General features: G+C 42.0%; 3 protein-coding genes, 2 non-coding genes and 1 pseudogene across 10 annotated transcripts; 5 read left to right on the forward strand and 1 right to left on the reverse strand.

The window, feature by feature from the left end:
• The first annotated feature begins 3,024 nt into the window (after window positions 1–3,024).
• prkdc (protein kinase, DNA-activated, catalytic subunit) lies at window positions 3,025–38,109 on the forward strand. Of its 2 annotated transcripts, XM_041961088.1 has the most exons (86): window positions 3,025–3,287; window positions 4,164–4,240; window positions 4,321–4,425; window positions 4,619–4,693; window positions 4,888–4,996; window positions 5,119–5,231; window positions 5,339–5,438; window positions 5,543–5,598; window positions 5,879–5,909; window positions 5,989–6,146; window positions 6,267–6,413; window positions 6,564–6,728; window positions 6,927–7,095; window positions 7,359–7,408; window positions 7,540–7,656; window positions 8,012–8,161; window positions 9,682–9,791; window positions 9,894–10,053; window positions 10,211–10,297; window positions 10,422–10,541; window positions 11,530–11,689; window positions 11,807–11,916; window positions 12,289–12,376; window positions 12,530–12,693; window positions 12,850–13,002; window positions 13,731–13,838; window positions 14,026–14,252; window positions 14,515–14,609; window positions 14,938–15,040; window positions 15,182–15,315; window positions 15,484–15,714; window positions 15,971–16,197; window positions 16,278–16,486; window positions 16,586–16,718; window positions 17,016–17,174; window positions 17,379–17,582; window positions 18,114–18,302; window positions 18,533–18,637; window positions 18,787–18,954; window positions 19,125–19,252; window positions 19,658–19,865; window positions 19,974–20,152; window positions 20,244–20,412; window positions 20,542–20,607; window positions 20,691–20,754; window positions 20,999–21,147; window positions 21,396–21,536; window positions 21,658–21,777; window positions 21,926–22,069; window positions 22,226–22,377; window positions 23,214–23,345; window positions 23,576–23,687; window positions 23,939–24,063; window positions 24,204–24,353; window positions 24,736–24,909; window positions 25,277–25,375; window positions 25,502–25,712; window positions 25,832–26,006; window positions 26,118–26,321; window positions 26,933–27,048; window positions 27,238–27,369; window positions 27,525–27,704; window positions 27,937–28,145; window positions 28,419–28,557; window positions 28,692–28,880; window positions 29,220–29,444; window positions 29,546–29,654; window positions 29,811–29,913; window positions 30,005–30,167; window positions 30,248–30,422; window positions 31,270–31,463; window positions 31,762–31,945; window positions 32,140–32,300; window positions 32,723–32,934; window positions 33,016–33,103; window positions 33,194–33,337; window positions 33,621–33,828; window positions 34,231–34,298; window positions 34,411–34,631; window positions 34,839–34,931; window positions 35,317–35,403; window positions 35,541–35,612; window positions 35,709–35,910; window positions 36,070–36,258; window positions 36,995–37,134; window positions 37,608–38,109. In XM_041961088.1, exons 1-86 carry the CDS (start codon window positions 3,122–3,124, stop codon window positions 37,810–37,812), a joined length of 12,342 nt encoding a protein of 4,113 aa, XP_041817022.1. In that variant the 5' UTR covers window positions 3,025–3,121; the 3' UTR covers window positions 37,813–38,109. The 2 variants fall into 2 exon arrangements, with proteins under 2 accessions (XP_041817022.1, XP_041817023.1); XM_041961089.1 differs by lacking the exons at window positions 4,164–4,240; window positions 4,321–4,425; window positions 4,619–4,693; ... (2 more) ...; window positions 5,339–5,438; window positions 5,543–5,598 and having other exon boundaries at window positions 3,179–3,287.
• Window positions 38,110–38,411: 302 nt separating this feature from the next.
• On the reverse strand, window positions 38,412–42,411 carry LOC121623700 (myelin-associated glycoprotein-like). 5 transcript variants are annotated; one of them, XM_041961090.1, is made up of 8 exons: window positions 42,309–42,411; window positions 41,884–41,959; window positions 41,256–41,639; window positions 40,130–40,435; window positions 39,789–40,034; window positions 39,490–39,568; window positions 39,371–39,407; window positions 38,412–39,187 (listed from the first exon to the last, which is right to left on the reverse strand). In XM_041961090.1, the coding sequence occupies exons 2-8, from the start codon at window positions 41,954–41,956 to the stop codon at window positions 39,155–39,157; spliced, it is 1,158 nt and encodes a 385-aa protein (XP_041817024.1). In that variant the 5' UTR covers window positions 41,957–41,959; window positions 42,309–42,411; the 3' UTR covers window positions 38,412–39,154. The 5 variants fall into 5 exon arrangements, with proteins under 5 accessions (XP_041817024.1, XP_041817026.1, XP_041817029.1 ...); XM_041961092.1 differs by having other exon boundaries at window positions 42,304–42,386; XM_041961095.1 differs by having other exon boundaries at window positions 41,256–41,586; window positions 42,304–42,364.
• Window positions 42,412–50,509: 8,098 nt separating this feature from the next.
• Window positions 50,510–85,338, forward strand: LOC121624296 (annotated as a pseudogene).
• Window positions 74,172–74,254, forward strand: trnal-cag. Its single transcript has one exon. It is a non-coding gene; the product is annotated as a tRNA-Leu (tRNA).
• Window positions 75,688–75,759, forward strand: trnaq-cug. Its single transcript has one exon. It is a non-coding gene; the product is annotated as a tRNA-Gln (tRNA).
• A 44,464-nt stretch (window positions 85,339–129,802) lies between the features above and the next one.
• palmdb (palmdelphin b) lies at window positions 129,803–144,048 on the forward strand. Its single transcript, XM_041961825.1, has 7 exons — window positions 129,803–129,847; window positions 133,102–133,182; window positions 134,785–134,915; window positions 136,924–137,038; window positions 138,931–138,955; window positions 140,314–140,424; window positions 141,950–144,048. The coding sequence occupies exons 1-7, from the start codon at window positions 129,803–129,805 to the stop codon at window positions 143,236–143,238; spliced, it is 1,797 nt and encodes a 598-aa protein (XP_041817759.1). The 3' UTR covers window positions 143,239–144,048.
• Window positions 144,049–144,179: the final 131 nt, after the last annotated feature.

Here is a 144,179-nt window from a genome sequence, read left to right on the forward strand (position 1 = left end):
GTGAAATATCTTGAATACATCACTATTAAGGATAACAGACTCAATAAAAGTCCAGTAACATTCTTAAAGTAGCCTGATGAGCATTTATGGTACACTGCACATGAAGCACAGAGACAGAGATAGCTTTTACGATACTAGTCCCACAGAGGCAGCAGACACTTTGTTCAATTTGCCTGGGTTGTAAATCCCTGCAGTTTATATAGAGGCCTACTTGAATAGAAGGTGTGTGTTGTAGCCACAGTTTGCACTGCTCTGCTGCCTGCAGTGTCTCTCTGTGGGTCACGGGAGCGGTCTCATGATAAAGACACACAACTCTCCAGCCTTTTAAAGAATAAACAGAAGTGGTGCATCTCACAGTGAAAGAACTGCACTCAGCCGCCTATGTCACCAGCTGACTTATGATATCATCAGGGAGTAAATACCATAACAAGTAGTTTCCAAAGGTTAAGTGATATTTAATTTGCATCTGCACTGTTTGCCAAATTATAGCCTAACTTTGCCCAACTATGACACAAGCTTTAAATTTTTTGAATGCATGAATAGGCCGCAGCTCTATATATGGTAAAAAAAAAAAAAGAACCCAAAAAATGATTTGGGTGTTTAATCTTTGCGATTTTCCAACCAGTTGCCTTGAAAATGAATCCAATGCTGGCGGATTCAAGTAACACAGTGAACATGACTGACATCTGCTGGTGACATGAATGTAGTGCTGTCACATGAGGCAGCCGCTCATGATGTCATCTGTGAGTCTTCATATTTTACAATAATAAGACATAGCTGAGCCTGGGAAACATTTCTTATATGTATGGTTGTATATTGATTAGCTAGTGGAAATCTGAATGGTTTGTTATCCTCGTTTTGTCCACAGTGTTTTATTGTTATTGTTGATCGTTCACACACAATACCTTAGAAATCGTTCTAATGCAGTGAAGTTATAAAAGTAAGATAAATGAATTCTTTGCAGGACATGATATCCATTTTTGCATCTGTGTACTTTATGTTCAAAAGTTAGAAAGGGCTGGAAAACCTGCAGGATCTTGTCTGGCTCTCTCATTTCTCATCAGAATACATTGAATCAAAGCTGAATCTATAAGCATGTATTCATGTTTTATGTGACTTATTAAAAACATATAAACCTAACTACTTAAAAGTACAGAAGAAAAAATGTTGATGTCATAATGATTGAATAATGAAATTGCCTGAAGTGAGAATTGACAAGTTGATGCTGTTTGTTGTTTATGGCACCGCATCACTAGTCGTGAAGCAGCAGAAGAAGAACTGATTAACACATCTATCCTTCATGCAGTCATTTGTAACAACGACTTCTGAAAATCAGAGCGAAAGCTGTCATTAGTGTGTGGGGGGCTTCTTCTGAAACAGTGCTGCTGATCTGAGGCTCATTCGACTCAGCTGTCAGGGTCTTCGTTACTGAGCAGGCCTCAACACTGGAAGACAGTCAAATGACACTTTAACGATGTCCACCCAGCCACAGATAGCCGTGCACACCGCTCATCTCCAAACACACCACTCACCCGCTGTCACTGAGCTGCAGTTTGATGCGCTTACGAGGGTCGAGCTGCAGCACCTGCTCGATGTCATCCCGAGAGCTGAGCGTGAAGCGTCTGGTGTCTTCACTGTGATACCTAGTGTCCTCACTCATCAAGAGACTGCAAAGAGAGGTGGTCAAGTTAGCTCACAGACAGACAGACAGACAGACAGACAGACAGACAGACACTGTAGATGTGGTGGAGTGATGGTACCTTAAGTCTCCAGAGATTCTCGCACAGTTGCTCACTGTTGTTGCACTTTTTGAGCCAGATGATCTGCTGGTTGACCGTGCGTCTCAATGATAAATTTCATCAGGACACCACACAGACAACATGTCACAGTTAGAAAGCATTGTTTCCCACTTCATTTTCAGAATCAGGAGGCTTTTCGAAGTCTGTAAACACTCACCAGGTCATATTCATTCTAATCAGGTTACAAACTTTCTAACTAAGGATTTATCCAATCACACACAAATCTGGGCAGGTTGAAATCCATTGAATGGGGGATAAACAATGGAAATCAGAGTAATGACCATTCTCCTACTAAACTCTGCCCTTTGTCCGGTTTATTAAACGATTAATATGTTGTTGGAAAAATTAAAAATGGCCAAAAAATGCTTCATGGTGGACTTTTATTGTCCAAGAAGCATTTGAGAGCACATTGAGTTGCCATTGCTGTGGCACTTGCACATCATTTCCACTTATCATTTCCAGTGATGATACGGCCAAGTTTCTTGTTTCCAGCTCATTCCAGTTCATGGGTTTTTCAGCTGCTGCAGCAGACAAATAATAATAATAATAATAATAATAATAATAAAGCCCTTCGGCTTAAAAACTTGCTAGCAGGACTAAGTGACTAACTGATTTAGGCTGATGAGGTTAGTCTATACCAGTGCAAAAAGCTAACTAGCACAGGAATCATGTATGTTCAGTGCCCTCCAGTGGTGAGTGTGAGGAAGTGCAATATATTAAATTTGTCAAGCAGGCATAATGACACTCGCATATCAGGTAAACATTTTCAAAATACAGTTATTAATCAGACACAAACTAACAAAAATGATCCTGAAATGATAATGTTAATTGTCCTGTACTCAATCTAGTCAATCAATCAGTCAGTTAGAGACTACAGCTGCACATTCTTCAGTAGGAATAATATAGATTTCATGTTACCAATACTGTGTAGTAATAATGTATTCACTTTAGAGTTTACTCTTTGTTTAAAAAGCAACATAAAAAATAAACTTAAATTATTATTATTAACAATAATGATAATAATAATGAAATAAAAAGAAGTGTAGGTGTCCATGGGACCTTGACATTCAGGGCTTTTATTTTGGAGTGTAGGTTTCCATGGGACTCTCATCATCGGGGCTTTTATTTTGAAGAACATGCAGCGCATATCCTATCCTTATTCTTCCTGATGTGCGTGATGATTTGGGATTGAATGCGCCAGTTAGCTTGACAGTGTGTTGTTTAGCTAGTTGGAAGGACGCCGTCTTTCTCTGACAGGGTTCTTCTGAGAAAGTAATGTGGCGCTCCCGATGCTAATGTTATCTTAAATCAGTGGTGCAGCGATGTCGTCTCCTGACAGCAACACTTTGGGAGGGATTCACGGACTTCTTCTGAAACTTCACGAATCACTTTCAGACGAAGACACCCGAGCGGCAGCTTTGAAATGTCACGATATAGTCGGTGACTTGGGCCATGAGTGCATGCTAACACCGACCGAGAATGAACTTGGTAAGACGAGGAAGTCCATCAACTTAGTCCTCTCTGTATCTGACAGGAACGCGTCGAGTCCGCACCAAACTCCATTAAAAAACGTGCAATTTAAAGTTAAGAATGCGTGTATCGTCGACAATCGGTAAGCACGTTGCAGGATACGGTGTTCGTGGGATTTTTAGAAGCTGCTTATCAGTTCGTCACACAGACATTGTTTCAATAACGTCGATAAGTATTTTTTTTAATTTAGGTTGTCTTTATCATAGCGCCTTCCGCCAAAACTCACTGTAGTGGGCGGCAACACTCAGAGCACAATATAGAAACCACGTGATTGTGGGAGATCAAAACTGACAATAAGTTACTACAACTGCATTAATAGTCTGCGCTATTAAACTACTAAAGGAATCCAAACGCAAGGATCAAGAGTTCCAGTGTGAAACCAGTCTAAAGGGGATTTGCAACAGAGGGCTCAAACGTCTGTAGGCTGTTCTTCCGACCACAGGTTCCCTCCATGGCACCTTATTCCTCAGAGGGGTTCACTCTGCTTCATGCCACATGCAGCACATAGCGCATGGTCATATCATCCCATCACAAGCACGACCTGTGCCCTCTACCCAACCTGGATCCAGCTACAACGTTCCTCCCAATATCTGGCCAGTCATTTTAATTCCTCATAACTCTGATCAGTTGATTTTCTGAAAAGTAATAGTAGATTAGTAACGTAGTGGGTAGTCTTGGGAGGTTATGGCAAAAGGTTGGTAAGTTAACATGCTTTAAGATTCCACAGATGTAGTCATGTTTAATATTCAATGGTGTGCTCATTGTGTAGATTTTATTGTTGCTATTGTGATGCACATACTTACCTTCTGAATCTGTCTTTGTGTCTTAATGAAGCTTTACAGACGTCCTTATTGTTCTCAAAAGATTATGGACTGCTCACCTTCCTCAGGAAGTCCCTAGGATCTGATGAGGTAGATTAAAGGAGCGGCCAGGGAAGAATAATGCAGTGAGGCTAAAAGTCTTATGTTAACAGAAAGATCTCTTTTTCCAGCTCCGGGACACCCGAGTTGAGATCTTGTGTTTTTTGGAGAAGTTCTTGGACCGAGTCTCGCCAAGAGTCAAAGGTTGGGAGAAGACGTATGCCACTGACATAAGAGTAAGTTCCCGCATTAGAGGCGGGTTAATTTCTTTTTTAATCTTTAACCTGTCAGACTGATTGTTACAGTGCCACATGCAAAAATGTCATTCTACAGCTGGTGCATCAATAATTGCAAACAAACGTTTGCATGCATACATGGAATTCCACCATGATTTATATTGTTTATTCTCTCCATTTCTTTTTTATGCAGGACACATGCATGACTGTGTTTACAAAGGAAAAAGTTGCCAAATGTAGGACTCCGGTGCTGGAGCTCCTCATTAAGGTTGGTTTGTCTTGACACCTGGTGTAATTTCTTGCCTGGTGTGCAAGATGAGAAACATAAACTGCATTCAGACCAAAAGAGGAAATCCACTGCTTACAGATTTTCTTATTCATATGATTTTGTGAGAGTCTGACTGATATATTTGTGAATATGGACTCAAACATAGACTTGTACTTGTCAAACACTCTCCACAGGTTCTCCAAATAACGAAGGCTTCCAGTGTAGCTGCAGATCTTCGAATCTGTGAAATATTCAACAGATTTTACAGCGAGCTTTGTCAGAAGAACAAACTGCCTGATTCAGGTGAGTCTTCTTTTGATGCCTTAAACTAAGGTTTTCTGAAACATGCTAATGAGAATTTCCTTACAGGCAATGGAAATTAAAATAATTACACAACACTTTTTTGTTGTTACTTTTATTAATAGTCCTGGGCAAAATCTATGAGCTGCTGGGAGTTCTTGCAGAGGTTCACCCCAGCGAGATGGTCAACAACTCAGAGAAACTCTACAAAGCCTATCTCGGAGAGCTAAAAGAACAGGTGCACTGGCAGAAACGGGATTGAGCTGTTGTACGGCCGGTGTCCAAAAATGACAGTCCTGCTTCTCAGATGAACAAATCCAGCTGTTTTTAATGTTTTTGTTTCAGATGACCTCTTCAACGAAGGAACCAAAACTCTTCGTTGTTGCTGGATGTTTGAGGGGAATCACCGCTCTAATGGTCAACTTCACTAAAACTATGGAAGAAGGTGGGATGTTGTGTGTGTGTGTGTGTGTGTGTGTGTGTATTTCATGTTTACAAGAAGTAATTGTCTCTAAAGCTGCATGATGATTGTGTGTCGCTGACTTACAGACCCGGCAACGTCTAAGGACATTTTTCAGTATGCCCAGAAGGCAATCACTCCCCAGGTAAATCATCGTCTCAGCTATCGAGCTATACTTTCCAGTTCGCGTACCCTGTATGACAAGCGAAGTGCAGTAGTGTGTGGTGCTGGGTATCGAGCCTCTCCTCTTTTTTGGCACCAATTGATATGTGTCATAGTGAGCAGCTAAATCTGTCACTGTAGGTGGTAAACATGACATTCATATTGAAACTGACTTGAACATACGTGAAAATTGTGAATCACTGATGATGAATTACTTTGCAACAAACTTCCTGTAATAGCTTGCTTTCCTGTTTTTGTTGTAGATGGAAATGAGTCGCTATGCCGTCACATTGGGTAAGACCTGCCGTTTCCATCGCAAAAAATGAAGATAAACTGCTGTGAAAACTAACATCTCTGACTGTCTCTTAAACAGCTGGGCTTCGACTGTTTGCCAGACATGCATCCCAGTTCAGTAGCTGCCTTATGGACCACTACAGAGCTTTGTTTGAGGTCATGTCTAAACTCTGCGGACACATCAACCCTGAGATGAAGAAGACAAGTTACTATGCACTCGAGGCCTTCCTCAAACAGGTAGACACTTCAAGGCTGTCCCAGACCAACACGATGCTGACTGAAGTTAAGAGTCAGAATATTTCCAAAATAATTCCAGCATCATCTGCTGTCCAATGATTTGATGGTGATTTGTTAAAGGTTGCAGTGCTGGTGGCAGGGAATATTGAGGAGCACAAAAGCAAGCTGAAGTTCTTCATGCAGAAGTTCTGCAGCATCATTAAGACGATGGACTCCACACATAAAGAACTGTCCATTGCCATACGAGGATATGGATTCTTTGCAGCCGTATGTTTATTGCCTTGTTTGCTTTATTCACAGTTTGTTTTCTTGTGTAATCCACTAGATAATCTTTAATTTATTCTTTCATCTTCTGTCGTTTGTCGTTGTTCATCTGTAATCCAGACTTCTTCCAAAACTTTTTTTTTTTTTTTGTAGCCATGCAAGAAAGTCTGCCCACAAGATGTGGACTTGATGTACACAGAGCTGATTCAGCGCTGTAAGCAGATGTACCTGACTGAGTCTGATGGGGAAGACGACAGCTTCTACCAGCTGCCCAGCTTCCTCGACTCTATAGCAAGTGTCCTGATTCACCTGGACAAGGTAACAACCTCACAGTCTGTCGCTTTGACTAAATGATGAATAACAACTATACCCTAAATCAAACTGAGAGGCTTCACAGATTTCCATCCCTATCCATATGTGCCTACATACACCATGATGTCCTACAGGGATGAGAAAGACTGATCTCCTCCTAATGATCGTCTCATTGAGCTTCTGCTTTGTGCCCATGCTCCTCAGATTCCAGAGGTGTATACGCCTCTACTGGAGCGTCTCCTCGTGGTGCAGATTGACAGCTTTCCGCAGTACAGCGAGAGGATGCAGACTACATGTTCCAGGTCCATCCTGAAGGTGCTGGTGGCCATGGCCTCTAAAGGGCCTGTCCTGTGGAGTTTTATCAGCTCAGTGGGTACGTCGTTCCTCAGCACATTGCACCTAAAGGCCATCGAGGTATTTTAAAACAAAACACTGCCACTGATACTGTTTTTAGCACCACCTGGTATCTCAGGGCTGTAAAAGCCTTTAAGACTGTAATAGTGACAAATGGCCTCTTAAATGCATTACAATAACAATTTGTTATCATGACGTGATTTTAACAGCATGCTGATTTTGATCTGAGGTGAGATTGCGTTTAACATCTGCTGAAACATTCGCTCTTGCTTATTTTTTCAGTGCACCAGGGTTTGATTCGTGTCTGTTCGAAACCCATCGTGCCTTCTGAGGTCAGAGGCGTGTTTGCACACACGAATATATTTACTCAGCTGAATGTTTTATTTGCCGTTCTTCTCCGTAAATCAAAGAGTTGTGTTTTTGCTGATAGAAGAAATGTGCGTTTCTGTCCTTCTTTTGTCAGGACAAAGACAGTCGTCCCTCTGAGTCGTCCCAAGTTCGTGTTGGAAAGTGGAAAGTTCCATCTAGTCGGAATTATCTTGCTCTGTATAAAAGCCTTCTAGACTGCGATCAGCTGAAGGTACAGCTATGTTCTTCTTTTTTTTTTAAGTTTTATGGAAAATTTGCTTAACTAATTTGAGCAGGTTTCATTGCACATTACATAACATTTATCCACGTAGCATCCCTTTTGAAGGCAGTATTTGTGCATTTTCTCAATGCTATTAAAAAGCCTATTTTCAGATTATTATGTTTTACCTACTTTACTAATATAAAACTACTTTTAATGCTTGTGGCTACACACTGTATGAAATTAAAATGGTAGAAAAGTACTTTCAGAGTTTTCCCCTCCTTCATTTGAAATGTCTCACATGTGCGTCTTTCAACAAGCTCTACGTTTTTCTTTATGTCCCGGTTACATTTGTCCTCCTCTGCAGGATTCTGAATTTTTGGACGGAGCTTTTGAAAGTCAGAACGCCGCTCTGGTGTCCTTGAGCCACCTCCTTTACAATGAGTTGGTTAAATCAGTTCTTCGAATAGTAGAAAAATTGGACTTGTCTGTGCAGAAGGTGACAACTGGAGAGGAGGTGAGGTCTCTACTATACTATACTAGAACATAGTTCATTGACATTCATAAAAGGTAGCTGAGAGGTGCACAGGACAAATACAACAGTCTGTACTAGGGGTGCACGATAGTTATCAGGCCAATAGTTATCGGGCCGATAGTTATCGGGCCGATTACAGGAAATTATGACGTCATTCCGATAAGTCCGATATCATGACGAATAGCCCTGATAACATGTGTGTTTTTGTCAGCACGGCAGTGCCTCGCTCCCACTATGAGACCCGAATGGCCTGCAGTGAATGCTGCGTTCATGTGACGTTGGCATAATCAGAAAAACTCTTTCTCACTGGGAAAAATCAAGAATACCTCCTCATGCCAGAAAACAACTCGATCATAATTTTGGTAGTTGCTGACTTGAATTAACATTCACAGCATTTTTACACACGTTACACATAAGGAATAGAAACATGTACTTAAAAAGGCCGAAAGAACGACTACCAAACGAGGGAACGGGGGAATGTACGTTACACCTTGAATGCAGCATGCCGCACAGCGTGCTTCTGAAAACAAAGTTCAGACTTCTTCAAAGTTCCCGAAGAAGACAGTTCGCTGTTTATTCGTAACAAATGTTCCAAGCGAGTTCCACTAGGAGCGAGAAATGGCACAAGCTTTAATACCTGATCAGTCACCTGAAACGTGACCACCGCTTTGACAGAGTTTAGAAAGCGTATGAGGACGGCCGGCCTGCTAAAGACGCTAACGTTAGCAAGCCAGCCGCAAAGAAGCCCCGGGACTGATACACGTCGGAGGCTTTCGAAAAATCAAAGAAATTTGCCAAAGATGACCCACGGGCTAAGGTTATTGAAGATATTATCATGGACATGATGGCACTTGTCTTACTATGGACTGCCCTTGTTTCAGTTTGTTTACATAGATAAGTCTAAGTAAGGGATAATGTATCTTTCTTCAGAATGACATAGAAGCCCGACGCGAAGCGGTGGGGTTTATTTCTCCATAGGAACCTGCTCACTATACGTTATCCCACTTAGAACACGGCTTACTACTAAAGCATTCAATAATGTGACGCAAAATACTGATTAAAACATATTTTATTGATTTAAAATGAGTCTACTCGTCCGTCACATCTCTCACTGCACAGCGGCTCTGAAAGTAAACACATACGTTGTGTAGCAACCGCCTCTCACTGTGCGCCGCTGTTTTTGGTTTTGTTTGTGGTATTGATGTCATGATGCTAGGTATATGTGTGTGTTGTCGGTATCGGCCTGAAAGTTATCGGTTATCGGTATCGGTATCGGTTTTAAAAAACAGTTATCGTGCATCCCTAGTCTGTACACCATCTGACTGCCTGGTGTGTAGGATATGTGTGATTTTGTCTTTATGATTAAGTCCTATACACCTTTGCAAGGTGAGTTTTGTTCCTGTTTTTTCAGCAAGAAAGAACATTCTTTTGGATGGCATGAAAATGTAAAAACAACGATACATAATGCCTTCCTGTACTGTTGAACCCTCCTCGTCTGTCAGGCTCCGGATGATGCTGCTCATGTTCTGCCTTCCTCCGACCCCACAGCTCATCTGTTGCCCAATAAGATCAAAGATTTCACTGCCTTTATCAACCTGGTTGACTTCTGCAGGTAATGGAGACAACACACAGGTGTCAGATAATGAACAAAACCACGTAAAATGCTTCGTATCTGTGACACCGCCCGTCACTTGGCCATCAACATTTTTTGCAGTGAGCTGTTGCTGAGCAAACATGTGGAGTACTTTCAGCCCTGGGTGTATCCCTTAAGCCATGAACTTATCCTCCACTCGATTCAAAATCCACTCGTCAGTGGCTTCTACAAGCTGCTCTCTGTCACCATGAAAATTGCCAGAAGAATCAAGTACTACCAGGTAAAATTTCTACTAGTAAAAAGCATTTTGCAACCTCAGACATGTGAGGCATACCTTAATTACTGAGCTGAACAAACTCGGAGAAAAAGAGGTTATGTGATGCAGTGCAGTCCTCCTCACATTGACTTTATCATACAAATAATGTGCTTTTGAACAGGGAGTTGGCCTGAGAAGCTCGTCATCTCCGCAGAGTGACACAGTGAAAGGTGCTACGTTTGCACTCTTCTCTAAGTTTGGAAAAGAGGTAGCTGCTCTTTACACCATTTCCTGGGAATGTTACAAACTTACTTGTTGTTGCAGTGGACTTAAAAGCATTACAGAGGAACTTATTATGTGGGAGATGTGAGTGACATATGGTTTCTCACTAGGTGTGTGTGAGAATGAAGCAGTACAAAGATGAGCTGCTGGCGTCCTGCTTGACATTTGTCCTCTCGCTTCACCACAACATCATCGCTCTGGACATCAAGGCTTACTGCCCTGCTCTTGAGGTGGGATCCTTTTATTTGGTTTGTTGTGTATTTGTGAACTACAGTAGCTGAGGATGGATGAATACATCTTAAAACAAAAACATAAAATGCAGGTGTGCAGTAAGTGGTTTAGTGCGGTAATTTCCAAACAAGGACAGTTGTATTCCAGCAGTTGCCAGTGGTCACGTCAAATTGTGATTTGCTGAAATAGAAAATACAGCTTGAATAAAATAAAGATATGTCTATGTTGAGAATGTGAGTAGTGAAGTACTAAGCAAGCAAGCAGAGAAGCAAATAGAAACCATTGGCTAAAAGTGATGGATGAACAGTTAAAATAGTTCAAAGTAAGGATGAATAAATGTAATGGATGAACACTTGAAATTGTTAGCTAAAAGTATTGGATGAACAGTTAAAATAATTAGCTTAATGTAGCTAATGGATAGCAATTTAAGTACTAAGCTAAAAGTAATGAATAAACAGCCGAAATAGCTAAAAGTAAGGGTGAATAGTTAGCTAAACATAATGGATAAACACTTGAAATTTTTAGCTAAAAGTAAGGATAAACAGTTATAATAAGCTAAATGTAGCTAATGGATAGGAATTTAAGTTGTTAGCTAAAAGTAAAGGATAAACAGTTCAAATAGTTAGCTCAACATAATGAATTAATAATTTAAATACTGTAGCTAATCGTAGTGAATAAAAAGTTAAAATTGTTAGTGTTTTATAATGGATAAATGGGAGAAATGTCCTCCTTTGTAGTACTACAAATGCAAACCGACCCAAACATTGACTATTCAAGTATGGACAAAAATTTTTTAACATCCACTATCACTTTTATATCATTATTGTTAAAGAATATCCCCTTGAGTTCATCTGTCAGGGATGTGGGGGTATATCAGACAGAAACTGTTTACTACTGGTCCCCTACAGTACAGTGTGTGTGTGTGTGTGTGTGTGTGTGTGTGTGTGTGTGTGTGTGTGTGTGTGTGTAAATGAATGGTGCGTCTAGGCGGCTCTGAAGTTGGGTCTGAGCCACGTTCCTTTGGCCAACATAGCCCTAGATGCTCTTGAGGACTGGTCCTCTCACATTCCTCTGGAGACTATACAGCCCTGCTACACAAACATCCTTCCTCTTCTGGATGGATACCTGAAAACCTCCTCCACCAACAGTAAGCCCATAATAGTCAATGGTCGAGCACATCTGTTTGTCAGGTGATGGACAGTTTGGTTAATTTGGCTGTCATCTTTACGAACCAAACATCTAACTCAGATGTTGTTGACTTTAGACAAAGACGACAGCAACTGGGAGGTGATGTCTTCTGTGTCTTCAAGGACTGACAGAGGCTACAGCCGAGTGATGACGAGGCTCCTGAAAAAATCTCACCAGCTCACCACGGTACTGGATGGGACAGTGGGAAAATGTTTAAGAAGAAGAAAAAACCTTTCTGGTTTATTTCCTCCTCTGACTTCAGTGCTGCTCCGATTTTCCAACCATGAATTCATGTAATATCTCCAGAGTTTACTCTCTGTGGCCTCTCAGTACTCCCATAACTCAGATTAACATTAATGTGCTGTTCAGTCCACAGAGTGTTGTGTTCACGGTACTGTTTTACTTCCTTATAATGGTGAATTGCTTCAGAACAAGTGCTATTGAACCACAGTGCCTATTACTCTAGAAAACAAAAAATGATAAGTGCAATGACATCATGTTCCTGAGAACACTGACGGCCTGTATTTCAGTGTACTGATTACTTCTATATGAATGCAGGAAGACGCTCCTCTTGTCATGGTGAGGCTCAGGGTGGTGAAGTTGCTTGGTCACCTGGGAGGGAAGCTGAACAGGAACCTTGTAACTGGTGAGGATTTACACAGCCGACCTGCCATGTCATTCTATTTTACAGTGACGTTTTAGGTATTCGAGCTGTGCTCCAGAGTGATGCTTTGATGACACGACTGAATAGATATACTTGCTGTTTTAGTTAATCATAGACGTCTGTTTTCTCATTTAGCTGTCTCATCAGAGGAGATGATGAAGAAATTTGTCGCCTGGGATTCTGAGAAAAGGCTCAGCTTTGCAGTGCCCTTCGCAGATATGAAGCCGGTCATCTACCTCGACCCGTTTCTGCCCCGCATCAGTGAACTGGCCCTGTCCGCAAGTGACAGGCAAACCAAAGTATGTCAGAGAGTTTCCACCATCAGTTGCAGTTCACAGAGTGAATTTGATGCAAACTTCTGGTAAACATAGACACAGTTTAGATATGATGACAATGGCGGCACCCAGTAAACACAAATGGGTATTTTAATCCAGTTTCTCTTGTGGTTGATGCAGGTGGCAGCTTGTGAGCTGCTCCACAGCTTGGTGGTCTACATGGTTGGGAAGAGTGCTCAGATGGTTGAAGGGGAGAATAGTTTGCCGCCAATGTACAAGCTACACAAGAGGCTGTTTCCTGTGCTGCTGCGCCTGGCCTGCGATGTCGATCAGGTGTGTGTGCTCCACCACGATAGTTACCCCAGACCCGATACCTACTGGTCATGAAAATATCAAATAAAAATGTCATGAATGAATTGAAAGTTTATTTTATGGACGTTTAAGGATGCAGCTGCCATTTAGTTCAAATCATTTATTTAATTAGAAGGTGGTATTCAACTAAACTGTGAAGTCATCTGTTTTCCTTACCCCTTTATAAAATATTGACGAAAAAGCAGCAGGAAGTAAGAATATTTGCAGCTCATGGACACACTCCGTTTACTTCAGGAAACATTGATTTACATAAGGAACACACTGTAATTAGTTTTCAGAGCCTCAAAGGTCAAACTGCTACCGCTCATAAGAGAGGACATTAAAAACACTAATATTTAAATAATTCTGCGATGGTGTTTTTAGTGGTGATTTTAGGTTTTTGGTAGGGCCTAAATATGATTGGGATGCGTGAGACCTTTAAGCATTTTTAAGTTTAGAACATGAACTAAATGCTGAGTGCACTTGTTGGCTGAGCTGTCACAGAAAGTAGCATCTTTCCTGTCTCGTATGGAAGTGCACCAGCCTCCACTTTGCTTATAGTTAATTTAGTTTGCAGTAACACCTGCTGTTTCCCTGATATACTGTTATCAGCCTGAGTCAGTGTTGTGGGAGCACACAGAACATGGTGCTTGGGTGGAGCGTGTGTGATGATGTCTACAGTCATTTTTATTACTGAATTTCTTCACCAGGTGACCAGGCAGCTCTTTGAACCACTGGTCATGCAGCTGATTCATTGGTTCACGAACAACAAGAAGTTTGAGAGCCAGGATACGGTAGCTGTTCTAGAGGCCATCATGGTAAGTGTATTCTAGGAATGGCTTCATAGGCTAAACCTTCTTGACACTATGCATCAGTAAATGGTACTCAACCCCTTTCTCAAGACACTGTCTTTCCTTTCTGCCATTTGAAGCACACACATTGGTGTTCAGTTTGTGCCTCCTTTGCTCACCTGATTTCCTTCTGCGTGTGTGTTTTCCTCGTCAGGACGGTGCGGTTGACCCGTTGGATAGCACACTCAGAGATTTCTGTGGCCGCTGCATTGAAGAGTTTGTCAAATGGTCAATCAAACAAACCACCCCCAAGCAGCAGGAGAAGAGCCCCACTAACATGAAGTCCTTGTTTAAACGTATCTACAGCTTGGCGCTCCACCCCAGTGGCTTCAAAAGACTCGGCGCAGCATTAGCATTCAATAGCATCTACAGACTATTCAGGTACCATGAGTCTTTTATTTCATCTCTGTGGAGCCCCAAGATTTCTGAGCCATTGACAGAATGTATGTTGTTTGTGATATTAAAGATTTGACTGATTTGGTAAATAATAACCAATGCTGATTGTGATTAACGTTTTGTTATCATTATATGTCAATGAATACATTTTCATGCCATCATATACATCAAGATTTTCTTACTGAATTATATTCCTGACAGAATGACAAAATAATAAGAAATGGTTTTGTATTGTTTGTCTCTGCAGGGAGGAAAGTTCTTTGGTGGAGCAGTTTGTCTTTGAAATTCTCGTCATATTTGTCGAAAGCCTGGCTCTTGCACACTCAGATGAGCAGTCTATGGGTAATTGTTCCTCAACTTCAGCTTTATAGACGGGACACTCACATTTTTTACATTGTTATCAATGTCTTCTCGTCATTCAATAAATAAGTGGTTAGCAGTGGCAATTTACAGCTCAGAAGCAGGTTGATGGTTATATATCGCCTTATGTCGCCTGTTTTTATTTTCATGTTGCAAAACAACAAAAGCTTTAAGCCACTTGATGATAATTGCTTTGAGAAAGGCATTTGTTTTTTATTTTTGAAGTTGTCATGTTAAAGGTTCCATTGCACATTGACAGAAATAATAATAGAAAGGTATGAAGCTGCTCACGCCACTCTTCCATCCTCAGGTACATTGCAGCAGTGCGGCAGCGCCATTGATCATCTGAAAAGAATCGTCAAACAAAAGGCCCCCAGCCTCAATCAGCACAGTACTAAGAGACGCGTCCCAAGGTTGGTACACAGTATGCATGCATATCAGTAGGATGTTTGCAAGCTACGAGACCTCCAGTAGTGTTTGCAGTAAATGTTCATGCAATAATGAGATATTATGATTTATGTGCAGAAATGTATGTGAAATTCCTCTTCTTGCAGGGGCTTTCCACCTGATGGGAAGCTGTGCCTCTCCGATGTGGTTTTATGGCTTCTGGAGCAATGTGGCCGACCTCAGACGAAGTGTCGCCACAAATGCATGGAACTCTTCTATGAGTTTATACCCCTCCTCCCAGGTGAGCAATCCCACCCAGAGCTTCATCTTCCGAGGTTAGCGTCAACCTCATGAACATTAAACACAACAGAGGAAATTCATAAAAAGACCTTTGATTATTTAGTAGTCGCATTACTTTTAGTTCATTTTCAGTCATTTACTTTTCTCTGTGGCGTGTGACTGACCGTAGGAAAGAAGTCTCCACCTCAGTGGCTGGATGGCATGCTGAAGGATCATGGCATAGGTTTTGTGATCTCACGGTTTGAGGGTGGAGGTCTCCTCTCCCAGCCCACTCTCAGGGACCTGAAGGGTCCTTTCAGTGTCAGAGCCACCCTGCAGTGGATGGACTTACTGCTGGCGGCCCTGGACTGCTACAACACCTTCATCAACTTGCATGTAATCAAGCCTCAGCACATGCTTAGTAAGTCTGATTTGTGCAGTTCTATTTTATTGTACCATTTCTTATGACGGGATAGTTGGTGCATACTTGTGTTATGTTGCGATCAAATTGTATCATATTGTACCTGCTGTGATACAATTTCTTCCGAAACGCATGTTCTGTCTGCATTAAATGTATTTAAATAGTTTGTAAAACATCTCTTCTGATGTTGTTTTGGCCATGCAGTGATTACAATAAACACTGCTTTGTTTTTTTTTTTTACTTCTTCATTGTCAAGGTTCCAAAGAGAAATCAAGTTTTCTGAAAGCTCTAAGTTTCTTTTTGGCTGAGCTGGCAACCCATGAACTGGCAGTGGCAGAGAGCTGTTTTACTCTTGGCGAGAAGACCTCTCACTTCAGCCCACGAGAGGTGGACCAGTACAACTTCAGCAAGTGCACCATCATTGTCCGCCTGCTGGAGTTCGCCACCATGATTCTAGTCAAAGGAGACCAGGAGTTTTGGAAGGTATCACTGAGTTTAAGACATTGACATTACAAAAGTCATGATTGTTCCTTTGGCTCACTGTGTGTTTGATTTATTCACAGCTTCTGGAACAAGACATTTTTGTCTCAGCGTTTTTTGAACTGACTGCACTGGTGGTGTGTGAGCCATCCACTGTAGGTTTCAACATTGCAGATGTGGAGGTAATCAAGAACCTACCAGAAGTGTGTGTTCCTTTGCTAAAGGCTCTGCTGGCCTCGCCTTACCGCACTCATATTGAAAGCAGTTTGCGAACCAAAATCTCTCAAAAAAGGTGTGTTAATCATCTTTGAGTACTCTGATTTTGAGTTCACTGTTCACTGCCACATGTAAGAGATGTTTAACAAAAACGGTTTCTTTAATGATCTCTTAGTGTGGAGGGGTTGTGTGCTGTAGACCTCTACCATTCCAGCACCCTGAGCCACCATGACCAGATGGAAATGGTTCTGTCTTCCTGTAAGCAGATCCACAAAGCCGACTTCCTCGGCTCCATTCTGCACAGCCAGGTATTTGACCCGGGACATAGTCAGGTGTGAGCATGTAACCATTAACCCACAATGAGCTTTATTTTCACAGCACCATTTTTCAGTTATGCAAATGTGCCATTCTATTCACTTTTGATAACCATTTCACACACAAAACATGTTGAAAATGAGCACAGGTAAAGCATTTTACTTTGTGTGCTGATGGCAGATTTTGGTATGAGAGTGCAGATCTTTTGGATTTTTCCTTGCAGTGATTATTGCATATGCAAATGGAGGTCACATTTTTTTTGTGTTTTGCTTTTTCTCGACTGGTTAAAGGATGCTACCTATGCCATATCCCTCGGGTCCAGACTTCTAATGACAGTGTATAAAGGTATAGCACCTGGTGAGGACAGGATGGCACTTCCTTCCTTGGACATAAATACCAAAAGGCTAGCAGACGGCCTGCTTCAGCTTGCCTTTTCTCTAAGTCAACAGGTCAGTGGTACCTCTCTTTGCATAAGATTTGATGAAATAAGATGAAATTGAAACTACATGTGGTGAGCTGGAGTCAACTGCATCTAATGCAACCAGTATCATTGCGTAGTTTATGATAAAAGAAAAATATGATGAATGTGATGCAAGTTTACTGCGTGTTTGACTGCTTGCTGCCTCCTGTTGTATTTTACCATTTCTCTGCAGAGCGAGCAGCTGGTGGACTTGTTGCTGAACACCATCATGCTCTCTGTGCCAATATCTGGAAGCCACAGCCACAACTTCCTGAGCTTCTCGCACGGCGAGTACTTCTACAGCCTCTTCCAGGCGACCATCAACACTGAGCTTCTGAGAAGTCTGGACGCCACAGTGCCAGCCCTCATGAAAGCTTCCTCTCAAAACCCCAGCATGGTAGCTCTTTCTCCTTTTGTTCCTTTTAAATTTGTTTCAGAAAAGGTTTATTTAAAGGCATTCCCAAAACAAATATACTTCTAAGAGAATAATGATCAGTGGCATAACATTTTATAGGTTTACTGTAACATGTTAAAAACCTGACAGCTGCTTAGAGTTTTGTGGTCTTTTGTTCTGCTCATGTGATGAGTGAAGTGATCGATGGGACAATCTCCCCAAATGCAACAAATCAAATGACCCACTAAGATAAAAGATGAGCAGCAGCTGGCAAATTGACATGTGCTGCGTAGAAATATGAGAAGTAGATTGTAAGTTTAGGTTTGATTGATTGATTGACATTCGATAGTGCAGTAGCATTATTAGACTGGGTGCAGTCACGCTTCAAAGAATCATTGTCAGCACAGATCTATTTTTTATGGACAGATATATATTTGCAAGCCTGGCTAGCAGTGCTCTCGATTCTTTCTTCGTGCACCTGTCAAGGAACATTGTTGTTCTGCGCGTGAGGTTTTCTTTTGAAATTTTCGTCAGGTGAGTGTGTTGCTGAATGGCATGCTGGACCACAGCTTTAGGGAGCGCTCTGTGAGGAAGACTCGGGGAAAACAGCTGGTCGAAGAGGTGCTGAGACGATGGAAAAGCCTGCAGTCGTGGTGGGAAGGACACTCGTCAACTCCAGAGAGCAAAACTGCCACTCTTCTGCTGCTCTCCAAGCTCCTACAGGTATGATGCTGAAGTTACTGCTTCATGTCCCCTAGCAAAACAAACCCTTCGTCTCATTCAGTAGAAACTGTAATTGCCAGGTTTGAGAATAAATGAGTACATTAACACCACTACTTCTAATAATAATGATCATCGTTTATGTGCCCAGGCATGAAAAACTTGACCCCCTATCTTTCCTGATTTCCTCTCATGTGAATTTACATCATGAATACTTTTCCCTCTCTCATCAGATCGACTCCTCTGTCTGCTCTGATACCAACCATGAAGCATTCAGGCCGGTGTTTTCCACTTTCACTATGCTGCTGGTTGACATGAATCTGCCTCTGAACCTCAAGGTATGGAGAGGATATACGGCAGATTACTTCAAATGACTTTTTTGATGAAGTAATAACGACTTTTACTTTTTTTTTTTGTTCGAGTTGCTTAACAAAGTAAACAAAGCTGAAATGTAAGTTTCTTTTGTTGAATTCTCTCAACTCTTCAGAGTCAGGCCCTGTTGGTGTTGCCCTTCTTCACAATTCTCCCAGAGGAGCCACTGGCTGAGCTGCAGAGAGCTCTGGACGCCCTGGTAGCTTCCCACTTCCCCATGCAGTCAGATGAGTTTGCTAAGGGCTCGCTTCAGCGCAACAACTACATGGACTGTGTCCGAAAGGTAAAGTGTTTTGGAGATGAGACAGATTAAAGTGGAAAAGTTTATTTGATACAGTTTTGAGAACAAGCAGATGCCAAACACTGACCAACGACTCTTGTGGTGAGTAAGTAAGTTTTACTTGCAGCTGGTGTTTGGGAGGCACCAACCCAACATTTCTTTGTGTCTTTTAGTTGCTGGATGCCCTAGAGCTTTCTCAGAGCCCACTCCTGCTCAAACTGATGGCAGGGATTCTGTGTCGAGATAGAAAACACATCATGGAGCAGCACTTCCAAACCTGTTTCCAAAGAATTGCAAAGCGGTTAGTAAAGGCTTCCAAACCATTCTTCAGTCAGAAGTCATAAGGTAACACAAGGTTTCCTTCTTTCTTACTTAAATGGAGTTGCATTTGTTTTGATTTAATTAAAATAAACAAATTGTTTAAATGGTATTATGAAGTGCAGTTTAAGATACACATTTAGTTTAGAATATGAATATGAACCCAATCCCCAAGTATCACATCTCAGCTTTTTACATTAATCAATGGAAACAAACCTCAGTTGGAAAGAAAACACACTTCCGGTTCAGGCCAGCCTTTTGAGAGGCGATGCACATCATGGCTGGGAGCTGTCAAGTTCCATCGCAGGTTCATTATGTTGCTGTATTGCATTAGATCTTACAGGAGTTGCTTATTTTGTGTCCACTCCCTGTGTTGATGTCTGACTAGGTCAAGCAGCGAGCGGCAGCTGCAGCTAATGTGTGCAGTGTATGGAGTGATCCAGCAGGGCGACGTGCCGATGAGCTCCATGCTGCAGGCCATGGTGGAGAGGGTCCTGCTGCCCCTTGCCTCTAACTGTAGCCCCAAGGCCCTGAATGACTTCTTTGTGGCAAATGTCTCCGACATAACAGCTTTGCTGCTCAGCCGCTTCACTAAGGTTTGCTTCTTAACATTGTTACATGGTACTAGTCAGCCAGTACTATATAACGTAGATCAGTAGAGCGTGTTAGAAATCGATTTATGGCTAATTTGTTTATTGATTTAGTCAAATGAAACAGAATTTGAGATCCAGTTGCTGAAGAAGAACGGCGGCTACAAGCTGATGGAGCTCCTGTATTCTCGGCTTCCCAAAGAAGAGGTTTACTCCAAGGAATCCCGCATTAATCAAGCCTACTGTCGATCAGACAAAACAGAGGGGAACGAGTTGTCCAAGACCTTGATCAAGTAGGACTCCCCTGTACTTTTAAAAGTCAAGAAGTGACATGACAGAGATGTGAAATGCGTAAATGATGGCTATTGCTGTTATTTCCATTAGGTCGTGTTTTGAAGCGTTCACTGAGAACATGGCGGGTGAGACTCAGCTCCTTGAACTTAGGAGACACTATCACTGTGCTGCGTACAACTGTGCCATCACCGTCATCAGCTGCAGCTTCACTGAGCCCAAATTCTACCACGGCTTCCTGTTCAGTGAGAAACCAGAGAAGGTGCTCGATGGCCTTCAGAATTATATCCAAGTCATCTTTCATTTTGGAACGGTGCACTACAATGAACTACACAACCACCTTCAGCTTTTGAATGTTCTGTGGTGTTAATGGTGCTCTTTCTTTGTCCAGAATCAGTTCATCCTGGAGAATATCATCGATGTTGAAAGGACCTACAACTTTCCAGTTGAAATTGAGGTAAGTTTTATTAACAAATCTGCTTGTTTAACATTATACTTTGAGTTGCAGTTGTGGTTAATTTCTATTTTTCACTGATGTAGGTCCCACTTGAGAGAAAGAAGAAGTACGTCATGATTCGAAAAGAAGTGAGCGAGGAGAATGGAGGTATTTACTGCTCATTTACTGACTTTGGCTGTCTTTGTCACAGACCAGTTGACATTTTTTCCTTGCTGCGCACCCCAAACTGTGCTGTGTTAAGGCTTAATTATTAGATGTACTTTGAGTCCAATTTAAATTCCTTATTCTTTACAATGAAACGGGATGCAATGAGTCTAACACAGGTGAGTAGGTTAGTGTGCCTCCAGAATTTTTTTTCTGACATTGATGATGTTTGTTGTGGTTTCCATAGAAGCGCCAGTGTATCTCTCCTCCCAATCTTACATGGCCGACAGCAGCCTGAGCGAGGAGATGAGTCAGTTTGATTTCTCCACCGGGGTCCAAAGCTTTTCCTTCAGCTCCCAAAACCCTGAAGGACACAGGCGCTCCGTTGCAAAAAGAGTCAGTCATATACATATGATTTTCTGTTTCTCTTATAAAATTACACTGAGCTTGCAATGTGATTTGGTGTCATGTGATGGTCAGTTTGTTTCAGAAGCTTTTCCACTGGCCAAGGGTAAAATCCTTGGGGGTAACTAAATGCATGTATAATTAGCACTGTGGCAGGTGATATGCAGTTTAAAAACAGACACATTATAACCTGTTTTTGCTGGTGATGAGGAGAGTTTTTGGAATGTTTGTACATCTAGGAGACAGAGGAGACAAATCCCTCCCAGGACACAGTGGTTGATTTGGAAATGGATGAGTTAAATCAGCATGAATGCATGGCAACCATGACTGGTCTTATTGGACACATGAAAAGGAACAACATAACTCCCAAAACTGAACAGGTCAGTGGCACTAAAGAAGAGTTTGAACAGAACTGTCATTTCTCACACACATCATCATGAACAAGTTTTATATTGGAGCTTTTGTCAAACAAAGTCCTCTCTTCTTTTTTTAATCAAACAGGGAAACTTGCCGAGTGAGCTTCCTCCATGGATGAAATTTTTACATGGAAAACTAGCAAATCCAGCCACACCTCTGAATATTCGACTCTTCATCTCAAAGCTGATGATCAACACAGAGGAGGTAAGTGTCGCTCGATACAAATGTATTTTATATTATTACTGTCGTTGTGAATAAACGAAATATGATGCTGTATGTGACACCTCATTCTCTGCTCCTCTAATGGTCACTGTTTGTTTGTGGATTTGGACTTTGTTGTCAATTTTTCCAGGTTTTTCGACCATATGCCAAACACTTCTTGGGGCCGCTCCTGCAGGTTGTCGTCTCTGAAAACAACGGAGGAGAGGGGATCCATTTTATGGTGGTGGATATTGTGGTCACAGTTCTGTCTTGGACAAACCTGGCCAGCCCCAAGGTTGCTCATACTTGCATTTTAAAGACAGCAAATATAAATCATTAATACATTTTTGTTAGAGGCTGTGTATTTCGAAGGGAATTAAAGCAAATTTTAGGATATAGATGTTATCTAAAGACAAAAAAGAAGAACCATTAGTAACAGAATTTTTCTTAGGGAAACCCCAGAGATGAAGTGCTCGCCAACCGGCTGCTAGAGTTCCTGATGAAGCACAGCTTCCACTCTAAGAGGGCAGTTTTCCGCCACAACCTGGAGATCATTCGCACTCTGGTAGAGTGCTGGAAAGACTGTCTGCATGTGCCTTACAGGTACTACTTGCACACACTCACTGAACAATTGATGTGCAGTTGACACAATCAGTGTAGCTGCATGAAAGAAACAGGAGAAAATGACCTGTGCAAGTAGTTGGAATTGGAGCTATGCTTTGAAGCAACCCATAAAACGTTAGTAGGGCGTGAACTCTGTCCAAAGTTACAAACTATGTTCAAACTAGACTACATTTGAACTTAAGTATAGCTGGTGCCACCCAGTGCTGGTTCCCACTCTGGGGTTCCTGACCCCCACTTGTCAAAGCTTCACCGGGGGTTACAACACCTTGATTGTAAGAGGTGTAAGAAAACCCTTTGGCAACACTTTATGTTAAGGTGCGCATATTAACCATAGACTAGATTCTTATTAGCATGTATATAATAGTAGCATATTGAGTCTTTATTAGTCATTATAAACCACCTATTAATGCCTTATTCTGCATGACCACATTGTGCAATTACAAGGCAATTAACTAAAACAAAAAGATTTCCCTCAATAACCTCCTAAGTTCATCTTATTGATAGTCAGAAAGTTGTTGCACATGAATTATGACCTTAATAACGTAACCCTACCCCTTAATAACCCTAACCCCAAGAATAAGGTCGTAATAAGTCCTTTATTGTGATGAATGAAGAGCCAATGTGCAACTAATATGCATGCTAATAAGCAGCTAGTGAACGGTGAATACTGTGTGTTTTTAATTAGCTAATCCCTGTCCATCCCTCACCAACAAGGGGTGCGTTAGAAGATGATGACAGGTCTGATAGTATACAAGCATAAATTCTGTGTTTTTCATGAAATGGAGTTGAATCGGTCTCTTTTTTTGCCCTTGCAGTTTGATATACGAGCGCTTTTGTGGCACCAACCCAAACAGTAAAGACAACTCTGTTGGACTTCAGCTGCTGGGAATCATCCTGGCCAACAACCTCCCTGCTTACGATGCCTCATGTGGAATTGAATATGAGAGGTAATATTTACAGTGTAGCTAAATGGCAGCATACTGTGCACTGAATCCCCCGACAGCTTCACTGTTTGAAAACCATCATTTTATTATGAATTTTTAAGATGCAAGTTAAGAGCAGTATATTCTAACAGTCATCTTTTTTGTTTGTTTGTTTGTTTTTCCCATGTGTTGGAGTTCACACATGCCATCTTTCAAGGCAGCTGTAAACATTTGAATGTGTTGTGTTTTTTCAGGTACATCCAGTCTCTCACCAACAACGTGTCCTATGTAAGATATAAAGACGTCTACGCAGCTGCTGCTGAAATTATCGGCCTCATCCTGAAGAATATGACTGAAATGGATGATGTATGAGACTTTCCCAGTTTGGTTGACTTACAGTTATTCTTCATTTATGTTGGTGTCTGAGGAGCGCTCAAAGCACCTGAATAGAAAGAAAAGATTGCAACACAGGGAGAAGAAAATCTGTTTTTTAAGTTAATGCTGATGATTCTGATGATGAAACCTTCCTCAAACGCCACCATAATTTTGTTTTTCCTTTTTAAAAATGTTACATTTATTACATGAAAGTCAGATTTGTCTCATTTTTCTGTTCTTAGCATCATCAAGAACTTGTCAGTCATGCTGCAAGCAAGATAACAAATCTGAAGAAAAACAACATGGACGACAAGTTCATCATTTGCTTGAACAAAGTGTCAAAGCACTTTCCTCCATTCATGGATCGGTAAGTTTGTACTGCTGCTTTGTTGAATCTGTTTCCCTGAAATATAAATCATTCCATTAATCAACACTGTCTGTAAATTGCCAATTCAGACCAAGGTTTGAAAATTAACCAAGTTTTATTGTAACTGCAACTTTTATCAGGTTTGTCAACTATGTGTTCTTCCTCCTGCCGAAGTTGCACGGCATCTTGAAGACTCATTGTTTGGAGTGCGTGCTGAGCCGAGCTGATGTCATCCCAGACATCTTCCTGCAGCTGAAGACCACAGGCTTCATTCAGACGATGGGCCACAGGTACGTCCTACCCATTATCTCCTCCATGACCTGCATGCTTATTATCTTTCTGGCTTGTTTTTGGTTCATATCCATCAGAGAGATCTACAGAAAGTTTGAGACATTAATATATAGAACTGAAAGCACCCTGAATAAATGTAACCATCACCGAAAAGATCCAACTTTACAGGTATGTAGAGCTCTTACAAGCAACTTTCAATCCTTTTTAAAAAATCTGTGTCACACAAAACAGTATGTCCACTTCAACTACAGGAAATCAGAAGAGATTTGACATTCAGGGCCTTCCTCCTTTAGCTTCCAGTATAAGCTAATAGATAACAAGTGCAAATGTGTAACACGTGAACATTTATTTATGCTTCACATCATTCTTCTGTGCCTCCAGGGATGAAGCCAGGCAGAGAGTTTGTCTGGACATCATCCACAAGATTATTGCCCACCTGACCCCAGTTCAGCTTCAGGAGCTCCTGGGGGCTGTCACTGCTTTTGTCTCCCATCCTTCACCAGTGTGCAGAGAGAGGATGTATGACATCCTCATGTGGATCCAGGACAACTACAGGCACTGTGAACCTTTTTGGCTTCCATTCTCATGCAAATCCTCATTTCCCACTTTTGTGTCTTGTTAAACTAGTTACCACAAACTATGTCACCGTCTTCAGTAACTTTTTCAGATTTGACCAATTAGTGGTTGCAAAATGTAAACGATCAACCAATGTGGGACCAAACACATCCCATATAGGTAGACTAGGACATGGTGCAAACTGTCCCGCAAAATGTGTTTACAATTCCCCATTATTAGTCTGTTGCTTTTTATGGTCACTGAACTGCATTATGCTCATGTGTTTGCAGGTTTCCTGTTGCTTGCACTCCATTGCTACTTCTCTGATGTTAAATTTAACGATACTTTGTTTTTTAAATTCTTCCAGTGATGAAGAGAGCATGGAAGACAACACCTCAGTAGAGGTTTTGAATGCAGCTAAAGAAACACTACTTCAGGGACTGTCTGAGGAAAACCAAGGCCTTCAGTCAGTACCCACTACTTGTGTCCTGTCTTTACTTTTTGCTTTATTTCATATTCTGTCTTTATTTTCTATATAAATTCATTGTTTTAATTGAAGAAAAAAGCCCATCCCTGTCTGTTGTGTTTTCAGGCTCTATGTTCGTAACTTCTGGAGTCAGGAGAAGCGCCTCCCCACTGCCACCCTGGAACGAATGTTGACGGTGCTTCGTTCTCTGTACTCCTGTCAAATAGAAAGGTGTTTCTTGAGCTTGGCTACCAATCTGCTGCTGGAAATGACCAGCCAGAGTCCTGACTTCAAACGAAACATGTTTGAGTATCCACTGTCAGAGTGTACCTTCCAGGTGACTTGAAATCTGCAGCATTTGTCTTTTCTCAGCCAGTTATTTGAGTTGTTTGAGATTTCTCTTTGTAAACTGCTGACAAGCCGGGTGTATTGATGACATTTGCCTTCACTCTCTAGGACTATGTGATTGATTCCAACTGGCGCTTCAGGAGCACCGTGATGACTCCCATGTTTGTTGAAACGCAAAGCTCTCAGGGCCCAGAGAGTTTAGCAGCATCCCAGTCTGGATCCATGAAGGGGAAGCTCCGAGCCACTCAGATGTCATTAGAGTTCTCCCAAACCCAAACAGCAGGTACCACTGAAATTCAATAACCTGCTATTAAGCACTACTAAATATAGATGAATTTGCAGGTTAACACAGGTATGTTCATCTTTAAATGGAATTTTTGTTTTTTCTTTCCAGGTCGACGTACAGCATACAACTGGCTGACGGGCAGCAGTGTGGATACACTAGCAGAGTACACGCTTGGCTCTGAGTCTCTGTCTTCATTGCTGGTGTTTGATAAGAAAACTGAGAGGCGAACTACAGCGAGGAGACCAGTGGGAGAAGGCTTTGGCCTGAGGCGTCTGACTGCATCAACCGATGAGGTGGACAGTCACACCAGAGGTCAGTCTCTGAGAAGAAACCCCCACCTGTCTAAGCATGCGACACTTTCCATCCTTCAAATAATGTCTGATGACTCTTAAGTATGTTCCAAGAGAGATATTTTGGGTTTTTCTGCAGTTTTTACAAGGTTATAACCAGTTCACTATCTGAATAAGGAGATTCACCATAAAAGACTATATGCATTTCTGAAGAAAACCCTCTTTCTAAATACACTTTCCGATATGTTTTGTTGCATGTTTGTGCAGCTATCAAATTGTAACAGGTTACAAGATTACAGCACAGAGGGTGCTGAATGTGAAGCTTCCTATCAATCTGCCTGTATTTGGCATCCAATTGTTTTAGGGTTAATGTTTCCAAACTGATGAATCTGACTTGTCATGTGTGCAGTTTTAACTTAACAGTTAACAGTTTTGAACTAAAATTTTAAAAAACACGATGACCAACAGACCAAGAACCTGTGTTTAAATGTTCTTGTAGGGATGATTTGAGAAGACTTGAGTATTGAAACTTCTTGTGCAGGATGATTATTTGCGTCAGACCTTTGAAGCCATCATTCATAACTGTTAGATGTTCTGTTAATGTGAGTATCTTTTGTGTTCAAATGTCAACAGCACAAAACGAGCAACGTAATAACATCCTGAGACTGAGACGCAGATTTCTGAAGGATCAGGAGAAAGTCAGCTTGACATTTGCACAAAAAGAGATCCAACACCAAAGACAGAAAAAGGTATCAAACGTTTAAGACAACACAAGACGTTGATCTGTATTTATCCCTCCAGTAATTATTTTTGGAAATGCTGGGTGGCAGTACATAAAAGTTAAGTACGATTGGTCGCAGTGTAGTCCAGTGCTTACTGTCACTTCTCCAAACTGCCAGTGTCTCTAACCATCAGTGGTTCTGTTTGGGGTCTCACAGGAAGAAAAAGCTGATCAAAGGCTGCGAAAAGAGGCCCAGGTGACTCTGTATCGTAACTACAGAGTGGGAGACTTCCCAGACATCCAGATCTCCTACAGCAGCCTCATCACCCCCCTTCAAGCACTAGCCCAGGTAAGACTGCCAGGGCTCTCTGTGTTCTTCCCACTGAGTAGTCAGGCTCTAAATATACCAGACATGAATGAATACAAACAAAACATATGTCCAAATAACAAATAACTAAATAACAGCTTTGATCACAGATTTTTTTTCTTTGTATATTCCTTTAGAGAGATCCGAATTTGGCCAAACAGCTGTTCAGCTCCCTGTTCGCTGGAATCCTCCAAGAAATGGACAAACACAAATCAAGAGGGGAGAGCAGGAGCATTAAAGAGGAGCTGCGGTGCAATATGAACACATTCTTGAGCAAGAGTACCCTGTGTTTCCCTCCATTCATAGCATGTGTGCAGGTACGACCGTCACAAACTGTGTCAGTATTTTCACTCTGCTGACAAAGTCTTGAATCTGTAAAATTATAGGCGTTCATTGAGTGTCCAAATGAAAGTAGTGCCTATATTATCTATACTGACTACATTTACATCCAAAGTGATCCTGTATTTGTGGCCAGTGAGAAAAATTAATAAAAGTAAACACTCTCACTTAACACACTTAAAATGAACACACTACTGGTTGTGTTGTTAGGACATGTGCTACCAGAATAAGGAGCTGCAGCAGATCGATCCTGCATCCATCAGCTCCACTTGCCTGGTGAGTCTCCAGCAGCCGTCCGGCATCCTGCTGCTGGAAGAGGGCTTGTTGCATGGTGGTGGCCAGGATCAACCTCCAGCCAAACGCTCACGAGGACTCAAAGAAATCCCCCCAGACACCAATAAATGGATCCATCTCGCAAGGTATTACAATGTTGTTGACCTTTGATACTGGTTCTGTCAGTGCTGGCTGGTAGCTCAGTGTAAGGACTGCAACATTTAAGGGTTTGTGTGATGTATTTGTCTGCTTTTCCAATGGACACATATGAATTCACACATTCCTGCACCTTATGTCTGTCCCTACACATTTTGTAAGATTGTAACTGTCAGGAGCTACATTACACACACATCAGTCACCTTTGCATGATCGTAACTGCTTTAGCACTTTGTGTGCTCTTTGTTTCCTATGTTCTCCAGGCTTTACAGATCTCTGGAGGACTATGATGTCGTGCGTGGCATCTTTGGCGGTAAAGTCGGGACCAAGCCGATCACCTGTGCTGCGCTTCAAGCTGAAGCCAACACTGACTTTGCAGAGGCTGTGAAGCTTTACAACGAGGTACTGCTTTTCCCAATACAATAAGTCTAGTATAGTGCTTAGTAGCAGGTCAGTGGAGGGTACAGTTTCACCTGGTTGCTCTCTGTGTGTAGCACTATAGTGTCAAAAGTGCATTCTCGTTTTCATACTGGCAGGCTCTGAACACCGAGCATTGGAGTGATGGTGAGCCCAGTGACTCTGAGAAGGACTTCTGGGAAACAGCAGCTATGGAGGCTTATAGTCATCTGACTGAGTGGAAGTCTCTTCAGTACTGCTCCACTGTGTACATAGATGAGACCTCCCCACCCAACCTCGAGAGGATGTGGTTGGAGCCGCTCAACCAGGTAATAGATCTGAACTTTCACAGTCTAGGAAGTCTCAGCCACGTGCCAGGGAGAGCTGCCTTCCAACCAATGGCTTCGAGTGATTTGATAGCTTGAAATGAAACCCTACATTACATAATCTCAGCCCTCCTAGACTCTTCAGTCATCTCAGGAATAAATGAAATATTGTGATGATAGTTTAAAATTAAATTAAAAAACAAAAGAAAATCATTTTGTAGCTTATCATACCGAAATAGAAGCTCTGGAATCGAATCATCTTTAGGCACTATCCTAAGTGCACAGCATATGTTGTATATATTAAAATAATGTCAGTTTGTAAGTATTTTGTGTTTGTGCTAGGAAATGTACCTGCAGCACATGATTCGCAGCATGCTGAAGCAGCTGCAGCTGGGTCAGATGGACCAAACTCTTCTCACCTTCATCGACAAAGCCATGAGAGTGGAGGAGCGCAAAAAGCTGCTGGAGAGCCATTACAGCCAAGAACTCAGCTTGCTCTACATCCTGCAGGAGGACTATGACCGCGCAAAATACTACACCAACTATGCCATGCAGCTCTTTATGGAGGTCTGCTGTTACATGCCCTCTCTGTCTTTCACCTCAGAGCTTTAGAAAGAGACAAATCATTCATTCGTTCATTGTGCACTCAATGTCTTTGCCTCCTGTAGAATTACTCCAGTGTGGACACACTGTTGACTCAAAGTCGACTGACCACCCTGCAGTCAGTGCAGGCCCTGACTGAAATCCAGGACTTCCTGGTGTTCATTAAAGGAGAGGGTGAGCAGAGATATCGTCTCCAACACTCACGCTTTCTTCTCTTTGCTTAAAGCTTTATTCCCTGTTTTTTTTGTAAGAAATGCAGAACAATTTCCCTTTTCCTCTTTTTTTTTTTAAATACTTGAATAAAAAATTTTGGTCCCACTCATTCATTAGTGTCCGTGAGCTCCCTCAAGCGGCTCATCAGGCTGTGGACTGAGCGGTATCCTGATGCTAGAATGGATCCAGTGAACTTATGGGATGATATCATTACGTCTCGGTAAGAAAAGAAATGTACATTTTTAATGTTTTTGCTAACAAATCATCAGAGAAATTGTGACACGGTGTCAAATTTGATCTGTACATTTCAGATGTTTCTTCTTGGACAAGATCAGGGAAAAGCTGAGAGGCCACGCTCCCAGTGACAGTATGGAGGTGGACGGTTCAGATGACCCAGGAGGTGACATTGACACATTAATAAACGACTGCAAGTTCAACATGAAGCTGCAGATGGCTGATAGCGCACGGGAGCAGGTGAAGAAACATCTGCTAAAGTAACTTTTATTGTGCTGTCACTTTTGTACCACAAACTCACCAACAAATGTTGTTTCCAGAATAACTTTCCTGTGGCCACCAAGCTGCTGAAGGAACTTCACAGAGAAGCCAAAACTAACAAAGGCTGGTTCCTGCGGTGGGTCCACAGTTTTAGCCGCTACAACCATAAACGCAGCCAGGCCCTGGGTCCTGTGGATCAAATCAGTGCCATGCTGAAGACGATTCCCTTCCTGGGTAAGCAGGGAAAAGGACTCCCCGACATTATCTTGGGGATAAGACAACTGAGACTGATGGACAGTGTTGACTGACTTACCAGATTTTGTGCTAACTTCACATTGCACCTTCAAGTCTTTCTTGTAACAAACAAAAGTTTTGTTTTCACGCTTCAGCCTGCATTCTTTGCAGTTGTGTCTGCTTGCTAGCATTCTTCTTCTTCACTGAGTTTATTGGTGCTTTACTATGTTTGACAGCCACAGCCACCAACCATTGAACAGATGAGTTCATGTGAGTTCTTTAGAGCATGTGCACGTGCATCCTTGTGCACATGTACAATGGCAACAAACCAAGGACTCGCTAACAACAACATTACTCCATAGCGCCTGGTCAAAAACCTTTTGGCACAAATCACACCTTTTAACTAACTAATATCAACATTTCAAAGTCTGAAAGGCCATCACAAGGAGGATTTGTGCCATTAGGTAACTCAATAAGACATCTTTGACTGAGGCTTGTATACAGTAGCTACAGGTAGTTTAGGTTAGGTAGGTTAATTATAGTTGTATTTGCATCAAGTTCAACAACCACACATATTTTGAATATTAGTTGATCAAAACTTGCACTCCCATTAATAACTGGCCCCCTGTTTTGAGTCTCTGTGGCAAGTTGGTGTAATTTTAAAATAACTGTGGTGAGATCATTTCACCAAATTTTGTTCGAACCCAATGAGAGATGTTTGTGACCAATCCATCGCCAGCATGCTAAACCACAATGTTAGTCACTGAGGGTTTTGTCATGATGCTGTCAGCTCATGGCACAAACAGAACAAATGAAGAAATAGATGTCAGCTCTTTTCTCTGTGCAGAGGACCTTCAGGCTGAATGTCAGAGTGCCACAGCTAAAGTATTCAGGTACCAAAAGATACTCCAGGGTACATCTTTCCACATCCTGGCCACAGCTGTGAGCAGAAGCCCCTCAGTCCTGGGAAGTATTGAAGCTGAGAAAGCAGAGAGGGTTGCAAAGCTTTCCGGAGCTGCTTGGCCAAATGAAAATCCAAAGGTACTCTTGTTTCTATTTCTGAATTATTTGCAAACATATTTAAAACATACAGTGTACAGTCTGACAAGACCAGGTGCTGTTTGTTGCCTTCTTTGAATTACTTATGGGCAGTGCAAACAGAAGTATAGTGCTGCAAATCGCAGGAGCTACTGCTGTAATTCATGTATCTGAATTAGAAGAGACTGCATTACATTGATCACAGACGACTGTTTTCTGCTGAGCAACCCTAAACACATACAGAGAGCCTGTGAATGAAGAGTTTAATGCAGTTATTCACTACAAACGATTAACCCTGCAGCAAGTGGAGGTGGGGCTGCAGTTACAAGCACTGAAGTTGCTGTGTGACGCTACCAGAAAGGCCAATGAAGAGCTTCAGTCTTACACTCAGGACTGTGTGGAAAGCAGCAGCATCATTGAGACATACATGGCTTTGGCCAACTTCTGTGATAAACGGCTGCGAGAGGAGGAGCAGAGTGATACTGGTGAGTAAGAACCTGTCAGTCATTCTGGAGATTCTTATTTCAACAACAGACCTCTGCTACAGTTCTGAATCAAACACCTCTTACATGAAACAGTGGTATACTGTGTGTGCTCTTGCGTGGGTATCTTAAAGAACTGGGGAGTTGTGCTTCCTCCATCAACCAGTAATTTCCTCCGTTTTTGTGCTTTGTTACAGAAAGCCAGTTTCCGGACTTGTTGGCACTGCCTGTTCATGTAGTGGAGAGCTTGATGAAAGCACTGAAGATGAACTCAGAGGAAGCTCGCCTCAAGTTCCCACGTCTGCTGCAGATCATTGAGTCGTACCCCTCTGAGACACTTGACCTCATGACGAAAGAGGTTTGTGTGTTCAGAGCAGGGATGAGGTGGATGTTAAACCCACACTAACAGAGTCTATCCCGTTGGTCCTGACCTGCTCTATATGGAAAGTGTCTGTAGACAACTTGTGTTGTGATTTGTTGCTACATAAATAAAATGAATTGAATTGAATTTAGAAAGCTCATTGTAGACAGGGAATGTGGAAAAAACCCCAGTCTGAGAGTGTTCTCTGGTGACCAACTAACAGTTACACCTGCAGCTGCAGGCAGACTGTTGCATTAATTAGACGACAATGTAAAATGATGAACAACTATCATTCTCAAGGTTTGGAAGTGAAACACTAGATCAGTACTGTAGTGAGCCTGTGTTTTGATTGGATGCAATATCCTACAATGTTTGCACTTCAGTTGTAAACGGTGACGGTGCTGTCTTTCCATGTGTAGATTATGTCAGTTCCCTGCTGGATGCTGATTGGCTGGATCAGTCAAATGGTGGCTCTATTGGACAAGCCAGAAGCTGTGGCGGTGCAGCACTGCATCGGGCAGTTAGCAGAGTGCTACCCTCAGGCACTGGTTTACGCTCTGATGATCAGCAGTGAGAGTTACCAGTTCGAGGACTCGGCCACAGGACACCAGCAGCAGGAATTTGTCAACAGGTAAACTGTTTGGTTTTTTTCTGGGGAAGAAAGAACAGTTCCAGATGAATTGCTTTGCTGAGACCTTGTGTGTGGCAACAGGCTCAGGAGCATGCTGGATAAGGGAGGAGCTGTGAAGAACTTCGTGGATGCACTGCAGCAGCTTACAAACCCTGATATGATTTTTAAGGTAATAAGTGCAAGTTCAAGCATGAGTGAATGAAGCTGCCCCCTCCTGGTTTTTGTCCCGTCATCGTTTTTTGTCATTTGTCCTGCACAGGATTGGTGGGATGGTGTGAAAAATGAACTGGAAAAAGCAAGTTTTGACAAGAAGCGGATGGGCGACATGTATGAAGAGATGTTCTCTTCACTCGGGGATCGTAACGCAGCCGGTCACGGAATGTTTCGCAAGAAATTTATCCAGGTTTGTAATTAGCTTTCATCTATTTGATCTTTTGTACAGCAAAAACATGTATGCTCCACCAAAAAGTGCCTTTCATTCTTTTTGTAAAACGTAACAATATTATTTATTGATGCATGCAGTTACATTTCTGACGGCTTAAAGGATCTTTGAGTTATTGCAGTCTGATGAAGACTGAAAAGCCAACAAGCATATAGAGCGCTGCACAGTCCAGGTGCAGCTCTTACTCACAAAATCCAGTCATCACGCTGTTCACTGCAGCCATTTTCTTTTTTCTGCGTAATAGAAATTTGCCAAAGACTTGGAGAAGCTGCTGGGACCGAAAGGCAGCAAGCTGTTCGAGAAGAGAAAAGAGAAAAGCTTTGTGCGTCAGGTGGAGGATCTGGCAGCATCCATGCGTGGATTTCAGAAGGAACCGGGGAACCTGAAGGAGTACTCGCCCTGGCTGAGTGGATTTAAAGCAGACGCGCTCAACAATGAGCTGGAAATCCCAGGTCAGTACAGCTGAACACAAAATACTGTGCATTGCTGGTTTTGACATATGTTTCACAGGCCATGTAATTATTATTAAAGTGCATTAGTATATTAGTGAACTGAGTGAACTCATCTGTTTTACGTGGTTAGTAGTTATTTGTAGTCATTGCTGTGTATACCCTATATATAGCTGTAGAGTGGGCACTTGTGTGATGGTTAGTGATGGATAAATTGTAGAAATAGTAGAATAGACAGTCGAAAGAGCTAAAAGTAAGATAAAGAATAGTTGCAACAATAAATGGTGATTTCAATGAAGGGTTACTTGAGTTCGTCTGACATGGCATTTTCACACCGATGTGAAAATAAAGGATTATTGTGCTGAAGTGTGTTCACTGAAGATGTTTTCCCTCCTCTCGTTGTAGGACAGTATGATGGCAGATCTAAACCTTTGCCTGAGTATCATGCAAAAATAACAGGCTTCGACGAAAGGGTACGCTTTAATCGTGGTTTACCATTAAACAATTACTGGGTTGTCTAACGGCACCCCGCGTACGTTTGAAACCCCAGTGATCGATGCATTCATGTGAATCGATGCCCCACAGGTAAAGGTGATGTCCTCCATCCGTCGGCCCAAACGTCTGATCATTCGCGGGGATGATGAGCGTGACCACCCCTTTCTGGTGAAGGGTGGGGAGGACCTCCGCCAGGACCAGCGCATTGAGCAGCTTTTTGCCGTCATGAACATTTTGCTGAGTCATGATGCCGCCTGCACACACAGAGGCTTGCAGCTGTGCACCTATCAAGTCGTTCCCATAAGCACACGGTACTGGGGTTGTCTGTTTTTCCATCCATCGTTGTGTGCATCCATTAAACTTCGTGCATGTACTGATTACATGGGTATGGGTTAAAACAGTACGACATCAAATGTATTTCTATTTTCTTTGATAACTCCATCCAGCAAGTAGGCAGTAAAACACAGACCAGTTTCCCTGTTCAGAAACTTGATGTATCACTTCTGCTGCCTTTACAGAATTGGTCTAATTGAATGGATGGAGAACACCTGTACTCTGAAAGAGTTCCTGTACAGCACAATGACTGAGGAGGAGCAGCAGAGGACAGCAGGGTACAGTATTTCCATTTCACTCTGATTACTTGGATCATCATCATCATCATCATCCCTCATCATCCAGTTGAGGGATGGCGTTGAAATGTCATCTTCAGAGCTATTAAAAGCTTTGTTATGCCCCTTGATTACAACGTTTCACTACAAAGGGAAATTATTTTATCAAAGAAAAACTAAAATGCTGTACTTGAATTGAACTCAGTACTCAGGAATACCTCAGTAGTGCCGTAGAAATTGTTCTTATTCTCTCATGTTAAAGTAACTTCTTTAAAAAGATGTGCGATGAGCTGGCAGTGATCAGGATGTTCTCCATCGTTCGCAAGTGCTGATGTTCATATTTGAAGGTCATTCATGTAGTGTTAAAGTGTTTCTCTTTCTCTTCAAGGTCTGCTCAAGTCTACAATAAATGGCTCTCTACCTTTGCTCCGAATTCAACCGTGTGTGGTGTAGCTCTGTATGCTCAGGTTTACAAGTACGTTTCCTGAATGTTGCCTTTTTGTTCCTGAAAACGCTGCATACGGCTAATAATTATGACGACTGTGTCAGCTGGTTTGTTGATTGTAATAGAAACCAGCCTTGAGCTACAGCATGTTTTTGGTTTTTTGGCAGGAAAGCCAAACGTGCCGAGACCGTCAGCAACTTTTTGAAAGTGTTGCAGCATGTGCCCAGTGATCTCCTGAAGTAAGCCGAGTCTCTTTTATCTGCGTAATAAAACTGCTCATGAAGGGTAACACCTGGACTAAACCATTTTCTTTCTTTTTTTTCCCCAATTTCCAGGAGAGCCTTTCTGAAGATGTGCAACAGTCCTGAGGCCTTTCTTTCCTTGCGCTCCCACTTCATCAGCTCTCATGCCTTGCTGTGTGTGAGCCACTGGATTCTAGGTATTGGAGACCGCCATCTCTCCAACTTCATGATCAACATGGAAACGGGAGGCATGATTGGCATTGACTTTGGTCATGCATTCGGTTCAGCCACACAGGTTAGTCACACTCGTCTCTTTTAAGATAAGAGAGGCAACTGGTCTCAGATGTGTATGTGTGTCCACCTGTAGAAATGTGAACTGCACCTTCTTGGAAAAGACACAACTGTGACTTGTAGAAATAACGTCCTCTCTGTGCAATCTCATTTGCCCTCGCAGTTCCTCCCTGTGCCTGAGCTCATGCCTTTCCGGCTCACCCAACAGTTTGTGAATCTAATGCAGCCCTTGAAGGAGTCGGGTTTGATCCAGAACGTCATGGTCCACTCTCTCCGAGCCTACAGGGCCGAGCCAGACCTCTTGCTGAACACCATGGATGTGTTTGTCAAGGAGCCCTCGCTGGACTGGAAGGTAACCATCACTCCTGCTACACGAACACTGAATGTCTGAACTGTGTGGATAAAGACCTTCCGTTTGCCAGTCAGTTCTACATTCCTACCGCTACTATGATTGGAGCTATGTGTAGTGACGGAGATCACACACCCGAACAGCAGAAATGAGTTTCCTCTGCAGGGTGCTGCACTCAGCCTTAGAGGTGGAGCGAGGTGCTCAAACACCTGGAGCTTGAAGTAGAGCTGCTCTCCTTTGTGTCGAAAGGAGCCTATTGAGGTGGTTCAGGCATCTGATCAGGATCCTCCTGGGAGGTTTTCCAGGCACGTCCGACTGCTAAGAGACCACACGGGGTAGACCCAGAACACGCTACTGAGATTATAGATCTGATCTGTCTTGGGAACACCTCGGGTTCCAGGAGGAGCTGGAGCTTGCTGCCACCACGACCGACCCCGCATAAACATCAGAGGATGGATGGAGGAATGGAGGGATGGAGGGATGGATGGATGGATGGATGGAAAGTGTGTTGATAAGTGGAACGTGTGTTGTGTGAATCTAATCTTTTCTCTTTAGAGTTTTTGTAATATGCGATAGCGGCTTTCACTTCTAGCCTTTACTATTTGTATCATTTTTGTCTAATCTTTGTATTTTTCAGCCAGGTTGAATTAATTGAATTGTACTTTGCTGTTTTTACCTTGCTGCTTTTCTTCGTACAGTGAACAGTAAATAAACAGCAGTTTGTGTTTCAATGACACAGAACTTTGAGATGAGACAACTGAAGAAAGGAGGCACGTGGACGGAGGATGTAAACACCAAAGAAATCAACTGGTATCCCTTACAGAAGGTGAACTTTGCCAGAAGGAAACTGGAAGGAGCAAATCCGGCTGTTATAACCAGGTACACCATCAAATCATAATGTGGCAGACCGATCAATAGGGTTCAATTAATGTGAGACCACACTGAAGGAGTGTAATTAAAGATCAGATACTGTATACATCCATTGTGATGGAAATATTGCTTCAATTATATCATTTAAGCCTTAAATGATATAATTTAAGGCTTAAATTATATCATTTAAGGCTTAAATGATATAATTGATACCTAATACCTTAAATTTTAAGGTATTAGACGGTTGCACAGTGTTACATTCTTTGGAAAGCCCTGATACTGAAATAATGATAGCAATAAACAAATTGAAGTAGTTGACATACACTTGGGGTGGAAACAATTAAAGTATTCTGTCACATATGACAGCCTGATAACAACCTGCAGCATATTGTTGTGTCGCCATTGTCTCTCCCGTTATCTGAACACACATCATTTGAACCCTGAGTTTTACTCCTGTGCGATTGGATGTTTTATTTTATCAGTGAGGAGCTGAAGCTGGGCTTTGAGAAAGACGCCGCCTTCTCTGGGATGCAGTCCGTGGCCTCGGGGACGAAGGAGCACAACATTCGGGCGAAGCTTCCGGCCGCAGGCTTGTCGGTGGAGAAGCAGGTGGACTGTCTGCTCGACCAAGCCATGGACCCGAATGTGCTTGGCAGAGTTTGGGTGGGCTGGGAGCCTTGGGTCTGATTCTTAATGTGCAAAGTGTTTCTAAATAGTCATTCACAATAATTGGGATAAAAACCGTGTCACAGGACAGACAGATCCCTGTAACTCCTCCGCAGCTGTGAAAAAAGATTCTCGTAGATTATGTCATGACAGATTATGTAACCAGAAATCAAGGTTTGGAAGAAGTCAAAGCAGAAGATATAAACATGATGTTGGCCATTTCTTGCACTTCTGTTTGAAGATCATTACCATCATTTATTCATGTCTTTTAACCTCAGGTTGAAATAAAAAAAAAAAATGCTAAAGCTGCTTGACGAGCTGATCTCTTTGCTCGTCTGTTTGAAATTAATTCATGCTGCTAACTTGCACAAATTCATCACTTCAGATGGTATCACTTGAAACACTACTTGACTCCCGCAGAGAGAAAGCTGACAGTAATTCATGTGAGCGCTGGTCCCGAGATAAAACGCTGTCAGCTTCAGTACTGGAAACTGAAGCTCAGACATGTGTCACTGTGGCTGAAGCCGTCTTAGTTGAGGCTTAGCTCCTCTTTCCTGTCTCTGAAAGTCAAATGACAGACAAGGAGAATGATAGTTAATAACTTTAATCAATGAGGCACAGAGACGAACTTTTGAACAATACAGGAATTCTGATATTAACATTGAATGACTGCAGATTTACTTCAGGAGGAGGTTCACAGTGCATGCAGTCTTGCCTCCTTTTGTCATCTTTGGTGCAGTGAGTTCCTCATGGCTTCATTCAGTTTCACAGTGTCAGGCACACAGGCTCAGAGAGATAAAGAAAGGTGCAAGATACACCCAAAACACTGAGCTGTGTGCTGCATCCACGACGAACAAACTGTTTACAAATGTACAATATTTACTCCTCGGTCAACCATATTTTTCATATTGTGCAGCATATTTACATGTGACCTGGTGCAAGATGCTACGAGAGGCCTCACCGAAATTATAACTCATGTTCATCAATGTGCATCAACTGAGAAGAGGAAGTTTTGCCATTTTGTTGCTGCACAAAAATGATGATTAAAAGAGAAGCACTGTGGTTGTGGATGAACACAAGTTATTTCTTCAGACAAAGGCCTGTTGTCACCGTCAATGATTCACTGCTGATTATGAGGCCACATGCATGTGATATCAAATTTTTACATTCATAAAATGTCATTGAGGCGAAGAGAAACAGTGAACATAAAAATGCCATAAATGAGCTCAAGCTTTCACAAACTAACGCTGAAGCTGCAGTTTATTATATTTGTGTTGTTGCAAAGTAATTTCATGTTTAAGAAGAGAGCAATGATAAATCGAGAAATGTTCCATTTATGGTGAACGCAACGTCTTCTTCTCCTTCATGAAGCTTGGATCTCTGCTTCAGCTGCGTCCTGTGGAAATGAAACGGCACACAGAGGGAGGGTGTTAGTGTCAATGCAGCTGAAAGAGAAAGGCCAGCTGCACCTTCAGCTTGTCTCCATAAACTGAGTCCTCATATAAAGTGAGATTAGCTCTCCCTCATGAACTGAAGACAGGTCACTGTTGAAATAATAATGTCGCATCTAGTGGCCTACCTTCACTGGTCTGTTGCGGCATCTTGAGCTAAACCACCTGAAAGAACAGGAGATGGACTGAATTGACATCAATAACTATTAAACGTGAACTTTAAACATTTCAAAAGTCTTTCTCTCACCACTCAAAGATGACGATTGTACTGCAGAGCATTACGATTCCCAGGATCTTCACTGTTGTGTAGACAACAAGCCCAGATCCTGTAACAGGACAGCACAGTCACTGTCTCCTTAATGGAAAGTGTTACAGCTCTAAAACATCCTGAACTTTAATTCCTTCTATTCTACTCAAACGCAAACTTTCACACTTTTGTCTTGAAGTTCAAGTTTATTTCATAGCAGTGAGATACAAACAAAAAGAAACACGAGTGAGAGCAGATCTGATCCACATTGGAGGATTCAGTAAAGTAATGGTACTGACCTCCAGCAGTCATTTGAATCTCGGATGATTTTTGTTGACCAACATCATTTATGGCCACGCAGTAATAAACTCCTCCATCTGTCACTTTCAAGCTGTAAAACTGTCCTTCAGATACATTCACGGCTCCGTCTTTGCTGATCTTGAACCAGATGAAGCTGCTGACGGGAGGCTTGGCTCTGCTGGAGCAGGTCAGGTTCACCCAGCTACCTGACAGACTGACGGACACTGAGGTGTGTTTAGGAGCATCTGAGGAAAACGTGGCAGAGATGTGAGATATGAGAGTAACATCGGAGCCTGAATAAGAGCCTTTATTTCTCTTGAACAAACTGTGGTTGTCTTACATGAAACACTGAGAGTCTGTCTCTCCTCTGCTGTCTTGACATCTGTGCCTTCATTCACAGGATACGCAGCAGAACAGGTGATGTTGAATCCATCATGTTGGTCTGACAGAGTGATGCTCTCCTGGATTTTAGTTATAAAGGTTCCATTTTTGTTCTCTTCTATTTTGCTGAAAGAGTCTTGTTGCAGATTCCAGGTGAGTTTAGGAGGGGAGTGAGGACAGGGAGTGGAAGCCGAGCAGGTTATAGTGACCAACTGCTGCTCCTTCAGATCACCTGAGATCTCAATTCTGGGGCTCGCAGGAGAATCTGTGGTTTCAGATCAAACACACAGTTTAAAAATTTAATATAAATGACAAATTACTAAACCCTTTAGCTTTTTCAAAGCCAAAGCTGACACAGAAGCCAAACACTTCTGTACTGAAACTGCATGAAGTATAAATAACTTATCAGAGCGCTCAGGCACAAGGTGGCTGGACTCAAAAGCAATAACTCTCACTTTTATAAAAACAAAAAGGCTCAAAGCCGGTTTTAATAACAAAAATCTCTCAGTTTACAAAAAGCCAACAGAAGGTGTACTGTGATCAAAATGACGAAAAGCGCTAAGGATAGTTCTCAAAATGTAACTCAACACAAAAATGACTTTTAGTCAGCAAGGCAAAGTACAAGGCAAGGTGACAAAGACAAGACTGACGTGAACCATGGGTCATACAAGACATTCTGACAGGACAGGGGAAAACGCAGACAATAAATACACAAGGTAACAAGCAACAGGTGGAGACAATCAGACAGGCGGGAAACACACCAGGAAGTCAGGGACCTGAAACGAGAGGCGAGTTATCTTTCACAATAAAACAGGAAGTGTTAGACACAACACGACGCCAGTGAACAAAACCTCAACAAACACGACGAGACATGACATAACTGTTTGTTCTGCTTTTCAGTGTTCTAAAATTTGACCTTTTTAATATCAAACTGTAACAACAGACTGAGATCAGTCGAACTTTAAATTCATGGAAAAGTGAAGAAATAAAAAAGTATGCTGTTTAGGCCAAAACTGCAGCTGATTTCTCTTTTTAGTCTGAGCAACAAGATTATAAACTGTCTGAAAGGAAGAAAACTCTCTTACCTTGAACTGTTATTTGAAGAGGATCACAAACAGCTGTTGCCCGGAAGTGTTCGCTCTCAACTCTGAAGAAGTATTTGTCTGTGTAACTTGTCTTTAAGCTGGAAAACAGAGTGGCGCAGTTTCTCTCACTCAGGTTTCCAGTAATCCTCATTGGATACGTGTTAACTGTCCCGCTACTGTTGTAAATCACATTGTTTGGATTTGGGACAAATATGACGTCACTTTTAACCCAAATTCCAAAGGTTTCTCTTCTGCTGTTAAACTCTTGTCCTGGTCCAGGTCTAATAGTACAGGGGATGTGCAAACAGGATCCACTCAGTGCTTCCATCGTCTGTGGTGCAGTGATGAAGAGGTGTGACTCATGAGGACAAGGAGCCAAAACACCTGTAGAATCAATCTATTGATTAACAAAACGAGGGGAAAGTCTGTGATACACAATTCAGCAGCAACATGTTGGGTCATTTGTCCTTTGTACAATCTCTAAATCAAACATTTTACTCTGCAGTGAGGACATGAGCAGCTGGAGAGAGTGACTCTATGCACTGCTCTCTCTGCTTTGTTTCTAAATTAAGCCCAAACTGTTGATGATTGATGTCTCCAGATAGACGTGAGTGAAGAAACAGCTCACCTGAAACAAAGAAGACACTCAGTAACATGTTGGCTGTCATCATATTCACAGGCTGGACTGCAGCGAGGCGCATCACCTGGATTTGAATCAAATAAGCATCTTTAAAACAAATCCTCTTTAAGTTCTCTTAAAGCAACCTCAGGCTCACACAGTCAGACCAGGAGCTCGTCGTGCACAACCAGATGTTGCTGTGTGATAAGTAGTGATGAGTAGCATCTGCACAGCTGCACTGAAACCAGTTTGAATGTAAAAATGCTCCAACGTGAATTTCTATCATAGTTCAAAGAAAATGCTGCTGAAGCAGCTTCTCACTTCTTTCAAGCTCATTTCTGCTAATCATGTCTTTTTCAGTGGAGTTCGTGAAAAGTAGCAAAATGAAACCCTCTCTGGGTTAGAAGTTAAAAAGCAGCGACATCTGACCTCACCAAACGAGCCTTTTAGTCGTAATTAGTTTTACAATCCGTCAGTTTGTGGACTTCGAACTTTCCCCGCTGAACCGCTTTGATATAAAAGCAAACAGGCTTGTTGGTTCAAGCTGCATAAATACGGCAGTCTTCATCCTTCCTCCTCACACCCTGTGAGTGAGGAAGTCATCTTCTGTTGCATCATCAGGGTACAAATGGCTTATTTATTCTCAACGACAATTTTACCACAGGCCTCTCGGCAAGCCTGCATCTCTTATCTTCATTCACAGTACAGATTACATTAATCTTAACAGTGATGTGTTTAAAAAGTATTAACATATGAACTCCATGTATGAACAGTAGGTATATAGTGACTCATTCATCATCCAACAAACAGCTGGTTCTTCTGCAGGAGATCTGTCACAACACAACTTAATACAACTGTTGCTATGTTGTGTTGTGGTCCTAAACCCAGCTGCTGTGACTGAAGCAGATTTATGATGTAGATCTGCATGTAGATCACCATCAGCAACTCAATCATCACAAAGGATGGAGGTTTTAAATTGGCTGACAGTTGTCAGAGTCTCCACCTTCATGCAGAGCTGCTTCTCACAGCTGAACTCTCAGCACTTGTGACTGTCAGGTCAAATACTGGAGACATCCAGGCATTTTAAGAGCACAGGACAGCTGGATGATCTACTCCTGCTGAATTTCATGTACGAAAACATGCGTCTGTGCAGTGAACCAGCAGAGGTGCAGGTAAAGCTCATTTTGCTGGATCAGAGAGGGAATTTTATGGTTCTATCAGGTTTCCATCAGAGGTCTTATTTAAAAAACATGAGTCATGTGATGGGATTACTTTTCACTGCTCATGCATGCTAGCAAAGAAACAGACTCTGAAAAGGCACCTAAAAACAGCCCAGCTGTACACACATGACTCAAGCTGGATTAATTTTAGTTTTAATCCTCCATGAAGACAAAAAAAAAAAAAAAATATCTGCGAGAACACTGTTTGTGAAATGAGTTGTTGTCTGTTTGTGCAACCTTTTCAGACATCAGATGATATTAACACAGACTACAAAGTCTAACATCACCTCCTCTTGTCTCATCTCAGTTCCTCTTGTCTCCCTCTCTAAAAAAGAGAAATGGCAGATCAAGTACCAGGAAGAAGTTTTTATTAATGGAGGATTTCTGATAATAACATCAACTAACACCCTTATGACTTTGTGTAGTTTCACACAGGCATCGCGAAGAAATAAAAAAAGGTGCAAGATGCATCCAAAACCCTGAGCTGTGTGCTGCATCGATGAAACTAAACCAACCAAAACTAAAACTGCTGCCACCCTGCCAGCATGGGGGTAACAGGATGGTCTAGGCTTTTTGTGTCCTTCCTCTCGTGTTTGCACGCTGTGTAGAGTCTCTAGTGGATCGACAGAGGACGGACATGAGGACGTCCACACAGTACGTAGTGGTTTGTTAGAGCCTGACATAGGGGAGTTGACTCTGGTCATAGTCCCTTTCCAGCTGGACGTGTCGGGTACCCATCCGCTCTGATAAATCCACTTCACCTGCCTATCATGTTGGAGTATCCCTGGCTTATACTGTGCACAATCCAAGTACTGACCGGCGTTCAGGGGCCAGTGTCGTCAGTGTCACGTTGTGTGTTTCAGATCTGCCCTGTCTGTCACTGCTAGTGACTCTGTCTCATCTGAGTTCCTGGACATCACAAGTGTTCTCCATGAATGAAAGAGACAAATAACATCTCCTCAGTGTCCAAGTCCAGTGGCCGACTCTACACTCTGTCCACCCCTCATCCACTCTGACATGTCTGCAGCAGAGGCTGGAGGCCCTCGGCCCCACATTGACTGTAGAGGTCTAAGTGACCTGACAGAGCAGCCGGGGTCAAGTACCAGGCACCAGTGTTTATTAGTCTTTGGCGGATTTGCAGTGCATGGTTGTTCCTGCAGTAGCTTCTAAACTCCATCACATGGGACTCATGCAGGCAAGAGTGTTTGACCCAGCAGCTGTTTATATTTGAAGAAAGAAATATAAAAACAGGAAGATCTTTAAAGATTTATCACCATGAGCATGAACTTTTGAGACAGTCCCTTACTTACCCAAAGCACACTTGTATATTTTTAGCCTAGTAGTAGGCCAGCAGTCTCCGTTTGACTGTGCAGACCATAGACCATACCACGTAGACGCCGCATCGAGCACTGAATCATAGGCTGACGTCGCCGCCATATTGGATGTGGCAAAAGCGAACGGTCCACACACACACACACACACACACACACACACACTCACACATATATATATGTTCATCAATCACTGAATAGCAAAATGATTCATGAAAATCAGTTAAATGTAAACATTCATGCTCTTTATTCAGAAAACCCAGCTGTCACATTTACATTTCAGGATCTGGTTATCATAAACACAGATGTTTAATATAAATATTTCAATATTTATTATCACAATAACAGTGTTACCATTGCTACCATGTTACCATTGGTAGCAGTAAATCTCATAAAATCATTAGAAAAATACATCTGTTGGATGGTGCTTATCTATGTCCGAAACATATTAGGAGTAAACATTTATAATCGTCACATTAAAAGTTACATATGTTGTTTTTCATGCATATTTGTCTCCCAAATATATTAGTGATTGTAAATGGGTAACTTAAATAGCTTTGTAGAAAGGCACTTTATAAAGTTCGGTCTATTTCCTTGCATTAGAATACGAGGCACATCTGCCTCATCCAATATGGCGGACACGCTGACGCAGCAACGGGTCAACCCACTTGATGAGGCGCCTACGTTTATATGTCTATGGTGCAGACAACACTCATCTGGATGAGTCTGACACAAAGAAAACACCTGAATCTGATGATTATGAAACAAGAGCTGATGTTCAAGGTTATTCATAATTGGCAATACCCATTTCCTAGTGGCACACACTACCTGGAGTGTGATTTTGCAGTATCAACTTTTATCCTCAAGATCAGCCCTGTTCTTTAGTGTCATCTGACTGAGGACAGATTTCACTTGTGATATTCTGATTCGGCCACTTCTGCTTTACTTTGTGGCACAGTAACATGTCGTTGGTGTTCATTTGATATGTATCACATTCTGCAGAATCTTGACGCTGATCTCAAATAAAGATTTTATTTTATTTTTTTAAGAGCCGTTAGCCGGTTCGGTCTGTCACGTGACCGACTCGTGACGTATGGTGGGCGGAAGTGCAGAGAGGAGAGAGAAGGTAGCGAGGTGTTGTCTCTTCTTCTGTGTTGAAGTTAGGACTTTGAAGCTTGTCAGGCCGGCTGTCTGACCGCAGCAGTGTCCCTCCAGCTGTTTGCTCACTTTGTTCAGTGTCACCTCGGATGTGTGAAGCTAGGCTGCTTCCAGCGTCAGTGAAGAGACTGCGTGTGGGTAGCTGGAGTGAAACGAGGCTGTGATAACCTTTCAGCTGGATGTTTTATGCTAAGTTAGGCTGACATGGTGTTAGCTCTGCGCTATGGAAACACAACATCTTCAATGTTGACAAAGTGAAGCATTGGAAGAAATTATTAAGGCTCAAGCAATCATTATCAATTTGCCCATTCTTAAAAAATTAAGTAGAGCAAAGTTGTGTATAAAAAAGAAAGAAGAGTATTGAATTGTGGCTCCAGTCGCTTCTAGCTACTGAGTTTTTGCTGTTTTGGTGGCTGATCCTGAGACTCTTTGGCCGATAAGGACGTGAAGAGTGTTCTTCAGAAGAGGTGAGATCTAATGTACAAGAACATTATCCGGTATTTCCACATTTTGCTGCACACAGCACTGATTTCACAAACAAACAAGTGATTGTATTGCATTCCTCTGAATGCTCTGGCCTCATGTTTTTTTAATAAATAAAGTTTTTTCTTAGTGTGGAAAGGTCTGGGACTGTGTAGCACTGTTATCCTCTAAACTTTGTGTGCTCATTTTCAACAGAAATATACTCGACAGTGCATTATAACTGTTGTTAGACAACTTTGCGATGATAAAATAATGATTTGATCAATGTCTAAACCCAGCAACACTGGAGTTACTCTTTGATTTGTACCAATCAGCAGTCAACTGTCCTGCTGGCTGCGTTCCCTTTTCTGAGTATGTCAGGTTCAGGTTTGCAAAGTCCTTCACTGACTACTGAGGCAGTGCACACTCACATCCACATTGCGCTGCTGATCTACTTATATTTTTACACTGCTGGTGTAATTTTTTTCTCTTTGCGTTTCTACTTAGCCCTACAACACGTAAAGCTACGTAGAATTGTGTAAAAAGTGAATACATTTTGTTTAACAATATACAATGAGATATCTATTTTTAGGTACCTCATTGAACCAGAGGCAAAGCATGGCAGCACATTTTATGTTTACATAAATAAATTAAATCAACTTGTATCTGTGATCCTGTTGTTAAAGTTTATGAAGTACTCAAACACAAAACTCAGTGTGCTGCAAAGACAGAGTCTGTGCAGCAGGTAAAAAACCCTCCTCCGTCCCGCCGACGAGACGTGTCGCATCGCCATCATGTGCTTCAGCTGTGACTTGGTCTTCGGCGAGTTGTGCTCACAGTTCTTTCCACATCTGTTTCTACTGCTGTAATTGCTAAGTGTTTGTTTGGTTGTTCTAAATTTGTGCATTTACCATAGCCCTTTATCACTTAAGGTAATAATACTGTCTGTTTATGTATATTTAAAACTGTAATATCACAGAATTTTCAAAATTTAGTTCAGTATGCAAAGATGTTTACAGTTGTGACATTCTATCGTTTGGATCCTGAATGACTAACTGCAGTTTGCAGTCCTGATCTTAATGTCTCTGTATTTGTGTTTTTCTCAGGTGAAACAGACAGACGCAGACATGATCGTTGTCAGAAGTGTTGAAATCCTTCATTTGGTTTGGTAGTCTCAGAAGGCATGGATTCACTCACACTGCAGAGAAACTACCAATGTGAACAATGTGGCAGCAGTTTCAGCCAACTAAACCCATACAAGCTACACGTGCTTACCCACGCTGAAGAAACACCATACTGCTGCAACAGATGTGGGAGACATTTCAGCAACCAGAGTTCATGCAGAAAACACCCGAGTGACCATAATGGATCACACCAATGTGACCAGTGTGGGAGGAGTTTCACTCATTTGGATGGTTACAAGACACACCTGCGCCTCCACACTGGAGAGAAGTCGTACCAGTGTGATCAATGTGAAAGGAGTTTCACTTACTTATGTCATTACAAGAGACACCTGCGTGTCCACACTGGAGAGAAACCATACCAGTGTGAACAATGTGGCAGCAGTTTCAGTTTGTTAAGCAGCTACAAGGACCACCAGCGCGTCCACACCGGAGAAAAGCCGTACCAGTGTGAACACTGTGAAAAGGATTTCAGCCGCCTAAGTAATTACAAGACACACCTGCGCGTCCACACTGGAGAGAAGCCACATCGGTGTGAACTATGTGGGAAGAGTTTCCGTTTCTTAAGTGATTACAAGAGACACCTGCGCGTCCACACTGGAGAGAAGCCATACCAGTGTGAACAATGTAGGAAGAGTTTTAGTTGCGCAAGTCACTACAAGAGACACCTGCTTGTTCACACTGGAGAGAAACGATACCAGTGTGACCACTGTGAAAAACAGTTCACTGAGTCTAGTGATTATAACAGACACTTGCGTACCCACACTGGTGATAAACCATATCAGTGTGAACAGTGGAAAGAGATACACTCATTTAAGTAGTTACAATCAACACCTGCGCTGCCACACTGGAGAGAAACCATACTGGTGCTCTCGATGTAAAAGATTATTTGCTTGGCCAAAATCCTTGAAGGTACATCGTTGTGTTGATGAAGTTGAAGAGAGCTTTGACTGAGTGCAGGAGTTTTTGTAGCTCACAGAATGGTGGCGGAGTCAGCCACTCCCATGCTGAATTCCAATTGCCTGCCTAAGTAAAAGGAATTTGAAGGAAAATTATGGATGCATATAATCTAGGGCAGCTATATCGTCCACTTAGCACTTAGCACTCCCCCTAGAGGCCTGGAGGACATCCTTTGTCTCGACTGGATATGCTGCTTTTTCTGCTGCATTTGTTTTATGAGTTTGTGTGTTTTAGACTTTGTATGGTTGCTGTATTTGCAGCGTGTTTGCTGTTAATGTATTTGTTTTGGCATTCTGCGGCATATTTTTTCCATTTGCAGGACATTTCTGTTGTTGTATGCCTTTTGGACTTTCGTATGTGTTTTTCAATCAGCATGGTTTCTGAAGCTGCTGCACATTTCTCATTTCCTCATTTCACATTCCCATTCAGAGTGCCTAAACTTTCTTCCCAAAATTTCTTTCTTTCTTTCTTTTTTGGAAAGTAGAAGATGGAAATAAAAAGAAATCTTGCTTAAAATATTAAAGATGTGTGCAGTCCTAGTAGTGGAGGTGGAGGGTCCTCATTTGGTCAATGGTGTGTAACTCCCCAAAAATCTGACACACTCTTCTGACAGTGAAGGGGTGCTCTAAGCAGGAGAGTGGAGTCGTGTGGTGTCAGTGGACACAAGTCTACTAGAAGTGGTAGTGTGGTTAGTTACCATGCTAAAGTCAAAATGATCCAGCAGATTGCTTTATAGAATCCTTTTGTCCTGGGACGGAACAAGTAACAAAGTGATATTTTCCAGCTGCTGATTGTTATGAAGATCAGGTGTCAGTGATTCACTGTAATCTACCTCTGATATGATGTTGGTTAACACAACTACAGTATAATAATATTGTTCATTTACATTAAGCTTGCATTTCATTCAAGTGTGATGTGGGAGGATTTACTCTCTCATTAAATTCCTCATGAAGGGTTTTTTGAAAATAATGGTGTAATTAATGTAGGCTAATTATTCATGTTAAGTGTCCTGCAGTTTCATAATTAAACATCAGTGTTTGTCAAGTTGCCTGAAAAAAATGTTATTATTATTATTATTATTATTCATCTTCGTATTACTTACTACCCACTGAAGTAAAACATAACTTTAATTCTATAAACAGCAGAAGTAATTAGTTACATTACTTATTACATTTCTTTGGGAACTCTGCACAGCTCTGTCAAAGGCAGCCATGGCAATTATTTATGCATAACTTTAAGCCTTTTAAATGAGTGAGTTACATAAAAATCATGAGGTTAATAAGGGCCAAACAGCCTATTTTTGCCCCGTGCCCACTTGCAAGTCAATGTGGCCATGTTCAGCAGGCAGATATCAATAGAACCCAAATAAATCTTTGGAGTGCGTCTAATATAATGATATGAGAAACACGACTTCACTGCAAGTGAAATCCAGTCCTAAGCATCACTGAGCCAGCAGGTTCACCTATTTGATGATCCAGCTGCAGCCACTTGGCATTATGACAGGTTGTGATAGTTTGTTCTGCTTTGAGGTAATGTATTGTATTAGTACGAGTTTTGGGCAGCAAGCTGTGCAAACAGAGCCGGCAGGATGTGCTGGGATTGATCTCAGGCTAAAGGTGGGGAAGTGGTGCCAACGGGTCTGGACCCCACAGAGTGGAACCAGTCAAATTTGCCATTATTTGAGTTTAAACTAAGCAAAGGTTAATGGAGTTTGTGACTTTGGGAATGTAACTGTATTGTTGTTCTGTTTGATGGTAAAGGGAGAATTTATTGGTGGAAATATGCAGTAATTGCAGCGGTTTTTAACCCTTTATTGTTACATTCACCCTTCCCAGTGTTACAATCCTATTTGACGGATAGAAGTTTATTGGCAGGAAAATACCATCATCATGTATCATTTACTATCTGAACCAAAAGCTAAGTTAGTCTACTGTAGATCAGCCAAACACATCACTGATGGGGGATCAGTCAAATGTCTTAGGAATATTCATTATCACCTTTACTGTACGTATACAGGATTAAGATGATCATCACATTCAGATTTGACCATGCATTGAGAGGGTTGCAGATCCCTCTCAATGCATGCATTTAATCACAGTCACAAACATGTGTCTGTTGCTGTGATCAAACCTGTGACCCTTTCATGATGGACATGTTTACCCAGCATGCCACCCTGCTCCTCATACCTGGACAGAGGACATTAGGCAAAACAAGCAGACACAGAACACATTAATTCTTATCACTGCAACGTCCTCCTTTGCATTACTGCAGATTCACTGCAGCCTGTATGGTTACCAGCATACAATGCAGAAAGCTTTCCAACATGAAGTGTTGTGACAACACTGCACATATGAGCATAATAGGCCTGATTAATAGCAAACAGGAAACACTGAATTTATTCCTACTCTTATGTGACATCAAATACAATCCAGAAAAATGTATTGTGTGGTGTTTTACCTATGACTACATAGAGTATGTAACCACAGGGGGGGCAGATGGCGCGATGGGTCCCGTCCCTACACCCTGCACTGCAGCCCTGCGCCACGCCGGAGACGAGCTCCTCACTCGATACCCCTTTCATCAGGCGCTGGCCTCGCATCTTCCAGGATGTGACAGAGAATACGGCCTGCTCCATGCTCATGAGTTTCCTGGACGAGCACTTCTTTCCTCCTGTCCCTGGGAGACGGCGCAGGGATCTGGCCTGGAGTGCAGTGCTGTCAGTGTATGTGCTGGCTGGTCAGATGGCACTGCATTGCAATGAGAGGGGCATGGTGGTGGTCCTGCCACAGCTGAAGGAGTGTGTGGGGGCAAACGTGGAGAGGGTCATCTGCCCTGAAATAAGAGACAAGGGAGGATGGGTAAGTGTTCACAGGTGAATATCTAGAGGAGACAAAACAAACTGACTCTCCTATTTGAAACATGTACAACCACAATATCATTATACCTAAATGTGAATATCTGAGTCTCTAGTGGATGCTGGACAGTCATTGTTGCAGTTTGTCTTAGAAAGAAACAAGAACACATGTTGGAAAAGCTCATACTGAGGTTATATAAGTGATCATCTGTTGGCTCCAGTGTCACACAGTGATATTGCTGCTTTTGATCATCTTGCTGTGATATTAGCGTTCTTCTATGAACCACATTAGTATTTATACAAGTCAGAGTAGTATTGTGGGCTGTCCTAACTACTAGCCAATCCAGTCAGCTGTAGTGAAGCCAACAGCAGTAATAGTTGTATTAAAACACAGAGAGCAGTAATGCAGTCCTCTCTTAAGCTCCTCTTAGCGGTGCCGCTCCTCCTCTCCGGTGTCTCTGCGATGCTTCGGTGGAGGAATCCATTCCCACCTACGAGCGCCAGGACCCGTCTACCGGGGAGACCCTCATCTGTGCCAAATGTCCACCCGGCACGCACATTGCCGCGCACTGCACAGCCGCCACGGCCACCAGGCCACCGAGCTGTGGAACTACCTGCCCAGGTGTCTGTACTGCAACAACTTCTGCTATGAGAACCAGGAGGTGGAGAAGGAGTGTACGACGGTCAGCAACAGGGTCTGCCGCTGCAAAGAGGGCTTCTGCTGAGCCGATAACTTCTGTATCAGACACACGAAGTGTCTAATACACTCTGCTAATTCTGACGCAGACTGTTCTTGTGCACATGTCAGCCTTTGTTCTGTCAATCCCAGGAGCACCATTTTGCCCCCAGCAGTAATCACCTGGAATATTTCTTCATCTTTCAAGGATTCAAAACAAAGTGCTAGTTTGTGTTTTGTGATTTTCATCTTTTTTGTAGTTTCACTCTGTTCTCACTGCATTTCTTTTGCATATCCATCATATCCATCGTTATTGAAGCTCAATGACTTTTCCATAATTGGAGCAGCAGGCTGAATTCTCAGTGATATGTTTTTGTCTGCTCACTACACAAAACACTAAACAGACACAAAGTTTTTTTTAAAACTAGACACATGAGCTGCCCAATGTTATGATATACAGTGTTGAGCTTGGTATGCCACTTAGTTCATGATACAGTACAGTGAAAAGCCATATGAAGCAATCTTTTTTTTTTAATTACCATTATTATTGTTAAAGTAATATTTTATTTGCCTCCAACAGCCAGTCAATTTACAGTTGACATCACCTTTCAGTGACTATTTCTGCTTTATTCGTGGGCCTTTGCAGAAATGCTGCTTCCTCACAGGTCTCAGTTTATGACTGAGGGTGATGGGCTTCTGCTATAAGACCCTCAACACGATGAAACTCTCTGGCTTCTTTTAAATCTCACCTTAAAACTTTCATTCATTTTGAATGCTGACCTCCATCCAGTTGCAGTGAGAGTAACTCATTCATGTCGATTTGGTTGCGACCTAAGCAGTGTGCATGTGTTTCAGCTGAAAGACTGTGATCTCTGCTCTAAAATGTGCATACAGCCAGTCACGCAGATGCTGTCATTAACCTACACTCGTGCTGATTTGGTCAGCCGGGCTGTCAATCACCGCTGTTCTCAACACACCAAAACAACCACTGGAATATAATGTAGTCACATCTGTGACCTTTTTCTTCCCCTTTATAATTATAAGACACACTTTGTTTTTTTCTGCTACAAGTCCAATAGCTTTATTTCAGGCTGTTAACAATCCTATCTACACAAACAAGACACTTTTGCCACCACCTAATTCCATCAAGTCAAATACAATTTGTATTGGGTTTATTTTATCGAAATGATTCGTTCTTTGGAGTTACATTTCATTTTGTTTTTGGAAAAAAAAAAAACATCATCATATTTCAAAAAATAGCCTCCTGCAGCTCTTCTTCTTTGTCTTCTTCTTCGTCGTGAGTTGGATGTTTTCGTGTGTCGGTTGTTGGATGTCTTCGTTCCTTGCTGCCTCTTCGTGGGCCCATATTTTGCCTTTGACCAGCAGCATCCGTTCCAGCTCTGTCTTTTCTTTTTCCCACTGCTCTGCTCTTCTGGCCCAACTCTCTGACAGTGTGGACAGCTCCTCTTTGCACTTGTTTCTGTCGTCTGAGAGCTCCTTTCTAAAGCTCTCCTCTCTCTCAGAGAGCTCCTTTTGGTGGCTTCGGTCTTCTGCTGCCAGCCGCTCTCGTAGTTCTTCGCAGGTCGCTTTGCTCTGATTCAGCGCCGACTCTGCGTCAGTCAGCTGGGCCAAGGTGACGATGTAAGCATTGGTTCGAGCTCGTCTTTTCTTGGTGGCCCTGCTGATCTGTTTGTCTTTCTGCACGAGGACCTCTTTCAGCTGGCTCACTTCTGCCTGCCACTTGTCATTCAGGGCTGTTGCTCCACTGGAGGCTTCGAGCTCTTCTACAGAGGCTCTCATCCTCTCGGGTTCGTCTTTGAGGAGGCTCTGATTAAGAGAGACCAACTCCTCAGCTCTCTTTTTCAGGTCCTCCTGTAGCGCCCTGCGCTCGTGGTTCCAGCTTTCGATGGCTTCCTCATGTGTGCGCTTCAGATCGGCGACACGTTTTTGCAAATAGCCGATCCATTCGTCCCTCTCGCCGATCCCCTTGATGGCATTCCGGAGATCGGCCTTTAACTTTTTGTTCTCCTCCTCTGCGCTGGAGAGTTTCTCCCGCAAGGTCCTTCTGTCTTCCAGAGGCGACTCCTGAGCCGAATGAGCAAAAGGATGCCGCTGTCTCTGGTTCGAGGTGTTTACCCATCTGCCACTGTCCTGTCTTCTTGCCATTGCGGTTAATGTTGTTCTGCACTGATGATCTGATGTTCTCAAAAACAAAGCTAAACTGTCTCTTAATACAACTAGTCAATATACCAAAAGTGAGGGACTGGCTTCTTGGCTCTGGGGTGCTTAAGTATAGACCGTGACGGTGACGTCACTATGTCAAGTGACGTCACTGTCACATACCCAATTGCGCATATACGGAAGTTGACTCCGTCTTAAATAAAATGCACTTTTGAAAAAAAATAAATGGCTGAACAATAAGTTAAATAGTGCAAAAACATAAAAATGAAGAACATATAAAAAGAATGGTGAGGCAATAAACAATATAAACAACAAAATTTACTGTTGGCAGTGACAGTGAGTGCATGGTGTGCTGCTCACTGCTCATTAATGGATGAGAAAGTACTGTAGTGTTGGTTGTATTGTAGCAAGTGTGAGCCCCTCAGCTTTAATAAAGCAATAATTTCTCTTGTCTTCTTGCCATTGCGGTTAATGAACAGTATTTTTTTCACATTTTATGATAAGAAAACATTACAGAAACAAAGAAAATGTTTGTGGCTTTTTAGTTTATAGTTTATTCTGGAAAACTGAGTAAAACTTTATAACTCATGAACTTTATTATTGTCTTACAACTAGTGCAAGTACTGTCTGTTTGGTTTTAACACACGGAGACATTAAAAAAAAAAAATGTAAAAAATGACATCTTCAGTGGAACAGCTCTAATTTACCTGCCCAGGTGTCTGTACTGCAACAACTTCTGCTATGAGAAGCAGGAGGTGGAGAAGGAGTGTACGGCGGTCAGCAACAGGGTCTGCCGCTGCAAAGAGGGCTTCTGCTGCGCCGATAACTTCTGTATCAGACACACGGAGTGCGGCCCCGGACAAGGAGGTCAAACGAAAGGTATTTATCAGTGAAAAGATCGTTTCTTCATCTGCGAGGATCTTGCAAATGGAGGTGTGTGCTTTGTACAGTTGGTTATAACCGTAATAATAATAATAATTGTAAGAGCCAATTAATGGGAATTTATAGAGTATAATAATTTAGTTAAAAAATGTATAAATATGCTTAATTGAATTTTAAGAAATTCATGATGCGTATTATATTTCATAGGAATACTTAACTTAGTTAATTTAAAAGGAAACTTTTACTGTGAACTGTAATTTTGGCTTCTACTACGTAATGCGTCATACGTCTTTTTAATATTGCTTGCATGAATGTCAAGGCAGATTGCAGCTGAACGCGAAGCAACAGGGTCTTCCGCTGCAAAGAGGACTTCTGCTGCGCCGATAACTTCTGTATCAGACACACGGAGTTCAAACGAAAGGTATTTATCAGTGAAAAGATCGTTTCTTCACATTTCATCTTTAGAAACAATAATAAAAAACCGTAATAATCAAAGTCTCGGTAGCTCAATGTTTTACTAGAGTAGCAGCCCCGACAAAATCGTATTTAAAGTTAAAGTGGAAATCCACGAAGCGCATGGAAACACGCTCCATCACCTGCGCCCTCCGCAGCCACAACGGTATTTTAAAAGCATTGTAATGATCCCAACTGCGCTGTTGTTTTCTTTAGGTACATCACAAAGCAACGCTGTTTGTGCAGAATGTGCCGAGGGCTTCTTCTCTAACTCATCTTCCGCGCTGCATTGGTGCGTAAATCACGCAGGCGGACAGATAGTGCTCCTGCCCGGCTCCATCTACCACGATACGATGTGTGGCACCTGCGAGGATCTTGTAAATGGAGGTGTGTGCTTTGTGCAGTTGGTTATAACTGTAATAATAATAATAATAATAATAACTAGAAAATTCCCTCTGGGAAATTTCTACACGGGGACACGGGGGGCTACTGCCGGGGGAACCATCTCTGTCAACATAGACATGATCATCTTTCACTGAGCAATGATTGAGGAGCTGTAATCACATTAAGTCTTCTGTGTGTGTATGTCTGTAATCAAGTTACCTGTATGTGCTTGCATGTGTGTGTGTGCTGTCAACCACAGCTGTCTGTGTCTGCATCTCTCCTCTGCTTCATGTCTCTGTTAACATGAATTAATGAACTGAATCAATAAACATGAATGGAGCTAATGCTAACGGAGCTAACAGAGCTAACAGCTAACGGCGCTAACGCTATAAGGGTTAACTGTGGTAACAGAGCTAACGGTGCTAACAAAGCTAATAGAGCTAATGGCGTTAACAAGGGGGCGGGGGGAAGGGGTTTTCATTATGCATTTGTCTGTGTGTGTGTGTGTTTATGTCTCTGTCGTTGTGTGTCACTGCGTATGTGTGTGTCTTCGTCTGTGTGTGTGTGTGTCTGCTTGAACTACACAAGCACCCCAACCATCTCCTACATGGAGATGTGTCTGGTATATGTGTGTCTGAATGTGTGTGTGCGCGTGTGTAACTTCTGCCCCACCTGCTGATAACTACGTCGCTACCTCTCCCACTTTTTACCTGTTCCTGTTCAGTTTTGACGTGCTTGTTTTTAATCCCTTTTTAGCTGTTGGTTAGCCCTGTGTGTGTGTGTGTGTGTGTGTGTGTGTGTGTGTGTAATAAGAAGAAGAAACGCGCAGGATAACCCTCATTTCTCAATAAATTCGAAACATTCTTCTCAATGAACACATATAAACATATAGTAGAACAATAAAGAACCATCTCAACTAAAGTTAACCCTCAGGAATAATAGGAAAATAATAACATTTTCAGTGGAACAACTCTAATTTAGGCTCACCTCTGTCCCCAAATTAATACTAAGGCCTTAACGTGAACATCTGAGTCTCTAGTGGATGCTGGAGAGTCATTGTTGCAGTTTGTCTTAGAAAGACACAAGCACACGTGTTGGAAAAGCTCATACTGAGGTTATATCAGTGATCATCTGTTGGCTCCAGTGTCACACAGTGAGATTGCTGCTTTTGATCATCTTGCTGTGATATTAGCATTCTTCTATGAACCACCAGCGCCAGGACCCGTCCACCGGGGAGACCCTCATCTGTGCCAAATGTCCACCCGGCACGCACATGGCCGCGCACTGCACAGCTGCCACGGTCACCAGGTGCGCGCCGTGCAAAGGCGAACTGTACACCGAGCCGTGGAACTACCTGCCCTGCTCTATTTGTGGGCCTGTCTCAGAGATAGAAATGTATGATGTTCTGTAAAATGTGGTGGTATCCAAGTGAAAACTGTTTGTCACGTGCGGCAGCTAAATACAGTACTTGTTGTAATCTAAACTGCCTGTAACCGCCTCTATCAAGAACGCTGTGGCTGCCTGCAGGCTGTACTTTAACCAAGTCGCCACAAGGTGTCGCCATCTATCCTTCGTAACTACTCCTTGAAGGATAAAACGGTTCAGCACATACAGTACACTGACATGTTCACAAACCATATCAGAGACAGTGACGTGAGTTACTGACACATTGTTTCTCATTCATTCATATATCCATATATTTCCATAACCATTAAAACGACAAAACTACATGAACAAAAAGCAGTCTCGTAATATTCCTTCCAAGAATTAATCTTGGGACATTCAGTGCGTTTGTCAGAGAGTGTTTCTAATTTCCCATTGTTAGCATGTTTATGCATTCCCATTATTTCTACAGGTTCAGCTGGACAGCCTCCAGTATTTTCAAGTATTTATTATTCTTATTTTAGTTTAGCAAGAACAGGCCTCTCTGCAGAGGAGATGACATCACCTCTGTCTGCATCATCCCCATAATGTTCCCACAGGCATTGAGATGTCGTTGTAGGATAGTTAGAGTCTGGCCTGTATTAATCTCCTATCTCCTATTTTATAGTACAGCCCCCTCCTGTGCTTCAATACGAGCATGGGATCGGTCATGATGGCCTGCCTGCTCATGCAAGGGCAGGACCTGGAAAGTTTAGAATGATTCATTTTTCAAGTTATTTCCCAAAAACGTCATTTAATACATTTTACAGTTTCTAAACCTCTGAGTCACGAGCTTTAATATATCTTGGTAGCATTGTTGATTTCTCCAGATAAATTCTAATTTAGCTAAATTACTACTCAATTAAACAATTCAGTTTTTAAGTTGATCAAGCTTTTCATTCATACAAACTTAATGTGAGCATGGGGGGATGAGAATAGAATATGGATTTAGTGGCATTACAGAGCAATGCACATTTACTTTACCTCACATAATTCAAAGATTATGACACAATATTCGTGGGTTTTGCGTTCATTTTACTAAATTTGAAGCACTTCTTTTAAATGATCAGAGTTTCCATGATTAGTCCGACCAAACGAAAACACACAAAGTGAACTGAAAACAGAATTGTCACAGGCCGGATACTAATGATGATTTTGGTTTCATACACATTTATCTTTTGTGGGGGCATTTTCCTCGTTTTACTTGACTGCGCTTAGTACAGAGAGACAAAAATATCTGGAGAGACCTAGAGAGGGAGACATGTGTTGCAGTCATGGCATCACTGAGGACCTGTGCTCGCCAGCTGTCTCCTGTACTGGAACATCTGTTCAACCTGAGCCTGAGTCAGGAGAAAGTCCCGAAGCTGTGGAAGGCGTCCTGCCTGGTTCCAGTCCCCAAGAAGCCGAGGCCATCTGACCCAGTCGCCCTCACATGCCATGTGAGGAAAGTCCTGGAGAGATTGGTCCTAGCCTATAGCTGAGTCCACAGGGGAAGACATTCCTGGACCCCCTGCAGTTTGCCTATCAGCCCCATTTAGGAGTCGAAGACGCTGTCATTTACCTGCCGCAATGAGCCCATATGCATCTCGATGGTGGAGGAGGCACTGTAAGGATCACATTCTTTGATTTCTCCAGTGCTTTCAACACCATTCAACCTCTGCTATTGGGGGAGAAGCTGCAGGGTGTTGGGCGTTAACGACTCACTGATCTCTTGGATTGCTGACTATTGACAGGCCGGCTACAGTTTGTCCGTCTGGGCAGCGGGCTGTCTGATGTGGTGGTCAGTGATACAGGAGCTCCACAGGGGACTGTGCTTTCTCCTTTCCTCTTCACCTTATGCACCACTGACTTTAAGTACAACTCTGAGTCATGTCGCCTGCAGAAGTTCTCTGATGACTCAGCTGTTGTCGGGTGTATAAGAGAGGGAGAGGAGGGGGAGTACGGGACACCGATAGACAACTTTGTTGAGTGGTCCGAACAGAACCACCTGAGGCTGAACATCAGCAAGACCAGAGAGATGGTGATCGACTTCAGGAGGAAGAAGATGCCTTCACAGCCACTGCGGATCAGAGGGAAGGTGCTGGAGGAGGTGGAGGACTGCAAATGCCTCGGAGTGGTGATTGACAACAGACTGGACTGGAAATCCAACACAGACACTGTGTACAAGAAGGGGATGAGCAGGCTCTACATCTAATGCTCAACTCTGCTCGTGGAAGTTTTTTTGACCTTTTAGAGAGAGGGTTTTACAACTCAGTATCCGCAAACCACACAGATGCCCACACATAAAAGACTCGCTTACGCTTAAAAAATGGAAGCTGTCCAGCCCTCTTCAACAGAAGTGACAACATGCACATCATCAGCATGGTGAGTATTCTGTGTAACAGTGTTCTGTATATGTTGAAGATGCCAAAGCCAGAGACAGAGGTGATGATATGTGCTCTTTAATGATGTTTGATAAAAATAACAACAATAATAATTCTTCAAATTATCAACAGATGAATCAGTCAAGATTTTGAACAGTATTTTTTGATAAGACAACATTACACAAACAAAGAAACAGAATCTATATGAGTGAAGGGAAAATGTTTGTTGCTTTTTGGTTTATAGTTCATACTGGAAAACTGAGTAAAACTTTATAACTCATGGACTTTATCATTGTCTTACAGCTGGTGCCAGTACTGTCTGTTTGGTTTTAACACATGGAGACACTCAAAAAAAATACATAATAATAATAATAATAATCACATCTTCAGTGGAACAGCTCTAATTTAGGCTCACCTCTGTCCACAAATTAATACTAAGACCTTAATGTGAATATCTGAGTCTCTAGTGGATGCTGGACAGTCATTGTCATATATCTATTCTGTTGGCACATTTTTTTTTTTTATTGCCTTAGTATATTTTCATTCTGGTATATTTTTAATTGCATTTACGAACATTTTTATTGCACGTTGGTTTATTTTATTGTAGTTATCTTAATTTTATTCTTTCTAATCTTTCTTATTATCTTACATGGGGGTTGCAATGAAAATTTCATCGACATGTCATGCTCAATGACAATAAAGAATCTTGAATCTTGAATTGTTGCAGTTTGTCTTAGAAAGAAACAAGCACACGTGTTGGAAGAGCTCATACTGAGGTTATATCAGTGATCATCTTTTGGCTCCAGTGTCACACAGTGATATTGCCGCTTTTGATCGTCTTGCTGTGATATTAGCGTTCTTCTATGAACCACATTAGTATTTGTACAAGTCAGAGTAGTATTGTGGGCTGTCCGAACTACTAGCCAATCCAGTCAGCTGCAGTGAAGCCAACAGCAGTAATAGTTGTATTAAATACAGAGAGCAGTAATGGCGGTCCTCTCTTCAACTCCTCTTAGCGGTGCCGCTCCTCCTCTCCGGTGTCCTCTGCGATGCTTCGGTGGAGGAATCCGAGCGCCAGGACCCGTCCACCGGGGAGACCCTCATCTGTGCCAAATGTCCACCCGGACATAACAATAATTATAATAATAATAATAATAATAATAATAATAATTGTAAGAGCCAATTAATGGGAATTTATACAGTATAATAATTTAGTTAAAAATGTATAAATATGCTTAATTGAATTTTAAGAAATTCATGATGTGTATTATATTTCATAGGAATACATAACTTAGTTAATTTAAAAGGAAACTTTTACTGTGAACTGTTATTTTGGCTTCTACTACGTAATGCGTCATGCGTCTTTTTAATATTGCTTGCATGAATGTCAAGGCAGATTGCAGCTGGACGCGAAGCAACAGGGTCTGCCGCTGCAAAGAGGACTTCTGCTGCGCCGATAACTTCTGTATCAGACACACGGAGTGCGGCCCCGGACACGGAGTTCAAACGAAAGGTATTTATCAGTGAAAAGATCGTTTCTTCACATTTCATCTTGAGAAACAATAATAAAAAACCGTAATAATCAAAGTCTCGGTATCTTGATGTTTTACTAGAGTAGCAGCCCCGAAAAAATCGTCTTTAAAGTTCAAGTGGAAATCCACGAAGCGCATGGAAACACGCTCCATCACCTGCGCCCTCCGCAGCCACAACGGCATTTTAAAAGCATTGTAATGATCCCAACTGCGCTGTTGTTTTCTTTAGGTACATCACAAAGCAACACTGTTTGTGAAGAATGTGCCGAGGGCTTCGTCTCTAACTCATCTTGCGCAAGCGGACAGATAGTGCTCCTGCCCGGCTCCATCTACCACGATACGATGTGTGGCACCTGCGAGGATCTTGTAAATGGAGGTGTGTGCTTTGTGCAGTTGGTTATAACTGTAATAATAATAATAATAATAATAATAATAATAATCACCACCACCACCACCACCATCATCATCATCATATCATAATAACACTCGATTATCACAACTGACGACAAGTTACACCACAGTTTGGACTTCAAACTCACGCGGTACAATTCCTGTCTCGGTTGAGATGTCCAGAGCTTTCCTCTCGGGATTCTTCAGTATGCACAGGATGCGCGTGGCAAAAATGTGCATCATTAACTTGGGTCAGAATACCTTAAAACTTTCATTCATTTTGAATGCTGACCTCCATCCAGTTGCAGTGAGAGTAACTCATTCATGTCGATTTGGTTGCGACCTAAGCAGTGTGCATGTGTTTCAGCTGAAAGACTGTGATCTCCGCTCTAAAATGTGCATACAGCCAGTCACGCAGATGCTGTCATTAACCTGCACTCGTGCTGATTTGGTCAGCCGGGCTGTCAATCACCGCTGTTCTCAACACACCAAAACAACCACTGGAATATAATGTAGTCACATCTGTGACCTTTTTCTTCCCCTTTATAATTATAAGACACACTTTGTTTTTTTCTGCTACAAGTCCAATAGCTTTATTTCAGGCTGTTAACAATCCTATCTACACAAACAAGACACTTTTGCCACCACCTAATTCCATCAAGTCAAATACAATTTGTATTGGGTTTATTTTATCGAAATGATTCGTTCTTTGGAGTTACATTTCATTTTGTTTTTGGAAAAAAAAAAAACATCATCATATTTCAAAAAATAGCCTCCTGCAGCTCTTCTTCTTTGTCTTCTTCTTCGTCGTGAGTTGGATGTTTTCTTGCGTCGGTTGTTGGATGTCTTCGTTCCTTGCTGCCTCTTCGTGGGCCCATATTTTGTCTTTGACCAGCAGCATCCGTTCCAGCTCTGTCTTTTCTTTTTCCCACTGCTCTGCTCTTCTGGCCCAACTCTCTGACAGTGTGGACAGCTCCTCTTTGCACTTGTTTCTGTCGTCTGAGAGCTCCTTTCTAAAGCTCTCCTCTCTCTCAGAGAGCTCCTTTTGGTGGCTTCGGTCTTCTGCTGCCAGCCGCTCTCGTAGTTCTTCGCAGGTCGCTTTGCTCTGATTCAGCGCCGACTCTGCGTCAGTCAGCTGGGCCAAGGTGACGATGTAAGCATTGGTTCGAGCTCGTCTTTTCTTGGTGGCCCTGCTGATCTGTTTGTCTTTCTGCACGAGGACCTCTTTCAGCTGGCTCACTTCTGCCTGCCACTTGTCATTCAGGGCTGTTGCTCCACTGGAGGCTTCGAGCTCTTCTACAGAGGCTCTCATCCTCTCGGGTTCGTCTTTGAGGAGGCTCTGATTAAGAGAGACCAACTCCTCAGCTCTCTTTTTCAGGTCCTCCTGTAGCGCCCTGCGCTCGTGGTTCCAGCTTTCGATGGCTTCCTCATGTGTGCGCTTCAGATCGGCGACACGTTTTTGCAAATAGCCGATCCATTCGTCCCTCTCGCCGATCCCCTTGATGGCATTCCGGAGATCGGCCTTTAACTTTTTGTTCTCCTCCTCTGCGCTGGAGAGTTTCTCCCGCAAGGTCCTTCTGTCTTCCAGAGGCGACTCCTGAGCCGAATGAGCAAAAGGATGCCGCTGTCTCTGGTTCGAGGTGTTTACCCATCTGCCACTGTCCTGTCTTCTTGCCATTGCGGTTAATGTTGTTCTGCACTGATGATCTGATGTTCTCAAAAAAAAAAAGCTAAACTGTCTCTTAATACAACTACTCAAAATACCAAAAGTGAGGGACTGGCTTCTTGGCTCTGGGGTGCTTAAGTATAGACCGTGACGGTGACGTCACTATGTCAAGTGACGTCACTGTCACATACCCAATTGCGCATATACGGAAGTTGACTCCGTCTTAAATAAAATGCACTTTTGAAAAAAAATAAATGGCTGAACAATAAGTTAAATAGTGCAAAAACATAAAAATGAAGAACATATAAAAAGAATGGTGAGGCAATAAACAAGATAAACAATAAAATTTACTGTTGGCAGTGACAGTGAGTGCATGGTGTGCTGCTCACTGCTCATTAATGGATGAGAAAGTACTGTAGTGTTGGTTGTATTGTAGCAAGTGTGAGCCCCTCAGCTTTAATAAAGCAATAATTTCTCTTGTCTTCTTGCCATTGCGGTTAATGAACAGTATTTTTTTCACATTTTATGATAAGAAAACATTACAGAAACAAAGAAAATGTTTGTGGCTTTTTAGTTTATAGTTTATTCTGGAAAACTGAGTAAAACTTTATAACTCATGAACTTTATTATTGTCTTACAACTAGTGCAAGTACTGTCTGTTTGGTTTTAACACACGGAGACATTAAAAAAAAAATGTAAAAAATGACATCTTCAGTGGAACAGCTCTAATTTACCTGCCCAGGTGTCTGTACTGCAACAACTTCTGCTATGAGAAGCAGGAGGTGGAGAAGGAGTGTACGGCGGTCAGCAACAGGGTCTGCCGCTGCAAAGAGGGCTTCTGCTGCGCCGATAACTTCTGTATCAGACACACGGAGTGCGGCCCCGGACAAGGAGGTCAAACGAAAGGTATTTATCAGTGAAAAGATCGTTTCTTCATCTGCGAGGATCTTGCAAATGGAGGTGTGTGCTTTGTACAGTTGGTTATAACCGTAATAATAATAATAATTGTAAGAGCCAATTAATGGGAATTTATAGAGTATAATAATTTAGTTAAAAAATGTATAAATATGCTTAATTGAATTTTAAGAAATTCATGATGCGTATTATATTTCATAGGAATACTTAACTTAGTTAATTTAAAAGGAAACTTTTACTGTGAACTGTAATTTTGGCTTCTACTACGTAATGCGTCATACGTCTTTTTAATATTGCTTGCATGAATGTCAAGGCAGATTGCAGCTGAACGCGAAGCAACAGGGTCTTCCGCTGCAAAGAGGACTTCTGCTGCGCCGATAACTTCTGTATCAGACACACGGAGTTCAAACGAAAGGTATTTATCAGTGAAAAGATCGTTTCTTCACATTTCATCTTTAGAAACAATAATAAAAAACCGTAATAATCAAAGTCTCGGTAGCTCAATGTTTTACTAGAGTAGCAGCCCCGACAAAATCGTATTTAAAGTTAAAGTGGAAATCCACGAAGCGCATGGAAACACGCTCCATCACCTGCGCCCTCCGCAGCCACAACGGTATTTTAAAAGCATTGTAATGATCCCAACTGCGCTGTTGTTTTCTTTAGGTACATCACAAAGCAACGCTGTTTGTGCAGAATGTGCCGAGGGCTTCTTCTCTAACTCATCTTCCGCGCTGCATTGGTGCGTAAATCACGCAGGCGGACAGATAGTGCTCCTGCCCGGCTCCATCTACCACGATACGATGTGTGGCACCTGCGAGGATCTTGTAAATGGAGGTGTGTGCTTTGTGCAGTTGGTTATAACTGTAATAATAATAATAATAATAATAACTAGAAAATTCCCTCTGGGAAATTTCTACACGGGGACACGGGGGGCTACTGCCGGGGGAACCATCTCTGTCAACATAGACATGATCATCTTTCACTGAGCAATGATTGAGGAGCTGTAATCACATTAAGTCTTCTGTGTGTGTATGTCTGTAATCAAGTTACCTGTATGTGCTTGCATGTGTGTGTGTGCTGTCAACCACAGCTGTCTGTGTCTGCATCTCTCCTCTGCTTCATGTCTCTGTTAACATGAATTAATGAACTGAATCAATAAACATGAATGGAGCTAATGCTAACGGAGCTAACAGAGCTAACACTAACGGAGCTAACAGCTAACGGCGCTAACGCTATAAGGGTTAACTGTGGTAACAGAGCTAACGGTGCTAACAAAGCTAATAGAGCTAATGGCGTTAACAAGGGGGCGGGGGGAAGGGGTTTTCATTATGCATTTGTCTGTGTGTGTGTGTGTTTATGTCTCTGTCGTTGTGTGTCACTGCGTATGTGTGTGTCTTCGTCTGTGTGTGTGTGTGTCTGCTTGAACTACACAAGCACCCCAACCATCTCCTACATGGAGATGTGTCTGGTATATGTGTGTCTGAATGTGTGTGTGCGCGTGTGTAACTTCTGCCCCACCTGCTGATAACTACGTCGCTACCTCTCCCACTTTTTACCTGTTCCTGTTCAGTTTTGACGTGCTTGTTTTTAATCCCTTTTTAGCTGTTGGTTAGCCCTGTGTGTGTGTGTGTGTGTGTGTGTGTGTGTGTGTAATAAGAAGAAGAAACGCGCAGGATAACCCTCATTTCTCAATAAATTCGAAACATTCTTCTCAATGAACACATATAAACATATAGTAGAACAATAAAGAACCATCTCAACTAAAGTTAACCCTCAGGAATAATAGGAAAATAATAACATTTTCAGTGGAACAACTCTAATTTAGGCTCACCTCTGTCCCCAAATTAATACTAAGGCCTTAACGTGAACATCTGAGTCTCTAGTGGATGCTGGAGAGTCATTGTTGCAGTTTGTCTTAGAAAGACACAAGCACACGTGTTGGAAAAGCTCATACTGAGGTTATATCAGTGATCATCTGTTGGCTCCAGTGTCACACAGTGAGATTGCTGCTTTTGATCATCTTGCTGTGATATTAGCATTCTTCTATGAACCACCAGCGCCAGGACCCGTCCACCGGGGAGACCCTCATCTGTGGCAAATGTCCACCCGGCACGCACATGGCCGCGCACTGCACAGCTGCCACGGTCACCAGGTGCGCGCCGTGCAAAGGCGAACTGTACACCGAGCCGTGGAACTACCTGCCCTGCTCTATTTGTGGGCCTGTCTCAGAGATAGAAATGTATGATGTTCTGTAAAATGTGGTGGTATCCAAGTGAAAACTGTTTGTCACGTGCGGCAGCTAAATACAGTACTTGTTGTAATCTAAACTGCCTGTAACCGCCTCTATCAAGAACGCTGTGGCTGCCTGCAGGCTGTACTTTAACCAAGTCGCCACAAGGTGTCGCCATCTATCCTTCGTAACTACTCCTTGAAGGATAAAACGGTTCAGCACATACAGTACACTGACATGTTCACAAACCATATCAGAGACAGTGACGTGAGTTACTGACACATTGTTTCTCATTCATTCATATATCCATATATTTCCATAACCATTAAAACGACAAAACTACATGAACAAAAAGCAGTCTCGTAATATTCCTTCCAAGAATTAATCTTGGGACATTCAGTGCGTTTGTCAGAGAGTGTTTCTAATTTCCCATTGTTAGCATGTTTATGCATTCCCATTATTTCTACAGGTTCAGCTGGACAGCCTCCAGTATTTTCAAGTATTTATTATTCTTATTTTAGTTTAGCAAGAACAGGCCTCTCTGCAGAGGAGATGACATCACCTCTGTCTGCATCATCCCCATAATGTTCCCACAGGCATTGAGATGTCGTTGTAGGATAGTTAGAGTCTGGCCTGTATTAATCTCCTATCTCCTATTTTATAGTACAGCCCCCTCCTGTGCTTCAATACGAGCATGGGATCGGTCATGATGGCCTGCCTGCTCATGCAAGGGCAGGACCTGGAAAGTTTAGAATGATTCATTTTTCAAGTTATTTCCCAAAAACGTCATTTAATACATTTTACAGTTTCTAAACCTCTGAGTCACGAGCTTTAATATATCTTGGTAGCATTGTTGATTTCTCCAGATAAATTCTAATTTAGCTAAATTACTACTCAATTAAACAATTCAGTTTTTAAGTTGATCAAGCTTTTCATTCATACAAACTTAATGTGAGCATGGGGGGATGAGAATAGAATATGGATTTAGTGGCATTACAGAGCAATGCACATTTACTTTACCTCACATAATTCAAAGATTATGACACAATATTCGTGGGTTTTGCGTTCATTTTACTAAATTTGAAGCACTTCTTTTAAATGATCAGAGTTTCCATGATTAGTCCGACCAAACGAAAACACACAAAGTGAACTGAAAACAGAATTGTCACAGGCCGGATACTAATGATGATTTTGGTTTCATACACATTTATCTTTTGTGGGGGCATTTTCCTCGTTTTACTTGACTGCGCTTAGTACAGAGAGACAAAAATATCTGGAGAGACCTAGAGAGGGAGACATGTGTTGCAGTCATGGCATCACTGAGGACCTGTGCTCGCCAGCTGTCTCCTGTACTGGAACATCTGTTCAACCTGAGCCTGAGTCAGGAGAAAGTCCCGAAGCTGTGGAAGGCGTCCTGCCTGGTTCCAGTCCCCAAGAAGCCGAGGCCATCTGACCCAGTCGCCCTCACATGCCATGTGAGGAAAGTCCTGGAGAGATTGGTCCTAGCCTATAGCTGAGTCCACAGGGGAAGACATTCCTGGACCCCCTGCAGTTTGCCTATCAGCCCCATTTAGGAGTCGAAGACGCTGTCATTTACCTGCCGCAATGAGCCCATATGCATCTCGATGGTGGAGGAGGCACTGTAAGGATCACATTCTTTGATTTCTCCAGTGCTTTCAACACCATTCAACCTCTGCTATTGGGGGAGAAGCTGCAGGGTGTTGGGCGTTAACGACTCACTGATCTCTTGGATTGCTGACTATTGACAGGCCGGCTACAGTTTGTCCGTCTGGGCAGCGGGCCGTCTGATGTGGTGGTCAGTGATACAGGAGCTCCACAGGGGACTGTGCTTTCTCCTTTCCTCTTCACCTTATGCACCACTGACTTTAAGTACAACTCTGAGTCATGTCGCCTGCAGAAGTTCTCTGATGACTCAGCTGTTGTCGGGTGTATAAGAGAGGGAGAGGAGGGGGAGTACGGGACACCGATAGACAACTTTGTTGAGTGGTCCGAACAGAACCACCTGAGGCTGAACATCAGCAAGACCAGAGAGATGGTGATCGACTTCAGGAGGAAGAAGATGCCTTCACAGCCACTGCGGATCAGAGGGAAGGTGCTGGAGGAGGTGGAGGACTGCAAATGCCTCGGAGTGGTGATTGACAACAGACTGGACTGGAAATCCAACACAGACACTGTGTACAAGAAGGGGATGAGCAGGCTCTACATCTAATGCTCAACTCTGCTCGTGGAAGTTTTTTTGACCTTTTAGAGAGAGGGTTTTACAACTCAGTATCCGCAAACCACACAGATGCCCACACATAAAAGACTCGCTTACGCTTAAAAAATGGAAGCTGTCCAGCCCTCTTCAACAGAAGTGACAACATGCACATCATCAGCATGGTGAGTATTCTGTGTAACAGTGTTCTGTATATGTTGAAGATGCCAAAGCCAGAGACAGAGGTGATGATATGTGCTCTTTAATGATGTTTGATAAAAATAACAACAATAATAATTCTTCAAATTATCAACAGATGAATCAGTCAAGATTTTGAACAGTATTTTTTGATAAGACAACATTACACAAACAAAGAAACAGAATCTATATGAGTGAAGGGAAAATGTTTGTTGCTTTTTGGTTTATAGTTCATACTGGAAAACTGAGTAAAACTTTATAACTCATGGACTTTATCATTGTCTTACAGCTGGTGCCAGTACTGTCTGTTTGGTTTTAACACATGGAGACACTCAAAAAAAATACATAATAATAATAATAATAATCACATCTTCAGTGGAACAGCTCTAATTTAGGCTCACCTCTGTCCACAAATTAATACTAAGACCTTAATGTGAATATCTGAGTCTCTAGTGGATGCTGGACAGTCATTGTCATATATCTATTCTGTTGGCACATTTTTTTTTTTATTGCCTTAGTATATTTTCATTCTGGTATATTTTTAATTGCATTTACGAACATTTTTATTGCACGTTGGTTTATTTTATTGTAGTTATCTTAATTTTATTCTTTCTAATCTTTCTTATTATCTTACATGGGGGTTGCAATGAAAATTTCATCGACATGTCATGCTCAATGACAATAAAGAATCTTGAATCTTGAATTGTTGCAGTTTGTCTTAGAAAGAAACAAGCACACGTGTTGGAAGAGCTCATACTGAGGTTATATCAGTGATCATCTTTTGGCTCCAGTGTCACACAGTGATATTGCCGCTTTTGATCGTCTTGCTGTGATATTAGCGTTCTTCTATGAACCACATTAGTATTTGTACAAGTCAGAGTAGTATTGTGGGCTGTCCGAACTACTAGCCAATCCAGTCAGCTGCAGTGAAGCCAACAGCAGTAATAGTTGTATTAAATACAGAGAGCAGTAATGAAAAGATCGTTTCTTCACCTGCGAGGACCTTGTGGGCGAGGAATAATAATAATAATAATAATAATAATAATAATAATTGTAAGAGCCAATTAATGGGAATTTATACAGTATAATAATTTAGTTAAAAATGTATAAATATGCTTAATTGAATTTTAAGAAATTCATGATGTGTATTATATTTCATAGGAATACATAACTTAGTTAATTTAAAAGGAAACTTTTACTGTGAACTGTAATTTTGGCTTCTACTACGTAATGCGTCATGCGTCTTTTTAATATTGCTTGCATGAATGTCAAGGCAGATTGCAGCTGGACGCGAAGCAACAGGGTCTGCCGCTGCAAAGAGGACTTCTGCTGCGCCGATAACTTCTGTATCAGACACACGGAGTGCGGCCCCGGACACGGAGTTCAAACGAAAGGTATTTATCAGTGAAAAGATCGTTTCTTCACATTTCATCTTGAGAAACAATAATAAAAAACCGTAATAATCAAAGTCTCGGTATCTTGATGTTTTACTAGAGTAGCAGCCCCGAAAAAATCGTATTTAAAGTTCAAGTGGAAATCCACGAAGCGCATGGAAACACGCTCCATCACCTGCGCCCTCCGCAGCCACAACGGCATTTTAAAAGCATTGTAATGATCCCAACTGCGCTGTTGTTTTCTTTAGGTACATCACAAAGCAACACTGTTTGTGCAGAATGTGCCGAGGGCTTCGTCTCTAACTCATCTTGCGCAAGCGGACAGATAGTGCTCCTGCCCGGCTCCATCTACCACGATATGATGTGTGGCACCTGCGAGGATCTTGTAAATGGAGGTGTGTGCTTTGTGCAGTTGGTTATAACTGTAATAATAATAATAATAATAATAATCACCACCACCATCATCATCATCATATCATAATAACACTCGATTATCACAACTGACGACAAGTTACACCACAGTTTGGACTTCAAACTCACGCGGTACAATTCCTGTCTCGGTTGAGATGTCCAGAGCTTTCCTCTCGGGATTCTTCAGTATGCACAGGATGCGCGTGGCAAAAATGTGCATCATTAACTTGGGTCAGAATACCTTAAAACTTTCATTCATTTTGAATGCTGACCTCCATCCAGTTGCAGTGAGAGTAACTCATTCATGTCGATTTGGTTGCGACCTAAGCAGTGTGCATGTGTTTCAGCTGAAAGACTGTGATCTCCGCTCTAAAATGTGCATACAGCCAGTCACGCAGATGCTGTCATTAACCTGCACTCGTGCTGATTTGGTCAGCCGGGCTGTCAATCACCGCTGTTCTCAACACACCAAAACAACCACTGGAATATAATGTAGTCACATCTGTGACCTTTTTCTTCCCCTTTATAATTATAAGACACACTTTGTTTTTTTCTGCTACAAGTCCAATAGCTTTATTTCAGGCTGTTAACAATCCTATCTACACAAACAAGACACTTTTGCCACCACCTAATTCCATCAAGTCAAATACAATTTGTATTGGGTTTATTTTATCGAAATGATTCGTTCTTTGGAGTTACATTTCATTTTGTTTTTGGAAAAAAAAAAAACATCATCATATTTCAAAAAATAGCCTCCTGCAGCTCTTCTTCTTTGTCTTCTTCTTCGTCGTGAGTTGGATGTTTTCTTGCGTCGGTTGTTGGATGTCTTCGTTCCTTGCTGCCTCTTCGTGGGCCCATATTTTGTCTTTGACCAGCAGCATCCGTTCCAGCTCTGTCTTTTCTTTTTCCCACTGCTCTGCTCTTCTGGCCCAACTCTCTGACAGTGTGGACAGCTCCTCTTTGCACTTGTTTCTGTCGTCTGAGAGCTCCTTTCTAAAGCTCTCCTCTCTCTCAGAGAGCTCCTTTTGGTGGCTTCGGTCTTCTGCTGCCAGCCGCTCTCGTAGTTCTTCGCAGGTCGCTTTGCTCTGATTCAGCGCCGACTCTGCGTCAGTCAGCTGGGCCAAGGTGACGATGTAAGCATTGGTTCGAGCTCGTCTTTTCTTGGTGGCCCTGCTGATCTGTTTGTCTTTCTGCACGAGGACCTCTTTCAGCTGGCTCACTTCTGCCTGCCACTTGTCATTCAGGGCTGTTGCTCCACTGGAGGCTTCGAGCTCTTCTACAGAGGCTCTCATCCTCTCGGGTTCGTCTTTGAGGAGGCTCTGATTAAGAGAGACCAACTCCTCAGCTCTCTTTTTCAGGTCCTCCTGTAGCGCCCTGCGCTCGTGGTTCCAGCTTTCGATGGCTTCCTCATGTGTGCGCTTCAGATCGGCGACACGTTTTTGCAAATAGCCGATCCATTCGTCCCTCTCGCCGATCCCCTTGATGGCGTTCCGGAGATCGGCCTTTAACTGATCTGATTTTCTCAAAAAAAAAAGCTGAACAGTCTCTTAATACAACTAGTCAATATACCAAAAGTGAGGGACTGGCTTCTTGGCTCTGGGGTGCTTAAGTATAGACAGTGATGGTGACGTCACTATGTCAAGTGACGTCACTGTCACATACCCAATTGCGCATATACGGAAGTTGACTCCGTCTTAAAAAAAAAATGCACTTTTGAAAAAAAATCAAAGGCTGAACAATAAGTTAAATAGTGCAAAAACATAAAAATGAAGAACATATAAAAAGAATGGTGAGGCAATAAACAATATAAACAATAAAATTTACTGTTGGCAGTGACAGTGAGTGCATGGTGTTAAACTGCTCATTAATGGATGAGAAAGTACTGTAGTGTTGGTTCTATTGTAGCAAGTGTGAGCCCCTCAGCTTTAATAAAGCAATAATTTCTCTTGTCTTCTTGCCATTGCGGTTAATGAACAGTATTTTTTTCACATTTTATGATAAGAAAACATTACAGAAACAAAGAAAATGTCTGTGGCTTTTTAGTTTATAGTTTATTCTGGAAAACTGAGTAAAACTTTATAACTCATGAACTTTATTATTGTCTTACAACTAGTGCAAGTACTGTCTGTTTGGTTTTAACACATGGAGACATTAAAAAAAGTGATGTGACTTTTGTTTTGCTCGGTTTGACTGTTAAAACAATCCCTTCCGAAGAAAATCAACCAGAGGGCAGGAAAGACCATTGTGCAAGGTCCATTTCCTGTGAGAGACACATACAACATATTGTCTTTTCTTTTATTGTTAAATTATGCTCTAAATTAAAGATTTGTGTATCTTTTCAGACATTTTCTGTGTATGTGTAGCATGGAGGAAGCTCCAACTGCATTTCGTTGTGCATTCCTATTGTACAACACCTTTGATAAAGAATAATAAGAATAAGTACATGTTTGAATGCTTTCTCTAAAAACAGAATGGTGTGGTATGTTTAAAGATGAAGTTAATTGAAGTAATTAAATAATTAGCAATTCAAATAAAGATATGGTTTGAAGAAAAAAACAACAACAAACAAACAGTCGATTTATAAATTGAAGAAACCTTTCTGGATGACTGAAAATGACAAATCTTGAGTGGGCTTTGGAGGAATTGCATTGTGTGACCTGTTTGTCAGTGGCTGCTTAGCTCCACCAGAGGGAGCTCTGGAGCCAAAGGTGTTTGAAGAGAAACAGTGTCCAAAATGGAAAGTCTTCAGGTTTTAAAATGTGAAGAGTTCAAGTCATTAATGCTCCATGCTGCAGTGTTTAGAAGCGGCAACTCCACCAGGCACACCTTTAGATTGATTATAATCAGTAATATCAGTTTGTGCACACTTGCTGATGTTTCAACCATCTTTTCAAAGTAAAATCTTGGCATCTTATCAGCTGCAGTCACAGGCTTAAACTCCCTGGAGGAGACATCACAGGTTTTGACTATGAAACCATCCGCATCATGATGCATACAGGAAACACGTCCCATGCCCTCCCTCTCTAATGGGCTCAATCCCGAGCCATTATCAGGCTGTACTTATTCTCCATTTTGCGTGACACCACTGGCCACATATTGATCCCCCTCCACACATGAATGCATTTACAGAGATGAATTTAATAAGATGAATTTAATTGCTGTTGGTACTGATTTCTTTTTACTTATGAGGTGCTTGCATTAATAATAGCCAATTCTTATCTGTTCTTCACACCCAATATACAGTTTACAGTCCAGTTTACAGAATAATATAATGTATTATTTCATGAGTAGGGGGCACTAGATGATGTCAGTGATGCATTGTGCATTATTCCTACTGGTGATGACTATTTTTTATGATGATTTGATATTTGATTATATGGGGATGGGGTATAATCACTGAATCCAGTGATCCGACTTCAAATCTCGGTGGGACCTGATTTTAAAAACAAGAGTTGTCAAAGCAAAGTGATCACACCTGTGTGACTGGCTTGCATTGTGTTCTGATCTTAAGTAGCTGTCAACGCAATCCGTACATGACATTGTTCTTCAGCTCAAGCTCCAGATTGCCCGCCATGTCTTCCAGGATTGTCTGTTTCATCACAGCAGTCACCAGGTCCACAGTCGAGATGTAGCGCTAATGTTCCAAAGTCACCAGTCAGGACTGTGCGCTTGCATGTTTGGCAAACATAGCTCCTCATTGAAGAGGGATGAGCTGTGATATGTAATTGCATATTGTATTGTTAAGTCATATATGATGACATGTTCAGTACACTGTATCCTGGTGTTCGAGAAAATGTCCACTAAGTTTTTATCTTTCTAGTCAGGATGGCCGAGCGGTCTAAGGCGCTGCGTTCAGGTCGCAGTCTCCCCTGGAGGTGTGGGTTCGAATTCCACTTCTGACAGCTGCTGCCTATGACATGACCCTGAGGACTGTCAGCAATTACTTGTGTTTGGTGTCAGTGACAAAATGCACTTCTACTGCATCCTCATTCTGAATGGGTAGGCAGTGTCTGACATCTCGTCAACCTGTATCTCTGTGCGTGTGTCGCCACATAATTTACAAACTCTGTTCTCACTGTGGTTTTCTAATAAAAGCTGTTTGTTGTGTTTTCATCACGGCAGTCGGGAGGTACACAGTAGAGGTCCAGTGTTAATGTTGCACTTGCATGTATGGCTAACACAGCTCCTGACATGATGATGTTGCGTTGTGGCAAAAGACGAGCCACGATATATTCTTGCATATTGTATTGTATCATGTATGAGAGTGTTCCACAGGAGTGTCAGTGACAGTTGTAAAAGTAAAGTGATAAGACCTGTGTGACCTTACATGTTGTTGCGTTGTGGCAAAACATGAGTCATGATACATTATTCCATCGTGTATTATATTGTAATATACCGTATATCTAAGGTGCTCTACGGTGTCTCCCCTGGAGGTGTGGGTTTGAATCCCACTTCTTACAGCTGCTGTTTTTAAGTGGAACTGCTGCCAATGACTTGACGCCAAGGAAGACGTGTCAGCAATTATTTGCATGTTCAGGGACAATGAGAAATGAGAAAACACAGTTTTCTTGCAGCTAGGGCTGCTTTCTGACATCCTCAGGTAGTCTTTGGTCTCAAGGCAATCTGGTGCTCTGTGCACATATTGTACAGGAGTGAGTTTCTCAGTTTGAGTGTGTGTGGTCTCATAATCGATTATGCTACTGTACTGTACGGCGAGATCACGGAATAATTTAGTATATCATGATGTTTTTCATGATATTGTACATTTTCTGAAAATACAATCAAGACATGAGTAAATGTTGTCGTGATCAAATGACCACGTTTGTTTCTTGCTCATCCAAAAAATACAACACACGACAGGTCAAGATACATGGATGCAATAAACACAGAAAAATGGACTAACAAATTAAAGTATTTAGTTCAGTTTGTCTCAGAAAGATAATGTTAAAAGCGTTAATGTTGCACTTGCATGTATGGCTAACACAGCTCCTGAAATGATGATGTTGCGTTGTGGCAAAAGACGAGCCACGATATATTCTTGCATATTGTATATAATGGAATAAATGATGACGTGTTTGTGCACTGTATCATGTTTAATTTTACAGTGGTCTTATTTGTTTCTTGATTATTTGTTTCTGGATTAATTGTTTGTAGGAAGTCTTTCAGAATGATGGCTTGAGTTGCAGTTTCCTGCATCACCTCTTGTCTGTGGAAGATTAGCTAACTTCCTGAAGTGGGTGAGCCAGTACAGGATTGCTTTTTCTCTGCATCAGCATACTTGTATATACATGATGATATCATGTACGGCCAGTGAAGTGGCTAGGTGCTAAATAGTGGTTCCATGGTGTAATGGTTAGCACTCTGGACTCTGAACCCGGCGATCTGAGTTCAAATCTCGGTGGAACCTGATTTGAAAAACAAGTTGTCAAAGCAAAGTGATCACACCTGTTATTGTAGATGTTGAGAAAACTGTGACTTGTTTCACTGGAACCACTTTATCCACCACGGCAACTCCGGTCAGAGAGTAGACACAGACACAGTGAACAGTTCAGGTTTTTTATATAGGATTAAATGGTTGCAGCATTACAGGCAAGTCTTCAGTCTACCGAACTGACTTTTAGGATAACGTAGGATGTGGAATGTAGAATGGTTTCAGAATGGTTTCTGTAAACAGAATAAAATATTCAAATAATATTTACTATATTGAAATGCTGAATGCACTGTGCTTACTCCTCCAGCAATTACATACAAGTGCTATGTAAACAGAAATGGCTAACAAATTAGCTGAGTTGGTTTTACACATATGCACACAATGTTAATAAGCGATACAACACAGCTAGCTGGCTAGCATTAACTCCACTGGTTAGCGAACAGTAGCTTAGAAAATGACTCTGAAAATATACATCAGCCTCAGCAACTTAACAGAACATAATATGGGCTTCACATATTATTTATCTCTCATAAACTACCAGCAAATACATTCTTTTAAGCAATTAGTAACTTACTTTCTTCATGAACGCACTCTGTGGGATGAGAAGCAGCCTCAGTGCAGCATGTGCTCGTTAACTCCACACACACACAGGGTAAACATTATGAGGACCCTACAGCACACCTGAGCTGTCCAAGAAGGTGCCTGACTAAAATAAACAACATAACACCCTGGTTTAATTAAATAACATGGAATTTACAACACCTGTGTGACTGGCTTGCATTGTGTTCTGGGGTCCGTTTCACAAAGCAGGTTCAATAAACTCTGAGTGTAACCCTGAACTCTGAGTTGATCTACTCTGAGATAGGAAACTCTGAGTTTTCGATTCCACAACAGCAGATTTGAGTTAGTTTGATTAACTCAGAGTAGGTTCACCTCGAGTTAAGCGCGTGCACCGCAACTATAAAAAGACAGCATCAATGGAGCCCCGATTTGAGGAGTCACCATGGCAACGGGGAAGCGGAAGGCTGCGTACTTCACGCCACTGGAATTACACATTTTAATGCGCTCATACAGCGAGTATGAACACGTTTTTAGACGGAAGTCCAACACTATGCCAAAACTCGTCTGCCGACTGAATGAATGAATGAGGAAGTGAAATACGGTGTGTGGTTGAAAGAGGGCAGAGACACAGAGAAACTCGAGGTTCCTTGAGTAAAACCTGGTCCCGACCAGGTTAGGTTCATAGAGTCTGTTACTACGGTAACTGACCCAGAGTTTAACTTACCCCTGTCTGTGAAACAGGCTTGAGTTACCCCTCTTTCTCTGATTTGACTTACCTTCCTATGTGAAACAGAAAACTCAGAGTTTCCCTCAGGGTTAGCATACTCGGAGTTTTCAGTAAACCTGCTTTGTGAATCGGACCTCTGCCCTACAAGGAAAAACACAACCTCCAGGTATTGAATAACCACATTGTTAAACATTGTGACCACTTTACCGCATTGCCAGGGTTCACTTTTAAGACTGAAAGAGACAATATTCACTGGACCCGTGACACAGCTTTTGACATTTTGACACATTGGATAAAATTGTTTAAACTAGAGGACCCCACATGCCTGTTTTACCAGGAGGGGTTTGAAAATGTTATGATCCTAGCCAAAAAAGCTAAATTAACTAAACAGCAACTCTCTCTATTGAACAGAGGTTTGAATTTTATCCCAACCACAAGGAATAACAGAAAACTGAAACCGCAGTCCAGACTAGACCTGCAAAACTATCATAGAAGACTAAAATTATGGGCTTATTATGGAGATGATGAGACCACTCAAAAACAGCCCTTTACTCCCCTTTCTGGCTGGTCGCCACCAGACTTAGAGCTACCATCATATGTCAGAGATGTAATCAAATTAGAAAAAACAAAAACTGACCACCTGGTCCGAGCCAAACTCAAACCAAATCAGGTCTCTAAATCAGATCCGGATACCAAATATTTTAGACAAATTAAATATTTTTATGACTCCTCCCTCCAAAAAGTCTTCACAACTGCAATCCAGGGAAGTATTCATACCAAAAATTGTGTTTATTTGATTTCATGTAAAAAATGTAATTTGAAATATGTAGGTGAAACCAGCCTAACAATTCAGGTTAGGTTCACCTGCCACAAACAAACATCATTACTCTTGCATTCAGCATTTACTTCTGCTGTTATTGTTGTTGTTGCGTATGTGCAAATGAACAGTAGATAGTTAAAGTACGTGTGGTATGAAAAGCAATTCCGTCATACTTTGAAATATGTGACGGCAGTCATGCAGCATATGCAGACCCAAAGTGAAGTGAGTTTGAATGCATTTTTGTGTGAAAGCAATTTAAAGTGAGCCACATTGACTTCTGCTCTGCTGACAGTGTGAGGAGCTAGTCCGCATACAATGTATGGCATGCATTGACTGTGTGTGTATGGGTCTTGGAGGAATCAGATCATCAAATCCAGCAGAGGGCACTGTTTGTCTTTTAGTATATTTCCCTGTGAAAGTTAGTCTGCACTTGTGTATCCTCAACATAAGACTGCAATATATAGTGTGTTTGTTATTAATAGAACCTGATATGTATGGAATCAGATGGGTCTTCATATTACTGAATGTGCACAGAAGGATTACACATGCATTTTATGATTTCTATATAAATGACTATAAATGACACACAATTATTTTTCTATGCATACAAAAATATTTATTGTTGTATATTAATGTAAAAATATGCAAAATGCAAAGAAGCTTTACAAATGTATTTCTGATGTTATTATATTTCTCAATGTCAAACTATGCATCTATGTGAAGCCCTTGCAGTCCTTGAAAGGTGTAAACTGCTTGCATTGAGACTCCATGATAACATTCATTATACACAATCCTGATTATGTTGGGTTTCTGTTGAAACTCATCATGGCCTCAGAATGACCCTTCATGACTTGTCCTACCTCATTATTTTTAAATCCAGTGTTGGAATGTAATGGACTGCAAGTCTCTCAGCAATTCAACAAGCATCTGTTAAAATGTGGCACTTCTACAACAGCTATTACTGCATTTGCAGTATATACTGGATGTTCATGCATGCTCACATCAATACACTGTCAGCCTGTGTGTGATTTAGTGGCTCTGTGATTGCAGGAGGGTGATGGAATGAGGGTCCACCGTGGGTGGGTGAGTTGATTATTATTTGATTGACACAGATGTTAAAAGGTCTTGATTTGTGGTTCTGATCATTCCAGCACTCCTCTCTCGCCTCCTCAAGCACAACAATCATTTGTTTGGATTTAGTCTTTAGCAATAACATACACTTTTGCTCTATTAGTGGTGGGGTTCGAGAATGGAGATTCTAGCCATCTGGTCCATGCATGTGGTCAGATGCAGTTTAATATGAATATATATGGTCTCCAGAGGACCAATCTTAAAGAATAAGCTAGTTGATTCCTGATTCCTGATTCCTTATTCCTCTGTGCTATAGACCACCATTGTTGTCCACCACACATCAGTGAGGCCACACTGTTATAATGATATTGTATTTTTGGCTAAAAACTACGGTGTCCAGCTGTTTTAGTAAAATACTGAGCCTTTTCAGTGGGAACCATTAGCTTGGAGCTGAGAGCCACAGACATGCAGGGTAGGGAGGTCAGAACGTAACGAGAGACAAACAAACACAGTCCATTTTGGTCTTTTCATGGACACACTGAAAATAAGAAAGAATATAAATTACAAATATTTTCATGTATTTACTCTACTGAGTTGTTAGGATGAAGTAACCACCCACCCAAAAAGAAATCAGCTAATAAGAAAACAGTATCTGGCTGAGTAATGGTCTGATAATAATTATTATTATTGTATTATTTTTAATACAAATGCAGTTTGGAGCTTGTGAAGTGCTAGCAGCCACTTGTTACTCAGCTGTGTGTTCAGCTGTCCTGTTGCTATGTGTTGCTGGAGAACAGATCACCCATCTGCTGCTCTTCCACTCATTCTACCTATCTCATTATCATTTTTTCTTTGTCTATCTCTGATTCCATCTGTTGTCCATGTTTCCCTCAACTATTGGACCACAATGAGGCAAAAGGTTCAACATATTCTGCCTGATCCTTCACAGGTCCCTGAGGAAAGTGCCTTTTACCTTACTGAATTACATAATACTTTACATGGTGACACTCTGCCATTGAATCAGTGGTGCTTAAATGGGTATGTCTGCCGTGTAATCTAGACACGCCTTGTCAGGGAAAAGTAAGACAGGCCTTTATTCAGCTGCTGCTGCTGGTGGTGCTGCAGGCTAATGCAGAATAATTAAAGAACGAAGCTGTTAATGCATGCAGTGAGAGGGATGAATGAGCAGATCTCTGTGGGCCAGATGTTTGGGACAAGATATAGCTCTTTTTCAAGAATAATGGCAACAATGTTGAAGCTAGTGTAGAAGTGAGTGAACAAATGAATGTCCTTTTCGACACCATAAAACAAATAATTACATATCATTATATAAAGTGGAACACTGAAGTACTTGAATATACATGCATCATTTTTTCTTTTGTTTTTCTTTTTTTTTTTTTCTAGGGAAGGACCCCCATGCCCCCAGCTCTAATTGTACCCCTCCAGAATTTTGACATTCACGACACCCCTGATCAAATCCCTCCTTACATCCTGGAATTGCCAATCTATTGAAGTATTAAACAGTGTTTTCTGTTTTCCTAGGTTAGGCTAAATTACTGCACAGTGCATTGATAATTCCAAGGGTATTTCCAAATGGGTTGAGGCAATTTTCTTGTGTTGTTTGTGCTATTTAATCTCAAGCATTCATGTTTACAACTTTTTCTCAATCAAATGTACATCAAACCTTGACCATTTCTGTCACATTGTTGATGGACTATTGCTTGCCCATGCCAAAACAATACAACACTGCATATACTACAAATGTAATGTTTGTGCCTTATATTGCTGTTCATTTTTATCTGTGAGCTTAACAGACTTGCTCCAGATCTTCTGAGAGTGTGTCATTGAGACAGACAGGTCTTGAACAAAGCTAATTTTCTCCTGATTTGCATATCTGAAAAATGAAAATTAGTCCTGAATGTTCACAAGATATGTAGCTTGTGAAAAATGGGTCCACTTTGTACTTTGGTTTTGATTCAAAATAATCTGTCATAATTTGTTCTCACGTTCACTTCTCCCATTGAACTACATAGACAAGAGGTCAGGCAGTGGCAAAAACCATGTGACACAAACACAGGAAATGACCAATCAAAACAATAAAGACATAATAAAGATGAAGTCTGATGATGTTGTGAAGTTGTGTGAGATCATGGGAGTTTTTGTCATCATTTTAAACAGCCACCATTGCATTTTTTTGAAATGAGGATTATGAGGTGTGGCAGAAAGAGAGAAAAAAGGCAGTGTTAATGTGATAGCAGTAATCAATATGATGTAACCACTAATATACAAGAGTAATAATATAGTAATGATAGTGTAATAACACTAAAGCTGTTATTATATACTATACAATATAATGAAAGTGAAGATATTGAATGAAGTCTTATGTAATTAATGAGCTTTATAGAACAATTAGGAATGAGGCTTGACCAGACCATTGGAGAGGATTGGTATGTCCAAATTGATACAAAACAAGCAATATATATATTACCGGTATTACCGGTCGGCCTCAGAGAGATTCTGGCAAACCGTCTGGCGCCTCAGAAGGGGAAAGCAGTGCCCTGCCAATACTGTCTACAGTGTATTGTCAGGCGGTGGAAAGAATACTTTGATGTCTCTGGATGTTGTAGGGCTGTCTTGGTTGACACGCCTCTACAACATCATGTGGCGGTTGGGGACAGTGCCCCTGGACTGGCAGACCGGGGTGGTGGTCCCTCTATTTAAGAAGGGGGACCGGCGGGAGTGCTCCTACTATTCCAGGGTACTGGAGCGAATTCGGCCAATAGTCGAACCTCGGACTCAGGAGGAACAATGCGGTTTTCGTCCTGGTCGAGGAACACTGGACCAGCTCTACGACCTCCGCAGGGTGCTCGAGGGTTCATGGGAGCCCAACCAGTCTACATGTGTTTTGTGGACTTGGAGAAGGCATTCGACCGTGTCCCTCGTGGCATTCTGTGGGAGGTGCTTCGGGAGTTTGCTATGGGCCGTCCGGAGCAGGAGCTTGGTTCGCATTGCTAGCAGTAAGTCAGACCTGTTCCCAGCGCATCTTGGACTCCAGCAGGGCTGCCCTTTGTCACCGGTTCTGTTCCATATTTTTATGGACAGAATTTCTAGGCTCAGCCAAGGGCCGGAGGGAGTCTGGTTCGGGGAGCACAGGAGCTCATCTCCGCTTTTGCGGATGATGTTGTCCTGTTGTGTCTTTCGAACCAGGACCTTCAGCATGTGTTGGGGTGTTTTGCAGCGGAGTGCGAAGTGGCTGAGATGATAATTGGCACCTCCAAGTCCGAGGCCATGGTTCTCGACCGGAAAAAGGTAGCTTGCACCCACTGGGTTGGAGGAGAGCTCCTGCCTCAAGTGGAGGAGTTCAAGTATCTTGGGGTCTTATTCACGAGTGATGAAAGGATGGAGTGTCAGATTGACAGGTGGATCGGTGCAGCGGTAGCAGTAATGCAAACGTTGTACCGGAAAGGCCGAAAGGCAAAGCTCTTGATTTACCAGTCAATCTACGTTCCTACCCTCACCTATGGTCATGAACTTTGGGTCATGACCGAAAGAACGAGATCTCAGATACAAGCAGCTGAAATGGGTTTCCTCCGCAGGGTGGCGCTGTCACTCGGGAGGAGCTCAGAGTACGTCGAGAGGAGCCAGCTGAGGTGGCTCAGGCATACCGGACGCCTTCCTGGGAGAGTGTTCCGGGCATGCCCCACCGGGAAGAGGCCCCGAGGAAGACCCAGGACATGTTGGAGGGACTATGTTGCTCAGCTGGCCTGGGAACGGTCTGGAGGAGGTGGGGAGAGGGAAGTCTGGGCATCCCTGCTTAGACTGCTGCCTCCGCGGAAGAGCAGAAGAAGCAGAAGAAGATGGATGTATAGATGGATATATGGACTGAGACTGACTATACATGTAACATAAACTACATATATGTGACAGAACTTACTTATATGAAGGAGCGATGCTGGGTAAAGTTTTCAATTATCATGCTTATTTTGAATTGATTATTTTGAACATTTTAGTCTATTTCAGTTCATTAGAAGGCCGTGGCTCTTTAAACTGTACTTAAGCTCAGATATGCACTGTGGACACTGGCACCTCCACAACTCTCTTTTCTGGGGAGTGTTTAATCATTGCTGAAATGTAAGTGTGTGTGAAACAGTATTTCTGCCACATCTCCACCGTGTCACCATCTTACCAGCAGGACATGTGTGTTCACAGGACAGAATGCATGACACCAGAGCTATTTCTGTCAACTGATGATAACTGGCTGCCGATGTGACTGTAGTCAGCGGCACGAGGCTCTGGAAATAAAAAGCTAAAATGACAGTGAGGCGAGATATGCTGTCGTTAATAACTGTGACAGGCCAGAGGCCAGTTAAATCATCCAAGCATTCTTGAACTATTGACAGTTCAGTAATTCATGTTCAGCTTTGGAGCAGAACATCATTGCTTCAACTACAGGCAGTGATGGTGTAGATGTCCTCTCAGTGCTGAGGCAGTTGTCCACAATTTTAATCTGTTTCTTGTTTGCTTGTTTAAACAACAATATTGCATGTAACCATGGCGCTACCAATTAGCGACCAATAAGCGAGAAGACAGAAGCAATGAGGGCTTGAAATATAGGATGTAATATAGGAAATTCTGAAGGCTGAATAATGAATACTGAGATTATGATGCATCTCAGAGTCCCTCCTAAAAATTGTGGTTAAAGTTAACTTAGGACTAAAAAATATCCTTCCACACAGTGGTGTTGAGAGTCATTTATGAAGCTTTTCCATACAACTTTTGTCAGGAGGGCAACTGACACAGAGTAGAATGTTGCTGTTTAAAAACATTTTCAGCTGAATTATTGCATAACATATCTTAGTATAGTCTGTCTCCAATTATATCCTTTTGCAGCATTTTACTTATCTGTCCTCACACAGGGTATCTGCAGGTCTTCAAAGTGCTTCAAAGCATTTAATTCAGTATACTCAAAAAAAAAACCCTTAATGAGTATTAATTAAGATGACACCATACATAGTCCTTCCAATGATGTCACATTACTCCACTGATCCACAGGTGGCAGTACCATGCCAATATCTGCTGCAATGCACCATCAAAGGCATGGAAGAAGACCACAAGCAAGTAATGTTTTAGGAGGAAGAATATGCACCTGACACATTTGTTAGATCTCACAGATACACTACACAGAGATACAAATAACTTTTACTTCTTTACTAGAAGACTCCACTGGCTCCCTCTCAAGCCTAGATGAGGCTTTTTTTCTCTCCTAAAGTGCACTGTTTCAATATGTTTCTGTCAGAGCTTGATGGTGTCAGAAGCTTCAAACATCACTGCTACTTCGGAAAGCGCTTCATTCATTTTCACAGTTTTGAAATTTTTGCAGCTAAACTACCTAATAGGCACATTAGTACAATACGAAGAGAGAAAAAAATGAAAAATAAAGCAATGTATACTAGAACAACATATCCATAGGAATATACTCCATCTGATACCAACAAATAATGATATAAGGGTAATAGGCTAATTTAATGAATGTCATTCTCCAATAACATCAAATAGATTAGAAAAAGGCTAGAGCTAGAACAGTCTAGAACAGGCCTTGCAAATAAATGTGCTAAGCCACTGTTGTCACTTGAACTACAGAGCATCCTTGTAAGAATAATGTGAGAAATGACTATCGGCCATACTCTGCATTTCTTCCTTGTAATATCTTAATCATTCTGCTTTGTTGTGGCTCATGGTTGCACACATAATTCCTCTCCAGGACAGAATGTGAGTGGGTGGGAGGGTATGGATGTGTTATGAAGGCCTCTTCAGAGAGACATCATCAGAGACTCAGTGCAGAATGTGGCGTGGTCATGTGCAGGGGAGGAATGCAGTTGGCTGGTGAAGCTATCTCTTCCTATTTGTATACATTTCTGGGAATCTTTGGTGATGGCTGATTGCTGTTTTCTATAGCACTCAACACAATAGAGTATGGGTCTTACACAAGACCTACAGAACAAATGAGTGATAATTTATTCACAGTAATTAAAACTAGAGCATGAGTTTGGAAACATGAACATAAAAAAAGATTTTCTAAATGTACAGTCCTTAATAGGTTGTGAATCCAGTCACAACCTGTCCACAATAAGACCTCACCACCTTTCCGAACACTCTGAACACTTCTTATACAAAGTGTGACACCCAAAATCACTCTGCCTCTGACGAGCTGCTGAGAGTTCTCCCCCTTCAAGAGCTTGCACATCCCACCTTCACACAGGAGACAAAGCCTGGCAAGACACCAGGGCCGGATGGTGTCCGAGCTAAGGTGGTCAGGCTAAGGGAGCTCTCTCCTAGAGAGCTACAGAGTCCTACAGACGATAGACCCAGAAGGTGAGCATAAATACACACCCTCTGAAAAACATTCACTATCATACCAGTCCCCAAGAAACCTAGCCCTTCAAAACCAAACCACTGCTGACCAGTCATGCTGACTTCAGTAATGGAATGCCTGGAAAAATTGATCCTGCATACCATCCTTTGACTTCGGCTCCACCTTAAATACAACTGAGCACGTTGAGATGATCAAGCAGCATCAACACCTCGATATCCTTCCACTCCTCCTCCATTGAATTCTCAATTTCCTCAGCGACAGATCACAGACTGGTGCACTCTATACATCTATAAATGACAGAACCAGCCCTTTACCCACCACCACATATTTCAGATAATCTGATGACAGTGCCATTCTTGGAACACTACTAAAATGAGTATAACAGCAAATTAAAACACAATTTCTCACTTCACACAGTGGGTGAACTGATCACTGCCTGCAGCTGAACATGGTCAAAACAAAATAACTGGTCATTAGCATATCAAATATGTAATAAATATATAAATATCTTGGACTCACTATAGTCAGTAAACACAGTTATGATCAACACATCACTTCTATCCATAAACGATCCCTACAAAGACCTCCAATTTCTAGTTGTTGCTTTATGAAAGGCAAACCATCCTGCTGTACTGTTCTCCCTGCTTCTTTACCATGTTGATCATCAAAAAAAAAAAAAAAAAAAACTTACCAGTGTCACACCCACTGCCTCTAAAATAATTAGTCTTCCTCTTAGGCATGAAGGACAGAGTCATCACACTCCTAGCACTCACAAGAGCAAAAGTCACTGAACACCCCCTCAAACATCACTTTATATTACAGCCATCAGGACGGAGATATAGGACAATAAAATGGAGGAGAGCTCGCTTCAGTAGGAGTTTTGTTCCCTCTGTCATTGTAGCATTGAACAAACTCCATCACTGACAATGTTGTATGCTTGGATGTATGAATGTACAAGTACTTACGGAGACTCTTTGTCTTGTCTTTATCTGTATGTTGTTGTGTCTATATGTTTCTGTGTTGAATTGGTGCTGAAACCAAATCTCCCTGATGGAGAATAAAGTCTAAAGTCTAAACTAAAATTACTTGGCTTTTAACCGTGTCTCGGTCAAAGTCACATGATCACTTAAACCTCCGTGCTGTGTCCTCAGTTGTTTAAACTGCATACAACTCGATAGAGGACTCAGATGCAGAGTTTTCACAGCACACAAGTTTATTTAGCACGATAACCAGATCTCTTCAAAGAGTGACCAAACAAACCGGCTATGAAATTAAACTATGATGTCGTTTCTAGGGAAGTGAGTAGCAGAAGTGCTCACTAAATAAAGTAAGAAATTAGATAACCAAAAAACGCTCCTAATGGAGGATGAAACTCAAAAGGCTATCAAACACAAAACACTCCAAAAGGGAGGAATTTGGACTGGAGGACTAGTAAACTTAAATACGCTAGGGTGAAACAAAAGAGGATCTACAACAGACTATAGAACAATGGCTATGAAACAAAAAACACTCTAATCGAGGACTAAGATACTACTACGAACAAAATAAAGAACGAGAAGGCAAAAAGCTTAACAATGAAATACAATGTCTTAAGAAACAAAAGAAAACTCTCATAAGGAGGACTATGGCATGAAATGAACAAAAACAAGGAACAAGGCAAGGAAGGCAAGGAACTAAACTATGAAACTTACAAACAGAAATCACTCTCAAAGAGGAAAACAGGCTTAGGCCTAGAATACTGTGGCTGGCGTGGAGGACTCGACCTACGGACAAAGACACTCTGGCACAAGACAAAGGAGACACAGACTATTTGAACACATGGAGGGTAATGGAGAACAGGTGGAGACAATAGGTAATCAGGGCAGACACAATGGTGACATATGAGGAAGGGCAAGTGCTCTGAAACGAGAGGAGAATTACACTTTCAAAATAAAACAGGCATGACAAGACAGAAAACCCAAGACGATACAAACCTCACCACGGTGTGACAGAACCCCCCCTTCTAGGAACGGCTACCAGACGGTCCAGACTGCTCAGGATGCTTTCGATAGAAGTCTTTGATGAGAGTATCGTCCACTATGAACCGGGACGGGATCCATTGTCTTTCCTCTGGGCCATATCCCACCCAGTCCACCAGGAACTGTTTGTCCCTGCCCCTGTCGCGTACCGCCAATAAACGTTTTACTTTGTAAACGGGGCCCCTGTCTACCATCTTTCACGGGCTTTGCCTGACTGACATGGAAGGTCAGAGTGGGGCAGGCGGAGGCGGACAGCTGCAGGACCAACGACCTTGGTGATGGGGAATGGACCAACGAATCGCGGTGCTAACTTCTTAGAAGGCACTCGGAGGTGGAGGTCCTTAGCCGAGAGCCACACTCTCTGACCGGGTTGGTAGGCAGGAGCCGGCCGCCTCTTGCGGTCCGCCGCTTTCTTGACTCTGTCCCCTTGCCGGATGAGCACCTGTCGAGCCGCAGCCCAGATACGTCGGCAACGGCGGATCATGGCATGGGCCGAGGGGACTGAGACTTCATGCTCTTGATCTGAAAAAACTGGGGGATTGTAACCATGTACACACTTGAAAGGAGCAAATCCTGTAGATGAGGTGGGTAGGGAATTATGTGCATTTTCGACCCAGACCAGGTGTTTGCTCCATGTTGCAGGGTTCTGGGACACCAGGCACCGGAGGCCGGTTTCCAGCTGTTGGTTGAGACGTTCGGTCTGGCCATTAGCCTCCGGGTGATAGCCTGAAGTCAGGCTAGCCTTGGCTCCGATGAGCCGACAGAATTCCCTCCAGAACCGCGACACGAATTGGGGCCCCCGGTCTGAAACAATATCTTTAGGAAACCCTTGGATCTTGAATACATGATTTATCATAATCTCTCTTTGGCTGAAGGTAATTTGGGTAAAGCTATGAATCTGGTCATTTTGGAAAATCTGTCGACGACTGTAAGAACTGTAGTGTTACCTTGGGAGACCGGGAGCCCTGTGACAAAGTCCATGGAAATGTCGGACCACGGTCTGGAGGGAATGGGCAGCGGTTGAAGCAGACCCACACGTGACCCGGAGGACGTCTTGTTTCTAGCACAGACCGAACACGCCTCAACGTACTCCCGGACCTTGTGGCCCTCCATGGAAGGCCACCAGAACCTCCGGGAGATGGGGAACATCGTCCGCCGCACTCCCGGATGACAGGGGAGCAGCGAGGAGTGAGCCTAGTGAATCACCTGTGGGCGCAGATTGACAGGGACAAATAATCGATTATCTGGGCACCTACTAGGTGGCGGGGTCTCCCCATTTGCCTGCTTAACCTCCCTTTCTATCTGCCAAGTCACCACTCCGACCACACAGGTCCGTGGAAGGATAGATTCAGGTTCCTTGGCAACAGGCTCAGGGTCGTAGAGTCGAGACAGGGCGTCGGGCTTGGCATTCTGGGACCCTGGCCTGTAGGAAAGAGAAAATACAAAGCGGTTAAAAAACAGCGTCCACCTGGCCTGGCGAGAATTTAGTCTCTTGGCTCTATGTATATACTCCAGTTTCTTTTGATCCGTCCAGACAAGAAATGGGTGCTCAGCCCCCTCCAGCCAGTGTCTCCATTCTTCCAGTGCTACCTTGACTGCCAGTAGCTCTCTGTTGCCTACGTCGTAGTTCCGCTCCGCCTTGGACAGACACCGCGACAGGAAAGCGCAGGGGTGCAGCTTACCGTCCTGCTCCGCATACTGTGAGAGCACCGCCCCGATGCCCTTGTTGGAAGCGTACGTCCACCACAAATTGGTGGGGATCAGGCATGATGAGAATCGGTGCCGTGGTGAAGCTGGTCTTGAGTCTTTGGGACGCAGTGTCGGCTTCTGGTGACCATGAAAACCGCATCTTGGAGGAGGTGAGTGCATGCAGGGCAGCCGCTATAGCACTGAAACCTCTGATGAACCGCCTGTAAAAGTTAGCAAATCCGAGGAATTGCTGAACCTTTTTGCGACTATCGGGAGTGGGCCATTCGGCCACAGCATGAACTTTAGCCGGGTCCATCTGCACTCTTCCAGGGCTACGATGAAGCCCAGGAAGGAGATGGTTTTGGCATGAAACTCACTTTTTTCTGCTTTGACAAAAATTTTGTGGTCTAACAGCTGCTGTAGTACAGCCAATACGTGCCTCTTGTGAGTTTCCAGGTCAGGAGAGTAAATAAGGATATCATCTAAATAGACATAAACAACTGGTCTAAGAATTCTCTTAAAACATCATTAATCATGGCTTGGAATACAGCGGGGGCATTGGTGAGACCGAATGGCATCACCAAGTACTCATAGTGGCCACTGGGCGTGTTGAACCCTGTTTTCCACTCATCTCCCTCCCTGATCCTGACCAAGTGATAGGCGTTACTAAGATCTAACTTGGTAAAGACTTTTGCTTGCTGAAGTTGATCAAACACTGATGTCATGAGAGGGAGTGGGTAACGGTTCTTAACCATGATTTCATTAAGGGGGCTGTAGTCTATACATGGCCTAAGGGACCCGTCTTTCTTGGCCACAAAGAAAAAACCTGCACCGGCCGGTGACAACGAGGGCCGAATAAGTCCCGCCTTCAGTGAGGTATCAATGTACTCTGTCATGGCCGCTCTCTCGGGTCCAGAGACTGAATACAGGCGTCCCTTAGGGATGGTTGAACCGGGAATTAGATCTATGGCGCAGTCATAAGGTCGATGTGGTGGTAGTGACATGGCCCTAGATTTGCTAAATACCTCTCGGATGTGGTGGTAACAGGAAGGCACTAAATAAACACACAGGCATAAAAGTTGTTTAGCCCAATTACTAGAGACACATCAATACTTGACAAGGGGTGTGTAGAGAGGCTTGTAATCTGTCATAGTTCTTACATTTTGCTACATGCTTGAGTAGTTCTTCCCCTTTTCTTACATTGTACGTAAGTAAGTAAGGCTTTATTTATATAGCACTTTTTACACACAGCTACAAAGTGCTTCACACACAAAAAGATAAAAATGAATAAAGAAATAAGGAAAAAATACAATACAATATAAAACACAGCACAAATGACAAAAACAAGTGGAGTGGAGTGGAGATTTATAAAAAGGCTTGCCTATAAAACTGGGTTTGAAATAGTCCAAACATTCATCAAATTAAATAGATGAGGAAGATGATTCCAGAGAGTTGGGGCAAAAACAGCAAAGGCATGATTGCCTTTTGTTTTGTAGCTGGAGTAGGGGATGGATAAAAGGCCGAGATATGGAGTGAGGAGATCAGATATGTAACTTAGGGCAAGGCCATGCAAAATCTTAAATCTAATCAACAGGATCTTGTAGTTTATTCTGAATTTTACAGGACGGGAATGGTGGGAAGCAAGAACTGGGGTAATGTGGGACTATCAGCTAGTTCTAGTTAATACCCGGGCAGCTGCATTCTTAACTATTTGTAAACATTTATGTGCAACGTGACTGAGACACATCTGGAGGAAATTACATTAATCAAGGCAGGAGAAAATGAAAGTGTGAATCAATTGTTCAAGATCTGTAGAAGATACAAAATACATCAGATATTTGTGACTGGCTGAAGGAAACTGGAATGAACAAGCTTAGTGATATCTCAGCAAAAAGTCATATATGGAACAAGATTGCCAAGATTCTTAGCTGCAGATTTGATATGCCAGTGAAATAAACTGATGAACTGCAGAAGAAACGTTTTCAGGACCAATTAAAATAATTTCTGATACATTAGGGGTTAGGCGGAGGAAATTAAGAGACATCCACTCTTTGAGGACAGCTAAGCAATCATGGCAGGAGGACAGTTGATTAAGGTTATTGAGTTTAGCAGAGAAATAGATGTGTATCTGTTTATCATTAGCATAACAAGGATATGACACTTCTTGAATGTGGCTGAACAAATGACCCAGAGGAAGCAAGTACAATGAAAAAGGGACTGGTTTAAGGAGTGAGCCTTGATGGACTCCAGACAGCAGGGGAACTGAGGACAGTTGATATGGACAGTAAAATATCTATTTGCCAAGTAGGAATTTTAAAGCTGTACCAGACATGCCAACACAGTTATGCAATCTATCAAGTGAACTCGCATGGTATCAAAAGCAGCAGTGAAATCTAGTCGGATGAGAATGGAGTTTTCACCTTTGTCTGCATGTATAAAAATATCATTGGTCACTCTCAGTAAAGTGGTCTCACTATTGTGCATGTGATGAAAGCCAGATTGAAATTTTCCAAAATTTCAATCTGGCTTTCGTCAACGACCTCCAACCGACTTTGGGAGTTGATCGGTTTCGAGTATTTTGAATGAAAATAGTAGCTTGTAGAATCGTCTGTAATTACATCTTGCGTACAAAAAAGATAAGAAATTTTCAGTCATTAGAAGATGAGGCAGGAATGAAAGGGGGAGAGGGATTTACAGCTGGTTAAAAGTCCTAAGCAAGAACCCTTGGTTTTGTTTATTACTATTAATTAAACCTGAGAAATAGGAAGCTCATGTATCTTTAATAGTCTTCCAATATTCTCTTCTTTGTTGTCTGATGTTGTTGTTGATGCAAGGGGTTGAATTAACTGGGACAGTCCTGAAGTTGTATGTAATGGAAGAATGAAGTGAGTAGGGCATTTAATTGCATTAAACATTCCTGGCTTTTTGTCGTGAGGGTATATCAGAGGCAATACATTTGTTGTGAGGGACAAACTCAGTCTCACTGAGGGAATTCAGAGACATGCTTAGATTGACAACTAAGTCAAGGGTGTGCCTGTGGTTATGTGTGGGACCAGAGATATACTGCAAATGTGGTGAGTTTAGAGTATTTAGGACCCAAAATACCACGCTCAGACAGATTAGACAGGAGACCAGAGAAAACCGTTTATTGGATGTTAGAGAACGTGCAGAGACAGGGCGGAGGTGAGAAGGGGCTAGGATTTGGGTACCTGAACACAGACAAACAGGAGAGTCATGTTTCTATTTTTATTGTCTGTTTTTACTGCCTATTTTAATGTACAGCACTTTGGAAACCTTGAGTTTATTTGAACTGTGCTTTATAAATAAAGATGGATTGGATTGGATTGGATATAGACAACAGCACTCTGTTATTTATCAAATATCACGTGTCGGAAGCTTTTACGTTATGATTACAAGGCTTCGTAAATATAACGGTAGATGCTGGCCCTTTTATGCAGCAGACTTTTCAAAACAGCTGCAATACACCCACATAGGCAATTAACCTAGGTGCATTCAGAAAACTCCCCAGATTTAAGACAGGCCTCAGTAAGGAGCGGGAAGTCAAGGTTATAGGTTGTAATTAGATCATTGAGGAGGAAAGATTATTGGAAAAAGTCAGAGTTTTAAAGAGCAAAGACAACTAGGATAAGGGTCTAAGATGGACTGGACTTAGCTTACTGCAGCAGACTGTTAGCAGATTAGCTGACAAAGCAGTTGAAAACAGAATGTATAGGGTAGTGGTTATTAGAGCTTGACATAATCCTAACAGGAATACTGTATGTGGCCAGGGAGATACAGTCAGGTGGACTTTATGCAGGTAAAAACATTACATTAGTACAAAATCAGTCCAATGTTGATTTATAAAAAGCATGAACCTTTGCAGAAGGGATGGAGGCTATCTGATTAAAAAAGGTGAGACCTGTTTAATAGGAGCAAAATTGTCAACAAAGGGGAATCTCTGTTCCTGCAGTAACCCTTTCGCCAGATGTAGAGTTGACATAGGGACTGAACTTTATGTTACAAAAACAAGGGGCAGGGTGCAAAATAATAACCTGCTTTCTGGTGCCCAGCAGAGTGTCCATGAGGTGCACAAAATCCTCTTTGAGAATCTCTGCCTTTCATTTATGCCAACGTAGATAACAGCAGAGGCAAAGATAGGAGCTTTAATAGGGTACAGAGCAGTTGTTGTAATGATATTCAAGCAGGCACCTGGATGACAGTTGGCTCTGCCACCATGTACAGAGATCAGAGATCACCTGAAGGATTAGTGGGGGACAGTCCGAAAGAGTAGCAGCAGGGCGTCAGGACAGACAGTGCTCTGGCTGTAGGAGCTGAGTCGACTCCTGATGGCTTTAGCCCGAGGCATCACCAACCATCTTGAGAGCGGAAATGTGGAGAAGATGGATTGCTGCCCAGCTGTTGCCTGACTGGAGAGCACGGCCCATCCCCATCGTCCAGTACTGGAATTTATTGCATTTAGCACAACCCCTGCCACTCTTGACCAGGACCCAGGGCTCTGAGTGGAAGGGAGTGGAGAAGGCTTGGGACTTGGGTTTAGCCACATCACCTGGAGCCAGCACCTTTGCTGAAAGGATCAGCTCATTAGCTCATCCTTGTTCTTGAGATCCTGCTTCAGTCGTGTGATGTTGTCTGTAAACATGACTATGCGGGCAGGCAGTCTTCAAACAGCCTTGATGAAGATTAGCTGTTTTAGGCAAGGCTAGGCAAGGCAAATTTATTTGTATAGCACAATTCATACATCAGGCAATTCAATGTGCTTTACAGAAACATAAAAATACATTAAAATCAAAATACTTTTCAAAGAAAGAGTGAAAGAAAGAGAGAATATAGAATAGAATATATATTTTGGTCCTAGACCATTTAATGCTTTGTAGACAAACAGAGAAATTTTAAAGTCTATCCTTTAACTCACAGGAAGCCAGTGTAGTGATCTGAGTACTGGTGTAATACGGTCCATTTTTCTGGTGTTTGTAAGGACTCTTGCAGCAACATTTTGAATCAGCTGTACTTGTTGAATTGACTTTTTGTTTCGGCCTGTAAAGACTCCATAACAATAGTCCAACCTACTGAAAATAAATGCATGAACAAGTATTTCCATGTCTTCTTTGAACAGACATCCCTTAATTCTGGTTATATTTTTCAGGGTGGTAGTAGGCTGATTTGGTAATGAGCTTTAAATGGTTGTTAAAATTCAGATCAGAATCAATAATCACACCAAGATATCTGGCTTTATCTGTTGTTGTCAGTGACATGGAGTTAAGGTGAGTGCTGATCTTTAACCTTTCATTTTTTGAGCAAAATACAATCACTTCTGTCTTATCTGCATTAAGCTGAAGAAAATTCTGGCACATCCACTCATTGATTTGGTGAATACACTCACTCAGTGAAAGTAAGGGATGACACAGAAATATAAAGTTGTGTATCATCTGCATAAGTATGATAAGAAATACTATGATGTTCCATAATCTGAGCTAGGGCAACATGTAGATATTGAAAAGAAGTGGTCCGAGAATGGACCCCTGTGGCACCCCACACATAATCTTTTTTTGTTCAGGCACATGCTCACTAATTGACACAAAGTAGTCTTGTAAACAAGATTTGAACCAGTGTAGTACAGTGCCAGTAAGTCCCACCAACTTTGCCAGTCTGTCAAGAAGTATTTCATGGTCAACTGTATCAAAGGCAGCACTGAGATCTAGTAATACTAAGACCGAGGTTTTGGAGGCATCATTATTCAGATGTATGTCATTTAAAACTTTGATAAGTACAGTCTCGGTGCTGTGGTGTGGACAAAATCCAGACTGACATGCATTAAAAAGATTGTTCTGCATCATGAAAGCATGTGTTGGTTGAAAAACAACACTTTCAATCATTTTTACTAGAAATGTAAGATTTGATATTGGCCTGTAGTTACTTATTACTGAAGAATCCAGAATAGTCTTTTTTAGAGGAGGTTTTATTGCTGCATTTTTCAAAGCCTGGGGAAACTGACCAAACTGAAGACAATTATTTATTATCTGCAACACATCTGGAGCTATGCAAATAAAAACATTTTTTTTTAAAGTTTGTTGGCAGAGTATCAAGGCAGCATGTTGTGGATTTTAACTGCGATGCAGTGTCTGTTTCTTTGACCAGTGTGGTGCTTCTCTAAGGTGCCTTTTTCCTTCCTGACAAAGCTTTGGTCTTAATTGGGACGATGGAGTCAATAATAGACATAACTTTTGAGCTGAAACTATTTACAAGGTCATCAATTGAAGCTGAGGGCAGTGTTGGTGATGGTGTAAAGACTGAGTGAAGATGACAAGCCCGGAGGCACAGGATTTGAGGACTCAAAATGCAGACCACAGACAGCTCAGCGGAGTTTCAAAATAAAAGGTTTATTAAACTCAAAGCGCTCAGGATAAACAATGTAAGGCAAACTGAGGGAGATGCAAAGTACAACAGAAAACGCTAAGGATAACCTGGCAAACTAGAAATGAATAATCAAAGCTCGAAGGCTGAGGTGATAACAAAGTACAAACAAAAGAGACAGGCAGAACTAAGCTCAAGGCTGAATACAAAGTAACAAACAAAGATACCAAACTAGACTAGATGCAGAGTAACAAACAAAAGATCTCAAGGCAATACTGACAACTAGACTTACACAGACAAGGATCAAGGACGCTAGAGAGCAAGGCGAGTACAAGACAAGGCACATGTCAATCTGGCACAGGACAAAGGGAGACGCAGACTATATATACACGAGGGAACAATGAACAGGTGGAGACAATTAGGGCAGGGTAGACAATCAGACAGGCGGGAAACACACCGGGAAGTCAAGGGCCTGAAACGAGAGGAGAGTTAGGTTTCACAATAAGACAGGAAGTGTATGACAAGACATGACGCTAGTGAACAAAAACACTTAACAGATTTGACGAGACATGACAGTACCCCCCCCTCTAGGGCCGGCACCTGACGGCCCAGGAACATCAGGATGTTGTCTGTTAAATTCTTCTGTGAGCGTTTTATCCATAATAAAGCTTGTGGGAACCCAGGATCTCTCCTCAGGACCATACCCCTCCCAGTCCACTAGGTACTGGAATCTCCGTCCCCGACGGCGCACAGCGAGCAACTTTTTCACCGTGTAGATGGGACCTCCATCTACAAGGCGAGGCGGTGGGGGTGGTTCGGTGGGGGGTACCAGGTAGCTTTCACGGACAGGTTTGAGTTTTGACACATGGAAAGTGGGGTGGACTTTCATGGACCTGGGGAGTTTCAATCGGACAGACACAGGATTAATGACTTTGGATATTGCAAAGGGTCCCACAAACCTGGGTGCCAGCTTTCGGGAATGAACATGGAGGGGGAGATCCCTGGTAGACAGCCAAACCTTCTGGCCCTGAACATACTGCGGTGCCGCTTTACGGTGTCGATCAGCCGCTGCCTTCACCCGTGCCTGGCTACGGCACAGCATGCTCCGTGCTGCTGCCCAAATGCGTCGGCATCTTCTTACCAGGGCGTGGGCTGAGGGGACGGTCACTTCCTGGTCATTTACCTCAAACAGAGGAGGCTGATATCCATACACTACGTAAAATGGTGAGTGTTATGAGCATATTCCACCCAAGTAAGGTGGTCACTCCAGGAAGTTTGATTTTGGGATACAAGACAACGGAGGCAAGTTTCTAGGTCCTGATTCATTCTTTCGCTCTGGCCATTGGATTGTGGGTGGTACCCGGATGTCAGGCTTACGGTCGCACCCAGCATCTGACAGAACTCTTTCCAGAAATTGGAGATGAATTGTGGCCCTCGGTCTGAAACAATGTCTTTAGGTAATCCGTGTATGCGAAATATTTCCCTGATCATAACAGTAGCTGTGTCTTTGGCTGACGGCAGTTTGGGCAATGCGATAAAGTGGGCCATTTTGGAGAATCTATCCACCACAGTGAGTATGGTTGTGTTACCTCTCGACGTGGGCAGTCCGGTGACAAAGTCCAGAGCGAGGTGTGTCCATGGTCTCTGAGGGATAGGCAGGGGTTGAAGGAGTCCGGTCGGGTTTTGACGGAGAGTCTTGTTCCTGGAACAGATTTCACAAGCCTGCACATATTCCAAAATGTCTTTATTCATGGTGGGCCACCAGAACCTTTGCCTGACCACATAACCTGTCCTTTTTACCCCCGGATGGCATGTAAGCAAGGATGTGTGTGCCCAGTGGATCACCTGTGACCTCAGACGAACTGGTACAAACAACCGGTCGCTGGGACAGCCTGCAGGGGTTTCATCACCCTCCGTAGCTTGTTGCACATCCTTTTCTATCTGCCAGGAGACCCCTCCGACCACACAGTTCAATGGTAGGATGGTTTCGGGCTCCTTGGCGACCGGTTCCGGCTCGTACAGTCATGACAAGGCGTCCGGTTTGGTATTCTGAGACCCGGGCCTGTACGACAAGGTAAACCGGAACCGGCTGAAAAACAGCGCCCAACGGGCCTGTCTGGCGTTAAGTCTTTTAGCCGTTTTAATATATTCCAAATTTTTGTGGTCTGTCCACACTAGGAATGGCTGTTCCGCTCCCTCCAGCCAGTGCCGCCACTCTTCGAGCGTGGTCTTGACTGCTAATAGCTCCCTGTTGCCCACATCATATTTTCTCTCTGCCTGGTTTAGCTTGCGTGACAAGTAAGCGCATGGGTGAATCTTATTGTCTTTAGCAGATCGTTGTGACAAAACTGCTCCTACCCCTTCGTTGGATGCGTCTACCTCAACCACGAACTGCCGTTGCGGATCAGGTACCGTGAGGACAGGGGCGGAGGTGAAGGCTGTCTTCAGACGCTGGAAGGCTGTCTCAGCACCTGAAGACCACTGAAATACTGATTTGGAAGATGTGAGAGCATGGAGAGGAGCGGCAACAGAGCTAAAGTTCCTGATGAATTTCCTGTAGAAATTAGCAAAACCCAAGAACTGTTGTAATTTTTTGCGGTTTGTTGGAACCGGCCAGTTAGCCACCGCGCTCACTTTCTCAGGGTCCATCTCGATCTGGTTCTTGGTTATCACATAGCCTAAAAATGAAACCTGATTAGTGTGAAACTCACATTTTTCAGCTTTTACATATAAATGGTGTTCAAGGAGGCGCGAGAGTATTTGACGTACATGACGCTGATGAGAGTCCAAGTCAGGCGAGAATATCAGGATATCATCCAAATATACGAAAACAAAGTCATTCAGATATTCTCTCAACACGTCATTCACATACCCTTGAAACACAGCTGGGGCATTTGTCAGTCCAAAAGGCATCACCAAATATTCATAGTGTCCGCTGGGTGTATTGAACCCGGTTTTCCATTCGTCCCCTTCCCTGATGCGGATCAGGTGATAGGCGTTGCGAAGATCCAGCTTGGTGAACCACTGGGCCTGTTGTAGGAGCTCAAAAGCAGAGGACATTAATGGCAATGGGTAGCGGTTCTTGACTGTGATATCATTGAGCGGACTATAGTCTATGCATGGCCTGAGGGACCCATCTTTTTTACCCACGAAAAAGAAACCTGCCCCCGCGGGGGAGGATGAGGGTCGGATTATCCCGGACCTAAGTGAGGCTTGGATGTAATCATCCATCGCTTTACGCTCAGGCACCGAGAGTGAATAGAGTCTCCCCTTGGGGATGGGAGCTCCGGAGAGCAGCTCGATGGCGCAGTCTGAGGATCTGTGAGGAGGTAACGAGGTTGCTTTATTCTTGTTAAAGACCTCCTTGAGATCCCAGTAACACCGCGGAACCCGGGCCAAGTCCGGATACTGCTCACTCTCCTCCGTCGAGATGATGAGGGCTGCAATGCTCTGGGTTTCTGTGCTGTGGACAGATAAGCATGGAGAGTTTGTCATGCATTCCCTTCCCCACCCCAGGACTTTCCCAGTTTCCCAGTCTAAGTGGGGGTTATTTTTGCGAAGCCACGGCAAACCCAGAATAAGAGAGTGTTGAGCTGATTCAAATAAATGAAAGCTGACGGCTCTCGGTGTGCATTGTCTATGGTCAGCTCACATGGCTCGGTGCAGTGTGTGATCTGAAACAGGAAACGCCCGTTCAAGGCGCTGGCATTTATGGGCTGCGATAACTTTTTTACGGCTACCTGGAAATCCCTGGCTAATAGCCGGTCCAAGAAATTTTCATCAGCCCCAGAGTCAATCAGTGCCTCTAAGTCAAAGTTTCTGATTCATTTTCAACGTTACCTTTGTCAAAGCACGAGGAGGATTCAGTCCAGGCATACAGCTCACCAGCGACCTCCTTTCAGTTGGTGAGCCTGCTCTTTTACCTGGCAGGTTGCCAAGAGGTGGCCCTGCTCACCGCAGTAGAAGCAGGCGTTTTCCCTACGGCGGCGGCTCCTCTCTTCCGCCGTCAACCTGGTATGCCCAATTTGCATGGGCTCCTCCGTTCCAGGAGGCGGCGGTGTGGGCGTGAACGGCGGAGGTGCTGACTGCAGCTTGTAATGGCAATTTCAGTTTCTTTGTGAGACACACAACCTCCCACCATCTCACCAAATGTTAAACCCTTTCAAGGTCCCTTGCACCTCAACTACATGAAACACACAACTTCCCTTCTGTCTCTTCACCAATACTCAAATCCTTTTGACAACCACTTGAGACTTCCTTCTTCCCTTTTGCCCCTTTAACAATATCCAAATCCTTTTGTATTTATGTCTAGACGGTTTTTACACGCACCTCAGGGGGTCGGTACCTATACCTGGAAGGGACAAAGGTACGAATACACACCTCTGGGTAAGGGGCTGACTCTACAGCAAACAAAGGATGGGAAACACACCCCAGGGGTGGGTTTCCCCACAAGTATAAAATGTCCAGTTTTCCCCATGCTCGGGGTCTTTCTTCATCCTGACCGCTCATGTTGATTGACCTTTTCTTTGCAAAGGAAATAAAAACTTGTCGGCCGGCAGAAGTCTCTATTTCATTCTTCACCAGCAGAAGCAGCAACGAAAACTTCCACAACAATTTGGTGTCAGAAGTGGGATCCCTCGAGTGATCGTCTGGGGCGGAACGCGGACAGTGACAGGCCATCCTGGAAGAAAAAAGCTTACCAGCCTCCAAACCTCAAATCCTCTTCTGAGAAGGGAGGACTGACCGCAGAACCCCCAGATCATTACCGCTGGGATTCCAAGAACGCAAGTCAGAGAAATTCGTCTGGTGAGCATTGAAATATTGACATTTAAATTCTATTTCTTTCAAATTTTGGGTTTAATTCGGCAACATATTCTCTTCTCTCATTCTATCCACATGCTGAGGGCTGAGTTAGGGTAACTTAACTCAGAGGTCAAAGTTAAATGCTTTGGATGCTTTTTATTGCTTGTAGCTTAACGAAGCAGTCCTTATCAGAGACGTCTGTATTGTAAGTATCGTGCACGAATACCTCATTTTTGGAAAATGGGGGGGAATCTCTCTGGTGACATGCCTCCAGAGGGGCCAGCTGTGAATATAATGAGAAAGAAATATGGGGATAAAAGCTTAGAGTATTTAAATGTCTGGACAACTGAGTTTGGGTTCCCAACAGGGGGATCTCTCAGTTTAAAAAACATATCGATATTAGAAGAAAAACTAACAAAAAAAGAGCAAAAAATGAGAAGAAAAAAGAAAATTTCTGTTAAGAAATTAGAAACTATGGAGGGTCAGAAAGAATGTTTAAAAATGTGGAAAGAGGAAGCAGAAACCCGAAATAGAAAAATGATGCAGAAACAATTACCTCTTTCAAGTGAAACATTTGAAACAAATGAAACTTTACACTCACAAAGAACACAGGACCCGCAGAGTTCTTCTTCTTTGTACCCACAGTTGACAGCTTTGAAGTTGGACCCGGACCTCGACGGCAGCCCACCACCTCATCCCTCAGCTCCACCACCATACAACTCTACAACGCCCAGCAGAGGAGGAGAAAGAGATCCCTCCAGCCTGACACAACAAAGAACAAGTCCAGGGACATCTTCTTCTCAAACATCGGTTCCACCACAAAATGCCACAAACAAACCTTCCTCTCCAATTGCACACAGACTGCGTAACCCCAATCAAGATGCAATCTTCAGCATGCCCATGATCGAAGTGTCTGGACCAGAAGGTGCAACACTGGTTTTCCGTGCATGGACTTCTGCTGACATCACAGCAGCCTCTCAACACCTACCTAACCCCACAGCATCAGGAAAAATATTTGCTGAACAACTCCTCACGTTTTGCCAAGAATTTAAACCAACCACAAATGAACTGAAAAGACTCTTAATTGCCAAAATGAAACCCACAGACTGGCAGAAAATATCTGGAAAATTCCCAGATGTTGACATCCGTTGTAAACACATCACCTGGGAAGATGAGTCTAATGCTCAGTATAGAGATATTGTCCGTTGTCTCTCTAACGCATTTACTGACGCTTTCCCCATAAAAGTTAACATGGCAAAAATCACCGCTTGCAAACAAAAAGATGATGAAAATCCTGATGAATATCTCACTCGTCTGACAGAGATATTTAACACATACAGTGGCCTGCAACTACCAGATGAATCGAGCAACACTCTAGAAGTGCAAGAAATTCATCTTTGCAACTGTTTTTTAAATGGACTGAAACCAGACATTGCCTCAGCAGTCAAAAATTCCTGCATTGGATGGAATGATGCACGTCTGTCTGAACTTCGCAGACACGCCATACATGCCCATGACCAAATCTTCTCGAAAAAAAAAAAGAAAAAGGAAGAGACAGTGCAAAAAGAACTTCACATGGCAGCAATGACCATGTATAACGCAACTACTCGAGGATACAGAAAACCAGGTTGTGAAAATAAACGCAGAGGACGTGGCCAAGGGGGGAACAGTGAAAGAGGAGCTAACAAATGTCCCAGGGATGCCTGTTTTCGCTGCGGCAAAATTGGACATTGGAGACGTGACTGTCCCACTCCAGCATCAGATCTAGAACATACTTCAGACTGAGAATGGTCGGGGGCTGTCGGAGAGGGAAGGAATCCTGCTGACAAGCCAAACCAACTTGTAAGGTCCAAAGAAGGTACTACACCACACTCACACATACATACTGAACATATTGAAACACAATCTATTGAAAGCACAGACAATAGACATGTAATTGCTTTAACATACATTCAGTATGCATCTACACATTTCAAGAACTTCCCACAACATACATTGACCATTTCAGACCAAAATGTTGTGTTCTTAGTTGATTCAGGAGCCACACACTCTGTGCTAAAAGCTTTAGAACTCACCACAAAACCAAAACTGAGCGGAAATTACGTGCACTCTGTTGGTTCATCAGGTCAAACAACTAAAGAGAATTTTACTGTCCCACTCAAATGTGAGGATGAGTTAAATGCAAATTTCAAACATGCATTCTTACTCTCAAAAGTCTGCCCCATTAACCTGATGGGCAGAGACTTGATGTGCAAATTAGGCCTTTGCCTGATCTCAACACCAGAAGGTGTAAAAGTTCACAGATTATCTGATCTAGAACCACATCTTTCACACTCCTTTGTTCACCACACCTCAAATTTACTCTATGAATACCAATGGAAATTACAACCATCCACTGCCTCTGAGCTTGTAAATGAAGCCAGAAAAACAGTGTCAACAGATGCAACAAACTTTAGGGCACCAGAGGATCTGCATTGCACCTCTCATGTGTCACCAGGACCTGATGAACCATATGAGGAATGTTGGTTGAGAGAGAGATTAGATAAACTTACTCTGACTCACATTTATTGGACAAAACATAGATGTGCTTTATCAGTCTCTCTCACACCAGCCCAGTGTGACTTGTACACCAGGGATCATTTTGTCCCACACATCACACTTGCAAAACACACATCAGATAATTGGGAAGATCTGGGCCCATTTGTAAAAACATGTCAGCGCGCAGCCGATTGGCAAGAAACATCTGATCGATCAATTTTTTTTTCACCAACACTGCAGTGTTATTATAAAGCTTTAACATCTATTGTGCACACTCAAAGAACAACCCAGCTGGTATCACGAAGTACTTCTAAATCTTTTTCCTTTCTGACTAAAGAACAAGTTACAGAAATTCCAGCCCTACAGGATGTCCCTAAGACACTGTGGGCTGTCAGCAAATATGATGTTGGCCTCATCAAAGATTGCGAACCAGTTGTCATCACTCCAAAATCAAACTTAAGACCTTGCAAGGCCCAATATCCACTTAAACAAGAAGCAATTGATGGCATAACACCGGTATTTGAGTCTCTTAAAGCAGCAGGAGTAATTGTTCCCTGTGATGACTCTCCAGTGCGCACACCTTTGTTCCCTGTGAAGAAAATCAGGGATAATAATCAGCCAACAGAATGGCGTTTTGTTCAGGATTTGCAAGCAGTAAATGCAGCAGTCCAACCTAGAGCCCCAAATGTTCCAAATCCTTACACCATCTTGTCTCAAGTCCCACCAAATGCAAAATTCTTTTCAGTGGTGGATCTTTCTAATGCTTTCTTCAGTGTCCCAGTCCATCCAGAAAGTCAATTCTGGTTTGCTTTCAACTTCAATGGACGAGGCTACACATTCACTCGCCTATGCCAAGGTTATTGTGAAAGTCCTACTATTTACAATGACGCTCTCAAACAAAGTCTTGAATCCCTTGTTCTCTCTCCAGGTACTGCTTTGCTACAGTACGTTGACCACCTAATGATCTGCAGTCCGACCAAAGAACAATGTGAAGCCAATACAGTCAAACTCTTGAAACATCTGGCAGATAGTGGCCATAAAGCCAGTTTGCCTAAACTTCAATTTGTCCAAGAAAAAGTTGTTTTCTTGGGTCATGTCATTACTTCTGAAGGAAAAACTCTTTCACCAAAAAGAGTAGATGCAATTCAGAATCTTCCAAAGCCCATCACAAAGAAACAAATGATGTCATTTCTTGGCATGTGCTCTTATTGTAGACAATTCATTTCGAACTATGCCATTCTTGAAGCTCCACTTTCTTCTCTCATTCATGGCAAAGGTCTACAATCGCAAAATAAGATCACATGGACTCCCGAAGCAGAACAATCTTTCACTGATCTGAAGCTTGCCTTACAGACCACTCCAACTTTGGGACTACCTGACCCCACTAGACCTTTCACTCAAACGGTAGATGAAAAAAATGGATGTATGACTTCTGTCTTGTTGCAGGATCACGGAAATAAACTACGCCCCGTAGCTTATTTCTCTTCAAAACTAGATCCTGTGGCTGCAGGCCTTCCAAGATGTCTCAGAGCTGTGGCTGCCGCTGAAAAAGCAATTATGGCCTCCAGAGACATTGTGGGCTATTCTGACATAACTCTTCTGGTCCCACATGCTGTGTCCATGATTCTGCTTGAACAAAAAACTTCTCACCTCTCCACAGCACGATGGCTGCGCTATAACACAATACTTTTAGACATGCCTAACATTACTGTCAAAAGATGCAATGTTCTAAATCCTGCAACTCTCCTTCCCACACCACATGACGGAGAGGAACACAATTGTGTTGCTATCCTTCAACAGGTTTGCTCCCCAAGACCAGACCTACAGGAAACACCACTAACTAACTCAGATCTGGTTCTTTTTGTAGATGGATCTGCTTCTCGTGACCCACAAACTGGTCGCAACAGAGTTGGCTTTGCTGTTGTCACTAATCATGATACTCTTATTTCTGATCCTCTCCCCTCCCACTATTCTGCACAAGCAGCAGAACTGATAGCATTGACAGAGGCGTGCAAACTGGCAAGTAACAAAACTGTGACTATTTACACTGACTCAAGATACGCATTTGGAGTTGTGCATGATTTTGGCACACTGTGGAAACACAGGAAATTCTTGAAATCTGACGGAAAACCTATTCTCCATCATGACAAAGTCGCAACTCTTCTAGATGCCATTTTGCTCCCAAAATCAATCGCTGTTTGCAAATGCCTTGCTCATACTAACAACTCAGATTCTGTTTCTCTAGGAAATGCAAGAGCTGATGCCGCTGCAAAGAAAGCTGCACTCCAACTCATACACCCTAATGCTGTTTTTGTTTCAGTCCCTGTCTCTATTCCTACCTCTCTCACAGCAATGCAGTCTTTTGCCACACCACAGGAAAAGATGCTGTGGAGACGTTGCGGTGCCTCACAAACAAACAACGTATGGCGAGGACCAAATAATAAACCCTGCCTGCCCAAACACTTCTTCCCTCACTTTGCAAAATTGACACATGGGTTGGACCATGTGTCAAAAGGGGGGATGTTGGATGCAATAACTCAACACTGGTTCACCAAAGGTTTTTCTTTTCATGCGCAGAAGTTTTGTCACTCATGTGTAGTTTGTGCAACGCATAACGCAGGTAAAACCAAACCAATCACACACGCCGCTCATCCACCACCAGACAGACCATTTGAACATTTGATGATGGATTTCATAGAACTATCACCAGCAGAAGGGAAGAAATACTGCTTGGTGATGGTTGATATGTGGTCAAAATGGGTTGAAGTTTTTCCAGCAAAACACCAAAGCAGCCAAGTGGTAGCAAAGGCCCTATTAACGGAGATTATTCCCAGATGGGGAATACCAACCAAACTGAGTAGCGATAACGGCTCACACTTTATCAATTCTGCAATAACCCAAATTAGTGAATTTCTTGCCATTGACCTCAGACAACATTGTGCATACCATCCGGCTAGTGGAGGTGCTGTTGAACGAGAAAATGGCACCTTAAAATCAAAATTAGCAAAGTGTTGTGAGGAAACGGGATTGCCATGGACAAAAGCTCTGCCAATTGTTTTAATGCACATGAGAATGAGAAAAAGATCCAGGGTAAATATGAGCCCCTTTGAAATTCTTTTTGGCAGACCTCCATCCCTAGGAGTGGAACCTGTAACCAGGCCACTCCCCTCCACTGGCTTATGTGAGGATGACATGTTAGAGTATTGCAAAAACTTATCTTCCATTCTCTCTCAAATCTCTCAACAGGTGAAATCTGCCCTTCCACCTCCAGCTTCCACACCGCTCCATGACTTCCAACCTGGCGACTGGGTGGTGATAAAAGACCTTAGAAGGAAGCACTGGCACTCCAAACGCTGGCGAGGTCCATTCCAGATACTCCTGACAACACACACTGCCGTAAAGATTGCTGAGAGAGCAACGTGGGTTCATGCCAGCCACTGCAGGAAGGTTCCTGAGCCAACAGAGGAATTCAGCTGTCAACCTGAACGACGTGCAGACGGACGACGCGAGGACGGACAACGCGACGACGAACAAGCGCCGCAGAGGACGACACGAGGAATAACTCTTGAGAAACTCAACAGGCACCAACTAGACGTGCAAGACCAGCAGCACAAACCCTTCTCCATCAGACCACATCATGCACCACCTGATCCTGCTTCTATCATGTTCAACGATGCTGATAGAGGCCTACACCTACAAACCTGCACAAAGGGTCACTCTGACTGAAGGACAAAGTGCAACATTCACCTGCACTGTTTATCCTGAAATTTGGCGATCAGGCCAGATTCATGCATATTATGCCAAGTATGACAAATACCTCTGCAAAGACCCTTGTGGCCCACATGACTGGCATTTGGTCATGGCTGCCACCGACGAAACCCTTGCTCCGAACAGGAATCCCCGCTTCACAGTAACAAAAGTTCCACATTCCAACGGAGCCCGAATCACCATCTCAAATGTCAAATTTACTGATGCAGGCATATATTGGTGTGGAATCGAATATCCAAACTCTGATATGTACAGACAACTCAGAGTTATAGTCAGCAAACAACCAGACACATACGACACCCCACGTGACATACTGTCAAATGTTAAGACTAACACACCAACTTCTGAAATAGAAGACGACCACCTGGACAATTTGAGCATCACTGATCATAGAGATGACACAGTGCAGCAAGCTCTCAGACAATGTAACGACAACAGCGCATGTGCCCTAGCTCTTTTACACAAAAAGGAGTTGAAGATCCCTGGTGACTGTTGGATTTGTCATACTCTAACAGCTAGATGGCAAGCAAGACCCCTAACAGTAAATGTTGTGTTACAGGGCCACATGAAGGAACCTTTGGACAAAGAAGATCATGGAAAATGTAATGTTCCTTTGGGAATGATGACGCTTCTATTTGCCGGCCACCAAATCAGAAACAATGTCTCAGTCACCCCACATCCCAATATTATCTGTACTGATTCCCATCCTACCCCTAATAACATGGCATTTGAAGTTCCTCTACAACATGCAGAGACTTGTGTTTGTTCAGCATCATCATCAGGTCCTTACCTAGGCCAATCAAGTTGTCAAACCAAAATATTCGTAAACACTACAGCATCAACTAATTGTTCTCATAGATGGCCTAACAATACTCTAACAAGATTTGTCTGCCCATTTTACCAACTCTCAACCCAACCTGGAATAATGTGGTCTTGCGGTAAAAAGGCGTATCATAAGTTGCCACCTCAATTTCAATGGTCTGGTTGTTGTCACCCATCGATAGTTACAACTGATACCAAAATCTTGCGTAAGGAGATTCCCACCACTAACACTCAATCTACTATGCATTTTCAAGCTCACAGAGATATTACCGGGGTCCCCTCCAAATTTGATGGTTATGTATTAGCTGATCCTTGGACCTCCCCTGGCGCTAATATTGGCTGGTCCCTGTTTTTAGGAGGCGGAACAGCTGCAGCCCTGAACAAAATTAATGGAATAGCCTGGTCTGTTCTCTCCCTGGCAAACCACACTGAAGCAGCCTTTACTCTGGTGAATACTGAAATGTCTGCAATTAGAACAGCAGTTATTCAACACAGACTTGCTCTCGACATTATCTTAGCAGAGAAAGGGGGTATTTGCAAAATGCTTAATGTCTCTTGCTGTTTCTATATCCCTGATGAATACGAGAACATCACTGACATCATCAAACACATGCAAAATGCCATTCAACCTCCACCAGTTACAGATGACTCATGGTTCTCTTGGTTAAAGTCTTGGGGCCAGGGATGGTTGTCATGGTTTTTGACAATGATTATCCCAATTGTAGTTATTTCCTTTTTGTTCTGCACCGTAATTCCGTGTATGTTAAAATGGCTATCTGACATACTCACCAGAAAGATAACACAATCCTCTACATATGTTCATATGAACATTAACAACAACCATCAAGATTCGACCTCATTTCACATCCCTGATTCCCATCACTACTCCAGTTCAGACCTTGATTCTGATGATGACATTTGGTAAATACTGTTATTATTGCTCGTTTTCATTTTTGTTTTCAATTATAATTACTATTTACCATTATTTTTATTTTTCCTTTACCTCCTTCTCCTTTACCCAACAACTGCCATGATGATACATTTTAAAATCCATGTGAATTAATGTGTCGGATAATCAAGTTGTAGTAATTGTGAAGCTATGAAGATTTATTTTCTTTTAATTTTTTTTTTTTTTTTTTTTTTTTTTATTACTCACTATTTTTATGATTAATCAATAATCAAAAGGGTGGAATTGTAATGGCAATTTCAGTTTCTTTGTGAGACACACAACCTCCCACCATCTCACCAAATGTTAAACCCTTTCAAGGTCCCTTGCACCTCAACTACATGAAACACACAACTTCCCTTCTGTCTCTTCACCAATACTCAAATCCTTTTGACAACCACTTGAGACTTCCTTCTTCCCTTTTGCCCCTTTAACAATATCCAAATCCTTTTGTATTTATGTCTAGACGGTTTTTACACGCACCTCAGGGGGTCGGTACCTATACCTGGAAGGGACAAAGGTACGAATACACACCTCTGGGTAAGGGGCTGACTCTACAGCAAACAAAGGATGGGAAACACACCCCAGGGGTGGGTTTCCCCACAAGTATAAAATGTCCAGTTTTCCCCATGCTCGGGGTCTTTCTTCATCCTGACCGCTCATGTTGATTGACCTTTTCTTTGCAAAGGAAATAAAAACTTGTCGGCCGGCAGAAGTCTCTATTTCATTCTTCACCAGCAGAAGCAGCAACGAAAACTTCCACAACAAGCTCGAAGCGGCGGTTCTCCTCCCTCGGAGGTTGTCTCCAGCCGTCTCCTCGGCGCGTGTTGTCCCACCGGCGATTCCTCTCCTGATTGCGTAGTCGAGAGTCGATCCGGATGGCCGTCGATATGATGGCTTTCAGGTCCGAGGGCAGGTCCAGCGGAGCCAGCTGGTCCTTCAGCACGTCGGACAGGCCGTGGACGAAGGCATCGTTTAATGCCGGGCTGTTCCACCCACTGTCGGCGGCTAGCCTGCAAAAGTCTATGGCATAGTCAACAACTCTTCGCTGACCCTGCCTCAGGCGCAGCAGCGCCCGGGAGGCGTCATGGGCTGGCGACTCATGATCAAAGATTCTGGACAGCTTTTTGGAAAATGTCTTAACATCTTGGCACATCATAGACTCTCTGGACCACTCGGCCGTGGCCCAGGCTGAAGCTCGCCCCGACAGGTGGGAGATCATGAATGCCACTTTGGATGTTCATTCGGATACGCACCGGGATACTGCTTGAAGTGCAGATCGCATTGCACCAGGAAGGATCTGCATCCACCGGAGTCTCCTGAGAATCTTTCCGGAGCAGCGAGGCGTGGAGCGGCCAAGGTTTGGTCGCGGACCGGCGGAATGGCGGTCGGCTCAGCGTGAGATTCTCCGACAGGTGAAGCAGCGTTAGCAAGGTGGATGTTCATCCGGTGGAATTGTTCTGTGAGTAGATTAATTTGTGCCATGGCTGATCTCTGTAACTCGCTCTGTCTATCTGAGAGATCCTTTACTCCCTGCTGAATACTACGCAGCTGGTCCTCATGCTGGTGGAGGAGGCTGCCCTGAGCTGTAAGAGCTGTTCTTAACTGGCTAGGGTCTGCTGAGTCCATGTTTAGGCCAGATTGTACTGACAAGCCCGGAGGCACAGGATTTGAGGACTCAAAATGCAGACCACAGACAGCTCAGCGGAGTTTCAAAATAAAAGGTTTATTAAACTCAAAGCGCTCAGGATAAACAATGTAAGGCAAACTGAGGGAGATGCAAAGTACAACAGAAAACGCTAAGGATAACCTGGCAAACTAGAAATGAATAATCAAAGCTCGAAGGCTGAGGTGATAACAAAGTACAAACAAAAGAGACAGGCAGAACTAAGCTCAAGGCTGAATACAAAGTAACAAACAAAGATACCAAACTAGACTAGATGCAAAGTAACAAACAAAAGATCTCAAGGCAATACTGACAACTAGACTTACACAGAGGATCAAGGACGCTAGAGAGCAAGGCGAGTACAAGACAAGGCACATGACAATCTGGCACAGGACAAAGGGAGACTATATATGCACGAGGGAACAATGAACAGGTGGAGACAATTAGGGCGGGGTAGACAATCAGACAGGCGGGAAACACACCGGGAAGTCAAGGGCCTGAAACGAGAGGAGAGTTAGGTTTCACAATAAGACAGGAAGTGTATGACAAGACATGACGCTAGTGAACAAAAACACTTAACAGATTTGACGAGACATGACAGAAGACTGCACCGGTGTTATCATTAATATAGCCTGTTTTAGGGACCACTTAGCAATAGCTATCAGGCTAAAACACCTAGTGCTAGCTAAGCTAGCCAGGTAAAAGAGTCCATAATCAAGGCTTCAGAAAATACTTAAGCTATACTAGTATTGGGTTGAACCCAAATGCAGACACGATTTATTTAACTAAAGGAAACTAAACCAAAACAGGTAGACAGGCTTAACACAGAAAACTATAACAACATAGGGAAACACTGAACAAACACAACGAACAGGGCGGGCATGGCTCATGGACAGAGACAAAGACTAGAGGAACACGAACACGAAACGTGACTAGACTAAGACAACGCTAAAAGACACTTACATGGTACGTGGCATGGGTAAAGACAAAGACAACACTAGGAACACACTTACATGGAACATGGCCTGGACATGAAAAAGACAGCACATGGAAAAACACTCACTAAAGGCAAGGGGCAAAAGGCAAGGATTCTCAGACAAAGACAAGACTAGGTAACATTTGCATGGACTGGAACAAAGACAACATCAAGAAAAGTGCTCACACAGAATCTGGTACGGCAAGGGATCTCTGACAGGAGGGTGACACAGACAACGACCTGACAAATACTGGGGGAAAGACATGGACTTAAATACACAAGGGAGGACAACTAATGACACACAGGTGAAACAGATCAGACAATCACAAAGGCAGGAAAACACAGAAAGTAAAGCAAACAAAGAAACATAACTTGGACCTTCAAAATAAAACAGGATGTGACAAAAACAGACTATGACAACACACAAGGGGAATCTTCAACAAAAAACAGGCCTGCACAGCACGGATCATGACAACTGATGTCATAGTACTGTGTGTTTGACAGTACTAGTTTACTGTCTGAACCTTCTCCAGCTAATTTTTTTGGGTTTACATCCCACAATGTTATTGTTTTGGTTCAGTCTGACTGTTCCCATCAAACTTGTTAGTTAAACATGTTGGAGCATTTAGCAGGTAAAGCGCCAAATGTTGGTGGAGACCAAAACAGAGAAAGGACTATTATATAATATAATTCTGTGACTGCTGAATCAGTAAATAAGAAACTCTTTGTAAGGTGACAGAATGTCTGATGTTCTTTTCAGCTTGTTCCACTGGGTAAGGAAATCAATTAATGCAGGTTTAAAGCACAACAAATGACATGATTAGAGTCTTAAGGTGGGTCCTGCTTTATTTCCAATTCTGAACGTCATTGTGTCTAATTTAATATAAGTACCTTTATTATTTTACTTTTGGTGTTGTTTGTTGAATAATCCTAAATGCATGTTTGATTTGATTGAAATTTGGGGCAGGGAGTATTCTTAAAATAAAAAACTGCACACCGTATAGAAAGGATTATGATTACAATGTCTCACTGTATCACATTTTGGATTTGAGAAGGGTGAGATAATGACTAGAAGCAGATTATGAATCCTCATGTAAAAAATTATTAGGCCAATTGAATGGGGATCCTGCCTCACATAACAACTCTCCCATCTGCTTTACAGCCCATGGTGATCATATAGGAGTGAAAAAAAATGACTCTTTGTCTTTTAAGATGATTCCCAGTGTGTGCCACTTAACATTCCATGTCATCCATTCTCTGCCATAGCCACTCTTCATCTGTCTTTGTTGAAAATGATCACTGTGGTTTTGCTGCCCAACTGGTGTGTTTATAAGGGCTCTATCTTTAGACTGGAACAGCTAAAACACTTCACTTCAGTGGTTGCCATGGAAACGGGAGTGCCAGCCTAACAGCACTAGAGTAGTACTGGTGTGTGGAAGATGAGAACAGGAATAATGATAAAATGATGAAAATTACTGTGCTATGAATGAGGAAGGCAGAGTCTTTGCTCTTTGCATCACTATTGCTTATACAGTGTCTTTAGATTGGGTTGTATTGGTAATGACAAACATTATTTTTATCCAAAGTGACTTACAATAAGTATATTCCAATTTCATCAAATATCCTGAATTGCTTTGAGTGCTACTTTTCGCTCCACCTTTGTGGAGCCTGGGCAGAAAATAGCTGTGATTGTTAAGTGATAGCTGGGAGGGAGAGAGTAGCAGGGAGTACTGGGTGAGCTGTGGTGTATGGTCTGACCATGTCCTGGTGTTAGGATGGTCGCAAGCTATTGACAGCACTGTAGACAAGTGTGCGGGGTTGGAGGAGCAGTGAAATATGGGAGAACTTGGCAATGTTGAAGGCCAGCTGGGCTGCTGGGGTCTGGATAAGCTGCAGTGTCTGGATGGCACTTGCAGGCATGCCAGCCAAGAATGGCTTGCAGTAGTCTAGGCACAAGATGACAAGAGCCAGGACCAGAGCCTGTGGCACCTTCTGGGTGAGGAATGGATGCATCCATGTCCAGTGTTGGCAGCAAAGTACAGCTGGTCATCCAGTGTCACACCCCTAGGATGGGGACACGACTAAGTCCTCAGTGGTAATGGACAGGTCATGGATGGGAGATGCCTTCCCTGAGCAGGAAAGCTGCAGAAAAAGTCAGTTGGTGAATATCAAAGTGAAGTGACATTATCTGCTACAAGGTTCAGATGCAGATTCTCTCCAAGCTAGCCTGACGTAAGATGTGAATAGGAAGAGTGTAGAGCCTGAGACCCCCAGTTCTTGGAGGGTGGAGAGGAGGATCTAGTATCTCAATGAGTCAAACGCTGTTGAACGGTACCGCAGGATGATGACCATGGAGGGGGAGGCTGCTGTACCAGAGTGGTGGAATGCTTATTTATGAAGAAACATGTGAACATGAAATCTCAGTTGAATCAACAACATGAAATATTACATAAGGAAAGGTTGGGATGGTGGAGGGAGCTGCAGCAGCAAACATGGGAGTAATCAGCAGTGTAATATTAGAGTGATAAGTGATAAGTCAGGTTATAAGATCAGTGCTGTAAACCTGCATGAATATGATGAATGAAGTCAGTCCAGGGGCAGCTCACCCCTCACCTCTGTACACGTTCATGTTGTAGGCAGGCAAATCACAGCAGAATTTATGACCCTATAATGTCCAAATCTGACACAATGGCCATCTCAAAAGACTTAAATATTGTGCAGATGTTTAAACTGAAAAAAAAAAAAAACACAATACAATGTGCTGCATTGGTGGGTAATTTGTTACTGATGAGATGATGGATGGGTGAATGATGATCCAGGTGATCCAGTTCGAGTAGCAGATCCATGAGGCTAAACACCAAAACACTGTCTGACAGTCAGTCAGAACTCTGCGAAAGTTATAACTGCTGTCATTGTTGTTTGCGACAAAAGCAAGGTAAGTGGTAGAAATAATTTGTTCACATTAAGTGATCTCCTAGGAATGTGATCTTGCACAAATGTGATTGGTCAACACAGCATCTTGGGGTATGAGTTTTTTCCCTGAGCCCTCTGAATTAGTACTCCTCCTGCACCAACCGAGTGACCACATTCATATGAATGAGATACATTTGTTTTTTTAGGGCCAGAGTCAGTCTGAACACATTATCAGCACTTGGTCTGAGATTCTTTACTTCAAACTCAGCCTACCTGATTCTCTGTTCAACATGCACCAAAGGGTCTCCAGTATCCTGCAACTTCATGAATACTGTTCTCTGATGAAAAAGCTATTACAATATTTGTGGGATCCCATCTTTGTTGATTATATAAATGATAAAATCAACTTTGTGCCAGAAAAAACACAAATGGACAAACGTGAATCCAGGGATGTCAACAGTGACAGTAAATAGCATTAAACCTATACCATTATTTTGCCATTAAGAACACACACTGCTTGAAAAGCAGGTCTGTGGCAGGCATTCCTTCTCTCTGGTCTGTCTACCCACCATGTACAAATTTGGAGCGAGTAATGTTGCTACGGCAACAGCAACCCTGTCCAATTAAAGCTTTTAGGTAGAGCAGTATTTCAAAGGGACCTCAAGAATGAAGCATTTTCAATTTTCTAACATGGAAGTTGAATCAAAACGACTAACGACTTCTGCATTAAAACATATAGCCGTCTGACAACCAGAATGCTCACAGTAGGAGCGCTTTACAGTGTTGAAGCGTGTTTCAGCTACATTGTTGGCCCAGGATAACTGGAGTTGAGTCACAAAGAGAATGTCATGCAGACATACAGAAATATGCTGGTACACACTTCACTGCTAACACTCTTTGAAGCTAAATATGGAGAGGAGTGGTGTACTAATTGCATGTCAGCACTGATGGCTGTGCATGTCAATCATGTGCATGGACAGCTGAAAACACACACACACAAGCACACACAGACGCACACACGCACACAGACCCACATTTTCACACTGTGTTTCAGACTATATTGCACTCTTATAGTCTAAAAAAACTAAACATTGTTATATACTGATACCTATTGGTCTGTTTTTATTTTCGTTATCCTAAACAAATCTCTCCATTGCCAAAAAATGGTTAATAGCAAAGACATGTCATAGTAGGCTACACATTAAGAAATTAGAAGGTAGCTGAATTTTAAACATACCCAGTTTTTGACTACCAATAGGACTATGGAGCAGCAGTTTTACGAGTGGGTCCCTGTTTTGTTTGTGTCATGCACGCATTTGATTTATAGCCACCAGACAAATGCCCGGCTGTGCTCTCAAGAATTTATGGCTCACTGGAAACAGACTTATACTAGTGATTACCAAATAAACTTGACAACCATGGAAGGATTCCTCCTGTACAACTATAAGCAGAGGTCAAAGTTCATGGTGACATAATCACAGTAGAGTTTTTTTACACTATCTCTGACAAGCTAAAAACTCTACATGCGTTACAATAAAGGATACGGCTGATAATCAATATATATTGTTCTTCTTGTCAAATATTTCATATAATACCAATGATGAATGGTATGGTATTGTGTGTGTATCCAACGCCTGATATATCTTCTTCCTTTGTGCCATGCAGCTCCATTGTTGTCCAAAACAATTGAAAACACATCAATGAGCCAAGCTCTTAAACCAGGTGGCATATTCCTCCAAAAACATGAACACATAACTTGTCGTTTATTTTGACTCAATCCATACCATGTATGGGTATAGGTATATGGGTTACCTACCTCACAGTTACATTAATGTGAATTCAAAGTCTGTGTGTGGTATGGAATGGAGCAGGTGGGACCAGGGTCTTTCATGCAAATGTGCAGTGGGGCAGAGAACACAGTTGCAAACCAGGAAGATTGTGAACCTGTCAGGTTTATTCATTTAGTGTGCCACTTTGATTCAAATGAATAGTTGTTCAATGAAATTTTAAAAATGAAGCTGTATATTTGTGAGCTGATCCTCGTGGCGAGCCATAGACAGAGTAGGCAAGTCCATATGTATTGAAGGTGAACTAACACAGAGTTGATCTTGTGCTGTGTCTAAAAACCATCCTTATTTGCTATATAGTGGACTATATTTTCTGTCTGTCTGTTAGACTCTTTGAATTTTGAGTGTTCAAAAAGTGCTACAGTGGAATAAGAAAGCAGTGTCCATGGTAGGCTCACTACTTTCTGCTGACAATCCCACAATACAATACGTTGCATTGTATAGATGCAACTACTGATACTCCACCTGTCAGTGATGACACAAAATAATGAAGATTTATAAGTGTCTGACGTTTCAATTTACTGCTCACTATAGAGTGAACTCTTGAGTTTATTATGTGCAGAGTGAGTCAACAAGGGAGTGATTTCAGGCACATAGCGATCTTGTTACATCAGAGTTACTCTAACATAATATTGTACAAGTTTCCAACTTGTAAAAAGCCTTCCTGTCGACATTCATGTAGTAATTAGAAAGGGGATTCTCTGATTTTTGTAAAATCTCTGACCAAGCAAAAGGATGTCTCACATCAAATTATGTTCTTGAAGGTATTTTAACCTAATCATTTATGGATATAGTGTTATGTTGTCACAATATTATACAGCCTCAAAGTAATCTTGAGTTGTCTGATAATGTGGATGTGGCAGTAGCCTTGGTATTTTCATGGGACTTGTAGACAATAACAAAAAGATAAAATAACACCAGTCTCTCCTTTAATCCTTTAAGGTGTAAATAAGTAAATAAGTAACCCTATGAAAAATGGATGAAAAAATATGACAACATTTCTGTAGCTTTCTGTTGCTGTGTATTGTAGCATTTACGCAGCACACATATACCTTTATATGTGTGTATGTGTGTGTGAAGCTTTTTTTTACCATTAGAACATTTTGGCCAGGTCTGGTAACTTCAAAAGGCTGTTTGAATGTTCAGACTTGGTTTTAAGGGTTAGGTTAGAACTAGGTTTAGGTTAGGGTTAGTTGTAATGGTTAAGGCTAGGAAAAGAGGCTAGGGAATGCATTTTGTCAATGTAGATCCTCATAAGTGCCTGTGCACATTTGTGGAGCAATTGTTTGGCAAAGGTATTTCGGGCACATGGCTGGGCTCTGTGACAGACACACAGGGAACAGATAAAGACAGAGAGAGTGAGAGTCAGAGAGAGAGTGAGAGAGAGAGAGTGAGAGTCAGAGAGAGAGAGAGAGGGGGAGAGAGAGAGAGGGAGGGAGGGAGTCTTCCCAGTCAGTCTGAATCTCTCTCAGCCTACACAATCTCCTGACACAACCTCGGGCTCAGTAATGTTGGATACGCTGCAAGAGTGAGCTCTACCATCCACACACACTCTGCTATCACCTGATCGAGGACACACACACAGCACACACCCGGTGAGTAGACCTCTGTATCACTGCTGCTGGTTGCATTTGCCTCTGTCACACCATTGTAGAGCATCCATTTGAAGGAGAGGGCTTTCGAGGGGTAGATAGCCTTTCCAGATCAGAGAGATTACTATGTACAGGGATAACCACTGTGTTGTCAACTACTCTCTGTTCATAGTCAGTCACTCAGACGTAACTTGTTGTGACAGGAGCTCAAATGAGCCATGAGGGTCTTTTGATTCTATAATCTTTTAATTCCTTTAAGCTGTCGGCTGCTTGCAGACTCCCAGCAGGGGTCTGGCTTTAACTAACATCTACTCTTACTCCCAGATGGACACACACAAACAGTCGTTGAGGAGCCTATGAAGTCACTTCATGATATCTCGTCATATTTTCATACTCTTCAAAAATCACATTTAAAACACAAAAATGAACATCTTTGAAGCTCAAAAAACATGTATATGTGTGTAATTAATATACGTACACAGACACACACACACTCACTCCCACATGCATGCTGTTGTTCTGGGCTGCATGCAAAAAACCAGTCAACCTGCGCCCTTTCCTTCCCACTCATCCCAGTCAGATCAACATATCAGCACATGTGGCAGGGAGGGAAGACGTTAATGAAGTACAGAGCTCATTTTCACACTTATCAGCACCTGAAATCATCCTGCTGTTATCTTCATAAAAGGCACATCCAGCATAAACATTTCCTCTTGACTTATTATTTAATACAGACAGAGATTTGTATTTGATTTAGAGATTTAGCATCATAACCCAGGATTTCTAAATATGCCTATTTGCTTTTTTTTTGTGAGTGAGATGTTCAGATGGAAATCCATCTCATGTCTGAGCTTTGTCCAGAGTGGAAAAAATACACCTATCAACATCTCTAAATATCACTATATGAGCACATTTTATCTGTTTGTTTAATCTGTACACAAGCTGAAATGTAAAAATGGCATCTTATGACTTTAGGGCAAGGTCCGGACTGGAACTATTTCTCGCTGGCAACTTTGGAAAGATTCAGGCTAGCTGTTTGCCCTTTCCTCCAGTCTTTATGCTAAGCTAGGCTAGCCCTGTCCTGACTCAGGGGTTGGCATTAAGAACAAACCAGAGCTAAAAGAAGAGTGAATATAGAACTTACATTCAGCAGGTAGCAACAAACAAACCTCCAAATGAATGATAATGTTGCTCTGTGTCTGCTGGATATGTAAATACACAACTGTTTGCTGACATGTTAGCAATACAATAACAATAAAAGAGATACATCTTAATTAGGTGATAAGTCTTCTCCTATACCTGTTGGAGAGAAAGTGAACATCCATATTCACGAAAATGTCTTTAAATTAAATTCAATTAAAGACAAAAAAAGCTTGTGTTTTAAAAAAAGCCACTGTGAGTTAACTTTTTAATCACTCTGAAATTATGGAATTCAAGACACTGGCTTGGAGAAGACAAGTTAGATGTGGTGATACTGTTTACCATTCCCTCTGGGATGGCATACACCACATCTTATCCATCTGAAGCTGATAACCACATCTGAATGTTGATCGAAGGTCAGTATTACCTGGTGTTTAGCAGACCATGCTGTAGACTCGTGAAGGAATCTGCTGTTAGCCTGTGTGCCCTGGTAATCCATCATAGATCAGATTAAGGGAGGAGGAGCAGGAATTAGAAGTCAGGAGGACCTTGGCTGAATGGCTAGACACACAGGGAGGTACTGGGTCATGTCACTGGGACTGGAGTCTGGCACAGATCATGGACAGAGCACTAATAGAAAGACCTGAAGGGATTTTACCAGCACCAGAAGAATATGTTGCATGTGTGCTATGCATGAGGAAGCATTTAAATGAGAGAAATTCACAAATCCCCACTGTCGGGTTCTACCATGGGTTACATTATTTCATTACATTATATTTTCAAAATTAAAATATGTAAACAATAGTCATCTTAAGAGCTGTTTATTAGCAGTCTAGCACTTCCCTGGCTTATGGTTGGTGAGAGAGACTTGGTTTTAACTGATATTTGAACTTGATCGCACCAAAACAAGACATATGAAAAAAATCGCAGCGTTTCTCCGAAGTACATGGGTGGGGGAGGTCTCATCCAAACTAACCACGGGTAACCAAGACAGATGTTGACATCTGTGGCTACCTCTTCATGGAGGATTCTTTGTGTAGAATTTAAAAAACCTTGACATGAGTCTTAGTGGCTGAAAATGAAAGTGTTTTGTTCTGATTCTCAGTACTAGCGACTGTGAGAAGCACTTGTTCAGTTTTCTCTGTGTCATCAAGAAATATATGATAAATAATAAGGTGATGGAGAATGCTGTGAAGTTATTGAGAAGGTAGGCTCTGACCCAAAGAGAGCCAACTATAAGTTTGATGAAAGACACAGAAATGAATGACATGACATTCTTATGTTCATGACAATCAAAGTATTCAGTACAGTCAAGTGATACATCACCAGCGTGACACTGTAATCCACACTCCATACAACATGCAACATACTATTTGAAAACACTTCCAATAAAACATAAATCTCACCATTATTTGGCTCATAAGTTTCTTGTTGACATATCTTCTAACCACCGGCAACCAGGGGAAGTAACAATTCTTGTTTGAGCTTGCTATGATCAGGCAAGGCAGACCACACAGTCTCTCTCAGGCTGTCATTTTCATCCTTCACACAAATACTTGAATCACTTTTTTGTGTAAAACTGAGTTAAACTCCATGAAGATCTTTGACGAGACACTGTCCTTTAGTATGCTTCCTTATTTTGTTTGTTCGAAGTTGAGACTACAAAACCATGCAGAGAGATCTTGGAGAGACATCAGGGGAAGCAGTTGGATGCAATCAGTAGGAGACCACGTTGGCAGGTTTTTTGAATGTGGCCATTCAGAACAGAAATGCACACAGTTGACAACATGTCGTACAAGCTAAATTGTTTCAAGCATCCTTTAACCATTCTGAATACTATGTTTTACCATATGTTCTTTTTTTTTTCATTTGCAGTTTCATCTCAAAGCCATGGCTCTAAATGTGGCTAACTGGCTACTCACAGGCTGAATACTCAGTCACTGTACAGTGTTCCCTCTCCCATACCATCACCTCAGCTCTATCTCTTTTGTTTTGAGTGCAATCAGACGTAGCTTCAAAAGGGGAGTAGAGGGAAGTAAAAGTCTGCAAGTCAAGAAGCTTTGGAAAATGCTCAGTTAGGTTGTGCATGCCAGTGACTGTACTTTTGGCTAACAAGAACACAGTAAATACTTTAACTACTGGTGCTTTAATGGCATCCACAGACCGGTGCTGGTTCACTTGGCTTTTTCTGCCTTTGGCAGGTAACGCATTACGTTTTCTCAGCAATGCAGTAATATAGGACAATGCCTAGAAGATTCTGATAACTTCATTCTAATTCATTTATTGCATAATACTTTGCTACATATAATACAATTACTTAATTTCAAGCCCTTTAATGATAAAGGAGACAAGTATTCACATTACACATTGCATAACACATGGGAAATGCAGACCGTTGCTATAGCTCCAGCTTTCAGCAAACCTCAGCAAACAGGTGTGTGTGTGTGCGTGTGTGTGCGTGTGTGTGTGGCTGTCTCTTCTGTCCAGACTGCCATTCTATGGGGCATCATAAAAACATCGCGTTTCGACATGTATTGTTGAAAACAGTAGACCTGAAGTGTAAATGAACCCCTCGGGTCATGGTTACACTCTTGGGACAGAGCTAATGTGTGAGCATGCACAAAGCTGGTGGAAACAGCTGCATAGATTAAAGTCAGAACGTGTCTGTTGCATGCGACACACAAGCAGGGAACACAAGTCTGATTGCTTGCCAGCAAACCAAACCAAATGTAAGGTAAGCTTACATAGTGACCACATTAAACAGCATTATTATTACGAACTATAATATAGGAATAATATATAATACTAGTCAGACTTCTGTGGTCATTTTGGTTAGAGTAACACAAAAGTTGTGTAATCAGTAATGCATTACTCCATACAGACGGTAATATTTTGAAGTAATGTAATACTTCCACCTGAGAGTAACTTGCCTCATACTGTTAGCCTGTGCCCACAGCAGCTATTATTGAGCCTTTTCTCCCTGATGCTCTTGCTCTACCCCAGCATTGCATCAGTCCTGGTGGAGCTTCCCAGACAACACCTTCTCTATCCCCTGTCAGTTGGCTTTGGCTGAGGTCGCACCACCAAACACATCCAGATTGTGTCTAAATCCAGTTCTGTTTGACTGAACTTCACATCTGGTACCATTTATTTCAGGTGTGACCACATCTTTATCTAACATGATTGACAGGTGATGAGGATTTTCTTTTCCTCTTTTCTGCTCAGCTCTCCTTCGGGAGCAGTGTAACGCTGTAAACACACATGCAGAGTCTCTCATGCGCACTGTCCGGCTGTGAGCCAGGCAACATCTCTATTTTCAGCAGTGTGGGATCAGGCCTCCATACAGTCAACAGGTGGACAAGCTAGCCAGCAGCATGACCTTCACTAGTGTCTTCTCCTTCCTTCTTACCTCTGTCACTCAAATTTCAACCTTTATTTAATCCTGTTCTGGGTTTCCCCTACACATGTGCTATACTTTAATTATCTCACTGTTCACCCTAAAACTTACGCACACAACCAAAATTACAGCACTCAGCACACCAGTTTCAAAAAGGCCATGTCAGTGCAATGGTAAGACTTATTCACATGTTTTTAATAGTTTAAGGATGACAGTGGAGTTCAGTGACATAAGGAATATCACACTGTAGCTACAGACAATACTTATATAATATATAATATTATTTTATTGTGATTAATACTATAGTGGTGAAATGTTAATATGACAAAGATCAAATGACACAAACCTCTTCCTTAGAAACACAGTGAAGAATTAAGGCTTGTGAAAACACAGCCCAGGACTAAAGTTCATATAAAGTTCATGTCATATGCTAACAGCATACACTGCACCACTGAAGCATAAACTATCGTATGCGTGTTTGATGTTTCGGATCAGAGGGTGAATATTACACGACTTGTGTGTCCAGTACAGACAATGAACAATGTGAGCGTAGCCCATGGCTCTATGAGCCTGCTTCATGAAAAGTCAGAGGCTGAGCTGTACACAGACACATTTCAGATACGGTCACTACATCCATTGTTAGCTGTCACACAGCAAACGTAGAGTTCGCACATTGCAAACAGTCCCGCAGTCAAATTTGTGAGAGTGATTCGGGATGAAAATTTGCTTTGCTTTCTATCTCAACATTCCTTCCAGACTGGTACAAAAACCTGGACCTTTTACGTGCTTGGGCTTAGCTAGAAAAACAACCAATGTAAAGGTGAGGAAGTGTTCACAGTCATGGTTGCAAGCAAGGAAGGAAGGAAACATGAAACTAACAGCATCCTGTGTCAAAGTCACACATTGACTTTTGACTGAGCCGTCGACATCTCCAGACAAAGTTTACGTCTCTCAACAGCAAAACCACACTATGTGTCTGACCATGAGTTATAATTCAGATGACCACTGTGGTTTGTGTCAGTTAAACATACACACAAATTCATTTAAATAAACAGCAAGAATCTTGTTTGATGTGATTATGAGGTGGTTGCCCAGTTAGAAGATTTAAATTGTGCTCTGTAACATAAACAGTTAACGGTAGACAGTTGTTGGTGTTTCTTTCCAGTCTCAGCATTCCTCCAGTTCCCATCCCCCTCCCACTATCTGTATCCCTTCCAGACTGCAGAGGTGATTTATTCAACACCGTTACATAAACCACATCGATACATACTGAGCTGCGTACAACTAAAACTAACAACACGGGGGAAGCACACTCAATCAAATAAAAAAAAATGAGCATGTGAAGAGCTCGCAGCTTCAAATCAGCCAGAGTTCCAGTACAAGAGCATGTCAGAGGCTGACAGCAGTGGCTGTTTGTTCAAACGCATGTTTACGTGTTCCTGACACGTACCTTTAGCTGCCTATTTTCTGTCAGGATCAAAAGCATACATACTGCTTGGAGTTGTTTTTGTACCACCACAGAACTTGATGGTTGGTTCAGAAAGTGTGCGACAGTGGTGAATGTTACAACTATGAGCATTAACTGAACTGGTCTTTTAGGAGCTGTTACCAAACATACCTTTATTATTTTATTTAATGATGTATTTTGGATGATAGTAATTACAAAATTCCTCACATTTGTTCCTGAGAATTAACTGCAAGCTGATCTGCTGTCTTCCCTGTGTGACATGAGCGCTGCGCCTGGGTTAGCCACGTGTGGCTGATTTTAGTTGGTATGTGTGGGTGTGCGAGGGGGCTGAGCATGAATGTAAAAATACAAGCACTTGCTCACATAAAATATGGTATTTAGAATGTACTTGTAGTGACATGACTGGGGTTCATGTGATCCATTCACTCAACAGTGTGGACTGTGTGAGCTGTCAAGGACATTTGCATTGATCCTGTCTACATGTGTGTACAATATAATAGTTATTCTCACTTCTCTCAAACTCAATTAATAGATTTAAAAATGTATGTACTTTGGGTTGGGGGATCTGGATATAATTACAACAAAATTAAACAAAGTACAAATAATAATAATTGATGATATTTCCACAGTCTGATTTTTTTCAGTATTCATTTGTTCATTTATGATGGGATGCATAGACAATAGTTGTTGTTTTACTTTGTCGTGCTTTGTACAGAAGTCTGAAATTAAATAAATTAAATGAAAATAAACGGAATTCAGTGTCACAGATTAATATAAAGCAATGTGTGGTCATATTTATAAGTCAGGGGACTGAAAAGATGGAGCTAGTATGAAAAAGCATAATGGTGGCATTCCATGCAATGCTTTCAAAACCCATTTGAATCCAAATCAGTTCAATATTTCACTGGTAATCAGTGAAGTAAGGCCAGTACAGGTGGTGCTTTGTCCCCCCCCCCCCATAACCAAAACCTGCGACGCTGACACACTAATGCGCGCGCACACACACACACACACACACACACACAGTCTCTCTCTCTCACAGAGTCCTGACTGCTTATTGTATGCCGCCAGTAGTCCTGATATAGCACACGGGGCACAAGACACACACAGTCTGTAATATTTCATCTCCTCTTTTTTCTCAACAATGTTACATTTTGTATAGTCACAGTCAGTGTTTTGTGATGTTGGTCACTAACAAACATATTTCAGCGTAGTTTTTCTATTTATTAGCTTGTCATGTGTTTTTATGTAACAGTTACCAGTACCTGCTCAAGCTGTCACATTAATGTAACACAATAAAAAGCACCACATTTCCCTCTGAAATGTAGTAGAGTGGAATAAAATGCAAATACTCAAATAATGCATTTCAACTGTGTACTTAAGTACAGTACTTGGGTAAATGTTACTTTCAGTACGGTGTGGGAGCAGAAGAGGATGGAAATGATCAGTTATAACTGAAACTAATCTGTGGTGCACTTTAAGGCCTTACCCCAAATACTTACTGCATAGTTATATGCATAGACAATCCAGAACTCTGTCACCCTTTAGTTGTACTGGACATGAACCCAAATATCCCCACTGATATACTGAGGAAGCCAGCAGTAGTGAACATGGACAGGATGACATTTACCCAGCTCAGGTGCTATTAGCAATGTGAACACTGGCAGTACATAAATAACCATGTCCCTCACTTAGGACTTTGTTACCTCCTACATTATGTATTTCCAGCTGACACAGTCTCTATATAGCTAAATCTCCTATAAGTGATGCAATCATTTAGGGGAGTTATGTGTGGTGGATCTAAGAGCAGAATTACACAGGATGACATTGTTGAAACAGTCTACAGTCTGGATCGATGGAGGGGTGACGAGACTGGAATGGACAGACACTAATTGTGCGAGCAGCAGTTAAAGTGATATGAATCCTATCTTTTCCAGTCTTTACATATTCACAGCATGTAGCCTCTCTGGCCCTTTGGAACACAGACTTTCATCTCGCTTCCTAAATTGGACTTTGTTGAAGTAAGATCAGGGTGTGCAGCTTATTATTTGCTGTTTCATGACACAGGTTGGAAAACTCATGCCAAGCTTAACTATGAGAAACCACAACCATGTGCCGTATTGACAGAACACAACAGTTGACATTGACATGTTGAGGGTGTGCCTATACATGCAAACCACAACGAGAGTCTGCCATCTGCAGCTCTTCATCTAACAGCTCTGTGCGACTGTTTCCTTTCATACTGCTCCTCCCTGCAATGTCTGTTGATATGTCCGCTCATCAAATAGCACTGAATATGTCAATATTTATATGCTCCAGAAGAAACTTGGAAGTGGAGTTAAGATTTGAATGTCAAGAATGACCTTTCACCATAAGTGCAGTAAGGGTTTATTTTAAAAAGGAGTAAATTAATAGATTTTTATTTATGATGGTGCCTTTACAGGTGATAGTGGTGACGGTGTAGCCTTCTTTAAACCTACAAAAACATAAACTGAGGACCAAGTTAGTGATGTGGTTATTGGACCAATAAAGTATTCAGATTATGTATTCCAGTCATATAAATATACTCAAGGACATATGATGGTGTTGTTTTTATTCACAATCTCCTGTCTGAATACGTATCAGGGTTGCTGCTTTTATTTTAGTTCGTCGTTGTTTGTCCCAAAGGCCTGAGGGTCATGTGGGGCCCAGTGCCTTCAGATGACCGGGTGGATAGTTTTTGTTTGAACAGCCTTGAAACTGGAGGTGTGTACTCACTTGCATGGCCAGTCCTGCTACAGCTGAACTGTATGTTAGCTGCTGGTGTATTGACAAGCCAGTGAAAAGAGTCAGCTGTCTGTAGATTATTTATATCTCCGAATTAATTAAAACACGCCTTAAACTGGCAATAGACAAGTTATTTTCTTGAATGTATCATTCTGAAGTAAATGTTGATTGCACAGTGTAGTGCATGTACAGTAATGACATCATCTACCCTTAGATTGGTTCTTTATAAGCTGATTCTGTCAGCTGAGCTCCCAGGAAAATGAAGGCTCGAGTTATGGCACAAATAAAACAACTTGAGACCAACCCAGTTCGCTTTTCTCAACACAGACTCAAGAATTTATATCTTCTTTCATGTCTCCATTATAGAGTAAATGAATGAATAAAGTCGTGTTTTGTCTCATAATGTTTTCGTACACGCCCCCTCCACCCCAACGCCAACCACTGCTGCAGTTTGCAAGAAGCAACCCTATAGAAAATTAAGCCAATTTCACTTTACCTCCTCAGTGCTGATTTTTCCCTCTTATTTCCAAAGTGGTGTTGAAATTTGGAAACAAATGCAGTGTGTCCTGTGTTGTTGGTGATTGCTCGGCTCTGAAGAAAACTCTGAAGTGATGGGGTTGTCTCTGCAACTAGTTACAAGTCAGGTTCTTTAGTTTTCTTTCTTTCCCATTGAACTTCTACCATGTTCATTTGTTGTGTCTTTACTTTGTCTTTTGTTCCATCTAATTTTGTCTTTCATATCTTTACACTTTCTTTCCTTTTTCCCCTCTCTTTTACTCAGCCTTCCAGCTTCTCTTCCTCCCACAGTCCATTATTGCAGACTGTGTGTTTTGTTGTATCCTTCCTCACATTGCTGATGATGATGTGAACCGTGTGCTCTTCTTAAACAGCACTGTGAGAAGTTGCTGTCCTTTCTCTGCCGAGGGTCAGATGCATCTTAACCTTCAGTGATCAAGCTGTTCTACTTTGATTTACTGTCCTGCATTATAACATTGAGCACCAACACAGCTATGTTACATTCCTTACAGTCCATGTGCCATTCCTCAAGCATGGATCAATCATCCATCTGACATATGATACAGACATGCTACTTCTCTTTCTGTCTCTTTCCCTGTCAGGCAAATCCATATTGAGTCTTATAATGAACTGCAGTAAATCACTGTTGGCAGGTGCAGACACTGTTTGAAAGCTGAACTTTCACCCAGTATATAGTTGATCCTTTATAGTGGCATGATATAATATTTAGAGTCTTATGATATAATATGTACTTCCAGTCACATAGATTTGTGTGGCTGTGTATATAGTCAAACACAGTGTTTGTATGAAGGTGGAAGGGAATCACATAGCTTTTTCGAAACCACTATAATAAAAAAAACCTTTGCTTGATACAACAATTCACCCTTAAAGGATAACTTTCGTTTTTTACAACCTGGACCTTATTTGTAGCATTAAATACGACCATTTACTCACCCAGACAACTTTGGTGGCATTTGGAGTCGTTTTGAAGAAATTAGCCTCAGAGGAGCGGCACGTATATCCGTATAATGCGAGTACTCGGGGCATCCATGCTCAGCCTCTATAAACGCATAATCTGCAGCGAAACTCGTTCATATTCCAATATTTTGTTATGATATGCTGGTGCTATTCCCCTCTGAGCCCGTGGTGGCATGTTATCAACATCCGGCGTCTCTAGACAACTACCTCTGACGTGGATGATGTCATTACTGAACGCCGCTGCGAGCAGCCAGCCACAACACGGCTGACTCTGCAGCGGTCGGCTACAAATACGCAATAACGAACCATAGCTGTGCCAAACTACAGCTAAACTGGCCGACCGCCGGCTCAGAGGGGAATAGCACCAGCATATCATAACAAAATATTGGAATATGAACGAATTTCGCCGCAGATTATGTGTTATATAGAGGCTGCGCATGGATGCATTATCTCGCATTATACGGATATATGCGCCGCTCCTCCGGGGCTAGTTATCCTTTAAAGCATTTTCTATATTTTTTTTAACCCACTGAATGTATTCTATTAACAAGTGTCTATCATCTGTGTCATAGTGTAAAAAACACAACGAGAGCCTGTTGGGCTCGAGGGAATCGGGATTCAAGTGCAGAGACAGAATCACAGAGGAAAGTTTAACGCTCTAGGCGGTATTTATTAACAAAAAGCTCTTGGTTCAATGACAAGGCAAAAAAAACAACAACTTGGTTTTACAAAGTACAAACAAAAGATGCTCAGCTTTCCAAAGTTACAACAAAAATACTTGGTTTACAAAAGGCAAATAACAAAAGGCACAAGGTTTCCAAAATGTACAAAACTTAGGATGCAGGAATAAACAAGGAACTTAACTAGATGGCAAGGTTTTCAGCGAGGCTAGAACTGGCACAGATGCTTGACAGGGTACAGAAGACAATCTGGCACAGGGCAAAGGGAGACACAGACTATATATACCTGAGGTTACAATGAACAGGTGGAAACAATCAGGGCGGGGCAGACAATCAGATAGGCGGGAAAAACACCAGGAAGTCTGAAACGAGAGGAGAGTTAGGGTTTCACAGTAAAACAGGAAGTGCAGAACAAGACATGACGCCAGTGAACAAAACACATAAACAGATCTGACGAAACATAACAAACACATCAGTGAGTGAAATGTCCCTTCATTACCATGAGCACTAACATAGTAGTTAATTTCTACTCAATCCCACACACGCCATCCTATTGCCCCAAAAATTCACTATCATACCAAATGTGTATCAATCCACCTCTGGAAATAGCCCTCAAAAACGGCTATAACATAATAAGACTGTGGTGGTTCCACAGTCTTCACATTCCTCGAAATAATGCCTCCATGGCATTATAATGACAACATACAGGGTACACACACAATGAAACAACTAACATGTGTTGTATAACAATGTAATTTTTTTTTCAACGCTTAAGATTCATGCAAAGTGTCCTTGGGTTATGTGAAACATAACAAATACATCAACAACAAATAAGTGACAATAATTAATTATTATTGGTAATGTAACAAAACATGTTTCTACTGCATTCACATGTTAATATAACTTTTACACTGTTCCTGTATTTTTTAGTAATAATATCATCTGCTGATGATATGATATGATCATCATGGCAGGGTTTCGTAGGGATAAAAACAGGTGGAGAATTTGAAAGCACACTTTAGTCACCCCCTTTAGTTTATTTATGCCTGAAAGGTTTTTGCTACTGTGGTTGGAGTTTTGAGCCTTTAGAGTGCTGCAGGGATACTAGATTTTTGTAGGCCAGCCAGGAGTTTGCATTGTCCTGCTTCCCTCGACAAAAAGCCAAGAGCACAAGTACAATGAAAGACTGGTGGGTAGACAAGTTCCCATGTTTGGCCTGATGATGTTAAATGTCCTCAACAACCTCTGTAGTCTCATTTAGCCACTTGTTAGCAACTGCCTTTTTTAGGCTCATAAAAGCTTTAAAACTCCAGGGGAGAATTTATTGGCATATTTTATTTTGTAGAACAAAACATGGAAATCATTAAGCCTGTGTTAACCACAGACTTTATTTCAGGCATGTAACGATAAACCTATTAAAAAAACCTACTGACTTCAAGATGAAGGAACCAAAGTTTTAGGACTCATTCCTGCAGCACTGTATTTGATATAGTGTTTGGATTCTATCTTGTCCTCTCACTTCCTCCTGTAGCTCGTTCACTGCCACGTTCTCTGTCTGTCCTGTAGGCCATCATGGAGGAGGCTGACCTGCTGAAGGAGAGGCTCCAGGCGATCACGGTAAGGAACAGTCCTGTGCTTCTGGGAGTAATAGGAGAAAGCTAGGATACGAATAATGTGTGTGTGACATGTTGAGGGCTGATTTACTGACTTGAACTATTCTTTTTTTTGTATTTGGGGGAAATTGTATTTCTTATTAGGTGGAGAGACTATTTCACTTAAACCTTTCCAGATCAACACTGATTGTCCATAGTGGTTCAGAAAGCAGAGACATTCAAACTGGTCTGTCCACATCACTCATTTGCAAGTGAATTTGGTTCAGGGTCCTTCCACCTTACTCTCCTTCGTCAACCCCACAGAAGAATCATTTTCCTCATGGAGGCCGAAAGGTTAGAACCCCCAGCCTCATGATCAGATGTCCCTCTGTGACACAATGAATGTCGGGTGTCTGGACATATCTGCAGAAGACTGCCAGGGATGGATCCAGCCTCACTAAGCTCACAATAGTGACATTACTTATAATGCCACTCATTGATAGTGATATACTTATTTATTTATGGTAAATGTATGATGAGTAACATACTGTTACTGTTGGCAGACTGTTGTCAGTGCTCAGGTACAAGAGTTGATCCTGAGATGTGTGTAAGCATTTAGGATGCACTGCAAACTGTTGTGCTGAGCTACATGTCTGTAAAGAGAACTCTGAAGATTTCTGAGTTTAAATGAACTCAGTCTAGAGAAATGTGAGTGAGCAATTGTAAAAACTGTAATGATGAGCCACTGTGAAACCCTTTAAACTGCAGTGTGCACAGACAACTCAGTGGCTCCTCTTCAGAATTAAGTCACAACTAAGAGCAGCATGCATTGGGTCAGACAACAGAAAATGTTCTCAGGCAGTTCATTTTCACCTATAATGCCATCTAGGAAACGTCTCCATATAATCTCTTATTTGTATGTATCTTTGTTTCTGGCAATATTACTAACTGCATCAGTCCTGCAATATTGGGTCTGAAGAAGATGCCACGATGCAGCCCTGAAACAGGAGTCATTTCCAAGCAGAGCCTGAAAATAAAAAGTGTGGGTGTGTAGTTACAGCATGACAGAGCGGTAGAGGAAAACCTTCAGAGTTCTGGCAGTAGATGTGCAGGTCAGTTCCCCTGACAGAGTAGAGGGGGGCAGCACAGCTCTTATCTGTGATAGAAAGATGTTAACACAATTCAAAAAGCATTAATACAAACTGGTGGTCGTTTAAAACATGGTTTTGGAGCTGTGAAATGTCATCTGCCTGAGAGAATACTGCAGACATATTTATTGTTCAGACAGTGTGTGTGTGTGTGTGTGTGTGTGTGTGTGTGTGTGTGTGTGTGTGTGTGTGTGTGTGTGTGTGTCTGGGTGGGGATCAGAGTGATTTCACTCTCTGGTCTCGGATTTGTTAATTTTCTTAGTCTGTCCATTAGATCACACCCAGTCAGCACTAATGGGATTTTGATGGCCCCTTGGAGTGTGTTCATGAGGAAAGACATGTTTACATGTTCACACTGCCTGTATCACCTAACAGCACCCTCTAATCAACACTGAGTTTCAAAGCTTAACACAAGAGGGAATTTTGGGCTCATGGTGCTCTATTGTGCACTATAATGAGCACATAAAGTCACCTTCAAACTCATTGTTTCATCCATCAAAGTTATGTTCCACAGCCAACTTTCTAAACCTCACAGATTCTCATTTGTATTCCAGGGGAGATCCCGAAACTTCCATAGATTTTTTTAGTCAATATTTTAGGTTTTAAAATGTTTTATACTGAATTTGAGTACCAGATAATTCACAAGACATGTAGAATATTTTTGTTTGGTGAAATGGTGGCCCCAAAAAGCAGTCATGTTATTGAGTATTTCAGGGTTTAAGCATCTCTGCTGCTTTAATTAAGGGGTAGAACCAGTACATACAGAATATGTATATATGTCTATATGCTGCTGAGAAAGTCATTGTCTCTCTTTCTACTTAACCAACACATTCTTAGTCCCAACGCATCACATATGGATGCTTGATTAGACCAATGGTGTCACTTTTTAAGGCACTGGGTCCCCCTTTAGTGTTATATTTCAACATGCAGGGCTCCGCAGTGAAATTAGCAATAATAAATGTGGAATGACCGGTCAGCAATATCCAGTTAAACTTTCCAATACAGCTCACTGAGAATAATAATAAACACAAAGTTAACGTTGTGAAACGGTCCACTTTGTTCAGTTAGAGCAACAAAGTAAGATACAGTTAGCACTGTGAGTCTGTTTACATTGTCCCTCCAACCTGTGCCAGCTCAGCTGTCAATCAAGGATTGGAAGAATATTTTTGACTGTTTCTCAAAATCATTTTTTATACAATAACTTCAACATGATTCTAGCTGCAAAAAGCAAAGAGCTGAAAAATAGCTTTGCTAGTGAGAGAAAACTAATTGGTATACTTTCTGGGAGGATTGCCAAAGCATTGAAAAGAGTTTTAGGGGCCATGAAAACCCCTGATTCTGCTTATGCTGCCGGGATATTTAATTCCGAACACCATCATTTTAATTCCAGTCACCTTCCCAGAAGCACAATGGTTAGGGCTTTATGTTGGCATTTCACACACCTATGAAACCCCACCCTTCTGATAACTAAAGCTGGAAAACAGAACAGGATGACTAACGAGAGTCTTTTGATTGATAAGCCTCTAATTATCATGGTGCCAGTTGTCTCCGTGAAATGGTTTTCATGGTCCAGACATTTCATTAAAGTGACATCACTGAGTGTGTCAGAGACAGACACAGACACAGAGCGTACTATAAATACTAGCAGACGTCATTAGGAATATCCCCTTTCAGTGAGACTTAGTGCCACACTGATCCAAGATCCAGGAGCTAATTTTAGCTCACAGTGACCCTACACAGCTAACATCCACGAACACAGGGCTGTGTTTTGATGCTGAGTTAAAGATTAAAGCCATTAAACAGTGCGTTTGTCTGTGGTTTTCCAGGCAGGACAAGTATGTGTCCATTATTAAATGACTTTAAATGTCTACCTGACAATCTAATTTAATCTAAGATCAGTTAGAGTTTCTACAGCAGGGCAAGTTTTGGGGGTAGTGAACAGGTGGATGCACCACAGAGACACAAACAACAGGTAGGCAGGGTTAGGTCATGAAGCTTGAGTTGCTCTTTAGCTATGGCTGTTGGTGTCCAGCTGTCAGCTCAAGGTTGAAGTGTCAGCACAAGAAGACAACAGGTGGAATAGTTTCCATGCTGTAAAATGATGCAAATGTGCGTTTGATTTCCCCCACAGGACAAAAGAAGAATCCGGGAGAACATTGCCATGAAAAGGAGACAAATCGAAGAGGAGAAATTAAAACTCCAATACATAAAGGTAATTTTTACTGTAATGAACTACTGAGAAAATGTGTTACAACCGATGTGTTAAAATGTGGTGTAACTTCCTCTTCCATCTAATAAAGCACATCATAGAGTAGAAATTTGTCTCCAGCACTCACTGAACAGAGACTGTAAAGACTCCGGGAGGAACTCTGGGATGAAGGCTGTGTGATTTAATTTACTGTCTCAAAGCTAATAACACTACAGCAGTCTCTGAACAAGGCCAGATCTTAATCTTACAAATATTAACTGGTTCCCCCCTGCAGTAGCATTGTGTAACTTGTGATATTGTTCTTATTGAACCGACTGCTGCTTTTCACTCACATGTTGAGAGTAAGCATTGTTTTAGCTACATTCCTTTCAAGTGAACCTCTTCTGGCACTGGGATGCTCCAAATTGACCAGGGTACTGGTATGTTTCCAGCTGCTTCCTTTAAAGTTGCAGTATGGTCATTATGGCCACCAGGGGGCAGAAAAAGTCCAAAACAAACTCACAGTAAGGAGGTGTTGATGCAACTCCAGTCATTTCTGACACAGTTGTTACTGGTGGTGTGTATTGGAGTGCATGAGATTGAAAGGTGTTGAATGATTTTTTTTTACACATTTTGGTAATTGCTAACGTGGTAATGCCAATTAAATTCAGTTTTCATTGATAGAGACCTCATTTTCATGATTGTAAATACATATTAATATATTATTGGTTCTGCCCGTTACTGCCTTAAGTTAGGTAATGTTCAGTTATAGCATCTTTTAAGAAACATATTGACAGTAAACGTTTTTGTTTTGTTTTTTAACTTGAAAAAAGTTTTCAGTATTTTATTCAGCCCTCAGTAGAGTCTGCACTCATCCCCTTAGGCTGCAGTTACACCCTCTGCCCATTAGAGGGTAGACCACTAACCTGTAGAAACCGGAAAGGCATAACCCAGGGCAAAAACCCACCAAGAACTTAGTGCTGACTGACAGGATTAATTGCTGTGAGATAATAGAAAGAGCAAGAGAGCAACATGTTTCTCTCTTTCTTCACTCATCTGGCTTATGGTGGCTGAATATTACAAAGGGGTGTTTAGAGATGTTATTTAAACTGAAACTGTAAAAGTAAGACCAAAAAGACCTGTAAATACCACTGAAACACGTGTCTTGCTGACAAAATGAACATGTAGCGTTGCTTTTGTTAATACACTGACCTCTGCAGTTTGTCATATAGTCATACCCATCTCTCAGGGGTCCAAGAGAAACTGAGGAACATGTAACACCTTTTAAATGGTAACTGATGGTGAAAGATTTCAACTTTTATGAACTAATAAAATGATCCTGTAGAGTTGAAATGAACTGTAGGCTCATTACTAACCCTATACTGCAGTCTTATACTACCTGAAGAATGTGAAACTCAGAGGGCAGCTGAAGGAGAGGTGGGGAATGGGAAGATCTAGGAAGATGCAGGTCTTCTGGGAACAGAGAGGCATTGAGGCTGAGGGGGGGAACAGGAAGGCAGAGCATACAAGAAAAAAAGAATTCAAAATTTAAAATATCTATACAACTCTAAATACTGTTGGCACATTATACTGAGGTTTCTGTGTTTTGATGTGTGTGACTGACAGAAGAAAGCCCTGAGGGAGCAGTGGTTGATGGATGGTCTGAGTCAGCAGTCACAGGAGGAACAGGAGGCCATGAAGCTTCAGGCTCAGGATGAACAGCAGCAGAGTGATCAACTGCAGAGCAACATCTCCAGGTAACCTAACCCTGAAAGCACCTGGAAACTGCAGTAAATCCCACAGTACGTCCCACACTAGACACAACAGGCAGAGAGCAGGCAGGACTGAACAATCATATGTTGAAATCCCTCTGGTTAAACTCTGACATGGAAAATGAACTATCCTAACAGCATGCTCTGCTTCCACAAACAGGATTATGAAGGAGAGATATAATCTCAGGAGAAACATGTTGTTTTTTTTTTTTAATTCAGATGGAGAATGTGAACTGTGAAACACAGGAAAACTGATTATATGTGTAACGACATGTAGGTTTTCCACTAGTCCGTTATGGATCGGGTTAAAGGTTTGGATTTGTGAAGGCCTCAACTGACAATATCTCTTTCCAGACTCAAGGTCCCTGATAATCCACAAACCTAATTGTTTTCAGTTTTCATAGGGACTATTTCTTTAGCAGAAAGTTGAATGTCTCAGAACAAATTAAACCAGTACTATTCAGGGCATACTGCCTTCCTACCAGAGCTACACACAATATAGCCTGTATGCTTGACTGGAACAAAGTCCCCCCAATTTGCATTGTTCAGCAACAGAGGGGACAGTGTAATAGTAAAATGGTAGCATTACATTGCTTTTGTTTAAATTCTAGCCATGGGTGATTGTACTTCTGTCAGTTTGAACAAATACTGTAGTCGATTTGACAAGAAGTGGTGGAGGAAGTTTAGTGCTTCTAGGCCTCATTGTTATTTTCCATTTTGTTCCATCTTATTGTATAGTGTGAGACTGTGGAGAAGTTAGTTACATGATACTGTATTGTAAGTTTAGTAACAAATCATGTGTGTAAAGACTTATTTCATCCTTTGAACTGGCATCCTGAATTTCTTCAATTTTATTGTTTTGTCACACTGTTACTGCAAGTGGTTTGATACAAATGGCGAACACGGATAGTGACACTGAGCATCCTGTCTGATTCCCTATTGAAGTGTGAAGCTTGGCGAGGTGACCCTGTTTGTGACATTGTAGCCTTTGGTGATGTGTACAGTGCTGTTATCCAATGGATGAATGACTCGCCAAAACCAACCTTGCGCAGAATAGTCCAGTTCGCTTCAAATGTGTTTTTGGCATCTAATGACACAGTTATGGCTTCGTTCTGTTCAGATATTTTGCAAATTAAGTTAAAAAGCCTACTGATGTTATCTGAAGCATTTCTGTTTTTGATGAAGCGTGTCTGCTCAGGGTGTTGTAGCAGAGGGTTAACTGTGTCAATTATGGTTGCTAGTGTTTTGGTAATAATTTTTAAATTAGTGTTGATCAGAGAAATGGATCATTACAGTAACAGTAATATACATGTGTATAGGTGTGGTGGAGGCAGCTTTAATTTCTGCAGTTACTCTCTAAAATAGTGGTGAGAAAAAGTGGTATTGTCAAAGCGATTAATTTGCTGTGATGTGGGTTTCATACCAAAATCCCATGTAAACACAGTTTCAGGTACAGATAACAGTAATATTTCTATTTCTGTAATATTTAACTCTAACATGTAATATGGTAGGGTTGTGCAGAGTTGTAGTGTAGCACTAACATTCCGATAAACCAGTCTTTGTCAACACAGCACATTGTGACTAGAAACATTACATTTTTGTACCTGGAATCTGGAACCTGGTATCACCCTGGTTGAGGTTTCACATGAGCTAAGCTGATACTAGAAGGTGGAAACACTGGAGACCACTGTCTAGAATTGTCACTTGCACAACATGGAACAACTTGTCCCCTTTGCTGTAGTATAGATTTTACAAACACTCCCCGGTCAGCTTTTTCTGACGCTTTGTCTCCTTGCTGTATTTTATAAGCTATACTTTAAATTGGAAGTACTTTATATGCAAACACAGCAATACTACCCAGAATACCATGTTCGTAAAGAAAAAAAAAAAAAAAAAGCAATTGTGCTCTGCAGCTGGTTCAGAGCTGCAGAAAATGCTGTTCAGCTAAGTGCTTATTCCAGGAATTAACACAGTTGGTTACTGTCTCGTACAGAATAGAGAAGGAGATTGAGGCCTTGGAAACGCAGGAGCTCAGCATCTCTGCCAATGAAGAAGTAGTTCTGAAGCGGTTAAAAGAGGTGGAGAGGACTGCTGAGGACATTATCAAGGTAGGCTCAAATACACAAACACACTAGCTGCCTTTTAGTATTCTGTTTGCTTGACTGGCTCTTACACTGTGTGCTGCTCACTGATTAATTCTGCTCTAATATGCAACTTTTCACCTTGAGGCAATGAAGCATGATGAGATCTAATAATCCTTTAGCTTTTCACAAGCATCATTTGCCAATTCCTGATGTGAGAATGAAGTGTTGTCATGACACGAGTCTGTATATTTCAAGCATCCCTCCTAACAGATATGATGATGAAGCATTGAGGTAGAAAATACTGCAATTCAAAGGCTGTTTTACTTTTGCTTCTCCTTAAATATGTTCTGTCTTTCTGGTAAAAGTCACATCACTGTTTTCAGCTATGAAGCACTCATAATGAACCAAAGCTGGAGTTCAGGGCTTTAACATACAAATGAACATCTGTTGCATCGAAGCCCTTGCTAAACAAGTTCATACAATGCTGATTAAGCCTATCGCTACCAGGTAACAGGTATCTATCTGTATTTTGCAGTGTATTGAGATTTTAAATCTGTGTCTGTGGCCTCAGTCTCATGCTGGCAGTGATGTATGTATTTCATAACAGCCAGAATTGATTGGTTTACAGAGCGGAAGGTGGTGCAACCGTAGCGATGGAGAAGGCTACTGCTACTAGGAGTATGGGGGAGCCTATGACGTCCCAAGCATGTAGACAATGTTTGTGTAATTACTCTGCCAGAAGGGATAGAAAACAAATCTTCCACACTGCAGATTTAAAAATGATTTATTAGTTTAATGTGCAGCTTCACTTGAGTCCTGTAGAGAATATTTCTCTGTAGAAGCTGATTCAGTCACCAACATATGACATCAAACTCAACACCACCTGAAGGTCTTGTTTTTGTTGACCTCCAGTGCATTCACCTTTCACCTTGCAGTGATGCAGAAGTTGTTCACAATAACCTCTGAACGGCTTGTTGGTATGAATGTGAGAGTGAATGGTTGGATTTCTGTGTTACTGGGTGTTGTTGCTTCATGACGATGAGTTTGAGTAAAAGAAGAAAAGTAAATGAAGGTTTTACGGCAGTTCAGTCATTGTTTCCTCCAGTTTCAGATTAAGGTTTATATAATATGATTCTTTATCTGTCAGTATGTACTGTGGTGCCATTGTTGTTCTAAACATTTGTTTGTGTCGGCACCTATTAGTATGTAATTAGAATGTAAAATGGAATTGGGACACAGCAATAGTTGGACCAAACATAGTCTTGTCTTGATTAAATCCACCGCTTTTATCCAAATGTGCATTTGTTCTTAAAACAATAAGCTTCACTTTAAACACAAAATAAAAATAAATTCTCGTTCTTCTAGTAGTTTGCAAACTCTACTGTTTGATATCCTAATATTATACCACTTTCAGCAATGTGTGTATAACCTCAGCCATAACCAACCTCATGTCTCGCCGCAACTGTTTTTGGAGGTAATAGAAAGTTCTGAGTCTGTCTGATATGTGGGCTAGAAGAGGAAGAATCTGAACTCACTTGGCTATAGCACTTTCTATGAATATACTACATTGAATTCAAATATGGTTGTTTCCTACTCACCCCATGCTGCGTGTGGCTCTTCCTCTAATCTCTGCTTGTTTCTAACAAGATGCACTCACTGTGTGGGTGTGCTTTGGTTCACAAGAGGCTGCTTTGGGTAAATGAGGTGGCAGGTAAATGGATTGTGGGTGTGCAGTGTACAAGGACTCATATGCATGAACATGCTTTCTGGTTGCTGTCTGTATTTAGACATAAAGACACAGTGAAATAACTGTGACTTTAATGTGACATAGTCATGGACTGCTGATGCTAAACACCATGTGGACTTCCTGCCTCTCTCACCACTGTGACCCTAAACTACTCTGTCTTCATATGTAGGAGTTAAATGCAGACTTCTCGACAGGTAAACATTTTTCTAGTATTTTCACATTTCTATAGACATAACAGTCTTTTGTGTTTTGTTTTGTGAAAACTAAAATAATGATTAAAAGATCTTACATTAGTTAACATGTTGACAAAACATAAATGTTAGTGATTTAAATAGTTCTGATTCTTTTAATCAACTGTCAATATGCTAACCCTTTCAATTTTTGCTTACAATTCAGACAAGGACAGAAATGACTGAGTAATCACTTTTGAGGCTTTATTGCATGCCAATGTATTCTCTGTATTCTCATTGTCCTAAGATTTCATTTTCTTCAAATGATGAATCATAATTTTCTGATTTTTCAAATTATTAATTTCCTTAAGACTATTATACCAAGACAGTGATTTAAACATGAAGCTGTCTTGAAATAACCAATAGTTTGTGTTTACAAGTGAATAATCTGGAGATACCAAGTTGTGCCATAATTGGAATGTAAGGCTTAAAATATTTCTCACCTGTCATTATTACCCTTTTGACAGACCATAAAGAGCAGGTTCCGAGATACGTTCTAAAATCCTGATTGATATCTGTGGATTGTGATTAAGGGCCTAGTTCAACATATTGGAAGAAAAAGAACAATGACTTACTTTCTTTCTGCATGAGATGTCCAGATAGATATCAATCTCCTGTCCATGTGTTGAGCAGCTGGGGTCAGGACATGGTTAGCCTAGCTTAGCATTAAGACTGAAGCAAAGGAAAAAAGCTTGTATAGCTTTATCCAAAGTTCAAAAATACATCTATCAACAGCTCTGAAACTCTCTAATCAATAGATTGCACCATGATTGTTTAATTCATATACAAACCAAAATGTAAGTACATCAGTTAGTTTTAGGGGCAGTAGCATGTTGTTGTTGGAACTATTTCTTAGCAAACAATATTTTTCAGTTTTTCCAAACACGCAGCACAACATTTCATTTTTAAACCTCTGTTCATGCACAACAAGTTACAGTGTGTGACACACTGAGCTTTCGAAGTGTTGGTAGGTGTTATGTGTAATGTTGGACAGAGCCAGCTTAGCTGTTTCTCTCTGCTTCCGCTCTTTATGCTAAGCTAGGCTAAACCCATTTTGACTCCAGCTCTGTACTAAACACTAAGTCATGGTTGATTATTAATCTTCTCACCTCACTTTCAGTGAAGACCCATATTTCTGAAAAAAATAAATAAAATTATTACTTTAAAATATTACCTTGGAATAATGGTCCTAAAAAACACAACATAAGCACAATTTGTTATCTTGTGATGGAAAGATGACTGGGTCATAATAGTAATAATAATAGTTTGACACCTCAGTATAACATGATTCCTAAGTGGTGAATGGTGTATTTTGTCCTCAGATTTGACACATCATGTCACCTCGCCCCTCCCAGATCTAGCGTCATTCATCCCATTGGCGGCAGCAAAAAACGCTCCTATACGTGAGCCTGGCAGTGAAGAGCCAAAGAAAGGTACATCATATAACTAGTGCATATGCTGAAAAAACTTTCTGACTTTCTGCTTCATCATGTCAGGATAATATTTGACAATATGAAAAGAGACATGTTATGCACAATAGGATAGGAAAGAAGTATAATTATAACTGTGGACAGACTTTGGATGCTCACTAGCAATTTCACAGCTCAGTCTCTCAACTCCATGGTTATGCAGACATCCATCTTGTGCACCAGAGGCACAGCTGTCTGCTTAAGACGCCTCCTGGTTCCATTATGCTATTTTAAAAGCTGCAATTTTACATTTCACCAGGATGCAAATTATGAAGCACTTAGATTCGACTGTGAGGAGAACAGAATATTCTCATGCCTACCATTTTGCAACTTTCCATCAGAGAAAGCAAAGTTTTCATCAGAACGAAAAAGACTGAAGCACATTAAGTGATTTGCAGCCTTCAATCGTGGAAAAAGGCTCAAGTTTTGACATTAATGTGTCTTCATCAGAGTCAAAGCGTTGACAGAGCCAGTGTCAGTGCCAAGCCACATTTATTATGATCACAGATATACCTTAAACTTACATTAAAATTTGTACCAAAAATGCAAGTACTGCTTTAAATATGCATCATCATTGAGAGGAAACATGACAAATTCAGATTTTCATCAAGAGCAAAGTGTTTCATTATGTTAAAATATGAATCCACTGTGCCTCTCTATGAAGCAGTGACTCAACTATGCCACCACCTCTGGGCAGAGGGTGAGATTCTTTTAGACTATGTCTACATCAGCGGTGGGGAGCGCTTCTTGTCAAGCGCCGAATCAATTTTTATAATGTTCTTCCAGGGTCATACAATACAAACCTCTCACCAAATGCCTGAAGACGTTTTGCACACTCACCAGCATTATATCTCAGGCAAGTTATTGTTCTAATTTGGTAATTAAAACTTTGGTGTAAAACAGGCAACACAGCATATTACGTATGCATACTCACCTAACAGGGGAATATCACACAAGCGGACCATTTGAGGCTGGCAAGTGCAGAGAGCGGACAGCTGACGTTCACAGATATTTACACTCCATCTTCCCTGAAATGTCCAGATTTTTGCTCAGTTTTATGGCCATGCTGTAAAATACTTTGTAATACTATTGTAATAGGTACCCAACAATTAAATTAGTATAAATTAGCTCTAAATTCCTGCCTAAGATCCAGATTATTGTTCATACATACCCTGTAACAATAGAATAGTTACCCAGTTGTTAAAAAATGAGGTATATAAATTCTTTGTGGGATCCCAAATTGTTAACCCCTTATTCTGTAACTTCACATCACATCCCCCAGTACAAATATGTTCTGGTACATACAGCACTGGTACGCAGTTACTACAAAAGATTACACCTGTAACTCTGGGGTAATTACACTGGACGTTGCAGGCTGTGATCTAAAGTGGAGAATCTAATATCAAGAAATGTTCAATGGCAAGTAGCATCATTGAATAACATTTGTTTTTATCCAAAGATATTCATTTAAGTATTTTCTTCATTCCAGCTACATTTGCAATGGAGATTAGCGTGGAGCATGATAAGAGAACAGGCAAAAGTCAGGTGGTCTCCACAGCAACAACCACCCCTGAAACCATCCAGGACAGGGCGCTGAAGGTATACGATGATGGGCGCAAGTGTGTATATGCACTGCACCCAGATGGAGACAAAATGCTCAGTGGGCCAGTTGGAGAGATGACGCTCACAGACGTAGAAGAGCTGCTGCATCAGGCCACAGATAAGAATATACCCACCGAGGTGAAGTATCATCAACCTGTCTATTCTGTAGCCTACACAGGGGGGAGTAGGCCTTCAACACCAAAGACACCAAATAAAACACAGCAGGAAACCCCAACACCCAACCCTAGCCCCTTCCAGGGCACAATCTCATCCAGAAATGGAGCTCAAATCTGCAGAGAGGAAAACCAGCGAAGTCAAGGCCTGGAGGGATGTAACACCTCGAGCAAAACACCCAGCCCAAGCCTCATCCAGCAAGGCTCTATGTCAAGAGCACAAAGACCTGGAGAAGAAGCTAAGCTGCTCCACTCTTACATTCCAGCACAATCAAACAGTGACTGGCATCACATCTCACAGCCTCACTCCAAAACTCCACAAGGACTCACCATCAGCAGAACAGATGTGAACAGTCCAAACCCAGCAGCTCTTGTCTCAGTCAAAGCCAGGTCAGAAGGAATGCCAGCACCTACACAGCCACTTTACATGGCTGTGGATAGCCGTAGTCCTTCACAAGCCAGCCACGAGTCCAAAGTTGATCCTGATGCCTTGATAAAGAGTTCAGGTAATTCTAACCAACACTTGCCTTTCTGTGCAGAGAATATCGCTTCTCTGAACCTTGGCAACACCCTGCCAGAGGGACTAAAATCCGAACCTGTTACCATGATATTCATGGGCTATGAGAACGCTGAGGACGAGGAGGAAGAAGACATCCAGGCTGAGCTGGTGATTATAGGCAACAGTGATGATGATGATGACGATGATGATGAGGCTCAATATCTTAAAAATGAAAGTGATGAGGAGCACTGTCTGTCGTACCACCCTGAGGGATACAAAAGTAAGGTCTTCCAACCCAAAGTGGGTATTGCCAAGGTTACAGGCTGCAGAGACATTATTGAAGACACCTACACCAAATGGGATGATTTAGGGCTCCACAAACCAACTTTCATCCACAAGCCTGGAAAGCACAGTCCCTACCTGCAGGGACAGGGGCTGGATGAGTCTGCAAACAAAGGCAGCATTAATATGGAGAAAATGAAGCTCTGTTCCACTGGAAGATAAGACTCATCTGTTAATGAGAAACTGGGTCACTGAAGAAGGAATGTACAGTGAATCGTTAGGTGATTTTGTCTTTCTGTTTTCATTTCCTTCTAGCCCATCACCATGTATTTTAATGGTCTATAGGTTTGAACATATTGTGTGTGTAAATGCATAACCAGAGTCAATTAATGCAAAAAGCTTTATCTTGACATGTGAATGCTTTGTCTTGATTGAGGGAAACATCTGACAGACACAGACATTGTGTCAATCAGTCCTTGTGCTTGGGTGATTCTTAAAGCTTTATTGCCACCTCCTGGCATTGTAGGTTAATTACACAGTCACATTAACATGGGCACAGAGATCATCAAATCCTGACCAGTGCAATTTTAATGTTTTTGATAGCACTGTTATCATGTCGTTATATACTTTATAAATGGTCTAGAATTTGTACAAAATGCATTAATGTTAAATAAAGCCTATATTGATGCTTTATAAGTTACTACAAAGCCATTTTGAACACCTGCCAGAGATAAAGTCTCTTTTTGCTGCCATGTTATATGGCTCCAGTAAAAATTGTCTTGTCCCTTTACTCAATCAGGAAGACCCTTTGAAAGGACAGCTAGAGCACTTACATAAATGGACAATTGTGGTAGAGAAAGCCTTTGCTAATGCCTTACTAACATACTTAACTGCAGGCCTGATGTCAAAGTGACTGCAAACCTAATAGTTAAATTCACAATCATTGATGACTCACTTTCTAAGTAGCATTAAGTCGGAAAGTGTAAAGTTTAATAGATTCTTCTTAAATTGACTTTGGTGTGACTGCAGTACTTTGGCTATGAGGTAAGATTTTTTACAATCTAGCAAACCAAGTCGAGGTGTCACAGTTCTGACCTCAACCTCATCCAACACCATTGGGATGAAGTGGAACACCGACTGTGGGTCAGGCCTTATCACCCAAT

This window comes from Chelmon rostratus, chromosome 20 (genome assembly GCF_017976325.1).
Source record: "Chelmon rostratus isolate fCheRos1 chromosome 20, fCheRos1.pri, whole genome shotgun sequence".
NCBI lineage: Eukaryota > Metazoa > Chordata > Actinopteri > Chaetodontiformes > Chaetodontidae > Chelmon > Chelmon rostratus.

Excerpts from the sequence above, each read along its gene's own strand:
- prkdc (XM_041961088.1), top strand. The coding sequence starts at position 3,122 with ATGTCGTCTCCTGACAGCAACACTTTGGGAGGGATTCACGGACTTCTT. Across the intron at positions 29,655-29,810 it reads GGTGTTCATTAAAGGAGAGG|TGTCCGTGAGCTCCCTCAAG; the intron begins GTGAGCAGAGAT and ends CTCATTCATTAG. Across the intron at positions 35,613-35,708 it reads GTGCCCAGTGATCTCCTGAA|GAGAGCCTTTCTGAAGATGT; the intron begins GTAAGCCGAGTC and ends CCCAATTTCCAG.
- LOC121623700 (XM_041961090.1), bottom strand. The coding sequence starts at position 41,956 with ATGCGCCTCGCTGCAGTCCAGCCTGTGAATATGATGACAGCCAACATG. Across the intron at positions 40,035-40,129 it reads ACAGACTCTCAGTGTTTCAT|ATGCTCCTAAACACACCTCA; the intron begins GTAAGACAACCA and ends CGTTTTCCTCAG. Across the intron at positions 39,188-39,370 it reads GCCGCAACAGACCAGTGAAG|GACGCAGCTGAAGCAGAGAT; the intron begins GTAGGCCACTAG and ends TCATTTCCACAG.
- palmdb (XM_041961825.1), top strand. The coding sequence starts at position 129,803 with ATGGAGGAGGCTGACCTGCTGAAGGAGAGGCTCCAGGCGATCACG. Across the intron at positions 133,183-134,784 it reads TAAAACTCCAATACATAAAG|AAGAAAGCCCTGAGGGAGCA; the intron begins GTAATTTTTACT and ends TGTGACTGACAG. Across the intron at positions 138,956-140,313 it reads AAATGCAGACTTCTCGACAG|ATTTGACACATCATGTCACC; the intron begins GTAAACATTTTT and ends TTTTGTCCTCAG.